The sequence below is a fragment of the Schistocerca cancellata genome, chromosome 3 (assembly GCF_023864275.1).
Source record: "Schistocerca cancellata isolate TAMUIC-IGC-003103 chromosome 3, iqSchCanc2.1, whole genome shotgun sequence".
Classification (NCBI taxonomy): domain Eukaryota; kingdom Metazoa; phylum Arthropoda; class Insecta; order Orthoptera; family Acrididae; genus Schistocerca; species Schistocerca cancellata.
This window is the reverse complement of record NC_064628.1, coordinates 658220406-658344871: the sequence shown is the minus strand read 5'-3', so window position 1 is coordinate 658344871 and position 124466 is coordinate 658220406. Positions and strand designations below refer to the sequence as shown.

General features: G+C 43.7%; 1 protein-coding gene across 1 annotated transcript; it reads right to left on the bottom strand.

Annotated features, from left to right (window-relative positions):
- Positions 1-48734: 48734 nt before the first annotated feature.
- LOC126176489 (sialin-like) lies at positions 48735-94861 on the bottom strand. The gene is made up of 6 exons (XM_049923644.1): positions 94673-94861; positions 88040-88273; positions 81038-81259; positions 73177-73329; positions 71863-72019; positions 48735-49045 (listed from the first exon to the last, which is right to left on the bottom strand). The coding sequence occupies exons 1-6, from the start codon at positions 94859-94861 to the stop codon at positions 48735-48737; spliced, it is 1266 nt and encodes a 421-aa protein (XP_049779601.1).
- Between the last annotated feature and the right edge of the window lie 29605 nt (positions 94862-124466).

The following is a 124466-nucleotide window of genomic DNA, read 5'->3' as shown; positions in this document are numbered from 1 at the left end:
GAACTTTCTGAAAGATCCTAGGTGTCTATCGCAGCAAGAGACTGGCAGCTTGAACCCTAGCAAGCAGGTCTTTCTCCGTTTCTACCGAGTTTCATACACCAACGCCTTGACGTAAGCCCAGTGGAAAAAATCTAGAGGTTTGAGATCCGGCGAACGTTCTGGCCATGGGACAGGACCTCTCTTCCAATCCAGCGATGAAGGCATGTGCCTCATCCGTGAACAGCATAAACTCTATAAAGTTCTGCACTACAGCACTATAGTGAATAATCCATTGACAGAAGTGAAAGTGGGGTCAAGATCCGGTGGTCCCTGTGCTTGTTTTTTTTTATGATAGAGGTATAATACCTGTTATACCAGCACTCTCCACACCATGTTCTTTCAAGTGTGCGTTTCACGGGCAAGTTGATGGGTGTTTATTGTTGGGTTGTCGGCCCCACGATCAAAAATGATCTCCTTAAAGTCTGATCTTCGGACATGTCTTTGGCGGGAACACTGGCAGGCTGTCTGTGACGTGAGCTACCCCGTCTCTTGAAAATTGGTATCCACAGGAATAAACTTCTTTCAATTAGGATGACGCCAGTTGGGGAAGCTTTCTCTGTACATTCGTGCCGCATTACGGGCTCTACATCCTGCCGCACCGTGCAGTGAATGCACGTCCACCAACTCTCGTGACCAATAATGTTCCATCCTTGACCACCCGTCATGTATTGTACATACTAACACACTCCATCCTGGACACATTGCAAGCTGGCTGATGAAGTGGACAATTGACAGCAGGGGTAGTGGTGTGCATACGGCACAGGTTAATTCCCGGGTGTGGTGCATGTGGTAATCGCATGACACACGTGATATGAGCTGTCTGTTCGGTGGTCAGGGGTGTACGCATCTATCACCCGCTGACAGTTCCGATGTACCGAAGACACTCAGAACCTTTAGGAGAGTGAGGCATAACTGTAATCGCCGTTGCAGTACATGCGTTGAGACTGGTGGTTGTCGCCTTGAAGAATTACCATGAGCTATCTCATTGTTACGCCATTTACGCTGTGTACCGACCACTGGTCCCCCACTATAACCTGTTGCAATTTGATCCCAAAGGTTTGAGACATCCTGTATAAGAAGGACTGCTGTAACCTTTTTCTCGTTCAAATGGGCTGTCACATTTTGTTTTCTCTCCTCTGGCGCCTTCCTACGGTACTATTGCATGTAACTTTCAGTATGTACGAGGACTGCATACAAGTTCCTGCAAAGAGCCAAAAAATTAACTACGTAAATATATTCTTTAGAGGTGATTCGGAAAACTTTATGAATACTGCCTTGTAGTGCTGAAACAGTTGGCGCCTAGAGGGCTTTCTGCTTCGCTGCTGTCTATGGAAGCAAGTGACAGACCGTTGTAGTACGGTTTGGAACGAAGAATGCTCTCTGATGCCCGTATGATTGCTTTTGTGGTTAAGCAAATGTGTACACGAGTTCACCATCAGAGCAAAAGTGTTCAGACACCTGTTAGTGGACATTAATATGGACGTGTCCAACCCTTGCCTTTATGGCCGCTTGATCTGTGCTGGGAACACTTCCAGTGAGATGTCTGAATATCTGTGAAGTAATGGCAGACTCATCACCTAACTCATCACTAAGTTGTTCCAATGGGTTCAGCTTGGGAATCCGGGCGGGCTGGTCCATTTCAGGAATGTTATTGTCCATGTGCAATTGTCTCACAGATGCTGGTTTATCATAGGATGCAATTTCGCGCTGATACAAACAACCATCATCTTCAGACTTCCTCTACTTTACACATCACACAATATTCTAAAATGAATTTATATATTCCCGCATTTAGCGCTTTTTTGGACGCAATAAGGAGACCACATCCTAACCACCAAACACACACATTACTTTGCACCACGTCCTCCGTACTTCACTTTTGGCACTACACATGGGCAGGTAATTTTCCCCAGGCATTCACCGAACCCAAACACTTCCACTAATCACTCGTTTGCAGTCATCCATTGTTCAATGGCGTCGCTCTTTACCCCACCTCGTTGACTACAGAACCTTGTGGTTTATTAGGAGCCACTAGACCATCATACTCCATAGCATAATCATTATGCTAGTTGTACTGCTGAAAGCACTTAGAAACTCACGAGTGGTTCTTTCGCTGATTTCGGGGATTTTTTTACAGTCACTCTCCGATATGTTCGACAGTCGCTATCCGTCAGTAAATGAGGTCTGCATGGTCTTGATTTGGCTGTGGTTGTTTCGCGTTTCCACTTCACAGTCACATCACCAACAGTCGACTTGGGCAACTTTAGAAGGGTTCAAATGTCCCTCATGGATTTATTACTCAGGCGAACTCGAGTGACCAGGCGACGTTCGAAGTCACAAAGCTCTCTTGACCGAACCATTCAGCTGTTACTGTTACTCTAGTGAGAATACAATACTCCCTGCCTCCTTTTATAACAGCGGGTCCGCCTCTCGTTACATCTAGTGGTCAACATAAGGGTCCAACTGTCCAGTGGCGATCGGAGGCATAATTACACTAGATCTAGAGAGATGGTATTATTAGAGAAATTGAATCAGTCTGTAAAACAGACTGCTCACGAAACACTCATGCGGCCCACCCTAGAATACTGCTTCAGTGTATGGCACCCGCCTCAAATAAGAATAACAGAAGATACTGAAGATAAGAATTTTTAACATTTTGCAGCCCTGTCACTGTGATAAATTAATAGGTCAAAAATCCGCCTCAGTCGCGAAATGTTACTAGTCTTTGCCCAGGATTCAGCTAGAGAAATCTAGCCTTCTTCAGAAGCTTAAAATAGTTTAGTTTTTCAATATCGCCGTGACACTCTTCCTGGGTCGAAAAAGATTATGAGCATTCGTACTGTTCTTCTTTAAATATCTTCAATATCAATATGTCAAAAATCCGCCTGAGTTGCGAAATGTTACTGGTCTTTACCCAGGTTTCAGTTAGAGTAATCTAGCCTTCTTCAGAAACATAAAATAAACTAATACAAGCCAGAATAAGGCACGGTCAAACATAACTGACTCAGTTCCAACGTAGCGTCCGCGGCTACCCGACCGCTTCCCACAAAGTGGGGCCGGGGCTCTTCCTCAGCTAAGTAACGTAGCTTGACATGTTGCCACGGTACTTAAGAATTTTATGCTTGACCGTGCCTTATTCTGGCATGTATTAGTTTATTTAATGGTTCTGAAGAAGGCTAGATTACTCTAACTGAAACCTGGGTAAAGACCAGTAACATTTCGCAACTGAGGCGGATTTTTGACGTATTGATATTGGAGATATATAACGAAGAACAGTACGAATGTTCATGGGCTTTTTCGACCCAGGGAGTGTGTCACGGCAATGCTGAAAAACTAATCTAGCTGATGCTTGAATATAAATGCAAAATTTCCCACGAAAAAAGAACTTTCTAGAGCCATGATGAGTCTAGAAATATGTGTAGAAACATATTACGACCTCCCACGTATTGCTCCTATGGGGATTGCAAAGACAAGATGAAACTACCTACAGCGCATTAAGAGTCGTTTAAACAGTCACTCTTCCCTCGTTCCATACATGAATGGAACGGAGAGAAACCCTAATAACTGGTACAACGGGAAGTGTCCTCGGCAGTGCTCTTCAGTGGTTTGCAGAATATAAATGTGGATGTAGGTGCATGAAGGGCGTTCGGTAAGTAATGCTACACATTTTTTTTCTGAAAGCGAGTTTGTTTTATTCAGGATTCCAATATAACATATTATTTCGCACTCTTTTGGCTACAAACCCCTATTTTCAACATAATCTCCGTTCAATGCGACAGCCTTACGCCGCCTTACTGGGGGGGCCTGTATGCCCGTATGGCACCACTCTACTGGTCGACGTCGGAGCCAACGTCAATCTGCATCAGTAACCTTCCTAACATATACCTACTGCTTCCCTCGGAGTGTATCTTTCATGGTCCCAAACAGATGGAAATCGGAAGGTATGACGTAGGGGCTGTAGGGCGGATGAGGAAGAACAGTCCAATGAAGTTCTGTGAGCTGCTCCCAGATGCGCAGCCTTGTGCAAGATCTTGCTTTACCATGAAGAAGGAGAAGTTCGTTTGCACTTTTGTGGCGACGAACATGCTGAAGCCGTTTCTTCAATTTTCTGAGAGTATCACAATACACTTCAGAATTGCTCGTTGCACCGTGAGGGAGGACATCAAACAGAGTAACACCGTAAGTCCCAGGAGACCGTCGCCGGCTGAGGGTGCAGCTCTGATCTTTCTGACGGAGGAGAGGTGATGTGGCGCCACTCCATGGATTGCCGTTTTGTTTCCCGTTAGAAGTGATGAACCCATGCTGCATCGCCTGTGACGATGTTCGACAAAACATCGCAACGATCAGTCTCGTAACGCACAAGCGATTTCGCACTAATGATCCTTCCTAGCTCTGCATGGTCTTCTGTTAGGCGGCGATGAACACAGCGGGTGCACGCCTCCAGTGCCCCCAACTGGTAGTCAAGTGTCTCAGCACTATCAACAGAGAGGTTCACTTGAGCAGCGAGGTGTTTGACAACGATCTGTGGATCACCACGAATGAGAGCGTGCGCATGTTGCACCATTTTCTTTCCTTTATTGTTATTTTAATACCTTACAAAAGGTAGGCCGGCAGCGTCCTATCTGCGCCACTCTGCGGCCACAGAATAACAGATAGACAACATGGAGACAGAAAAACAGACATACATGAATGGTTAAAACAGGATACATACATAAGAAATGAATTGAGGGCGTTCGCTTAAGGCACTGATTGTACGAGTAAGTTCAGCAGCGCACACAAACGTAGACAAACAGTTACACACGTGAACGGAGGAGCACACGTTTGTTTCACACGTGAACAGAGGTGCACACTGAAGAAGGACACTGACTCACGTAGGTGAAGAGAACACTGTAGCACATTGGTAATGATTTTCGACGCACTGAACACACTGATGAGATGGGGTGGGGGGGCTGCCACTGAGTGCAGGGGACGAGCAGGGGGGGGGGGGGAAGGAGAAGTAGCCAATGGAAGATAAGAAGGGAGAGGGGAGGGGAGAGGGCAGGGGAGAGGGTAGTGTTATGTGGGGAAGCCTGGGGAGGGAGGGGAGGGAGTGGGAAACTGGGAGCGAGGAGATGGGAGGGAGAAAGGAGGTGGAGAAGGGACAGAGGGAGCTCTGGAGGAACAGGGGAAGGAAAAGGAGAATTAGATCTAATAGAAGGGGTATATGCAAGGAACGAGAATACCATCAGGAAGGGGAAGTTGGCGGAAGCCACCTTGGGAAAGGGTGTGGAGAGTGTGAAGATGGAGAGCAGGTGGAACGCAAGATTACAGGTGTGGCAGTGGGTTGGGGTGGGAGAGGATGGGAGAGACAAGTGGGTGGGGAGGATCAAGCTTGCAGGAGGTGTAAAGGATCCATATCTGTTCAAGGGCCGGCCGAAGTGGCCGTGCGGTTAAAGGCGCTGCAGTCTGGAACCGCAAGACCGCTACGGTCGCAGGTTCGAATCCTGCCTCGGGCATGGATGTTTGTGATGTCCTTAGGTTAGTTAGGTTTAACTAGTTCTAAGTTCTAGGGGACTAATGACCTCAGCAGTTGAGTCCCATAGTGCTCAGAGCCATTTGAACCATCTGTTCAAGGAAAAGGAGGAGGTGCAGGAAAGGAATGAGGTCGTAAAGGATCCGCATGGGGGATGGGAGGCTGATGCGATAGGAAAGGCGGATCGCATGGCGTTCAAGGATTTGAAGGGACTTAAAGTAGGTGGGAGGGACAGATATCCAGGCGGGGTGGGCATAACAAAGGATGGGACTAGTAAGTGTGGAGGATTGTGGAGGTGTCCAGACCCCATGTTCGGCTGGAGAGGAGTTTGAGGAGACAGAGACGGGTTCATGCCTTGAGTTGCACCATTGCAGAAGTCACACCTATATGCGGCCGGCTGGTACATGGGAGATCGGATGGATTTGCGCCACCTCGTTTAGATAATGACAGCCGCTTCACTCAACAACTCAGTGTTTTCATGGCCAGCAGGTCTTCGTAGACATTCTGCAAGCGCCTATGAATACCTACAATGCTCTGGTTTTTCACAAAAAGAATCTCAATGACTCTCTCTGCATAGAAAGCAGTGGCCATTTTGGGGGACGACATATAGGGCTGCCACCTATCAGAACTTCATTGCACTATAGAGACTGAAGCGAAAACATTCCATGATGTCCCATAAATTCCGCATTTTACAACCGAAATTTTCCGAGAAAAAAATATTACATTGCTTACTGAAAGCCTCTTTTAGATGGGAAAAACCTAGAACAGTGGCTAACCTTACTATTTCCTTTTAGTTAAACCTTCATCATTTGGCCAGTTTCATTGTATATGAGCTTGAAGCAGGTAGTAGGTCAAAAATATTAATACAGTCTCATGATTATTCGTAAATAGTCATCAGTCCTTGTGATTTGAATGGGGTTAATAAGAATCTACATAACGGTTAGTTTTAGAATAGTAACTGGTGTTGATGACATTGCTCAGATAATGGTTCAAAAATAAGGTATATAGCAATTTTTAGTGTTAAAATAGTGAATTAGGGTCCGCTTCGGTGTTAGCGCCAGGTATTATTTCAAAGTAAAAATATACATTTGAAAAAATATTAGAATATATTGCAGAATACTGGCGCTTCATCAGTGATGCTGGGCCCTGTGTATAGCTTCAGACCAGTCACCTAGATTGATAGGGCAAGACCCTGTCAAGAGTTCTCGTACCTCGACGTTAGCCGAGAAAGATTCAAGTGTCATGGGATGATGATAGATGGGGTACTTGCATTCTTCTTCCAAGGTCGACGACGCCAGCAGTTGTTTTCACCCAAGCGAGTCAGAGCAAATATCGCGTTCGTACCTCACAGACAACTTACGCAGCTGCAGATGGTACACTCCGCATACTTTGATATAAGAAGGTAAATTTGCCGAGAGCTTACGAAGACAGTGCGTAGTCACTGCGGAAGCAGCAAGATCTGGTGTAATCAGCCGCCCAGCTGTCTCATGTAGGCTGCCTTCAGCTGCTCCGCCAAACTGAGAGGTCATCGGTCCTTTGTTAGTAGCCAGCCGCATCCACAGCACTCACGAGGGAAGCTAGCGCAACAAGCTGGGGTAGCAGACCACAAGTCCGCCCATACTGCATTCCAGTCTCCCCATTATTTTCTGTTTTCTACCAAACACATGTGTTGTTAAACAGATAATATTTCTTCGGAAAGGAACAACCATAGTAATGATAATTATAGTTCATCGTTCCTAGCGAGGTATAGTTTATTTATTTAATCGAATGGCAGGTCGTTCGCCGGGTGCCGGTCTTTCAATTTGACGCCACTTCGGCGACCTGCAGTCGGTGAGGATGAAAGGTTCATGATGAGGACAGCACAACACCCAGTCCCTGGGCGGAGAAAATTCGCCGACCCAGCCGGGAATCGAATTCGGGCCCAGAGGATTGACAATCCGTCACGCTGACCATTCAGCTACCGGGGGTGGACAGCGAGGTATAGTAAGGCGACGTGACGCCGTTGCGTTTACCTCGCTATGTATACTTTTACAGGCAAGACAGTCACTTTCCGAAGCGATTGTCGCAGAACCAGAGCGAAGACTGTATTACTTTCCACTACCTGGAAATAATTAGTTACAGCTCCAGCATTTATACTTACATCGAAATAGGGACGGTTTGCATCAAAAAAAGTTTCTGAATGGCCTTTCTTTCCAAATGTAAATGAGCTGTGTTTGCGGCTCCCATTATTATTACAAGTCAAATGTGCATGGCAGAAAGTGGCATACTTATAAAGAGTTCTTTGCAGGTCTGAACAATTTGTTTCACGATATGATACCACGACAAATGCTGTTGGCATTCCAGTGCCCGTGAAAAATTATGTATGTAATAACTCCACACCAATAACTTTTTAATACATTCTTAAGTGTATGTATAAATAAATTATTTCGTCACAGTCCCATATTACACCTCGCCAAGAATGTAAAACTATGACTATAATTCATAAGTGTCTCCGGGTGGTAGGGAGGGGGACGTGGGAGGTGGGGGGGGGGGCAAAAAGGGGTTCTTCTCCCAGCCTGCAAACCTGTCTACAGTTTGTTATTCCTTACAGACATCTCTCGTATTCCGAGCATTTATTTGGTTGACTCCAGTAAACTGCAGTTTAAGAATGCTGATTGGGACAATAAATAATGTAGTCTTATCAATTGCTGTATAACAATTCTCGACGACCTCAACTTTGATTGTCAGATTACAGTTGCAGTGTGAGGTTACACGTGACCTTGAGAGCTGGTATCATGTTACACCTGAGAAAATTGGTCTAGTAATATTCAAGGACATCCATGTGAACCACAGACCAATCAGACAACATCAGATCCCCCCCCCCCCCCGCACAGGATCAAGAAGACTGAAGCTCTCCCTCCCCTTCCTCATCCCTCATAACGAGAAGAGATGCATAGGAAACATAATTTGAGGTCTGTTCATACAGTGAACGTGTCCACGTGGCCTCATGAGATGTCAGAGACCAGACTCCAGTCCCAGGCTGAATAAGAAGACATGTAGGTATAATTAACAATAACTGCTATTTTTCAATCGTAAATTAATTTTTTTTGCAATTTTACTGATTGCCACTAGGAATTGTTTAATAAATCACGTAACTATCTTCAGTTAAACAACTATAACAATGTATTATTTAACAAATTACATTGATTGCCTTAAAGTGTTAAATAAATACCACAGTGTGACTTGTAAGCACCAGACCTGCATCATCCTTGTATTGCTAGTATCTGTGTGTGTGTGTGTGTGTGTGTGTGCGTCTGTGTGTGTGTGTGTGTGTGTGTGTGTGTGTGTGTGTGTGTGACGACATAAAGTATGTTGTAAAAAAAGCACATTTTGCCCAGTGCCAGAAATCCTGTAATATGATGATGTCATGACAGATTCTGCAAAGCCTCAGTAAATAATAACAAAAATTATAATGAGATTGTATGACAATACACTGAGTATGAATTAATGATTTCACAGCAACTTCTGCAAGCACTCCTACTACTCATTGTAGTTTTACCAATTTCCTCCCACTTTCAAAGACTGTCAACCAACAACACAATTAGCATAGTGTAATATACACTACTGGCCATTAAAATTGCTACACCAAGAAGAAATTCAGATGATAAACCGATATTCATTGCACAAATATATTATACTAGAACTGACATGTGGTTACATTTTCACGCAATTTGGGTGCATAGATCCCGAGAAATCAGTACCCAGAACAACCACTTCTGACCGTAATAACGGCCTTGATAAGCCTGGGCATTGAGTCAAACAGAGCTTGGATGGCGTGTACAGGTACAGCTGCCCATGCAGCTTCAACACAACACGACAGTTCATCAAGAGTAGTGACTGGCGTATTGTGATGAGCCAGTTGCTCGGCCACCATTGACCAGACGTTTTCAATTGGTGAGAGATCTGGAGAACGTGCTGGCCAGGGCAGCAGTCGAATATTTTCTGTATCCAGAAAGGCCCGTACAGGACCAACAACATTCGGTCGTGCATTGTCCTGCTGAAATGTAGGGTTTCGCAGGGATCGAATCAAGGGTAGAGCCACGGGTCGTAACACATCTGAAATGTAACTTCCGCTGTTCAAAGTGCCGTCGATGCGAACAAGAGGTGACCGAGATGTGTAACCAGTGGCACGCCATACCATCAGGCCGGGTGATACGCCAGTATGGCGATGACGAATACACGCTTCCAATGTGCGTTCACCGCGATGTCGCCAAACACCGATGCGACCATCACCATGCTGTAAACGGATCCTGGATTCATCCGAAGAAATGCAACCAGGTTCGTATTTGAGTACACCATCGCAGGCGCTCTTGTCTGTGATGCAGCGTCAAGGGTAACCGCAGCCATGGTCTTCGAGCTGATAGTCCATGCTGCTGCAAACGTCGTCGAACTGTTCGTGCAGATGGTTGTTGTCTTGCAAACGTCCCCATCTGTTGACTCAGGGATCGAGACGTGGCTGCACGATCCGTTACAGCCATGGGGATAAGATGCTTGTCATCTCGACTGCTATTGATATGAGGCCGTTGGGATCCAGCACGGCGTTCCGTATTACCCTCCTGAACCCACCGATTCCATATTCTGCTAACAATCATTGGGATCTCGACCAACGCGAGCAGCAATGTCGCAATTCGATAAACCGCAATCGCGATAGGCTACAATCCGACCTTTATCAAAGTCGGAAACGTGATGGTACGCATTTCTCCTCCTTTTTTTTTTTTATTGTCATCAGTCTACTCTATAGATGTAGCAGTCAGGGCGAACAGGCTTAGATGGTGGGGTCATGTTACACGCATGGGAGAAGCAAGGTTACACAAGAGACTCATGGATTCAGCAGTAGAGGGTAGGAGGAGTCGGGGCAGACCGAGGAGAAGGTACCTGGATTCGGTTAAGAATGATTTTGAAGTAATAGGTTTAACATCAGAAGAGGCACCAATGTTAGCAATGAATAGGGGATCATGGAGGAACTGTATAAGGGGGGCTATGCTCCAGACTGAACGCTGAAAGGCATAATCAGTCTTAAATGATGATGATGATGATGATGATCAGTCTACTGACTGGTTTGATGCGGCCCGCCACGAATTCCTTTCCTGTGCTAACCTCTTCATCTCAGAGTAGCACTTGCAACCTACGTCCTCAATTATTTGCTTGACGTATTCCAATCTCTGTCTTCCTCTACAGTTTTTGCCCTCTACAGCTCCCTCTAGTACCATGGAAGTCATTCCCTGATGTCTTACCAGATGTCCTATCATCCTGTCCCTTCTCCTTATCAGTGTTTTCCACATATTCCTTTCCTCTCCGATTCTGCGTAGAACCTCCTTATTCCTTACCTTATCAGTCCACCTAATTTTCAACATTCGTCTATAGCACCACATCTCGAATGCTTCGATTCTCTTCTGTTCCGGTTTTCCCACAGTCCATGTTTCACTACCGTACAATGCTGTACTCCAGACGTACATCCTCAGAAATTTCTTCCTCAAATTAAGGCCGGTATTTGATATTAGTAGACTTCTCTTGGCCAGAAATGCCTTTTTTTCCATAGCGAGTCTGCTTTCGATGTCCTCCTTGCTTCGTCCGTCATTGGTTATTTTACTGCCTAGGTAGCAGAATTCCTTAACTTCATTGACTTCGTGACCATCAATCCTGATGTTAAGTTTCTCGCTGTTCTCATTTCTACTACTTCTCATTACCTTCGTCTTTCTCCGATTTACTCTCAAACCATACTGTGTACTCATTAGACTGTTCATTCCGTTCAGCAGATCATTTAATTCTTCTTCACTTTCACTCAGGATAGCAATGTCATCAGCGAATCGTATCATTGATATCCTTTCACCTTGTATTTTAATTCCACTCCTGAACCTTCCTTTTATCTCCATCATTGCTCCCTCGATGTACAGATTGAAGAGTAGGGGCGAAAGGCTACAGCCTTGTCTTACACCCTTCTTAATACGAGCACTTCGTTCTTGATCGTCCACTCTTATTATTCCCTCTTGGTTGTTGTACATATTGTATACGACTCGTCTCACCCTATATCTTACCCCTACTTTTTTCAGAATCTAGAACAGCTTGTACCATTTTATATTGTCGAACGCTTTTACCAGGTCGACAAATCCTATGAAAGTGTCTTGATTTTTCTTTAGACTTGCTTCCATTATTAGCCGTAACGTCAGAATTGGCTCTCTCATCCCTTTACTTTTCCTAAAGCCAAACTGATCGTCACCCAGCGCATTCTCAATTTTCTTTTCCATTCTTCTGTATATTATTCTTGTAAGCAGCTTCGATACATGAGCTGTTAAGCTGATTGTGCGATAATTCTCGCACTTGTCAGCTCTTGCCGTCTTCGGAATTGTGTGGATGATGCTTTTCCGAAAGTCAGATGGTATATCGCCAGACTCATATATTCTACACACCAACGTGAGTAGTCGTTTTGTTGCCACTTCCCCCAATGATTTTAGAAATTCTGATGGAATGTTATCTATCCCTTCTGCATTATTTGACCGTAAGTCCTCCAAAGCTCTTTTAAATTCCGATTCTAATACTGGATCCCCTATCTCTTCTAAATCGACTCCTGTTTCTTCTTCTATCACATCAGACAAATCTTCACCCTCATAGAGGCTTTCAATGTATTCTTTCCACCTATCTGCTCTCTCCTCTGCATTTAACAGTGGAATTCCCGTTGCACTCTTAATGTTACCACCGTTGCTTTTAATGTCACCAAAGGTTGTTTTGACTTTCCTGCATGCTGAGTCTGTCCTTCCGACAATCATATCTTTTTCGATGTCTTCACATTTTTCCTGCAGCCATTTCGTCTTAGCTTCCCTGCACTTCCTGTTTATTTCATTCCTCAACTACTTGTATTTCTGTATTCCTGATTTTCCCGGAACATGTTTGTACTTCCTCCTTTCATCAATCAACTGAAGTATTTCTTCTGTTACCCATGGTTCCTTCGCAGCTACCTTCCTTGTACCTATGTTTTCCTTCCCAACTTCTGTGATGGCCCTTTTTAGAGATGTCCATTCCTCTTCAACTGTACTGCCTACTGCGCTATTCCTTATTGCTGTATCTATAGCGTTAGAGAACATCAAACGTATCTCGTCATTCCTTAGTACTTCCGTATCCCACTTCTTTGCGTATTGATTCTTCCTGACTAATGTCTTGAACTTCAGCCTACTCTTCATCACTACTATATTGTGATCTGAGTCTATATCTGCTCCTGGGTACGCCTTACAATCCAGTATCTGATTTCGGAATCTCTGTCTGACCATGATGTAATCTAATTGAAATCTTCCCGTATCTCCCGGCCTTTTCCAAGTATACCTCCTCCTCTTGTGATTCTTGAACAGGGTAATCGCTATTACTAGCTGATACTTGTTACAGAACTCAATTAGTCTTTCTCCTCTTTCGTTTCTTGTCCCAAGCCCATCTTCTCCTGTAACCTTTTCTTCTACTCCTGCCCCTAAAACTGCGTTCCAGTCGCCCATGACTATTAGATTTTCGTCCCCCTTTACATACTGCATTACCCTTTCAATATCCTCATACACTTTCTCTATATGTTCATCTTCAGCTTGCGACGTCGACATGTATACCTGAACTATCGTTGTCGGCGTTGGTCTGCTGTCGATTCTGATTAGAACAACCCGGTCACTGAACTGTTCACAGTAACACACCCTCTGCCCTACCTTCCTATTCATAACGAATCCTACACCTGTTATACCATTTTCTGCTGCTGTTGATATTACCCGATACTCATCTGACCAGAAATCCTTGTCTTCCTTTCACTTCACTTCACTGACCCCTACTATATCTAGATTGAGCCTTTGCATTTCCCTTTTCAGATTTTCTAGTTTCCCTACCACGTTCTCCTCCTACACGAGGCATCACAACAACGTTTCACCAGGCAACGCCGGTCAACTGCTGTTAGTTAATGAAAAAACGGTTGGAAACTTTCCTCATGTCAGCACGTTGTAGGTGTCGCCACCAGCGCCAGCCTTGTGTGAATGCACTGAAAAGCTAATTATTTGCATATCACATTATCTTCTTCCTGTCGGTTAAATTTCTCGTCTGTAGCAATTTTAATGGCCCGTAGTGTATTAACAAACATCACACTGCCACAAATACGCACAAATATGATAAGGAACTCACCCCTGCATTATTGATGTGTGATTAGTTGTCTTATGCAGATTATGCCAATCTAGCATAATAATATAATCATAAAACAATTGTGGAAAAAAGTCTAAGTATGTACATTATTCCCTAAATTTGCACTTTAAATAATTACCGCCTCCACCACTGGCATCACACTTTATTTAAAACAAAACTAAGAAAAATATTAGGGGTAGTCCCAGCACACACATGCCACCTTGCAGACAACCAATACTGCCAGAGTCAGGTACTATTGCTGCTCAAAGTGAAGACTGCTGCTACATGCCAAACACAAGTGATATGTTTGTGTGGTAGGCAGTACTTCACATTGCTCCCACTGAGCCCAGGCCACACACGCCGGTCCCCTGTCTGCCCACCTCTCCATCATGTAATAGGAAAAGGAGATAAATGCACTTTTTTTTATTTATGAGAAACACACCTCTGCTTACAACTGCCGTAAGCACAATGATGACCACATCCCTCCATTACTATTCACACCTATTATGTATTGCTCAGTAGAGAGACTGCCACAATTTGAAATGCTCTGACAGAACCCTACCACCCAAGAGAATCCTCCCCTCCACCCACCCCTCTTTGGACCATTAAGAATTAATCATCTCCTCCACACCTCCCACTTTTATTACTAAAGCAAATGTTTGGGTGCATCTTTCTTGCTCTGTTCACCATAAAGACAGGATCATCATGAAATACCACCAACAGCAGTGTCAGCCAACGCCGCCCCCCCCCCCCCCCCAGTATTGGGACAACCTGCATACAAGTCCACTGATGCATTGTTGCCAGATGTATCCAAAATGGCGGCGATGACGTCATCCAAGATGGCGTCATGTAGACTTGGCACCAGCACATGACAACATCCAAGAAGTCGGCTATGTCGTCATTCATGATGGCTGATTTTTGGTGGGAAGGTTGAATTTTGGCGGTAAAAAGGTCAATTGGGCTACCTCCACTAACCTAACCCCCGTCCCCCCAAAAAATGGCGAGAAGTTCAAATTCCAACAGGATAATGCATCACACCACTGTTATCCCTACTAACCAAAGAAAATCGAGGGAAGATAGGTCACTTGGGCTACCACCACTAACCTAAGTCACCTGACCGCCACTTCCTCCTATGAACTGGAGCCAAGTTTGAATTTTGGCGGGAAGATAGATCACTTGGGGTTTCGCTAACAACCTAAAAAAACTGTGGGAAGATAGTTCATTTGTCTTAATCTCAGTCGCCGACCGACACCTCCTCCTAAGGATTCGTGGGAAAAAAGGACTTGTCTTTATTATTTAAACAATTTCATGCAGGTGTGTTCGCCACTGCGTCCACAGCCCAACTGGCTTAGATCATTTCGCCACCAGCAGACGGCGCTCTCATGACGTTAGATGATGACGCAAGTACCGATATTCAAGATGGCACCACCCAGTGTGTTCACCACGAGGTCGAGACCCCAACTCACTTAGTACATTTAGTCGCCACCAGAGGGCGCTACTGTGATGTCAGGTGATGATGCAAGGACTGTTATTCAAGATTGGTGCACACATTTTGTTCTCCATGTGCTCTAGGACACAGCCACAGCACTCTCCCATTACGTAATCCAAGATCGTCTGCTCTCTCTCACACGTTTATAACGGGATACGTGGCATGTGTAAGGCCAGCGAGTGCGCGACTGATGACGTCATAGTCTCCAGCTAGCACGTTCATACTCGTGCCACAGATAGTCTTCTGCAAATACCCTAACGAATGTAAATGAACACATGTGACACCCACATAGCGCATCTAATGTAGCAATTACCTAAGTAGTTAATTATATTCCATAAATCAATGTACTATTTCGATATTCAATTATGAAATCAGAATTTTCACATTTCCCCACTACGAGTGCGATGTTCGTTCATTCATGATGTAGCACCGCCCCACCCCACCCCTAGAATGCTGCACTCCTATTGGCTACTGCATTAGTCACGTGATTCTACATCATAGAACCCCAAATGGTGGTCTTTAAGGGGAAAATGGCGCGAAAATGACTCAGGCTGCGCTGGGCTGCTGGGGAGAGTAAGGAAGGAGTGCATCAATAACTGATCGTCTACGATACGAAATAATACTGAACGAAAATCAACGATTGGTGAGCATGTCTCTTAGGTTTTTCTTGCGAGTCCTACCACTGTGTCTTAAAAAGAGAGACTTAATCGGCTAAACGTTAAAGAAAAAACCGATCGCACCAACTACTGTACCTTACTATCACAAGCAGTCTTGGTTCTACAGGTGCACTCAAGTATCCATGTTAAAAGCTATACCCGCTTTACAAATCGAGGTACGACATGACCTCTGAATGAGGTGTTTTTTTTTCGGATAAGTACCGTCAGCATGATCGTACGAATGCGTATTACCCATCTATGATGCAACCTCATGATAAAATCAGTGAACTTTGAAAGTGATTCGGCTAAGGAACGTGGTATGTAAGCGGTATTTGCAACTACCTCACAACGCCCCAACCAGATAATTCTATAGTATTTATGGTGTATTCTCTCTCGAAACAATATCAGAGCTTCAGCGATATATCGACTGATTGAGAAGGAGCACAAACAGTAATAGTAGATGATGTGCCGATTGAGATCGTAAGAAGAAAAAGTACACTAGCTTCTCAGATATCTAGTGTTTCGCTATACGCTAGAAATGATGTCAATGATTTTGAATCAGGCCTCTCGATTCAAGCACATACCTGCATCGGATCACACCCACAAGTGAATCATATTTCTCAAACTCCCATATCTCGAAACGAGTCACCTTCTTCGAACCTAGCTGCTACAGTAAAAAACCAACCTGTTTTAGCCAGCCAGTACGCATCTTGCACCTGATTCCATTTCTACAGCTTCGCGCATGTCATCGTTCCATTTTAAGTCGGAACTGAGTAGAAGTCGAAGAAAACCATACCCACCAACTTCTGCACCCAGTGTAGAAACAGAACACCTGAGTTAGTGCAACAGGACAATGTTTTGACCATTCGACGGAAATGCGTGCAATGTGCTACGTTCCCAAACTACATACAAATACTAGAGATCCGCATCCATTCAAATCAATCAGTCCAACATGCTATCATCGTTATTCTCTATCCCCCAAACAGAGAAAAATTACGAACTATAGAACTTCCCCTAACTTCATCCGATATATAACTCATCTAGACACCGATGCTGACGCAATTACGCAAAGCTGTGGAGGGGCTCCAGCGTGGAGAAAGAGATTTCGCAATGCTCCCCCAGAATACCACAGCGTGCAGCCATCCACGCATTTCTAACGGTTTACTAAGTCCAACTGCTACTACTGCTACTACCGCCTGATACACTACTGGCCATTAAAATTGCTACACCACGAAGATGACGTGCTACAGACGCTAAATTTAACCGACAGGAAGAAGATTCTGTGATGTACAAATGATTAGCTATTCAGAGCATTCACACAAGGTTGTCGCCGGTGGCGACACCTACAACGTGCTGACATGAGGAAAGTTTCCAACCGATTTCTCATACACAAACAGCAGTTGACCGGCGTTGCCTGGTGAAACGTTGTTGTGATGCCTCGTGTAAGGAGGAGAAATGCGTACCATCACGTTTCCGACTTTGATAAAGGTCGGATTGTAGCCTATCGCGATTGCGGTTTATCGAATTGCGACACTGCTGCTGGCGTTGCTCGAGATCCAAAGACTGTTAGCAGAATATGGAATCGGTGGGTTCAAGAGGGTAATACGGAACGCCGTGCTGGATCCCAACGGCCTCATATCACTAGCAGGCGAAATGACAGGCATCTTATCCGCATAGCTGTAACGGATCGTGCAGCCACGTCTCGATCCCTGAGTCAACAAATGGGGACGTTTGCAAGACAACAACCATCTACACGAACAGTTCGACGACGTTTGCAGCAGCATGGACTATCAGCACGGAGACCATGGGTGTGGTTACCCTTGACGCTGCATCACAGACAGGAGCGCGTGCGATGGTGTACTCAATGACTATCCTGGGTGCACGAATGGCAAAAAGTTATGTTTTCTGATGAATCCAGGTTATGTTTACAGCATCATGATGGTCGCATCCGTGTTTATCGATATCGCGGTGAACGCACATTGGAAGAGTGTATTCATCATCGCCATACTGGCGTATCACCCGGCCTGATGGTATGGGGTGCCATCGGTTACACGTCTCGGTCACCTCTTGTTCGCACTGACGGCACTTTGAACAGTGGACGTTACATTTCAGATGTGTTACGACCCGTGGCTCTACCTTTCATTCGATCTCTGTGAAACCCTACATTTCAGCAGGATAATGCACGACAGCATGTTGCAGGTCCTGTACAGGCCTTTCTGGATACAGAAAATGATCTACTGATGCCCTGGCCAGCACGTTCTCCAGATCTCTCACCAATTGAAAACGTCTGGTCACTGGTGGCCGAGCATCTGGCTCATCACAATACGCCAATCACTACTGTTGATGAAATGTGTTATCGTGTTGAAGCTGCATGTGCAGCTGTACCTGTACACGCCATCCAAGCTCTGTTTGTCTCAATGCCCAGGCCGTTATTACGACCAGAGGTGGTTGTTCTGGGTACTGATTCCTCAGGATCTATGCACCCAAAATGAGTGAAAATGTAATCACATGTCAGTTCTAGTATAATATATTTGTCCAATGAATACCCATTTAGCACCTTCATTTCTTCTTGGTGTAGCAATTTTAATGGCCAGTAGCGTAAATAATACGGGCACCGCAGAGGCCACTTTAAAGTTTGATCACCTATACTCTAGGCGAGTGATCGTATGAGACGCTTCCTCTGGTCCTGTTTAGTTGCTTCAAACACTTTTTTCTAACACGCCTTTGTACAATGTCAGACCTTTCCTTTTCTCTGCCACGATTTTGACACCTGCTCCAGATTCTAAACTGACATTAAGAAGTTCTGCTCCACGGCCTTTCGCAGGAAACTAGACATTGCACTGTATAAATCATTTTATTAGGCGAATAGCATAAAACTGTAACATTTTAAATAAAAGACAGTTATAACATAAGCAAACTGGAAGAGTTTTACGGCGTTTGCATAGGTTTCCAAACCACAGTCCGAAGGTGATTCACGTGCTCTACATTTAGACTCGTCTTTCACACTGACGGAATAGCTGACGACTCAGCGTTCCCTTTCGACTGGTTCCTCATATTGCACTCATGTACGCGATCACTGTTTCGCTGCTAGCAGCCCTTAGGAAGTTGCTGCCCATCCACCAAAACTTGTTCCCCAACTCAAACAAGCGATATCAGGCAATCATTATGTGGTAACCAGTGCACGGATGGGATGGAAAAGACACCATCTGTGTACTCTAACAATAAGCTTCACATTTGATAGCGCGAAGAATTTTACAATAACTTCAACACTGGCCAATCATGTGACAGCAAGATTCCCCAATTTCAGTATCATACCTAAACCAGCCCCTCTCCACTTTGCTAGTATCACTGCGAACATGGATACATGACTGTCAGTACGTCCATTCAGCGTTAATTCTCGAACACATAAATCATCAAAGTATACCAGACACCGCTCCACACACTTCTATCACCTCGAGCACAGTGTTTAATTTACGATCTATCTCTCTGTGTATGGGAGTCACAGAGCATTCTCGCTATCTTAGGGTAAAATTAGAGAGTGAAGGACCCTCCTCACACTGTCATTGACCAACCAGCCGTGAAGCACCGTTGCCGAATTAATCTGCAACCCTCCAGAAGAAGACCTCTGCACTCCACGTCTCTTGAATGAATTGAGCTTTCCGAGTCCTCATCGATCAAAGTGCATTAGATTTCTGGAAATGTGCCCATGCCAAGGAGCTTAGCACTCCTTATCAATGTATAGTAACAGATTTCAAAGTGCTATGATTTGATAGCAGATAGTTAAGAAGAACAATAAAGGAATTATTTTTATGGGCGATGGAGCTCCAGATGGATGGGATTCGACGCATTTTTACGTAAATCAACCAAGCTATCAACTATAAAGTACTGTTCGAGAGTACCTGCAAGGTATTAGTGAGAGAGAACATAAACACACACACGCACGCCTAAGGCTACAAAGTTCTGCGCTTAAAACGGGTCTATAATGTTAGATGTTAGATGTTAGAGGAGTACCCGTGGTCTAGGGGTAATGCCGGCACGGTAGCTCAGCGTGTTCGGTCAGAGGGTTAACTGCCCTCTGTAATAAAAAAAACTGGGTTCACCGATCAACAACGAACCAAAACGAGTGTCTTACGACGTACGCCCCGAGCAGATACAACGAACGAAAGAGAACAAAATGAGATTTAAAAAAAAAAGGGGGGTAGCGTCTTTGATCCATAATCAAAAAGTCTTCTGTCCCGGGTTCGATCCCCGCCACTGCCAAAATTTTGATAAATAATCAGCAATGGCGGCCGAAGACTTCCTGCATAAGAAGTCAGCCTCATTCTGCCAACGGCCTCGTCAAAGAGGGCGGAGGAGCGGATTGAGGTTCAGGGCACTCTCTTGTCCTAGGGGTGGGAAATTGCCACTAAAGGTGGAAGAATCAGCAATGATCAACGACATGAGGATGCAGAAGGCAATGGAAACCACTGCATTAAAGACACGTAACATGTGGCCTGTAATTGAAGAAGTGTCATGATGATCTCTCCATTGGCAAAAGATTCCGGAATAGTCCCCCATTCGGATCTCCGGGAGGGGACTGCCAAGGGGGAGGTTACCATGAGAAAAAGATTGAATAATCAACGAACGGATAACGTTCCAAGAGTCGGGGCGTGGAATGTCAGAAGCTTGAACGTGGTAGGGAAACTAGAAAATCTGAAAAGGGAAATGCAAAGGCTCAATCTAGATATAGTAGGGGTCAGTGAAGTGAAGTGGAAGGAAGACAAGGATTTCTGGTCAGATGAGTATCGGGTAATATCAACAGCAGCAGAAAATGGTATAACAGGTGTAGGATTCGCTATGAATAGGAAGGTAGGGCAGAGGATGTGATACTGTGAACAGTTCAGTGACCGGGTTGTTCTAATCAGAATCGACAGCAGACCAACATCGACAACGATAGTTCAGGTATACATGCCGACGTCGCAAGCTGAAGATGAACATATAGAGAAAGTGTATGAGGATATTGAAAGGGTAATGCAGTATGTAAAGGGGGACGAAAATCTAATAGTCATGGGCGACTGGAATGCAGTTCTAGGGGAAGGAGTAGAAGAAAATGTTACAGGAGAATATGGGCTTGGCACAAGGAATGAAAGAGGAGAAAGACTAATTGAGTTCTGTAACAAGTTTCAGCTAGTAATAGCGAATACCCAGTTCAAGAATCACAACAGGAGGAGGTATACTTGGAAAAGGCCGGGAGATACGGGAAGACTTCAATTAGCTTACATCATGGTCAGACAGAGATTCCGAAATCAGATACTGGATTGTAAGGCGTACCCAGGAGCAGATATAGACTCAGATCACAATATAGTAGTGATGAAGAGCAGGCTGAAGTTCAAGACATTAGTAAGGAAGAATCAATACGCAAAGAAGTGGGATACGGAAGTACTAAGGAATCACGAGATACGTTTGAAGTTCTCTAACGCTATAGATACAGCAATAAGGAATAGCGCAGTAGGCAGTACAGTTGAAGAGGAATGGACATCTCTAAAAAGGGCCATCACAGAAGTTGGGAAGGAAAACATAGGTACAAAGAAGGTAGCTGCGAAGAAACATTGGGTAACAGAAGAAATACTTCGGTTGATTGATGAAAGGAGGAAGTACAAACATGTTCCGGGAAAATCAGGAATATAGAAATACAAGTCGCTGATGAATGAAATAAATAGGAAGTGCAGGGAAGCTAAGACGGAATGGCTGCAGGAAAAATGTGAAGACATCGAAAAAGATATGATTGTCGGAAGGACAGTCTAAGGATACAGGAAAGTCAAACCAACCTTTGGTGACATTAAAAAAAGCAACGGTGGTAACATTAGGAGTGCAACGGGAATTCCACTGTTAAATGCAGAGGAGAGAACAGATAGGTGGAAAGAATACATTGAATGCCTCTATGAGGGTGAAGATTTGTCTGATGTGATAGAAGAAGAAACAGGAGTCGATTTAGAAGAGATAGGGGATCCAGTAGAAGAATGGGAATTTAAAAGAGCTGTGGAGAACTTACGGTCAAATAAGGTAGAAGGGATAGATAACATTCCATCAGAATTTCTAAAATCATTGGGGAAAGTGGCAACAAAACGACTATTCACGTTGGTGTGTAGAATATATGAGTCTGGCGATATACAATCTGACTTTCGGAAAAGCATCATCCACACAATTCCGAAGACGGCAAGAGCTGACAAGTGCGAGAATTATCGCACAATCAGCTTAACAGCTCATGCATCGAAGCTGCTTACAAGAATAATATACAGAAGAATGGAAAAGAAAATTGAGAATGCGCTAGGTGACGATCAGTTTGGTTTAGGAAAAGTAAAGGGACGAGAGAGGCAATTCTGACATTACGGCTAATAATGGAAGCAAGGCTAAAGAAAAATCATGACACTTTCATAGGATCTGTCGACCTGGAAAAAGCGTTCGACAATATAAAATGGTGCAAGCTGTTCGAGATTCTGAAAAAAGTAGGGGTAAGCTATAGGGAGTGACGGGTCATATACAATATGTACAACAACCAAGAGGGAATAATAAGAGTGGATGATCAAGAACGAAGTGCTCGTATTAAGAAGAGTGTAAGACAAGGCTGTAGCCTTTCGCCCCTACTCTTCAATCTGTACATCGAGGAAGCAATGATGGAAATAAAAGAAAGATTCAGGAGTGGAATTAAAATACAAGGTGAAAGGATATCAATGATACGATTCGCGGATGACATTGCTATCCTGAGTGAAAGTGAAGAAGAATTAAATGATCTGCTGAACGGAATGGTCTAATGAGTACACAGTATGGTTTGAGAGTAAATCGGAGAAAGACGAAGGTAATGAGTAGTAGTAGAAATGAGAACAGCGAGAAACTTAACATCAGGATTGATGGTCACGAAGTCAATGAAGTTGAGGAATTCTGCTACCTAGGCAGTAAAATAACCAATGACGGACGGAGCAAGGAGTACATCAAAAGCAGACTCGCTATGGCAAAAAAGGCATTTCTGGCCAAGAGAAGTCTACTAATATCAAATACCGGCCTTAATTTGATGAAGAAATTTCTGAGGATGTACGTCTGGAGTGCATTGTATGGTAGTGAAACATGGACTGTGGGAAAACCGGAACAGAAGAGAATCGAAGCATTTGAGATCTACATCTACATCTACATCTACATTTATACTCCGCAAGCCACCCAACGGTGTGTGGCGGAGGGCACTTTACGTGCCACTGTCATTATCTCCCTTTCCTGTTCCAGTCTCGTATGGTTCGCGGGAAGAACGACTGTCTGAAAGCCTCTGTGCGCGCTCTAATCTCTCTAATTTTACATTCGTGATCTCCTCGGGAGGTATAAGTAGGGGGAAGCAATATATTCGATACCTCATCCAGAAACGCACCCTCTCGAAACCTGGCGAGCAAGCTACACCGCGATGCAGAGCGCCTCTCTTGCAGAGTCTGCCACTTGAGTTTGTTAAACATCTCCGTAACGCTATCACGGTTACCAAATAACCCTGTGACGAAACGCGCCGCTCTTCTTTGGATCTTCTCTATCTCCTCCGTCAACCCGATCTGGTACGGATCCCACACTGATGAGCAATACTCAAGTATAGGTCGAACGAGTGTTTTGTAAGCCACCTCCTTTGTTGATGGACTACATTTTCTAAGGACTCTCCCAATGAATCTCAACCTGGTACCCGCCTTACCAACAATTAATTTTACATGATCATTCCACTTCAAATCGTTCCGCACGCATACTCCCAGATATTTTACAGAAGTAACTGCTACCAGTGTTTGTTCCGCTATCATATAATCATACAATAAAGGATCCTTCTTTCTATGTATTCGCAATACATTACATTTGTCTATATTAAGGGTCAGTTGCCACTCCCTGCACCAAGTGCCTATCCGCTGCAGATCTTCCTGCATTTCGCTACAATTTTCTAATGCTGCAACTTCTCTGTATACTACAGCATCATCCGCGAAAAGCCGCATGGAACTTCCGACACTATCTACTAGGTCATTTATATATATTGTGAAAAGCAATGGTCCCATAACACTCCCCTGTGGCACGCCAGAGGTTACTTTAACGTCTGTAGACGTCTCTCCGTTGATAACAACATGCTGTGTTCTGTTTGCTAAAAACTCTTCAATCCAGCCACACAGCTGGTCTGATATTCCGTAGGCTCTTACTTTGTTTATCAGGCGACAGTGTGGAACTGTATCGAACGCCTTCCGGAAGTCAAGAAAAATAGCATCTACCTGGGAGCCCGTATCTAATATTTTCTGGGTCTCATGAACAAATAAAGCGAGTTGGGTTTCACACGATCGCTGTTTCCGGAATCCATGTTGATTCCTACATAGTAGATTCTGAGTTTCCAAAAACGACATGATACTCGAGCAAAAGACATGTTCTAAAATTCTACAACAGATCGACGTAAGAGATATAGGTCTATAGTTTTGCGCATCTGCTCGACGACCCTTCTTGAAGACTGGGACTACCTGTGCTCTTTTCCAATCATTTGGAACCTTCTGTTCCTCTAGAGACTTGCGGTACACGGCTGTTAGAAGGGACGAATGATGAAAATTAGTTGGACTGATAAGGTGAGGAATGAGGGGGTTCTACGCAGAATCGGAGAGGAAAGGAATATGTGGTAAACACTCATAAGCAGAAGGGACAGGATGATAGGACATCTGCTAAGACATGAGGGAATGACTTCCATGGTACTAGAGGGAGCTGTAGAGGGCAAAAACTGTAGAGGAAGACAGAGATTGGACTACGTCAAGCAAATAATTGAGGACGTAGGTTGCAAGTGCTACTCTGAGATGAAGAGGTTAGCACAGGAAAGGAATTCGTGGCGGGCCGCATCAAACTAGTCAGTAGACTGATGACCAAAAAAAAATGTTAGATCACAGGCGTTTCCGATCTATCAGACGTATGGAATGTAGCGTTGTTAATATTGCTTTGTGAGAAATGTATTTCAAGCGCATGTCATACTTTCTCCTTCCCGGTTTCTCTACCAAAAGCTATGGTATCGAACCGTAAAACACTTGCTCTGCTTGATACGAGAACAATATAGCTTTCCAGAGACGTATGGTGTCCACTGTACACATCCGAACACCGTTCAGAAATTATACGATGTCTGCATCAGACTTGTAGAAAATGATCGTTAGTAGCGGGGGATACATCCTACAAGGAACCAAATAAACGCATAGCGGCAGCGTCCGACATGTGAAAATTACAAGCCATTCCGTCACTAACTCTGTAAACAGCACATCTATCCGGCACATGTGTACACGGGGATTGCAACACCTCACAAGCTTTTATGGCTAAATTAGTTATGACGTTGAAATCTCGATTTTACTCCCAAGATGCGACAGGGGGGATGGAATACATCACATAAATCAAAGTTCATTTAAAGTAATCTGTCAAGTTTCATCACACATGAGATGGAAGTCCTTTGATGACCGACAGTTTTCCCGTTAACGATCCCAAGTAGACAGTGCTTTAAACCGCATACAGAACACGTGGCTGTATACGAGTAGAACACAGGCTATGTCACATGACTGATGCATCCGGACAGCACACTAGAAAAAAATTGACCTGCAGCAACTTCTCCTTCTCTGCAACAAATCAGTCAACCATTAAATCGTACCACGTTAAAGCTCTATCTCAATCGATCACTCCGTCCACTCCGTTATTCTTTAACTCAGATGCAAGTAAATTTAGAGGTGAATGGGCCTATGTCGTCCTGAAAATCATCGAATACAATAGTCAAGTCGCGTGTATCACTGGTAGCTCAACAAATATACAGTATAATACTGCCTCGCTGGAAAAAAGTTGACTACCTCCCTGTTTCCCTTCGTTTAGATGTAGACGTTTTCCCGGATTTCTCCTGTTGCCGCATACTTGGTCCCATGTAAAAATTGTTCAGCGCGAACCAGAAGATACGCAAGTACTTCCTCAATTTCATAGCATTTCGGTGTATATTCTCTCAATTTATACCTATTCCCTCCTCATTTTTCGCAATTCTGTCGATTTTAGGTCATATCTATCTATTCGATCATGACATAACATATCGTTCTGTGTTCTAAAATTGGATGTAAATGTAGCACAGCTGCCAACACCTAGCCAAAACGCACTGATCGTGAGGCGCAATATAGCACTGTTTGGGTGGCTCCCGTAAATGAATTTCCAAACCATTGTATTGGCGTGTTTAGTCAAGGGAAGGAGGTCACTCTTTAATGTACGCATTTTCTTTTATTTGTTAATTAAATCAAAAAATTATAAAAGTATAGTTTGGAATTATTATTAAATACTGATTTTACTTAAGCTTGAGCTCAACTGAAACATTGATGTTAAATTACTTGAAATCCATGTGCTATTGTTTAACGAAATTCTTCAAAAGTTGTTCCTCTGGGAAGCAAATTAAATTTGTGGAGGAATTTTATATTTTATGACGTGATATCTCTCATTTCCTTCTCTATGCTCTGCTATCATTTCACTGGTAGCAGAGTGCGGTTGCGTGACAGGCGCGATATTTTATACCAGAAAACACAGAAGAAACCTTTTTGGGGAATGGAGGAAATTAATGGAATTCCATTGCTTGGTACTATTCCTTGTGTTGTGCTACGGTTTATTCCACCGGAAAGCGTAAACACCCAATAAGTTCAAAATGGCTCTGAGCACTATGGGACTTAACATCTATGGTCATCAGTCCCCTAGAACGTAGAACTACTTAAACCTAACTAACCTTAGGACAGCACACAACACCCAGCCATCACGAGGCAGAGAAAATCCCTGACCCACACCCAATAAGTGATTGGCACTTCCGACTCAAAAAGTTTTTATAATACGAACTTCGTGTACGGGGTCAGCCTACTGAGGTAAGTGGTATGTAACTATCACAGAAATTTGGAGGTGCACTGAGCTGTCCACCTCAGCTGAGTAAACAGGATGCAGGTGATGGTAGGTGCAGCTGCTAAGCTGAGCTCGAAATATCTTTCCGTGGTGCAAACCAATACTGAATTTTTTCAGGGCAACAGTCCTGCCTGTACACAAATATTGTGTACGCAATATCAACAAAGTCACTGGGCTATTTGGGTACAGGATCTGTTCCAGATTAATACTGGTAATGAAGAAACCACAATTCTTGGAAAATTACGAGGTAATATGTTGTAACTTCAACTTCTAAGCAATAGCTTGCATTAGCGGAAGGTATTGGAATACGGTGCAAATTTAAGTGCAGAGCACGGCGCGTACCGGAACGTAGTGGTATGGGAGCGTGCCGTTGCTTTAATAAACACAATAGTTAGGGGACAGAGGTTCTGTCTATTCGAGTACAGTGTGGAAATGGCGCAGTTTTTGTGATTAGCTGTTATACTGTAGCATGAAGCTGATGTCCTCCAGTTTTCACACCTTCCTATACTTTAAGTGATTTGCCCTCTGGGCAGATGCAGATTGAGTGGGCTGGATGACCAAATTATCTTGGAGGGATTAAAATGGAAAATTGTTCATGAAAACCTACTGTGTAGGTGCAGAAATGAATTAACTACTAAGAATTATTTCAGAGTTCAGTTGAAAGTTCTGCCCACTATGTAGAGGATATCCACAGGTGTCACTATGGCCGGAAGGTGTGGCCGACGGTTCTAGGCGCTCAGTCTAGAACCGCGCTACCGCTACGGTCACAGGTTCGAATCCTGCCTCGGGCAAGGATGTGTGTGATGTCCTTAGGTTAGTTAGGTTTAAGTAGTTCTAAGTTCTAGGGGACTGATGACCTCAGATGTTAAGTCCCATAGTGCTCAGAGCCATGTGAACCATTTTTTTGTCACTATGTGTAGATGCTACTCAAAATACCAAAGTTAACAATACTTTGAAAGGCACGCGCCATTGGGACCGCTCTTGAGTAGTTTTCGCAGAGTAGCCTAAGAATAGTGCAGAAATTGATTAATTTAAGGCGACCAAGAAAATCTTTCGCTTTAGCGATGGAAACAGGGGTTCAACTGCCCTAAAATTAACAGCAGCCAAGCCAATGAATCAGAGAATGGAAGGGAATACGCATATCTACGAACTGCCATCAGTTAACCACAATGCCGTATAGTGAAGGGGAAAAATTTGTCTTTGCTCAGTACGGTGCAGATACACATGAAAATACAGGATTTGTCTTGACTACTGGATTTTGTGATATCTAAGTAATGTAAAATACCGAATAGTGGATTAAGGTAGTGATTGACTGGCATGTTTTACATATCATTGTCGTTTACGGAACATTAACTGGGTCAGAACAGTTCAAGAACGGAATTACACAAACGAAATAAACTGAAAATGTTCTTCTGTGAGGGATGAAGAATATATTTCATTTCATTTATTGCTTACTGAAGACCTGTTGCCTGATATTTTAAAAAGCAGGTCGTATATTACACAATTTTACATGTAGTAGCACATTGTTCCTAGTAAAATTTGATTTGATAGATAAAAAAGGGTAATGACAATGAACTGCAAAGAAAAGTAATATAGCTGTATGAAACGGAGTGTTAAAATCATAAATTTTAGTAATTTGTAAGAAAATAGTAGGAAGATAGCAAAGGTACGACCTGCAAATTCTCTTCTACTGTTGCAACAAAATATGTTATTAGCCTACGTCTAACGGCTCACGGTGTTGTGTTTGTGTCATTTTTTGTGCCTGGAACTGCAACAGTGTCTGTGGCTGTGTCTGAGTTTGTGTCCTCCCAACGTTACTGCTGTCGTGTTTGTTGTTGTCTGTTCGCGATCTGTCGTATGGATTTTCTTATCTGTCGACATCATGCAGTGTTCTTGAACCTTATCACTGATGTTGCCTAGAGCGTATCATGTTTCTTTGATGTCATTGTATCCTGCTACAGGTCTTACGTGTGTGAGGTTGTTGAAGTGTAATGCCACGTGTTCAGGAGACCCAATGGGCACATAACTAGGGCTCACGCTGTTCAAATGTTCTAGATACAGACCGGCTGCTTTTTTGTGTGTGTGTCATCGGTCTTCTGACTGGTTTGATGCCCCCCCCCCCACACACACACACAAATTCCTCTCCTGTGGCGGCCTCTTCATCTCAGAGTAGGACTTGCAACCTACGTCCTCAATTATTTGCTGGACGTATTCCAATCTCTGTCTTCCTCTACAGTTTTTGTCCTCTACAGCTCCCTCTAGTACCATGGAACTCAGTCCCTGATGTCTTAACAGAAGGCCTATCATTGTGTCCCTTCTCTCGGTCAGTATTTTCCACATATTCCTTTCCTCTCCGATTCTGCGCAGAACCTCCTCATTCCTTACCTTATCAGGCTACCTAATTTTTCAATTTTCGTCGGTAGCACCACATATCAAACGCTTTGCTTCTCTTCTGTTCCGGTTTTCCCACATTCCATGTTTCACTACCATACAATGCTGTGCTGTCAATCCATATTCTGTACTCATTAGATTGTTCATTCCATTCAGAAGATTATGTAATTCTTCTTCATTTCCACTCAGGATAGCAATGTCATCTGCAAATCGTATCATTCATATCCTATCACGTTGAATTTTAATTCAACTTCTGAACCTTTATTATATTTCCATCATTGCTTCCTCGATGTACAGAATGAACAGTAGGCGCGAAAGACTACATCCCTGTCTCACATCCTTTTTAATCCGAGCACTTCGCTCTTGGTCATCCACTCTTATTATTGCCACTTGGCTCTTGTACATATTGTATACGACTCGTCTCACCCTATATCTTACCCCTACTTTTCTCTGAATTTCGGACCTCTTGCACCATTTCGCATTGTCGAACACTTTTTCCATGTCGGCAAATCCTAGCACGTGTCCGTCTCGCTCCATTATCAACCGCAACGTCATAATTGCCTCTCTGGTACCTTTACCTGCCCTAAAGCCAAACGGATCGTCATCTCATGTATCCTCAGTTTTCTTTTCCATTCTTCTGTACGTTGTTCTTGTCAGAAACTTGGATGCATAAGATGTTAAGATGATTGTGAATAATTCTCGAATTTGTCAGCTCTTGCAGTCTTCGGAATTGTGTGAATAATATTTTTCCGAAATTCAGATGGTATGTCGCCAGACTAATATTTCCTACACACCAACGTGAACAGTCATTTTGTTGCCACTTCCCCAATGATTATAGAAATTCTGATGGAGTGCTTCTATCCATTCTGCCTTACTTGATCTTAATTCCTCCACAGCTATTTTAAATTCTGATTCTAATACTGGATTCCCTATCTCTTCTAAATCGACTCCAATTTCTTTTTCTATCACATCAGACAAATCTTCCCACTCATAGAAGCCTTAAATGTATTATTTCCACCTATCCTATAACTCCACTCCATTTAACAGTGGAATTCCCATTGCGTTGTTAATATTACTACCCTTGCTTTTAATTTCACCAAAGGTTGTTTCGACTTTCCTATATGCTGAGTCAGTTCTTCTGACAATCATTTCTTCTTTGGTTTCTTCACATTTTTCGTGTAGCCATTTCGTCTTAGTCTCCCTGCACCTCGTGTTTATTTGATTCCTCAGCTACTTATATTTCTGTATTCCTGAGTTTCCCTTATTATCTCTGTACTTCCTTCTTTCATCCATCAAAATTGAAGTATATCTTCTGTTACCCATGGTTTCTCCGCAGTTACTTTCTTTGTACCTACGTTTTTCTTTCCAACTTCTGTGATTGCCCTTGTTAGAGATGCCGATTCCTCTTCAATTGTACTGCCTATTGAACTAATCCTTATTGCTGTATCTATAGCCTTAGAGAACTTCTAGCGTATCTCGTAATTCCTTAGTACTTCCGTATCCCACTTTTTTGGGTATTGATTCTTCCTAACTAATCTCTTAAACTTCAGCCTACTCTTCATAACTACTACATTGCAATCTGACTCTATATCTGCTCCTGGGTGAGCCTTAAAATCCGGTACCTGATTTCGGAATCTCTTTATGACTACGAAATCTAACTGAAATCTTCCCGTATCACCAGGCATTTTCCAAGTATACCTCCCCCCTGTTGATTCTTGAACAGAGTATTCGCTATTACTAGCTGAAATTTATTACAGAACTCAATTAGCCTTTCTCTTCTCTCATTCCTTGCCTTGTCCCAATCCCAAAGTGAACCATGTCACGGCTTTGAACCACATGCTTCAGCTTCAGTCGTATATTGGGGAAGGAGGTTGCCTTTGCGGTCGTTTCCCCCTCCCGATTCCGTGTATCAAGACGCCAGTTGTTTAATTGAAACATGTCTACAATGTTTTCCCCTGTTATTTCACGAACCTTGTCGTCTCTGTACCTCTTTACTCAATGTGCCTCAGCTCAGGAGCAGATAGTGATGTCAGCGGGGCAAGGTCCCTGAAACACACAAGGTTTCTACGCCCTGAGTAGTATTCTTCTATGTGTTTCTGTGTGTCACTAGAAACAGTCGGTGCGTCCATGTACTTGCTGCAAAGCGTATTGTGGCTTCCAAGAGAGCTTGGTGATACATTCGTAGTGTCCTCACAGGTAGTCTGCACTGCATGGTGTTTAGACTCCCAAGTTTGAGCATCAGTTTCGTCGTTTTGCCATTTGTCAGTCTGGCCTGCAAATTGAAAGTCTTTCGGCAATGTGTATTCCTAAATATATACAACGAAATGACCTGCTGGAGAGATACATAGAAAATTCCCACAAGGACGAGGTCCCGACAATCGGTAGAGGCGAGGAGCTGTGGAAGTGGAGGTCTTCGAGAGCGGTGATCGCGCGGCAACGACTGCGAGCCTGGTGAACACGCAGGACGCCACTGTTGGTTGGGTTGCAGTGCTGGCAGGCGTCGTGGTAGGCAGCCTAGTCTCAAGGCGTGACTGGCGATCCATCTGGACGCCAGAGGGGCTCGGCGGAGACTCAAGTACTCGCAGCGAAGGAACACAGGCACGCGGTCATGTGGACACGTGATCGGGCGAACGAAAGTAGGTCCCCCGCAACTGCAGTGCGGTTTGCTGCAATCAGCAAGCCACACAGTGGCACTGCCTGCGCCCCCGCACACTGTGGCAGTTACAGGTGGCTTGGCAGTGGATATTGCAGTGCATCTGTTAATAAACAGCTGCCTGAGACAATTTAGGGTCCGTGTCTGGCCTGCGAATCATATCCACGTATGTGGTGGCTGAATAGGCATGGGCCTATCCCTCCATATACAACTCTAGAGGTCTTCCTTCAAGCTTTATTTTATGTTGCGATTTTATTGAAAACACATGCATTTTGGATTCCAGAAGTTTCAATTTCGCCGAGCGGTTCTAGGCGCTTCAGTCCGAACCGCGCGACTGCTACGGTCGCAGGTTCGAATCCTGCCTCGGGCATGCATGTGTATGATGTCCTTAGGTTAGTTAGGTTTAAGTAGTTCTAAGTTCTAGGGGACTGATGACCTCCGATGTGAAGTCCCATAGTGCTCAGAGCCATTTGAACCATTTTCAATTTCGCCCTGAGGACAAGTGTAGTCTCTGCGAGCGTATCGGGTCTGCAGTATTAACTCTGGAAGTAAAATTCAGTTGGAACATGTTCTAACCAGGAAAAGCTTCGGAGATTTTGAATTTGCTGAATCAAATCACTGATGTTTTAACTGACCGAATGAGTGTTACAAACAGTATAAAATAAACTAACGCTAAATCATAGTAAGATTCAGGTTTTACAATTTCTAACACACAATTCAACAAAATCATTAAATTAATTCGTCAGATGCCAGTACAGTAGGAGCCTTATAAACTTTTCCCACCCAATATTTCGAAGTTGTAGCAGATCATCAATCAGTTGTTAGAGGGTGGTGACATTAGGCCTCCCACACCGTCTTATGCGGCCACTACCTTCTTGGTTCCCCAAGGGAAAGGTAAGGGATACCGACCAGTTGTGTTAGCTTCCCTGCACTTCATATATGATGAAAAATGCTACTTTTCTGATTATTTATTTATTGCATCAACTTTGAGTGATCACCTAAGCTTTAGGGGTAGTTTTCTCAAACACACGGTGGGCAGGGGAGGGGAGGGGAGGGGGACGTTGAACCAAAATATCGCAGAGGCTCTCATTTTAAGGAGTACACAAGCGATTAGCCAAATATGAGCCGAACTGGTTGGCCGCGTCTGACGCCTTCCCCTTGTCTGATAACACAGATTAGGGGTTTGGTAAAAAAAAAAATTACACAAATTTTACGCAAATAAATGATAATAACTATAATAAAATGTATAACATTCCATGCAACAATTTCACACTATATTTTTTGTTTTCTTTTTTATTTTATACGTCTAGTACTGCAGAACCAAATTGAAGAGCAAATATCTATGACCATGGAACGTGCCAATAGATGAAATTACAAAAGAAAAGTAATAATAGGAAAAAATAAAATGTTCATGAATCATAAAAAGACGACAAGCTGTCGTCTTTAGATTTGAAAGCGAGTGAATTATCTCTAAGCTTTTTAATTCTGGTGGTAGCTTATTGTAAGTGGGTGCAGCAGAATATCTTATGCCTTTCTGTACAAGAGTCAAGGAGGTGCTATACAAATGCAGGTTAGAAATTTGCGTGGTATTAAATGAGTGAAAGCTTAATTCTCGGGAATAAGCTGATATTGTCAACACCAAATGACATTAAAGAATACGTATGTATATTGAGAGGCGAATGTCAGGATGCCCAAATTAATGAACAGGGGTCGACAAGAGGTTCCTGAACTTACACCACTTATTTCCCGAACCGCCCGACTCTGGGCCAAAAATAACCTTTCAGAATTGGAAGATTTCCCACAAGATATAATACCATTCGTAACAAGTGAATGAAAATAAGTAAAGTAGACTACTTTTAGTGTCGAACTATCACTTACTTCAGATACTGTTCTAATAGTAACAATGGCAACATAAGTCTTCGATCAAAATCCTAAAGATGGGCTTTCCACGATAGTTTACTATCTATCTGAACATCTAGAAATTTGAACTGTTCAGTATCACTAATCATATGCTCTCCTGCGTAATTAAAACATCAGATTTTGTTACTTCAGATACTGTTCTAATAGTAACAATGGCAACATAAGTCATCGATCAAAATCCTGAAGATGGGCTTTCCACGACAGTTTACTATCTATCTGAACATCTAGAAATTTGAACTGTTCAGTCTCACTAATCATATGCTCTCCTGCGTAATTAAAACATCATATTTTGTTGAAATGTGTGTTAGAAATTGTTAAACTTGTGTCTTACTGTGTCTTAGCGTTAGTTAATTTATACTGGCCATGAACTCATGTCTTCAAATGGTTCAAATGGCTCTGAGCACTATGGGACTTAACATCTATGGTCATCAGTCCCCTAGAACTTAGAACTACTTAAACCTAACTAACCTAAGGACATCACACACATCCATGCCCGAGGCAGGATTCGAACCTGCGACCGTAGCAGTCGCCCGGCTCCGGACTGAGCGCCTAGAACCGCTAGACCACCGCGGCCGGCAACTCATGTCTTCAGCTGCACTATTTGGAACAGTATCAACGTTGCGCACAATATCTTTTTCTACGAAGAAAGTATCATCTCCAAACAGCAATATTTTAGAATCGCCTCTAATATTAGAAGGCAAATCATTTCTTCAAATAAGGAAAAGTACTGGCCCCAGCACTGATCGCTGGGGAGCCCGCATTTAACCGTGCCCCACTCGGACCGCACATCATAGCCATTCTCAGTTCTGTGGAGAATGACGTTTTGCTGTCTGTTCTTAAAGTAAGAGGTGAACCGATCGTGAGCTGCTCCCTCTATTCTATAACGGTCAAACTTCTGGAGCAATATTTTGTGATCAACACAATCAAACGCCTAAGTTAAATAGAAAAAAATGATACCTAGCGTTCGAAACATTTTGTTTAATCCATCCAGTATCTCAAAAAGAAAATATACCGTTTTCAATCGTTAAACCACTTCTAAAACCAAACTGCACATTTGACAGCAAATTATGTGAAATGAATGATCAATTATCCTGACATACACAGCCTTTTCAATAACATTAGCAAATACTGATGGCATAAATATAGAGCTAGAATTGTCTATATCACCCCTTTCCCCCTTTTTATAAAGCACCTTTACTACCGAGTACTTTAATCGTTCAGAAAACTGATCATTCCTACAGGAAAAATTATAAATATGGCTAAGTGCAGGGCTAAAATGTGCGGCACTGTACTCTAGCACTTTGCTAGATACTCCGTCACATCCAAGAGAGTCCTTAATCTTCAGTGATTTAATTATTGCCCCAGTCTCCTCCTTGTCAGTATCACGGAGGAGTATTTCAGATGTTAGTTTCGGAAAGTTATTTTCCAAGATAGTTACATGATTCCCAGTAGAAACGAAGTTTTATTAAATTCACCAGCTATTTTCAGAAAGTGCTTGTTCAACACTGTACATATATTTGACTTATCAGTAACAGAAACAGTTTTACAGCGTCTTTCTTTATATCCTCGAACTTGTGCTGCTGATCACACTTCTTTCACTACTGACATATGTTTTTAATTTCGTCCTGTGATTTAGCTAATCTATTTGTATATCACATACTCTTTGCCTTCCTAATAATATTTTTAGGCGCCTTTCAGAACTGTTTGTACTGCTGACTCGTTGCATGTACACCAACCTCCCCTAATAAGGCTAAAATCTAGAAAGAGCTTCCGTCATTCACAGTGCATCACAGTCTCTGTGTGTACGCGGCATCTTCTCGTCTTATATCTGGTGGGGCTGTAGAGTTACTAAGTAGATGTTGCCCTCAAGCATCCTCTAGCTCGATTGTGACTACTTATAATATTTTGATATAATTCCCACTTTGTTCTACATGATATCCTTATCCCATTTGTCGGCCACCCAGGCTGCCTTTTACTGCTAGTGACCTGTTTTGAGCGTTGTAATAGAAAGCAGCTTTCAAAGAGCATGATAAATGTGTTAAGGAGAGCATTACATTTGTCATCCACATTATCAGCATTGTAAAAAGCCTGGGACTGATGTTCCTTAACGAGGTTTAAAAAATTCTCTACTGCTATTGTATTAGCCTTTTCACACAGTTTGTAATTATATATAATATTTGTTTGAGTACAGAACCCTTTTAGCGTTAAAATACGTGCAACATGTTCTGAAAGGCCATTCATCCTTTTACTAACAGAATATGTATCTAGTAACGAAGAATTTATTTATTTATTCGTTTCAAGAGCATTGCATACAAAATAGACAAAGAGATAAAAACATATTACATATATAAAATTAGTGTATACAAAGAAAACATAGATAAAATGTGAGGCACTTACAGTGATACAATATTAGTTACATATAAACAGATAACAAATACTAAATATAATTAGACCAAAAATTAGCAACCTCGCCGGCATTGTCCCTGCCACGCTGGGCACTGAGGACAGTTGTACAGGTGCTCCACAATAGCATAAAGGCTCCAGTCTTCATCCAGCCGTTGTTTAATTTACTTCAGGCAAATGCCGGGATGCTTTCTACTACAAGATCACGGCCGGCTATCAGTCCTATCCTTGACACACTATACCTTTAAGTCAAAAAATGTCTGTATATGTGAACCACTTTATTTATGTTTTCTTAGATTTCATTAGCAAGACATGTCAAGTATCTTTGTGAAAGAGACCTACCGTTGAAAAAATTACTACTACTATCGTCACTACTGTCTTTTGCATTATCACATCGAAAACTATTTTCCCTACTTGTAAGCTCGGGTTCCGTTCTTAGGGCTAGATCCACTGTCATTACAGTGACTCCAGACTGTACAGAAATGAGTCACTTGAAGAGAACAGTCATCTTGCTTCGTATTTGTACGAACGACGCACAGTCTAGATTATTTAATTGGTATGATCGTCCCATTCGAGTTAAGACACCACATTTCTGAAATATGGCAGGATGAGCTATACCTTGTTGGCTTCTGTGTAGAAATCCTCGGCCGGTGTTTGTTAAGCGATTTTTTTTTACTTCTGCCAGCACGACTGGTAGATATTGTGAAAGGCCAGCTGGTGAACACCAGCGATTCAGAGTGAGCCTTTGACAATTCCAGCCACACGTGCTCGCGAAACATTGGATACATCGGTAAATAAAGTCTGCCGGAGATCCTGAGACAGGAAGCAACAGGCCATACGTCGATAAGGAGACACGAAATTCTCAATAATTTTGCATGTAGAGGATGTTTTCTGTCACCGGTGAGAGCTATTAGCCTCTACTTATCTTAATACACACATTGCTATAACAAAACGTGAATTACACTGTACTTTGTTCATATACCCGACTATGTGCTTACCATAGCTTAGTGTCAGCAACTAACGGTCAGTATGACAGTAACGTTTGTCCGACAGACAGGTACTCGTTTTTATAAAGCCAGGACTCGCTGTAGAAACATACCAAGGCTCGACAGAATAACGAGTTGTTACAATGAAATAAACAGAGAGCAAAAACTGGCATTTATTTGGAGTTTGACATGTAATTTTAGTAACATAACAAATTTAGCATCAGCTTCAGCTATTAGAACACGGGTTGATAGGAGATGTAATTACAATAAATAAGAATTTATAAGATTGAGACAGATGGGCCGTAACGTAACCTGATACAGAAAGACACTTAGAGTCTAGATCTTCGGCTGTTGAACGAAGAGTCGTCCGCATCAAATGCTGTGTTCACAGCGCCCTTGTCATTCTTCGCTGTGGCTTCATTCTCTGGAACAAAAATAGAAAATTCTTGAGTAAGTAAACTACTGATTGTTGTTGAATACAAATTACGCACAGTTAACTGGAGAGCTTTATTTGGATTGCATTACAAATGTGATCAGTGTTGTGGCGTACAAACTTTAAGGGAATAAAATAATAACAGTACTGTAATAAATTTCTTAGGACCATCCTGTACATTAATTTATGTGGCGATGGATTTATTATGCTAACCTGCTAGAGACGCTAATTACACTAATAAATTTATTGGATGAACAAACTGTACTCGAGCGTGACATTTGCAACTAATACCAAACAAAAGGGTTAGATGCATCAGCTGCATGAAGATAATGGAAATGTATTGCTCTTAATGTTACAAAATTTATCTTATTCTGCACCACAGCTAAGTTCAGTGTAGATGCCCTTTACATAACTTCCACAGACACAACTAGTCTTTCCATCACACATTAAGTTCGAAAAGAAATAAATAGTAAGCCGACTTTGCCAATTATTATGTCAGGTTCTCTTTCCTAGGTGTTAGTTACTACTTTGAGACAAACAAACATTGGCAAATACACTTTTTGGTACTGCGGTACTACAGTCCATTACCATTACTAGATTCTCCTAGAAACCAGAAGCGATGAAACGCCTAGAAACTGAGTGAAGATATATAAAAGGACGCGTAATCTGCATAAAATTTTTGTTCTACATGATCATCCCCCTGTCTTTTACGTGACAATAAAAAGTGTAAATAGCAAAATTGAAATTTTCAAGTTTTAATTCAGCTTTTATTGGAAAACTGTTGATTCGTAAAGTGAAACACTGGATAAAGAAAAAATACAGATCTACCATATAGCGCTAAAAAAGCGATTTTCTCGGAAAAAGATACAAAAAACACGAAACAAAAATACATCAAACATCGCTTCAGTACTTCGTCGAACTCATATGAAACATATTTCTGTTATTCATAAACAAGCCTTGTCTTTCATCATAATGAAGAAAATTATATTGAATGAAAATAACAAAAATAATTACCCAATTTTTTTCATATCTGTGCATGTAGACTGTACTTGCATAAAAAATAATTCCTTTAGTTACTTAAAATGAACGTAGATACGCGATCAACTAATTTTTATTCCTAATAAAATGCAATTTATATTCTGTAAGGATATGAAATACACAGTGGACTAGCACTGAATGATGGCGGTTCGAATTATGTGTAAAACAAACAACTAAAGAAACAAAAAAAACAAAAATACAAAGACAAGTCATCAACTCCCAGCTTCTCAAAAAATGGTTCAAATGGCTCTGAGCACTATGGGACTCAACATCTTAGGTCATAAGTCCCCTAGAACTTAGAACTACTTAAACCTAACTAACCTAAGGACATCACACACACCCATGCCCGAGGCAGGATTCGAACCGTAGCAGTCCCGCGGTTCCGGACTGCAGCGCCAGAACCGCTAGACCACCGCGGCCGGCCCCCAGCTTCTCTCTTACGCATTCATTAACTTGACTTTTCTTGCCAGTGCTATCATTGCTACCTTAATCCTACCATTTACTACGTCATTAATGTACAGTACCACAACTATCGAACCGTAGCCTTGGTAGAGCGCAACGCTAGCTATGATGCATATCAGCAAAGGTGTCCTGGTAGGAATACCACTGAAACTCTTCTCTGTAATGGTGTTCTAGATAATTTACCCGGATCGTTTCCTTTCACACATACTCGATATCCTGACGGCCAGATGGCCGTACTCCTATGCTGGGTGACGCCAGCTGGCCATCCTCCTGTTCTATGTGACCAAGTGGCTTTAACAACCCGAGCAATACGCTACTATCTAAGTGTAGTACTGTAGAGCACGGGATAGCGTGGCTTGTGTGCAACTGTTCACTATGTTAACTTACCTTGAAGGATTGTTTGAAGGTTAGACCGTTCACAAATGCCACTTTACGGTAAGAATGGCTATCAACACGAGAAGTGGCATACAGCACGGCGAGCTCAGCCTGACATTCAAGTGCACTCGTGAGACACGAAACGATGAAGACTTTGTTCATAGAAATAGCCTCTGGTGAAGTATACCAATTTCATCTCTACTTACAAATTATGGTTTGTAGGTACCCCTAGGAGAACGCAATATAACAATGACTGCCCTCTTGGAGGCAACTAGGAGGCCTGTGTAGAATTGTACAATACGTAACTGTCTCAACGCGTTTACTTTGGCCTCTAGGTATCCAACAATAGAAAAATTAAGAAATCCCTCCCCCCTCCCCCTCTTCCAGTAGCACTGGGGAGTGCGGAGAAGCAAACGCCTGTATCAGTGGAATTGGGTTCTCTTCACTGACAAGTGCACGATTTGTCAATCTCTTGGTGATGGTCGTAAAAGAGCGTGGCAGCAGCCAGGTACAATAGCAGATCTTAGGCGTACAGTCCCATGTTACGTATATGGATCAGTCATATTTCTGGCCTGTATACGTCTGTGCAGTCTCTTGAAAGGATCCCCCATGCTATTCCTCATGCCTACATTCAACAATTCGGCGACCAGTCCGTCTTTCAACATAAGCACACCTCATCCAACTCATGTACGTATTTTTTCAGGACGCAGGACTCTTCCGAACAGAAACGGCCTGCGGCAGCTGCTGAAATGATCCTAACTGAGCGTACCTGGGACCAGTTGAAACTTTCAGTGTGTCATCGTAGGAACTCTCCTGACACGCAATTTGACCTGTGCAGGGCCGGCACCGAAGGGTGAAACAAGCTTATATAGCCTACAGATCCGAGGCAGAGAGAGCAGTGTGACGGCCAGCAGTGGCGCGCTCTGTCGGTGGCGGTGGCAGAAGCAGCCACACGCCCTTACCTGTGGGTGGGACGTTCCAAGGCTGCTCCTGGGCGGTGGTTCAAAATGGCTCTGAGCACTATGCGACTTAACTTCTGAGGTCATCAGTCGCCTAGAACTTAGAACTAATTAAACCTAACTAACCTAAGGACATCACACACACATCCATGCCCGAGGCAGCATTCGAACCTGCGACCGGAGCGGTCGCGCGGTTCTAGACTGTAGCGCCTAGAACCGCTCGGCCACTCTGGCCGGCTGGGCGGTGGTGAAGACGGCGTAGAGGACGTAGCCGGCCGCCGCCACCGCTGCCGTCATGTAGAACACCAAGTTCCACGAAGCCCGCGTCGGCTGTCGACCTGAGAGAAGAAATCACATACTGATACCCAGTAGCGTTCATACGCTGAGGGAAAACAAATCACCAAACGAAGTTGGGCCACATAAACGAAAATTGGTAGGCTTATTTCTACATCTAAAAGATGATGTCCACTCAGATTTCGCAACAGTTGCATAAGAGTGGCGGTAGTAGCGTCACAGTGAGGATCCAGATCAGATGTGCTTAAAATACTCGCTGGAACGGTCGTGAAAGTATTTATCTTTGAGACAGGAATGTTGATGTGAGTTTAAGGTGACGAAGACGCCATCATCAGGACTGAGTTTAGCGCTACGAGACGTTGGATGTTCTACTTGCTATGTCGCATAAAGAGCTGGCAGGAACAGAGATATTGTACGTGATTGCTGGCAGCGGTGGTCATGAGTGTCCAAGGTCGCAAGAAGACCGGACTCCGGACGGCCACGTGGAACTACTGACAGGGACGATCATCGTGTTCGGCGCATGGTACTGCATTTCCAGCAGCAATTTGAGCTGCGGTAGGCACCTCAGTCAGACAAGGAACTGGTGAAAATCGGTTACTTCAAGGACAGCTCCCATACAGGCGCCCTGCAGCGTGCTTTTCACTGAGCCCAAACCGCCGCCAATTCAGTGGTGTCAAGCGAGAGCTCATTGGGGGCCATGATGGACGTCTATTCTGTTTTCTGGTGAAAACTGGTTCTCCCTCGGTACCAGTGACTGGCGCTTGTTGGTTAGAAGGAGAGAGCTTTGGTTAGGAGGAGGCCAGTTCGGGGCCTGTAAATGACCTAAAAAATGGTTCAAATGGCTCTAAGCACTATGGGACTTAGCAGCTAAGGTCATCAGTCCCTAGGTTTAAGTTGTTCTAACTAACCTAAGGACACCACACACATCAATGCCCGAGGCAGGATTCGAACTTGCGGCCGTAGCAGCAGCGCGGTTTCCGACTAAAGCGCCTAGGACCGCTCGGCCACAGCGGTCGGCTGCAAGCAACCTGTCTGCGTGCTAGCCACACTGATCCTACACCTGCAGTTATGGTCTGGGGTGCCATTTCGTATGACAGGAGAAGCGCTCTCATGGTTATCCCATGCGCCCTGCCTGCAAAATTGTACGCCAGTCTGGTGATTCGACCTGTTATGCTGCCATTCATGAACAGCATTCTAGAGAGTGTTTCCTAACAGGATTACGCTCGCCCAAAAAACGTTGTTGTATCCGAACATGCTCTACAAAGTGTCGAAATGTTGCCTCTTCCTGCCCGATCAACATATCTGTCTCTGATCGAGTACATATGGGATATCATCGAACGACATATACAGTGCCACCACAAATAGCATTAAACGTCCCTGCGTTGATCGACCAAGTGCCACAGTAATGGAACTCCATCCCACAAACGCATCCGGCATCTGTAAAATGTATGCACGTTTGCATGCTTGTATTCAACATTCTGTCGGTTCACGGGTTATTAATGAAACAGTATTTCACATTTGCAATGGCTTATCTCGTGCTTACATTTACCTGTGATCCTGCAACGTTAATTACTTAAATCTGTTACCAAAGAAATGTATTGCCTCGAAATTAAATATTTTTTGAGGTTGCGATTTTTCTTTCAATGTATTCTCACCAGTCTTCAAGGCAAGAATTAAAAATCCTCTGTTGTCTTGACTGTAATCTCGGCTAAGGAATTGCAGATACAAAAATTTACTTATTTGCGGGAGCTTTGAAAACTTAATGTATTGCGCTGTCTTCACACCAAATGATTCGGCTTCACTTCATTGTCAACGCTTGTCCACAAAGAAGAGAAGAAAGAAAATAGTAGCAGTTTAGTTGTGACAGGCTAAATGGATTTACTTTGTAATGTCACTGCGGCAGCTGCCTTCAAGCATCGTTATGTATTTATTACTGGGTGTTGGAACATTTATCAGCGAAATCTTCTAACACGAGCAAAGTAATCTAACAAGGAAATTTACGACATTCTTTTATCAATCACATCTTAGTAAGTATTGAGGGAGTGTCCCATTTACAGCGGAGGAGATGTTAGCCGTGAAATAACGTGTGTGAAAATTGTAATGGTTCAAATGGCTCTGAGCACTATGGGGCTTAACATCTGAGGTCATCTGTACCCCTAACTAACCTAAGGACATCACACACATCCATGCCCGAGGCACGATTCGAACCTGCGACTGTAGCAGCAGCGCGGTTCAGGACTGAAGGGCCCAGAACCGCTCAGCCACAACGACCGGCGCCAAAAATTGTAAAACCCAGAAACAATGGCATGAGTGAATTCAGATTAACAGGATGTGCGGAAAAGTGAATGAATGATTAATTTTGCAGAGAGAAGAGGTACATATTCTTTAAGGATTCATCTTTCTATTGGCGGCTTTATTATTGAATGTTTTACCCACGTAATGAAGAGAAATAGCTATGAACGAAGCGCAGATGTCAAAAAGTGTGCCCGCATCAATGGTCAACTTCAAATGACGCAGTCCCTACGTATGAGTTACAACGTGACTGACTGTGTGAAATAGGCTGTCTCATTCTGACATTCCGCCTCATATAGTACAGGAAATGCTGTTGTGACAACCAGGAAATTCAAACTCCTCTGTCTGGAGGTACGCTAGGTACAGTAGACAGATAGCTCTCCACCTGTAGCGTCACTAAGAGAATAATATTAATATACGATTCTTAATTTATAACAAATACAGGGTGGTTATAATTAAACTTTCCGCGTTGTGGGCTTTCTGTACACTTTGGAGGCATGCGTACCATCTTGCTTCGTGATATTTAAATCAAAGTATTGCACTTCATTATTTCCTTTGTGTTTGACTGCGAACTCAATTTTATCGAGTAAATCATTAAATTTGCTTACAATTTTCGTGATTTTCCCGAACCCTCTATCCGTCAAAAGCAGCATATCATGCACGAGGATCTTGTGCTACGAGCTTTTTACCTACGGAGTGTTGCGCATTACTGAGTATTTTTCTTTCTAGATGATAACCAAACGTCATATACAGAATTTTGAAGAAAAGTATTCCACATTTTGAGAGGTGGTAGCACGGACCAAATCAGGAAAGAAATGGCCAGTAAACATGGGCTCTCAAATGAATGCTTGAAGATCTGTGAGCACTTGTTCATTTTCGCTACTGTGAAACACTTCTCTTCTGTCGAAAGCTCTTTGCTATTACGAACTACAGAATGCAGTATGCACCGGGTCGGAACTGTGTTTTGTCCTCCGAATAAAACTCGTGCACTGGTGGGGAGCGCCAAAGATAACCTCGGTTTGAGTAAGGCCGGCGTGTACCAGATTCCGTGTCAATGTGGCTAGTCGCATATTGGTCAGACGATGCGTACCGTCGAGGATCGATGCCATGAACACCAGAGGCACACTCGACTGATGTATCGGAGTAAGTCGGCGGTCGCTGAACATTGTTTGTCGGAAAATCACGCTATGAAGTATGAACGCACGAGGATTCTGGTACAGACGTCGAGATACTGGGACAGCGTTGTTAGAGAGGCCATCGAAATTCGCACTAATGACGACCTCATAAACCGTGACTGTGGCTATAATCTTAGCAAGGCTTGGGAACCAGCGCTTGGGTTAATCAAGAGTAAATCGAGCAAACGTATAGTTGTGACGACCACGGCGGACAGAGCCATCACACCGACGTCATCTCAGACGCCGTCGCAATCTGTTCCACCACGCGACCGTGGCGCGGGGCATGGACGGCGGAGGGAGCGCGCCGCGGGCGGAGGGTATTTAAATCGGCCGCCGCCGCGATCGAAACCAGTTCCCTCTGAGCAGCCATAGCGTACGGATCTCCGTGCCGGCACGTTCACAGGAGCTCAGTCCGTCAGTTCACCTGATGATGGTGACATGTATGATCGCCGAAATATTGTGCCCGTTGGACACTGTAGACCGGCAGTACACCCGTGGATATTTTGATTATTCAAGGAAACATCGTGTACCCTTGATGAGTGCACTACGCAAAGCTTTACGTCTCGCATGGGCCCATGAATACCGACATTGGAGTGTTGATGACTCAAAATATGTTGTCTGATCGGACGAGTCTCGTTTAAAATTGATCGAGCAGATGGACGTGTACGGGTACGCAGACAAAATCACGGATCCATGGATCCTGCATGTCAGCAGGGGACTGTTCAAGCTGGTGGAGGCTCTGTAATGGTGTAGGGCGTGTGCAGTTGGAGTGATATGGGATCCCTGATACGTCTAGATACGACTCTTACAGGTGACACGTATTTAAGCATTCTGCCTTGTCACGTGCATCCATTAACGTCTATCGTGCATTTCGACGGAGTTGGGGAATTCCAGCAGGACAATGCGACACCCCACACGTCCAGAATTGCTACAGAATGACTTCAGGAACCCTCTTCTGAGAAACACTTTCGCTGGCTACCAAACTCCCTAGACGTGAACGTTATTGAGCATATCTGGGATACATTGAAACGTGTTGTTCAGAACAGATCTCCACCCCCCTCGGCCTCTTACGGATTTATGACTGTCCTGCAGAATTCATGGTTTCAGTTTCTTCCATGCCACGTCGTGTTGCGGCACTTTTTCGAGATCGCGGGGGGGGGGGGGGAGGGGGGGGGCTGTACGATATTAGGCAGGTATACCAGTCTCTTTGGCTCTTCAGTGTAAATCTTTAATTCTGCAACAGGTTTGGTGTTGAAACTTCCTGGCAGATTAAAACTGTGTGCCGGACCGAGACTCGAACTCCGGACCTGGCAGAAGTAAAAGCTGTGAGGACGGGGCGTGAGTCGTGCTTGGGTAGCTCAGTTAGTAGAGAACTTGCCCGCGGAAGGCAATGGTCCCGAGTTCGAGTCTCGGTCCGGCACACAGTTTTAATCTGCCAGGAAGTTTCATATCAGCGCACACTCCGCTGCAGAGTGGAAATCTCATTCTGGTTGGGTGTTATTTTCCGCTCAATTTTTCCAGTCCTTTCAAGTTTCAAGTAGACTTCTCTTATCACTAAATATTCTTTATATATGAGGTACATGCTAGTCTGCATCTTATACCATATTTGCTTCGTCTGTCATGCGTTATTTTGCTTCGAAGGTAGGAGAATTCTGCTACTTTGTATATTTCGTGCACCCCAATTTTGACGTCAAAATTACCACTATTCACTTTCCTAACGTAGTGTGATGTTATAAAGGACAACTCAACCATAACAACCACAGCTTGCCTCTTTCGTTTAGCGTTGGGAAGCGTACTATGGCTCTAGGCACACTGTACATTCATCAGTGATGGCGAACGGGTGGGTTACGTCAGTAGTCATGGCAACAGAATTTCTGCATGGGTCTCATAGGTACCAGTTCCACCGCAAACAGCATTCCAGCGAAATTAATCTACTCTTTCAGGATTATTCATAAGTATCTTTACAGTTTCAGGAGACGAGTGTGCAGAAACTACGAGACATGCAGAAAATAACTTTGTTTCAGTGGATAGGGCCTCTCTCCAAGTTAAGAACTCACGTTGTAGGTGCTCATTATGGGCAAAATTTGTGATGCAACAAACGTCAGTACGTCGTGCAGTTCACTGAAGTCGCTGACACAAATTGCCCAGGAAGAAGCGACAGCAGCCCGCTTTGGATATCTGTTCACTGGATTGCCTATCTGCAGGCTTGAAGTGATTTGATACATAGCAGATGATTTCTCTAGATTTTCTGACATGTCTTTCCCATAACGCAACTATGCCATGTCGTGTATTACGAATCGAAATTTGGAGAGATCTCCTATCCAGTGATTTATTCCATTTTTTTGTATGTCTCATCTTCTGAAACTCTGGAGGTACTCATGTATAGCCACTGTATCTTCACTGACGGCTACATGTTGGTTCCCTTCCCAGTAGCGACCTTTACATTGGTGTTGGGAGACAATGAATCTTAACAAACATGCGTTTATCATAGTTATATTATGTAAGAGTTAACGAGCTTGCTGATGCAGTAGTGATGTAGAAAGAAGCGTGGGAGCGGAGTTGCTCCCAAATGCCTGCTGCAGTATGCTGGAAAAGAAGGTACACAGTTAATAAATTGTTTCTGTTCGGAAGTTATTCAGGTTTCACGTTAAAAATGTGATAGTTAGGTAAGAGCGAGCTAAGAAATCTCATTTCGAACAAAATTTGCCATAATGCTATAGCTCATACATGAAACGTTGCAGAAGTGCGGCTATTTAACGCAAGCCAATCAAAGACGACTACACAGAAGTCAACATTTTTCACGACCGAGATGCAAGAATTTTCGAGGCAACGATCGTTTGTGACAAGCTGTTAGTTTTTTTTTTTTTTTTTCGAGGATTCCATCAAAATTTCTTTAAAGATGTCGACTTTGTAGCAGTGTCGGGGGCAGATATTTCGAGCATATACTAATTGGTTTAAGAATAATAAGAGGGTTCAGATCTAATTTCCTGTTTGCTTTCCAGCAGTAGCTTACTCCATTGTTGTAATCCTCAGAATAAAAATTAGTTACTGATATACGTGTTAGAAATTGTCTGATGTTCTCCACACATTAACAGAAATTGAACACTCGGCTTTAAGATTTCATCATCAAAACCAACAGACCTCCCAGCAACTCATGTCGAACACCTTACAGTAATAATGCATGTATAGTGCAGCTTATTACTGCAACAATTTAGTGGCGTTACAGTAATTTATTTAGTAGTCAAGCTTTTGTCTGTAAACAAAGCAGAAAAATCGCATGTATGGAAGCAACTATGGATATCAATTGAAACTTTGCCTCGATTTTTACTGCTCAGCTTAAGCAATTACCTCGAGCTAGTTTAATCAGTAACTGTACTATCGATACATTCTTCTGGGTCAATGTGTAAAAGTTCCGACATCTCAGCCACTATTGCAAGTGCTAAATGCTGAAGGAGTAAAGTTTGGTTCTTATGTACTGGCGGAAGAGGCTGTTATCGAACTCTGAGAGGCGTTTGAGTATGAGGAGGAGGGGTGTTAGACGCCCTTTATTGGATTTTTCATTATCTCTTTTCTTTGGTGGAAGTAGACGTTCTTGATTAGTGTTTGCCTTATTGTTTGCCACCGCTGGAAAAAATCTAATGGGGAACTGGCGGTCGTTGTGACGTAGTGCTGTTTACTCGCTGCGTAGTGCCGGCTGAAGTGTGCCAGTACTCCTCGCACTTACGGTCGCTGTGGCCTCACGCATGACTGTGTGTGTTGCTTCTTGTGAGCTGCCGTTCCATGTCGGCGGTACCTGTGCTCTCTATTCATGCTGACAGATCGCTTGGCTATTTCTATCGCCTCTCTAATCTTCCTCCTGAACTTAAGAGGCTGTTTTGCCGCTCTCATCCTTGTATTCTTCACTGCTGACTTGTCGTGCTGCCTTAGTTGGATATATCTTTCATGTTCAGATACACGTGTGTTAATGGGTCTCGCCTAGATAAACTAGTCCACACTCGCACCCGATTTCGTAAATTCCAGCAGCATGTAGCCTTTCAACTGCATCTTCCGCCAGTATACAAGAACCAAACTTTTCTCACTCAGTAGCCAGCAAAAAATAAAAGAGAGAGAGAGGGAACGCCCTGAGCAAGGCGACTTGCCATAGTGCCCCAAACGTCGGCCGTCTTACACACACGGTCACAAATCCAGAAGAATTTTATTTACTGTGACAGTGGCTACAGAAGCATATGCTCACAGTAACTGAATTCTACAGTATAACATTTTCGTGTGTTCCTCGTTGGAGACTGCTGTGTCATAGCCATAGCACCACTAAACTACTAAACTTCATCCGAACAGGCCATGAAGGCCCAACGGTACCGACCGACCGCCGTATCATCCTCAGACCACAGGCGTCACTGGATGCAAATATGGAGTGGCATGTGGTCAGCACCCCACTCTCCCGGCCGTATGTCATAGCACCACACTGTTACATTTTCGAATTACAGAAATTTGGCAAATAATGTTCGATTCAACTTCTACGTCTCTTAAGCTGCTCTGAGATTCAAAGTGGTATTTTTTTTTTTTTTTAATCACTTCCACACTGTGGACCAGGTGTCAAGCTGCTTCTGCTTGCCACAAGTGATAATGATATCACGTACATTTTCATTGGTGACAGCTCCGACGACATAAGGGACAATGATGCTCGATATGTTGGCGAAGGTGTTGACGAAGCCGACGAGAGTGCCGGCGAAGTTGGGCGCTATGGCCTGCATGTTCATGTAGAAGGCGGAGCAGTGCGCGGCCATGCAGAAGCCGCCGAACCCCAGCAACGCCACGATGGCGGCCGAGTCGCAGCTCACCAGCGCCACCACCACCAGCGCCACCGCGGGACCCAGAAGACCTGTGTGCAAGAGGGCGCTGTAGCCGGCTCAGCTCTTCTGCCAGTCATAGGACACAGAGTGCAGCGCAAACGTAGTTGCAGTACACCTGAACTGGCTGCAAGTGCGGCTACTTAAATGTACACTGTAGACAGTCCTTTCGTAGTTACTTCATCCATCACTTCCTACTGATATCAATTTTTGAATCATCACATTATTGAAATTAGTCTGGCTGTGTAGTTTCAAGTCCAGTTTCAATTATTACAAATTCCTCAACCTGAGAACATTACTGTTCAACATAAAAAGATTCATGCCTGTGCTGAAGATTGCCAACACACTGGAAAGACTGTCATAATCTTCAATCTGGGTTTTAAAAAATTCCATCTTCTACAAAATGCAAAGTATTTCTTTTTCTTTTCTTTGCCAAAACAAGTGTCAGTACTATGTGGTTTTAATAAAATATCTAGAAGAGTTAAAAAAAAGTAGATGCCCCATGTGGTTCATGTACCAAATGAAGTATTAGAACTAGTAGAATTAGATTTGTTTGGCCGATTATCAAGAACACCAAGAGGTTTGCATTATATTCTAGTAGCCCTTGAACTGTTTTCTAAATTCATTAAATTATACTTCATGAGAAAATGCAAAGATAAAGCTCTGTGTGATAAAGTGATAAATGTAAAAATACGCAAATAAATATTTAATAATGGCTCATAATTTATTTCCAAGCAATCGGAAGCTACTATGCAGATTCAGGAAGTCGAATTAAAGTACATGGCCACTTACTATGCAGAATGCTATACAAGAGAAAGATAGGGAGATTTTGTCAGACTTTTGCCATGATAAGGATAGCAAATAGGCAAGACAAGTACATTAATATTGGGCTCAGAAGTACAGGATGTACAGCTACTCAAATTGTGGAAGGAATAAAAGAGCCTAATGTTATTTAGGAGAATGTCAAATTCCCTTCCAACAGTGATCTCCCATTAATAGAAAAGCAATGGTTAGCAGAGACCACATACAACAGCAAACCTGTAAGAAAAGACACGGGAAAAGTGAAAACTAACTAAGATACAGGTAGGAGAACTGGTGTTGCTTAAGTCACATGAAAAATGAAAAGAAATTACTACTGAAATTTTTAAGTTTTAGTATATACACTTAGGACGCTGTAATGTGACTGATATACCTCACAGAATCCCCAATACCTGATTTTTCCTAAATCGAAAAGGAAATATGGAGTATGATACATAATGGACTTAAAACTGTACAAGAACTGAATAAGTGAGTGAGTGAAATATAGAAGGTACAATTCTGTGTATACCAAGAGACTATGTGGTTATTAATATAGAAAGAGACATAGTAAAAGTAGACTGTGCATTTTTCCAGATGAGAGTCAGAACACTCTTACAAAAAAAATTGGACTGTGAGTGTTCAATTGTAAAGCGGTAACCTACACTAATTTTCAATATCACATATTTATTAACTGATTAAAATACACAGGAATACACAGAAACAAACATTGCGTGTCTAACGCCGTACGAAATGTACTTTTTCTATGTATTGAAAAATAAGAGAAATCAGGGCTCGCACAGAAAAATTTAAGTGCTCGTTTTTCCCGCATGCCGTTCGAGAGTGGAACGGTAGAGAGACAGCATGGAGGTGGTTCGTTGAACCCTCTGCCAGGCACTTTATTGTGAATAGCAGAGTAATCACGTAGATGTAGATGTAGAATCTTTTCTGACAGAGATTTGTGGGGTGACTTCAAGATTGTTGCTTGTTTACTTTTTTGGTGATGTTAATAACCATTTCAGAGAGTATTGTCATGAGAGAATGAACCCGTTTGTGATGCTCTTTAGCAAAGTGAATGTGTTAATAGCTGTGGTGCATCAGCAGATCCTTCTTCTGCTTCTACACTTTGTCCTGTTCAGGTTGAACAGCAAGTGTTAGGTCAGTTACAAAACTGATGTTTGGTCAGTCTGTCTTGGAGTAACATGATGGATGAAAATAGGGTAATTGCAAGAGGATTCAATAGAATACTTGCTAGTGAGAAGCAGTTTGAAAAGCTAGATAAAAGACTATGGATCAATGAAAAGCTATTTGAAAGAATAGATAAAAAACTAGAGATTAATTAAGTACAATTCATAAAGTCAGAAGCCAGTAGCAAGATTAATAATAGAGAATTGGATAAGGTTTTATTAGTGAAAATAGAAAGTAGTGCTGTGGAACATAAGGAAATTACTGACAGAATAAGAGAATAGGTTGAAAACGTTAGTGAAGAGGTGCAGGGAAACATACTGAGTTGGCCACACAATTAAAGGAAGAGTTACATATGTAGTTTGATAAAAGAATTTCTAATGTTGAAGGTAAACTTATTGCTAAGGAAGGAGGTAAGAGTCAGTTTCAGTTGGTTATTGATGAATGAACTAAACATTTGCAAAATAATTTTCAAATATTAACACAAGAATATGAGAGGTATGCAACAGAGTTTTCAAATATATTTGAGAGAACCTGATCAGCAAGTTGTTACACAAATTCAAAAACAGATTTTAAATGATGCCACAATTTTCGAAGGTCTATAAAACAATTTTGAAGAATAAAAGCTTTCTACAACAACAGAACAAATAAGTAGTAAAACAGGTTGATGAGCTACATTCTTCAGATGTTCATTTAGTGGTTAATGCTGAGCTGAATTGAAGTGGTGTAGTTCCTATCAGGATTGGTGGGTCAGAGGAAGTAAGGTCACTGTTAAGACTTAAAAAGGATCAAACGGAAATTAATAGGAGAGAAGGGAATAAGAACGAAAGTTGAAGGAAAGATTTACATGTTGAAGATAAGATGGCTAAAGATGTTGAAGGTCCATAGCATAGTAAGGGCCATGTACCTAATGATGAGGAAGACTCAAGGCATGAAGATGAGCCAGTTCCTTTGTTTCATTATGAGCTGAGAAGAACTCATTCTGGTTGTAGTGATCTTCATAGAGACACTGTACATGGTGAAGACATGTATAGTTTCGATCATAATCATTTTTTAACTGTCAAATAGTTTCAGTTTTGTTAGAAATTCAACCAACAACACTCATCCTTGACTGGATCAATTCGATTTTTCACTCCAACCTATTTGGCCTTTTGGTCACAATACTGAATTACTTGATAGGTGAACTGCTGTACATTTGTGTACAATGATTATAAACTGTAAATCATATGAAGAGTTTTGGTACTTACTCTTGTCTGGATATTCGTCTGAGGCAGCCCAGGATAGGGTCAAATATTCTATTCTATGTATGCAAAATTTTAACTGTTCTGGATTTAGGGGTCTGGTAAAATCCTTTGAATACACATTGTAAAAAAATCGATTCCTATATAATTCTTGCGGTACAGCTTAATTCATTTATATTTGTCTTATGAAACTTCCTTCACGCTTACATCCAAATATTCTTGCTGGTTATATGAGAGATGACTTGGATGGTTTTCAGAGTTTGCTACAGGAATTGGAGAATAACAGTGGGGATGAGAATAGCTGTGATGGGAACAATAATCGTTTATGCTGATCCTAGGACACAACAAAATAGAAAGTACCGTCATCAGTGATATGATTCATAGTGGGACAGGTATGGCAATGACAGTTGGAGGCATCAGGACAACAGATCAGATTACAATGTGAAAAGTGATTATAGGAGAAGCAGTAGTAATTGGAATGCTAGACTTTAAAGTAATTACAGAAATGGCAATGGGAATGATAGAGATTTAGGCCTGCACATTGTGTAGGTGTGATCATCTGAGCCTTGGAATAATGTGTGTGCTGTGAGCCCACCCCCACATGACTGAAAAATGCGTTCAGCAACTGATTGGGTGATGTGAATATGGTGAACACTAGTTATGGACAATGGAGGGAAGGCCTCGGACACGGTCAACCGATTCGGCTCATATTTGGCAGGTCGCTTGCTTACAACCTAAAGTGAAAACCTCTGATATGTCTTAGCGCAGTAACCCCGTTTTCGAGAAAAGTACCCCCCTAAAGGTTTTGACGCGCATTCGATTCAGAATTGACGGATAATTGAAAACAGATTTTTTCATCAACGGAGATGGGGTCCGCAAAAGCATATTTTCCTAGAAAACGAAGATAGAAACTTTTTCGACTGCCGCTCATGAACCGATAAGGTATGCGTTGTTAAACGAAAGCGTAATTGGAGCGACGACCAAGGCATCTGGCAGGGAACCAGAGAACCTGTGTTCGATTCGCAGTTGTAGTCCGCAGTTTTCTTCATTTGTATTCTTTTCCGAATCGAAACTGGTAGGACTAGGAGGATTAATTAGATAAGTTCGTCAGTAAGGTATAACGACTTGGCCTAGTAAGGAATTCGTAAGCCTCGTTGTAAGAAAACAAAGGATTGCTGCGAAGGCGAGCGTTAGACGCACTTTTTCGCATAAGGAAAAACTAACCCTTGTCGCAGTTGGTAGTATACATGAAGTAACGTATTCGTACAGGGCGCAGTATTGTATCATAGCGCTGGAAAACTATTGCCTAAAGATTCCACCTGCTTATAAGAAACTAGTGATTAATTTGGTTCTCGTATAGTACGAGGTGCATTCAAGTTCTAAGGCCTCCAATTTTTTTTCTCCGGACTGGAAAGAGATAGAAACATGCGCATTGTTTTAAAATGAGGCCACGTTCATTGTCAATACATCCCAGAAATGGCAGCACCATACGGCAGATGGAATTTTACCGCCAGCGGCGAGAATGAGAATTGTTTTAAATACTTAAAATGGCGACGTTTTCCTTACTTGAACAGCGTGCAATCATTCGTTTTCTGAATTTGCTTGGTGTGAAACCAATTGAAATTCATCGACAGTTGAAGGAGACGTGTGGTGGTGGAGTTATGGATGTGTCGAAAGTGCGTTCGTGGGTGCGGCAGTTTAATGAAGGCAGAACATCGTGTGACAACAAACCGAAACAACCTCGGGCTCGCACAAGCTGGTCTGACGACATGATCGAGAAAGTGGAGAGAATTGTTTTGGGGGATCGCCGAATGACTGTTGAACAGATCGCCTCCAGAGTTGGCATTTCTATGGGTTCTGTGCACACAATCCTGCATGACGACCTGAAAGTGCGAAAAGTGTCATCGAGGTGGGTGCCACGAATGCTGACGGACGACCACGTGTCTGCCCGTGTGGCATGTTGCCAAGCAATGTTGACGCGCAACGACAGCATGAATGGGACTTTCTTTTCGTCGGTTGTGACAATGGATGAGACGTGGATGCCATTTTTCAATCCAGAAACAAAGTGCCAGTCAGCTCAATGGAAGTACGCAGATTCACCGACACCAAAAAAATTTCGGGTAACCGCCAGTGCTGAAAAAATGATGGTGTCCATGTTCTGGGACAGCGAGGGCGTAATACTTACCCATTGCGCTCCAAAGGGCACTACGGTAACAGGTGCATCCTACGAAAATGTTTTGAAGAACAAATTCCTTCCTACACTGCAACAAAAACGTCCGGGAAGGACTGCGTGTGTGCTGTTTCACCAAGACAACGCACCAGCACATCCAGCTAACGTTACGCAACAGTTTCTTCGTGATAACAACTTTGAAGTGGTTCCTCATGGTCCCTACTCACCTGACCTGGCTCCTAGTGACTTTTGACTTTTTCCAACAATGAAAAACACTCTCCGTGGCCGCACATTCACCAGCCGCGCTGGTATTGCCTCAGCGATTTTCCAGTGGTCAAAACAGACTCCTAAAGAAACCTTCGCCGCTGCCATGGAATCATGGCGTCAGCGTTGTGAAAAATTGTACGTCTGCAGGGCGATTACGTCGAGAAGTAAAGCCAGTTTCATCGATTTCAGGTGAGTAGTTAATTAGAAAAAAAGTCGGAGGCCTTAGAACTTGAATGCACCTCGTAGTGGCCAATTGTTTAACCAACTCGTTAAAAAAATGTGCAACAAAAAGTAGACAACATACACACATGCACACACGCACGCAAACGCAACTCACAAACATATGACCACAATCTCTGGCAGTTAAGAGTTAGCCTGTCGGTCTGGCTCTAGCTACCAGAGACTGTGGTCATGTGTGTGTGTGAGTTACATTTGCGTGAGTGTGTGCTTATGTGTATGTTGTCTACTTTTGACAGAGACTGTGTTGGCCAAAAACTAACTCTCCAACAGTCTTTTTGTAGTGCCTTTCTGCATCTTCGCTATATAGGAGTAGCAACTATCCTTTTCATGATATTGTTACATACCATCCTGGATTTTCCATCGTTAAAAAATGTGTGCGTTACCAGTTCAAAACCTGAGAAATTGACAAACACTATTTAGAAAACACACCTTGAGGAAATTTTACAACCGTACGTTGCTTATAACAATTTTTGTCCGATACTGTATTATTGGCGTGGACAAACTAACACCGCCATGTGTGATAACATGCTTATAGATGACGAGGGTCAACCGACGCACGGTAGAAGTAATACCGTCAAACTGCGCACTTTTGTGCCAGCTATGTGATGTCTGCCGGCCGGACTGGCCGTGCGGTTCTAGGCGCTACAGTCTGGAGCCGAGCGACCGCTCCGGTCGCAGGTTCGAATCCAGCCTCGGGCATGGATGTGTGTGATGTCCTTAAGTTAGTTAGGTTTAATTGGTTCTAAGTTCCAGGCGACTAATGACCTCAGAAGTTAAGTCGCATAGTGCTCAGAGCCATTTTATGTGATGTCTATTTTTATCGCCAAGTTAAAAACTTTTTTTCCAGGATTTAAAATTGCACTCTGTTTCTGGAAATCCAGCGGGAATTCCACAGCTGAGTGGATGCAATACCAATCCACAGCATGATTTATGATCAACTTACAGCAACGATTTTTCGGACAATGTTATCGTATGAATTGTATGCTTCAAAAATTAACTTCCGAAAAAGAGATATTCTAAAATTAAATCACGTTTGTTTTCCTCTGAATCTTCGAAAGGAATGATGCAGATGCGCGAAGATTGCGTTCCTTAGATGTTTTTGGTGCCGACAGCATATTTGCGTCGAATGCTTACAGGGCAAGTAGACCTACCATCCATCTAGTTGTTCGAAGGAAACTGAGGACATGTAACAGAGTGAGAGACAGAGTCATTGTAAAGCGACCAGGACTAAAATTTTAATTCTTAGTAATCCAACTCATTTGACAAACTTATTTGCCTACCTTGTTACTGTTCTCCATTAATTTATTACCTCATTAACTATCCTGTACCTATCAATTTGGAAATGGAAAAAAAAAACAAAAAACAAAACTGGCAACCAAACACAGGTCTCCGCTCAGCAGCCAGATAACTTGGTAGCTACGCCAGCGGCTCTGTTTAACACCTCCTAGCTTATGGGTACGTAAACAGCAGCCGAAAAAGTTTCTTTTCTCGACTTCTGTGAAATTAGGCGTTTGCGAACGCATTATATCTTGATGAAAAGTGCTCGGTTTTCAATTATCTATCAATCGCATCAATTCTGAGTCAATTGTACGTCAAAGCTAGCGGTTCTTGAGCCAAAATATCTTGGAGTCCTTCGTTTTAGTTAATACAGAAGCAACCTGCCAAATTGGGCCGAATCTGTTGCCACTATCTAAGGCCTTCCCCTTGTTTGTTTTTATTAATGATGTAGTGTATATGCAGCACAAATACACAGATGTGACAACAACTGTTACTAATCCATCTAGTTGTTTATAGTCTGTATAATATTGCAAAAATGATCGATGTACCTGTTTTTCACACAGAATGGTATCCTGTCTACTGTTCCTCAAATCACCGGCGCAGTTGGCAATTTGCTGTTTGGATGGTTGGTTGACTTCATTTACCGGAAGCGATACGTGTCAAAAATTAGTGGCTTCCGTATTATAAACGGAATAGGTAAGTTTATGCATTGTATCTATTTTTTGTGTTTAAACCCTCTTTACGAGAGTTTTTACCTAGTGCGCTAGTAGTGAGTGATAGCAGAAAATGACACGTTATATTAAAAAAGGCGTTAATAATAATTATTTTTAGTTATTATTTTACTATCCAGAATGCTCTCGGGGTCTGTTTAACAATTTCTAGATTTCCAGTTGGGTTTTCGGTAACCAATTGGGGATCACACTGTCTATTGATTTGTTTATTTAATATGACTGCAAGTATAGCTTGAAAGAGTATGCGAAGTCAAATTATTGACCAGCTCATTAGGAATGCACACCGTCCACTGTGAATGTTCAAATGGTTCAAATGGCTCTGAGCACTATGGGACTCAACTGCTGAGGTCATTAGTCCCCTAGAACTTAGAACTAGTTAAACCTAACTAACCTAAGAACATCACAAACATCCATGCCCGAGGCAGGATTCGAACCTGCGACCGTAGCGGTCTTGCGGTTCCAGACTGCAGCGCCTTTAACCGCACGGCCACTTTGGCCGGCCACTGTGAATGTACTCCAACTCTCTGCTTGAGCAAGGTGGAATTTCTAACTAAGTATAAGTGCCAAATGGAAACATTGTTGTGATCTTTCTACTTTGATTTTATCTCCTTCCATATCACATCCTTCTCTTGCCCCTTGGAAATATTTTCAAGAGAAGCATAGTGACATTACGAAATGCGACGTTCTCCAAATACATGATACTGAAATTGTTTTCTTTGAGATCCTATAAAAGACCTCAAAAACACGCCAGCAACCATGTTATATCGAACACGAATGCAGACAGTCGTGAAACTGAACTCTTGAGGACACAGTAACCATCTGACAGAGCGACCATGAGTCAGTTTCACACTATTAAAAGTTCCAACACTCTGTGCTCAGTACAAACCCTGGTTGTCCCACCAAATAAGTAGCACCTAACTTTCACAAAGGCCAATACAATCGCTAAACTCTCAAGTCCAGTTATTGAATAGTTCACAATTCATGTGCACCTAGCTTGCAAAAGCGATTGTATGCTACTATACAACTCCATCTACCTAAAATTCCTGGAATAGCTTAAAAACGAAAATCATCTTAGAGATGTCCTTGTTGTTGTTGTTGTGTTCTTCAGTCCTGAGACTGGTTTGATGCAGCTCTCCATGCTACTCTATCCTGTGCAAGCTTCTTCATCTCCCAGTACCTACTGCAACCTACATCTTTCTGAATCTGCTTAGTGTATTCATCTCTTGGTCTCCCCCTACGACTTTTACCTTCCACGCTGCCCTCCAATACTAAATTGGTGATCCCTTGATGCCTCAGAACATGTCCTACCAACCGATCCCTTCTTCTGGTCAAGTTGTGCCACAAACTTCTCTTCTCCCCAATCCTATTCAATACTTCCTCATTAGTTATGTGACCTACCCATCTAATCTTCAGCATTCTTCTGTAGCACCACATTTCGAAAGCTTCTATTCTCTTCTTGTCCAAACTATTTATCGTCCATGTTTCACTTCCATACATGGCTACACTCCATACAAATACTTTCAGAAACTACTTCCTGACACTTAAATCTATACTCGATGTTAACAAATTTCTCTTCTTCAGAAACGCTTTCCTTGCCACTGCCAGTCTACATTTTATATCCTCTCTACTTCGACCATCATCAGTTATTTTGCTGCACAAACAGCAAAACTCCTTTACTACTTTAAGTGTCTCATTTCCTAATCTAATACCCTCAACATCACCCGACTTAATTCGACTACATTCCATTATCCTCGTTTTGCTTTTGTTGATGTTCATCTTATATACTCCCTTCAAGACACTATCCATTCCGTTCAACTGCTCTTCCAAGTCCTTTGCTGTCTCCGACAGAATTACAATGTCATCGGCGAACCTCAACGTTTTTATTTCTTCTCCATGGATTTTAATACCTACTCCGAATTTTTCTTTTGTTTCCTTTACTGCTTGCTCAATATACAGATTGAATAGCATCGGGGAGAGGCTACAACCCTGTCTTACTCCCTTCCCAACCACTGCTTCTCTTTCATGCCCCTCGACTCTTATAACTGCCATCTGGTTTCTGTACAGATTGTAAATAGCCTTTCGCTCCCTGTATTTTACCCCTGCCACCTTAAGAATTTGAAAGAGAGTATTCCAGTCAACATTGTCAAAAGCTTTCTCTAAGTCTACAAATGCTAGGAACGTAGGTTTGCCTTTCCTTAATCTTTCTTCTAAGATAAGTCGTAAGGTCAGTATTGCCTCACGTGTTCCAGTATTTCTACGGAATCCAAACTGATCTTCCCCGAGGTCGGCTTCTACTAGTTTTTCCATTCGTCTGTAAAGAATTCGTGTTAGTATTTTGCAGCTGTGGCTTATTAAACTGATTGTTCGGTAATTTTCACATCTGTCCACACCTGCTTTCTTTGGGATTGGAATTATTATATTCTTCTTGAAGTCTGAGGGTATTCCGCCTGTTTCATACATCTTGCTCACCAGATGGTAGAGTTTTGCCAGGACTGGCTCTCCCAAGGCCGTCAGTAGTTCCAATGGAATGTTGTCTACTCCGGGGGCCTTGTTTCGACTCAGGTCTTTCAGTGCTCTGTCAAACTCTTCACGCAGTATCGTATCTCCCATTTCATCTTCATCTACATCCTCTTCCATTTCCATAATATTGTCCTCAAGTGCATCGCCCTTGTATAGACCCTCTATATACTCCTTCCACCTTTCTGCTTTCCCTTCTTTGCTTAGAACTGGGTTTCCATCTGAGCTCTTGATGTTCATACAAGTGGTTCTCTTATCTCCAAAGGTCTCTTTAATTTTCCTGTAGGCAGTATCTATCTTACCCCTAGTGAGATAAGCCTCCACATCCTTACATTTGTCCTCTAGCCATGCCTGCTTAGCCATTTTGCACTTCCTGTCGATCTCATTTTTGAGACGTTTGTATTCCTTTTTGCCTGCTTCACTTACTGCATTTTTATATTTTCTCCTTTCATCAATTAAATTCAATATTTCTTCTGTTACCCAAGGATTTCTACTAGCCCTCTTCTTTTTACCTACTTGATCCTCTGCTGCTTTCACTACTTCATCCCTCAAAGCTACCCATTCTTCTTCTACTGTTTTCTTTCCCCAATTCCTGTCAATTGTTCCCTTATGCTCTCCCTGAAACTCTCTACAACCTCTGGTTCTTTCAGTTTATCCAGGTCCCATCTCCTTAAATTCCCACCTTTTTGCAGTTTCTTCAGTTTTAATCTACAGGTCATAACCAATAAATTGTGGTCAGAGTCCACATCTGCCCCTGGAAATGTCTTACAATTTAAAACCTGGTTCCTAAATCTCTGTCTTACCATTATATAATCTATCTGATACCTTTTAGTATCCCCAGGGTTCTTCCATGTATACAACCTTCTATCATGTCCTTGCTTAGGTAAAAATCCTCACTCAACTCTGGATGAGAAAGGAGAGGAGCCTCCAAAAATAACTTGTTTTATACTGTCTGTGCTTGGGCATCCCTCTCACAAGTAGTTTTCTTACCCATCAATGTACACAAATCTGGCATAGCCAGAACAGTCAGATTCAAGCCTATTATAAAAACAGATCGATCCCAAAAATCGATGATGCTGCTTCTTTGTCACAATGGGAAAATCTCTAATTAAAGATGAAATCTTTCATGCAGTCACAAAGTTTCACAATAATTTAATTGTCTCTGCCTGAACTATAACTTCTCCAAATTGACTGTTGCGCCAAACTGTTTGTAGACACTCAACAACATATCCAGAACTTTTTATTATATTTCCCCCAATTCTCTTCTACCATTCACACTTCAACTTATATGGTCAATGTCTTTCTGAGATATGATGGAAGAGTGTTATTAAAACCTCCAGTAAATGCAGCTGAAATGAGATTCAACCCAATGGGTAACTTGCAAAACTAATAGTAACAATCATATTATAAGAATGCTGTGAACATTCAACATCGAGGATGCAGTTAAGTTTGCCAGTAGCTAGTTATAGGTCAATTGAAGACAGGACCTTAATATTCTGAAATTTATTCAGTAACTCGTCTCGCACCAATGGTCATGTTTCTGGCGCAACAATTGTGTTAATGTGCTTGTGTAATCCAACATCAACCCAAAACTACTTCCCGTCTTTGGCACAACTAACAATGGGTTATTATATGAGATGACATAAGATTCAGTTACCTCTTGCTACAACATTTTCTCAACTCCTGCTATAGCTCTCTCTTTGTATATTACTGATGTACGAAACTGTCTCACAAAGAATCTCTTTTGTTCCTTAAATTTGAACTGGTATAAAAATCCCTTAATAGCACCAGGGTGTTCAGAAAACACTGAAGAACGATGATGCAGTACCTCAAACATATTTCGTATTACTTCCTTATCTGCCTCCTAAATACAGTCATCCCAGTTCATACTGTCTTATTCAGTACTAACACATCTTTGGCAATCTAGTAATAGAACTGCATTATCTATACTCTCACAGACCTCAATTCAAAAGACAACATAGCCCCTGTGAGAACTTTAAGACAGTCATTTGAGCTCTTCTCCCTAATCACACACTCAAAAACAATTAACTTCAGTGTAGATGCATTACACTTCAACAGCACTTCACTATGACCCAAGTCCATCATATCTTGGCATGTAAACAAAAAATCAACTGCCAATATAACATTAATAGCCAGTCTAGGCACAACCACAAAATCTGCGTGATACTTCTTACTGTGACACAAAAATCCATCACTCTTCACTTCAGCACTCCTTCCATGGATTGCCCCCATTGTGGGGCAATGTAAAAGACGAGCTACCAGAGGTCGAAATACGTCGTAAATCAATAAAAATGATAAAATTTTTTGACGTAAAAAAATTAAACTTCTTTAACAATCGTACATTGTGACTGTTGTGAATAGTTCCTTTCTGGATACAAAAGATTTCCGTTTTCTGTGACATCTAAGACACTGTTTTAAATAAGGAGTTAGGAAATTAGTCAATATTTGATTTAGCTTCTTCATCTTCGCGTCGAAGTGTTGTGGGTCAGATGCTATATAAACTTGGATGTATAGCATATTTATTTTCCAAACTGTTATCTTTATCAACTCGTCTTCTAGAGCAAAAAAGCTTCAGAAAATATAACTCCATTAACAAATGCAAGCAGTCAGGTTTAATGTATCTATAAAAAGTTATACTCCTATGAAAAAGACGTAACATATTCTTTTGCATTAAAGACTGTGGGGCCGCGCGGGATTAGCCGAGTGGTCAAAGGCGCTGCAGTCGTGGACTGTGCGGTTGGTCCCGGTGGAGGTTCGAGTCCTCCCTTGGGCATGGGTGTGTGTGTGTATTTCTCCTTAGGATAATTTAGGTTAAGTCGTGTGTAAGTTTAGGGACTGATGACCTTAGCAGTTAAGTCCCAGTCGGCCGCGGTGGTCTCGCGGTTCTAGGCGCTCAGTCAGGAACCGTGCGACTGCTACGGTCGCAGGTTCGAATCCTGCCTCGGGCATGGATGTGTGTGATGTCCTTAGGTTAGTTAGGTTTAAGTAGTTCTAAGTTCTAGGGGACTGATGACCTAAGATGTTTAAGTCCCATAGTGCTCAGAACCAATTTTGAGTTAAGTCCCATAAGATTTCATACACATTTGAACATTTGGACAAAGACTGTGGAAATCAATGGTAATGGACCGTACGTTCAGAAACCGTACTGTCCATTACGTGAAACAGTAAAGACAGCTGTTTGGGAAACAGTTTTTATAATACGAGTATATTCATATTTAGCATTTTCTCATATTCATTGTTTCTTAAAAGCGAAAATAAATTTTAGATCTTCTTCTTAGAAAAGGAATGGCCCTGTTTCCCCAAAAATTTATTTTATTTGTGTTGTGAAATGAGCCAAGTGTCGACTTGATAAGTCGAATGGATAGTAAGGAATACCATGCTATGACAAATTTCTTTCTTTCAAGCGCATTATATCCAACAAATATTCATACAAATTTCTTTTAGGTACGAGGGCAGTTCAACAAGTAATGCAACACATTTTTTTTCTGAAACAGGGGTTGTTTTATTCAGCATTGAAATACATCAGGTTATTCCCCAATCTTTTAGCTACACAACACTATTTTTCAACGTAATCTCCATTCAATGCTACGGCCTTACGCCACCTTGAAATGAGGGCCTGTATGCCTGCACGGTACCATTCCACTGGTCGATGTCGGAGCCAACGTCGTACTGCATCAATAACTTCTTCACCATTCGCGTAGTGCCTCCCACGGATTGCGTCCTTCATTGGGCCAAACATATGGAAATCCGACGGTGCGAGATCGGGGCTGTAGGGTGCATGAGGAAGAACAGTCCACTGAAGTTTTGTGAGCTCCTATCGGGTGCGAAGACTTGTGTGAGGTCTTGCGTTGTCATGAAGAAGGAGAAGTTCGTTCAGATTTTTGTGCCTACGAACACGCTGAAGTCGTTTCTTCAATTTCTGAAGAGTAGCACAATACACTTCAGAGTTGATCGTTTGACCATGGGGAAGGACATCGAACAGAATAACCCCTTCAGCGTCCCAGAAGACTGTAACCATGACTTTACCGGCTGAGGGTATGGCTTCAAACTTTTTCTTGGTAGGGGAGTGCCGTTTTGTTTCAGGTTCGAAGTGATGAACCCATGTTTCATCGCCTGTAACAATCTTTGACAAGAAATTGTCACCCTCAGCCACATGACGAGCAAGCAATTCCGCACAGATGGTTCTCCTTTGCTCTTTATGGTGTTCAGTTAGACAACGAGGGACCCAGCGGGAACAAACCTTTGAATATCCCAACTGGTGAACAATTGTGACAGCACTACCAACAGAGATGTCAAGTTGAGCACTGAGTTGTTTGATGGTGATCCGTCGATCATCTCGAACGAGTGTGTTCGCACGCTCCGCCATTGCAGGAGTCACAGCTGTGCACGGCCGGCCCGCACGCGGGAGATCAAACAGTCTTGCTTGACCTTGCGGCGATGATGACACACGCTTTGCCCAACGACTCACCGTGCTTTTGTCCACTGCCAGATCACCGTAGACATTCTGCAAGCGCCTATAAATATCTGAGATGCCCTAGTTTTCCGCCAAAAGAAACTCGATCACTGCCCGTTGTTTGCAACGCACATCCGTTACAGACGCCATTTTAACAGCTCCGTACAGCGCTGACACCTGTCGGAATTCAATGAAACTATACGAGACGAAGCGGGAATGTTTGAAAATATTCCACAAGAAATTTCCGGTTTTTTCAACGAAAATTGGCCGAGAAAAAAAATGTGTTGCATTACTTATTGAACTGCCCTCGTACATAAGAACTATATATTCGACAGATACAAAAAAGGGAAGAAACTGAGCGGTCAGGAAGTCTAACTGCCGTGCGAAGGTCCGAGGTTGAGCTCCCAGTGTTGCCAGGGATTGTTTTTGTAGGTGGGGCTACTGGAATAAGAGGCACTTCTTCTCGTTAGGTCAGCTGAAGGGATACTTGAATGAGAAGCAGCAGTCTGGAAAGCTGACAACAGCTTCGAGAGTGGTACGTCAAACCTACATCTTTAAATGACGTCAGAATGACACACAGGCCGGTAAAAATCGCGTGGTCCTCTAGGCCAGATCACCGAGTCTTTCACAAACGAAGAATTGTGTAGGAATGTGTCCATATTTCTCTTGAAGACGACGAAAACATCGAGAAAATGTCCTATGTAGAACTCAATGATTTATGATGAGGATGAATGAAACAGTGGACGTCATATGTAGACCACTACAGCGGGGATGGACTTCGTTTCCACATTTGCGGAAACGAAGATTTCTGCGATCTATGGATCCTTTACAAAAATAAGCTAATTTTACGCTACTATTTGTTATTGTGGGTGAGATCTGGGATCCATTACCTAATTCCTAAACTCATCTGAAGAATCCTGAACGGAATCTCAGCAGTGTTCGAAACGTCATGTTGTTGTAGCCGCTGGGGAAAGTGGCGTAGCCTAATCTCCAGGATCATTTTACTTTCATCAACTTCACTCATCATTGCAAAGGATATTCTTTGTATTTATTACGTTATGGGGGGGGGGGCGGGGAGGCCAGTAGCTGAACAATACTTCATAACTGTCCTGGACCAACCAGACGACCGACTGGATAAAGGATGTGACAACATAATTAGATTGTAAAAGAAAAATCTAGACAATGCATCTGCTCACCAAGTTATTATGTCAATGGGAATAATGGAATGTACGAAGTTCGAATCTGTAGTTACACGGCCGAGAGATTCTAGGCGCTACAGTCTGGAACCGCGCGATCGCTACGGTCGCAGGTTCGAATCCTGCCTCGGGCATGTATGTGTGTGATGTCCTTAGGTTAGTTAGGTTCAAGTAGTTTTAAGTTCTAGGAGACTGATGACCTCAGAAGTTAAGTCCCACAGCGCTCAGAGCCATTTTTTTGTAGTTACACTTTGTCAGCCCACACTGGAAAGCTACTGTGTATAGTCCTACAACTCTTATTAAGGTCACTTTGAGAACCTTGTTTTTATGGCGGTGGATATGTTGTACAACCTAGCTTTAAAAATAATACTACATGTATTCAGTCTGGAACCGCGCGGCCGCTACGGTCGCAGGTTCGAATCCTGCCTGGGGTATGGATGTGTGTGATGTCCTTAGGTTACTTAGGTTTAAGTAGTTCTAAGTTCTAGGGGACTGATGACCTTAGAAGTTAAGTCCCATAGTGCTCAGAGCCATTTGAACATTTGAACTACATGTATTAAACGTGCAAACTGCACTTGCGTGCCGCATTTGTATTAAACATCAGGTGAAAAGATTAGTGCATCAACTGCAAAAATGTAACTGAACTATCTTATTACTACTTATTTTTCATAAAATTTGTCTCATTCTAGTCTGTGGCTAAACTGATCACAGAGTCATCCCGTTACAGAGCTTATTCTGAAAAATTTGCAAGCTCCCACCACACAATACGATTAAAGATACAGCAAAATTATGCTCATTGTGTTAATTAGCATCTCAGGGTCAATTCCTTAGGCTTTATTTATTATTGCCAGATAAACAAAACTTTGGCAGGTGGACTCTTATGGGAAAGATGTCGGGCATTTCAATGTTAGGAGGCAAGGTCCACACAGTACTGCTCCACTTGGGGCACTTCGTTCTGTGTTTCTCCTTTGGCGCTAGCACATTGCACAGATCCACCTATTGTCAGAGTACCTTGGAACTAGCGGGGTTGTGTGAAATCGTGCACATGGCATACGTAGACTCTTCCTACTGGAAAGGCGGAGTAGCTACCTGGTAGGCGACTCGCCACGACCTCTTTGAATTCGCCGTGTGGTGGACGGTTTCCTTACAAGAAAATCTGCCATCATTCAGATTATTTATGGTCCTGACAAAAGTCAGCAATAGCTGTATTTCCCCAAAATAAAAAGTCATTTCGAACTGAACATATGGTGGTTCATTGGAGGAAATTTGACTGAGAAATTAAATGGAACATTTGCAGTTTGATTGAATATATCTAAGCGCATTTTTTTAATTAATTTAAGTATGAGAATGAAGGGAAAAGGAAATATTTGTCCTTCTTGCATTCGTCACGTTGAGATGTTCGGTTCTGTTGCAGTCTTCCTTTAGGCATAATGTAACAACACAGTTAACCATCAAAAATCAAGTACATTGATTTCCGTATGCCGTGGATGACTCGTTTGCTTATATTTTTCCTCAATACGTAAGCACTCGCCTCTGTGGCCGAGTGGTTCTAGGCGCTTCAGTCTGGAACCGCGCGACCGCTACGGTCGCAGGATCGAACCCTGCCACGGGCGTAGATGTGTGTGCTGTCCTTACGTTAGTTAGGTTCTAAGTTCTTAGTTCTAAGTTCTAGGGGACTGATGACCTCAGATGTTAAGTCCCATAGTGCTCAGAGCCATTTGAACCATTTTTGAATACGTAAGCACCGCTCCCTACCTGTGTTTCCACCTTATACACCACAAACACATTTGTGAGTGCTGAAATGCTAGCACTACTACCTATGGATGTGTACAGAGACTCAAGTAGTAATGACACAAATCCACAATGATGATCATTGACAGATTTTGATACGTGGAGTTACATTTCGTTTTAGTTGTGTTTACGTAGTTACTGATCAAAAGTTTTATGAATGATAATGTCTTTTGCTCATCGTTGTGGAGGATGCTGTTACCATAATTGATGCTTTCCGAATAAAGTAATCAATTGTCCCAGATGCGAGTTTAAAGTTCAGAATTAACAGTTTATTCAACTTTTTCAGAAATTAAATACCAGACTGGTGGTTAATCTATTCACTGTTGCTAATTGGATCTAAAGTTTTACTTTACTGGTCCGTATTGATCACACCAACTTTCACAATTCACTATTACCTGTTTCGGCTACTCCCATCTTCAGGTCTGTTACAAACAAAACAGATCAGAAAATGGCAGTAGCCGAAACCGTAGTAGTGAAGTGTGAAAGTTTGTATGATTAAGAAAGATCTGTAAAATAAAGTTTCAAAATATGATCACCGACTCGTTTTCAGACTTTATGTCTTCAATTGATGCATCTAAAGTAGCGTGAGTCCCGATATCATTATTAGAAACTCACTATAAATTTAAAATAGAACCAGTAATAAAGCATGTGTTCACAGACGAAAACCTTCGATATTCAGCTCATTACTAATCACAATAAATGATAGCCCATCCGACACTCGACGTAATAATAGAAACCACACTAAAGAGTCTGAGTCAACGAGTCCAACTCGGTAAGACATTGCTCTTATTCCGAACCCGTTCTACACACGAAAATCACCAGTTCCACCTAACCTGAGACAAAATAATTGTAAGTGACCGCCGTGAAATTTTCAGAGTCCACAGTGAAGCGCCATGAAAATAGTTCTGTGTGTAGTGCCTAACGTCCCGAAAAAAACTCCAAAGTTCCTAAAAGCTTGCGGCCAGATCAACGCCCAGACCAGCGCAGAACCTGCGTCTTCCGCTATGTCCGATCGATTGTGGCAGTGGCAAAACGGAAGCCCCCATTTATAAGTGGGTTTTCCCAGATCCCGGTAATTCCATGAATTAATATTAGAGTAAATACTAGTTCAGATAACACCTTTTTGTACGGAAGTTCAGTCTTAAAGCTACGTGCGACGATAGAAGTGCGATGAAAACCTAACTGATGTGATATAATTACTTAATAATACATCAAATAGTTCGCCCACAAATCTAATTCGAATGATGACAGAGTTCAAAAGAATTGATCATTTCTTACCGTGCCTCTAGTAATTACTGTACATCCTTGAATGACACATCTATCTTGAAGGAAATGAGCTGCTCTTTGCACACCTGTAATCAAAATTTACGTAACCACGTTTAAATTATGGGCTAAACTACGAAAAAGTGTGCTTAAATAACTGAAATATATAATTAAACATATAAAACTTACAATCTGAATGTTGTATGTGAAGCATGTTTACTTTCACTAACACACATGGGCATGGTGATCGTGATTCTCTCTCGGTTCATTAATTAAGCTCAGTTTTACCAAACAACCCTCTCTCTTTCCATTTAAAAATAAAAGCAAACATGAATGCGTCTCGATGAGGGCTTTAATCTGATGAGTCGACCTCTCTTGTAGTTAAGTACTTTCAATTTTTATTAAATATTTAGGGAATAGTCCGTTACGGAAACCTTCCCGACTATGACTAATTACGCATATAATTTGCGTAGTCCAAGTGCCAACTAAATCTCTTGTTCTGCTCTCTAAATTGATGTGTCTCAACCCGCCGTAAGTTTTATGAATTATGAAGCACGTAAACGTTTACAAAGCTGTCTAGTCTTTGTGCGAGTCGTATCTGTTCGTGTGACGTCACGTCTAGACGGTGTGGGCAGAGCGGCCACCCTGGCATAGCCATCAGGCCTCCTTCGCCTTCCGTCAAACCTCAAAACAGAGGCACACTGACGGGCTGCCACACTCAAACCAAATGAAACCACCTCCGATCTCGTTACTGCTAGTCATGTTACAAACGCGATACTTAAGTAAAATCCCTCGAGAACACTGGAGGGTGTGTCATGTGTCTGAGACATTATCCAGCTCGGTACTACGCACGGGAATCTCACGAAGGTGCACCGATGTTTAGTTGAAGTTGTGAGACCCCATTACTGGGCAGCTGGTCGTTGTTTACACAGAGGGTGTGGCGGAGAGAGACTGGCCCAGATTTCTACCGCAACTGATCGGCACTACTTACGCTCAGAGTTAAAGTCTTGAGCGACTTCCCACCAGCAGATGGAGTGCCTCAAATAACGTCCAGCAGCCAAGTGTTCCACAGCAGTAGAATCTCCAAACCGCTTCTCTCCCACAGCGTCCTGGTATCTTCTTGTGTCACATAAGCTAGTAAGGATACTTCGTCCTGCTGGTCCGTTTATTTGTTAATGACTATAGTTACACTTACGTTAAACGTATTCGCAACTGCAAATATGGACAACCATCATCTGTAGATTGGAATGACGACAATGTAAATTTGTGTTAGACCGGAGCTTGATCCCGGGTATACCGCTTATTATGAGCGATCGCCTTACCATTTAGCTATCCGTGCACGACTCGCAGACAGTCCCAAACTTCCAAATGCCCTCAACCGTCTGTCTACAATCTGTATTCATACATCCATTACGTCTATTCCAGTACAGGCGAGACATTTTTTGGAAGTCGTTTGCCTGGTGTTGGCGGATAAATACGATTTTGCAGTGCCTGTGTTGACAACATATGGAAGTTTGGGCCTGGCCGTGAGTCATGCGCCAATAGCCAAATGTTAAGGCGACCTCTCACGATAAGTGGGATATACGGACTTGAGTCCGGTCCGGCACAAATTTTTATTGTCGTCATTCCATTGTACAGCCGATGGTTGTCGAAATTCGCAATTGCTAATAAATTTAATGTGTTTTATAACGGCTGTAGTCACCGCAGTGGCTGTAATTCGGAATAACACATTCACTGTAAAGTCGTTGTTACACTTAGTTTACACCACCTGTTCCCTCGCTAAATGAGATGCTCACTTCCCCAAAGAGTATATACACGGTGTTACAAAAATGTACGGCCAAACTTTCAGGAAACATTCCTCACACACAAATAAAGAAAAGATGTTATGTGGACATGTGTCCGGAAACACTTAGTTTCCATGTTAGAGCTCATTTTAGTTTCGTCAGTATGTACTGTACTTCCTCGATTCTGATGATCAAATTGTAAATTTTCACAATCAACATGTGTGGGCTGACGAGAATCCGCATGCAGTTGTGCAATCACGTCATCAACACAGATTTTCTGCGAACGTTTGGGCAGGCATTGTTGGTGATATCTTTATTGGGCCCCATGTTCTTCCACTTACGCTCAATGGAGCACGTTATAATGATTTCATACGGGATACTCTACCTGTGCTGCTAGAACATGTGCCTTTACGAGTACGACACAACTTGTGGTTCATGCACGATGGAGCTCCTGCACATTTCAGTCGAAGTGTTCGTACGCTTCTCAACAACAGATTCGGTGACCGATGGATTGGTAGAGGCGGACGAATTCCATGGTCTCCACGCTCTCCTGACCTCAACCCTCTTGACTTTCATTTATGGGGGCATTTGGAAGCTCTTGTCGTCAGTTTGGAACCGCGAGACCGCTACGGTCGCAGGTTCGAATCCTGCCTCGGGCCTGGATGTGTGTGATGTCCTTAGGTTAGTTAGGTTTAAGTAGTTCTAAGTTATAGGGGACTGATGACCTCAGATGTTAAGTCCCATAGTGCTCAGAGCCATTTGAACCAAAGCTCTTGTCTACGCAACACCCGGTACCAAATGTAGAGACTCTTCGTGCTCGTATTGTGGACGGCTGTGATACAACACGCCATTCTCCAGGGCCGCATCAGCGCATCAGGGATTCCATGCGACGGAGGGTGGATGCATGTATCCTCGCTAACGGAGGACATTTTGAACATTTCCTGTAACAAAGTGTTTGAAGTCACGCTGGTACGTTCTGTTGCTGTGTGTTTCCATTCCATGATTAATGTGATTTGAAGAGAAGTAATAAAATGAGCTCTAACATGGAAAGTAAGCGTTTCCGGACACATGTCCACATAACATCTTTTCTTTATTTGTGTGTGTGCAATGTTTCCTGAAAGTTTGGCCGTACATTTTTGTAACACATTGTATTGCAGAATAATGATTATTTTGATGACATCTGTCTCTGATCTGCAAACCCCATCTCGTGTTGAGCTGCGAATCTTGTCATATATTTTAGATTGTCTCCTTCTTTTCGCATCATCGTCCTGGTCTACAGGCGGGTGCTCAAATGGTTCAAATGGTTCTAAGCACTATGGGACTTAACATCTGAGGTCATCACTTCCCTAGATGGTTCAAATGCCTCTAAGCACTATGGGACTTAACATATGAGGTCATCTGTCCCCTAGAACTTAGTACTACTTAAACCTAACTAACCTAAGGACATCACAAACATCCATGCCCGAGGCAGGATTCGAACCTGCGGCAGTAGGAGCAGCACCGTTCCGGACTGAAGCGCCTAGAACCGTTCGGTCCCAGCGGCCAGCTCAGGCGGGTGCAGCAGAACTTTTTTCTGCCCACAAAATTATTTGAGGGAGCTCACTTATAGCTTCCTTGTGTATTGACGTGACGTCTCCTTGAATCTACTCATTGAAATATCTTTGGACAGTGTAGATGGATTGATAAGGAGACTACTTCGAGAAATGTCGTTGTCAAGCTGAGAACTTTTTCCTTTCCCCTCATCAACTAACGTCAAACGAGTGACCCTAATCTCGTTAGTGGGGTAACAAAAGAAATTTAATGTCTTTATCACAAAAATGAACCAGTCACAGGCGAAGCTAAACGAACAAGTGTTGCTGTATGTGTCTTGAGAATCTGTTCCCAATGATAACATTGGTACGTAAAAGTTTTCTATACTTACACTTTCCACGTCAAAGTGCAAGATGTCGGCGATGTAGAGCGGCAGCGTAGAAAGTAGCAGGTAGAGAGCAATGTCCGAGGCCATGAGGTAGCCGACCAGGGCCCAGGTGACTGGCGTCGGCAGCAGGCTCCTCCATGGCACAGGCAGTTTTTGCTGCAACATCAGAAACGTAGTGCACAGGTTACAACTGCTGACTACACTGTATTGTCCAAGGGCTAGTGCACAGACAGACTGCCAAAACAGACGAGAAGTCAAACGACAGTCAAGAGAGAAGTTACGGCCCTGTCTCTCAGGCCTTATCTTTGAACTGAGGCGAGACCAAATCAGTACCAATTAACAAAGCCAGAACCGACTTATACGACAAACAAGGTTTCTAATCAATTTCACCTGCATCAAAGCGATGTAACCGTTGCATTCGAGAAAGGGCATTACGGAGGTGACGAGACGTGAATTTCCGATGCTTGCGAAGGAGGGAGAATTTACTGCTTGTCATTGTGTTCTAGGGGTAGGTTCATTGACCTCTATTCAAAACGACCTAGCTCCCGGAGCCGATCCTACTCAGTGCTAAATTGTAAATAAAAGTCTTGTTTTTCTTTCTGCGGTCTTCCTAAAGATCTTTTGCCCACTAAGTAATATTTCTTTATTATGTTTGGTATTCTGTCGTCTTCCCTTCTTAAGACACTGTCCTTCCAGCTGTTCCTGTATTCACTGATCTGTTCATTGAAGATTTTCAGTTCAAATGGTTCGAATGGCTCTGAGCACTATGGGACTTAACATCTATGGTCATCAGTCCCCTATAATTTAGAACTACTTAAACCTAACTAACCTAAGGACATCACAAACATCCATGCCCGAGGCAGGATTCGAACCTGCGGCAGTAGGAGCAGCACCGTTCCGGACTGAAGCGCCTAGAACCGTTCGGTCCCAGCGGCCAGCTCAGGCGGGTGCAGCAGAACTTTTTTCTGCCCACAAAATTATTTGAGGGAGCTCACTTATAGCTTCCTTGTGTATTGACGTGACGTCTCCTTGAATCTACTCATTGAAATATCTTTGGACAGTGTAGATGGATTGATAAGGAGACTACTTCGAGAAATGTCGTTGTCAAGCTGAGAACTTTTTCCTTTCCCCTCATCAACTAACGTCAAACGAGTGACCCTAATCTCGTTAGTGGGGTAACAAAAGAAATTTAATGTCTTTATCACAAAAATGAACCAGTCACAGGCGAAGCTAAACGAACAAGTGTTGCTGTATGTGTCTTGAGAATCTGTTCCCAATGATAACATTGGTACGTAAAAGTTTTCTATACTTACACTTTCCACGTCAAAGTGCAAGATGTCGGCGATGTAGAGCGGCAGCGTAGAAAGTAGCAGGTAGAGAGCAATGTCCGAGGCCATGAGGTAGCCGACCAGGGCCCAGGTGACTGGCGTCGGCAGCAGGCTCCTCCATGGCACAGGCAGTTTTTGCTGCAACATCAGAAACGTAGTGCACAGGTTACAACTGCTGACTACACTGTATTGTCCAAGGGCTAGTGCACAGACAGACTGCCAAAACAGACGAGAAGTCAAACGACAGTCAAGAGAGAAGTTATGGCCCTGTCTCTCAGGCCTTATCTTTGAACTGAGGCGAGACCAAATCAGTACCAATTAACAAAGCCAGAACCGACTTATACGACAAACAAGGTTTCTAATCAATTTCACCTGCATCAAAGCGATGTAACCGTTGCATTCGAGAAAGGGCATTACGGAGGTGACGAGACGTGAATTTCCGATGCTTGCGAAGGAGGGAGAATTTACTGCTTGTCATTGTGTTCTAGGGGTAGGTTCATTGACCTCTATTCAAAACGACCTAGCTCCCGGAGCCGATCCTACTCAGTGCTAAATTGTAAATAAAAGTCTTGTTTTTCTTTCTGCGGTCTTCCTAAAGATCTTTTGCCCACTAAGTAATATTTCTTTATTATGTTTGGTATTCTGTCGTCTTCCCTTCTTAAGACACTGTCCTTCCAGCTGTTCCTGTATTCACTGATCTGTTCATTGAAGATTTTCAGTTCAAATGGTTCGAATGGCTCTGAGCACTATGGGACTTAACATCTATGGTCATCAGTCCCCTATAATTTAGAACTACTTAAACCTAACTAACCTAAGGACATCACACAACACCCAGTCATCACGAGGCAGAGAAAATCCCTGACCCCGCCGGGAATCGACCCGAGAACCCGGACGCGGGAAGCAAGAACGCTACCGCACGACCACGAGCTGCGGACGAAGATTTTCAGTGCTAGCACTTCTCTGATGTCGGCATTTCTCCTCCCGTCGGGTTGTGTACCCACCTACTCTTCTTAGGAATCGCATCTCCGATGCCTGTATTCTTTATTCATTTCTTTTTGTCACAGTCGACTAGTGACTTCCATATGTCGCAGCTGGTACCGATATCGTTATACAGAACTTGAGTAGATCTTCCTTCCTTACTTTAATGCTGAAGGTGCTGTGTAGTGTTCCATTAATATAATTAAAAATGAGTACTTTCTTTTGTGCGTTCATTTCTGTCATAAAAGAGGTAGTTAAGAACTGGAGCGAATTTACTCTTCCTACTTTCTGATTATTTTCTGTTCTTCTGCTGGGATAGCTCCCGCCCTCCGAAAGCCATACTTTTGTTTTCTTTGAAGACACTAGTAGATTACATAACCTAACTGTTGTGGATAAAATATGAGCAGCACTTTAGGTTCAAATGGCTCTGAGCACTATGGGACTTAACAGCTATGGTCATCAGTCCCCTAGAACTTAGAACTACTTAAACCTAACTAACCTAAGGACAGCACACAACACCCAGCCATCACGAGGCAGAGAAAATCCCCGACCCCGCCGGGAATCGAACCCGGGAACCCGGGCGTGGGAAGCGAGAACGCTACCGCACGACCACGAGATGCGGGCAGCACTTTAGGGTGTGCTCTCGCTATCAGTAATCACGACTTTATCATCAGTAAAGGGTAGTTTCACACAGTAGTTCCTTTTGTTGAATTCATACGCATAAAAGCTTAAATTTACTTACCCATTGCCTCAGCATGACGTCAGTATAAATATTAAGAAGAATCGGAGAGAGACTGCATCTTTGTCTTACTCTCAAATTTGTCCTCGTCAACGATTTTCGATTTCCTGCAATTTCGCTTTCTGATTCTTGGTACGTGCTTTCTGCTTGCAGAGGTAACTCCCAAAAGCTTTTCTCTGTTTACTTTATGGAAAGCTTTCCCATAGTCTAGAAAGAGTAGATGCGTCATTCTATTGAACTCGTTGTGTTCTCAAAGATTTGGTTCTGGCTAATGCATTGTCTGTGCACGATCTGTCTTTTCTAAAGCCTCTTTGCTCTTCTAACAGAAAGTTTTCAACAATTAGTGCTGGTCTCTACTTATAATACATTTTATACCCAGCGCTTAGCACAGAGATGGACCTAGTGTTTTCCCAATTACTTTTGTCTTCTTACTTGAAATAAGTCCTGTAAATACCTGATATATTCAGTATGGTATTATTGTTGCTTATTTCCAGTTCTCTGGAAGGGTTGCACTTCTGTCACGTTGAACGATTCTCTTCTGTCGTCGCTGATACCGCTCTTGCAGGATCTTTTTCCAGCCACAGCGATGTCGGTGATTTGATGTTTTACCGGAATACTAATATTCGCGATACACTCGCGAAATGCTCGTACTGGAAAATGTCCACTTCATCGTTACCTCGGAGATGCTATATTCCATCGCTCGAGCGCTGACTATAACACCACGTTCAAAGTCACTTAAATCTTGATAACCTGCCATTGTAGCAGCAGTAACCGATCTAACAACTGCGTCAGAAACTTGTCTTATATGGGCATTGCCGAGCGCAGCGCCATATTCTGGCTGTATAAATATCTCTGTATTTGAATACGCATGGCCAGTTTCTTTGGCGTTTCAGTGTACAGTTCGTGCAAGAACGAAGAGGCAACAGTAGGAGTGAGAGACCAAGAACGAAGTGCACGGATTACAAAGTGTATACGACAGGGAAAATAGTATTTCATTCCTGCTGTTGAATTTACACATCGAAGAAGGAATGATGGAAGTAAAAGAAACATTCAGGTGTTAGATTAAAATTCCAGATGAAACGGCTCAATGATTAGACACGCTTATGTTCTTTCTTTCCTCAGTGAATGTGAGAAAGAATTAATGGGCTTTTTGAACGGTTTATAGAGTCTAATGAGTACAGAATATTGACAGTAAACCAAAGAAAGACGTAGGTAATTTGTGGCAGAAATGGGAATAGCGACAAACTTGCGTAAAAACGAGGGGCAACATATAGATACGAAGATACCACAAACCCAATGAATTACCATGACTAACACGATGTAGGTAAACCACTGGACTTCAAAATAGTTTCCAGTCGTTTCATATTGGCCAAATACAGTTCCTGTAGGGTTTTCAAGGGAATCTCCTGCAAAAATGTCCACTTCATCGTTACCTCGGAGATGCTATATCCCATCGCTCGAGCGCTGACTATAACACCACGTTTCCTGCAAAATAGTGGCAAGCTCAGATAACGACGATGGAAGTGAATAGCGATCATTCACCTTTCTTTCCAAAGTAGGCCACAAAGGCTCAATAATGTTTAGATCTGGTGACTGTGTTGACCAGGGGAGATGCGACAGTACATACTTGAGCTAAAAAAATCACTCCTGGATGAGGTGAGCTGTATCACAGGGGCCCTGTCTAGCTGGAACACACAACCACCATTGGGGAATAAACATTTTATCATGGAATGGATCTCATCAGCTAAATCCTTGAAAGTAATGTGGCCTCGCAGAGTAACCCAGGGGCCCATGCAATACCACGATATGGCTCCCTCAACCATCACCGAACCTCTGCCATGTTCTTTCACTCTTGGGCTGTAAACTCGGCTAGAAGTAGTAAACGGTGTGAAACAACACTCATACGACCAAATGACATTGTTCCATTGCTCCACAGTCCCGGTTTTGTGGCTTAGCACCACGTTTTCTACTGAGGGTATTTCCACACTGGTGAGAGGTTTTGGAATTCCATCTCGGCCTGCAGTTCCCAGTTTATGTAGCTGCCGTCGTCTTATTTTAGTGCTGACAGGGTTCGCGAGAGCGATATTCAGTTCTGCAGTACTTTTGCAGCTGCCAGCCTTCTACTCCTCGTCACAATTCTCTACTTAACACAAGCTACGAACACTCGTAACTCACTTCCGGCCATGTTTTAACTTAGCAGATGATATTTTTCTGCTTTCCCTGCATGCAGTATACAGGGTGGTTCATTGATGGTAACCGGGCCAAATATCTCACGAAATAAGCGTCAAACGAAAAAACTACAAAGAACGAAACTTGTCTAGCTTGAAGGAGAAAACCAGATGGCGCTATGGTTGGCCTGCTACATGGCGCTGCCATAGGTCAAACGGATACCAACTGCATTTTTTAAATAGGGACCCCCATTTTTATTACATATTCGTGTAGTACATAAAGAAATATGAATGTTTTTGTTGGACCACTTTTTTCGCTTTGTGATAGATGGCGCTGTAATAGTCACAAAAATACGGCTCACAATTTTAGACGAACATTTGGTAACAGGTAGGTTTTTTAAATTAAAATACAGAACGTAGGTGCGTTTGAACATTTTATTTCGGTTGTTCCAACGTGATACATGTACCTTTGTGAACTTATCATTTCTGAGAACGCATGCTGTTACAGCATGATTACCTGTAAATACCACATTAATGCAATAAATGCTCAAAATGATGTCCGTCAACCTCAATGCATTTCGGAATACGTGTAACGACATTCCTCTCAACAGCGAGTAGTTCGACTTCCGTAATGTTCGCACATGCATTGACAATGCACTGACGCAGGTTGTCAGGCGTTGTCGCTGGATCATGATAGCAAATATCCCTCAACTTTCCCCACAGAAAGGCCTCCGGGGACGTCACACCCGGTGAACGTGCGGGGCGTGGTATGGTGCTTCGACGAGCAATCCACCTGTCATGAAATACGCTATTCAATACAACATCCATCATACTGGAAGTACATCGTCATTCCGTCATGCAGTGAAACATTTTGTAGTAACATCGGTAGAACATTACGTAGGAAATCAGCATACATTGCACCATTTAGATTGCCATCGATAAAATGGGGACCAATTATCCTTCCTCCCATAATGCCGCACCATACATTAACCCGCCAAGGTCTCTGATGTTCCACTTGTCGCAGCCATCGTGGATTTTCCGTTGCCCAATAGTGCATATTATGCCGGTTTACGTTACCGCTGATGGTGCATAACGCTTCGTCGCTAAATAGAACGTGTGCAAAAAATCTGTCACCGTCCCGTAATTTCTCTTGTGCCCAGTGGCAGAACTGTACACGACGTTCAAAGTCGTCGCCATGCAATTCCTGTTGTATAGAAATGTGGTACGGGAGCCATCGATGTTGATGTAGCATCCTCAACACTGACGTTTTTGAGATTCCCGATTCTCGCGCAATTTGTCTGCTACTGATGTGCTGATTAGCCGCAACAGCAGCTAAAACACCTACTTGGGCATCTTAATTTGTTGCAGGTCGTAGTTGACGTTTCAGATGTGACTGAACACTTCCTGTTTCCTTAAATAACGTAACTATCCGGCGAACGGTCCGGACACTTGGATGATGGCGTCCAGGATACCGAGCAGCGTACATAGCACATGCCCGTTGGGCATTTTGATCACAATAGCCGTACATCAACACGATATTGACCTTTTCCGCAATTGGTAAACGGTCCATTTTAACACGGGTAATGTATCACCAAGCAAATACCGTCCACACTGGCGGAATGTTAGTGATACCACGCCATCTATCACAAAGCGAAAAAAGTGTTCCAACTAAAACATTCATATTTCTTTACGTACTACACGAATATGTAACAAAAAATGGGGGTTCCTATTTTAAAAAGCGCAGTTGATATCCCTTTGACCTATGGCAGTCGTGCGGTAGCGTTCTCGCTTCCCGCGTCCGGTTTCCCGGGTTCGATTCCCGGCGGGGTCAGGGATTTTGTCTGCCTCGTAATGACTGGGTGTTGTGTGCTGTCCTTAGGTTAGTTAGGTTTAAGTAGTTCTAAGTTCTAGGGGACTGATGACCATAGATGTTAAGTCCCATAGTGCTCAGAGCCATTTGAACCTTTGGCAGCGCCATCTAGCTGGCCAACCATAGCGCCATCTGGTTTCCCCCTTCAAGCTAGACGAATTTCTTTCTGTGTAGTTTTTTGGTTTGATGCTTATTTCGTGAGATATTTGGCCCGGCCACTATCAAAGGATCACCCTGCATATCTTCGATAAGGTTCTTCTTGGACCACCACCAAACACCTCGGCAACCTTGCTTACGAAAGCATCCACCAAGGAGTACCAGCAATCTACCCACGTTCGAATTCTCTTAGCTCCGATATAATGCACTCGCGACTACTGAATACTGTTCTGACCACAACTGACACTTGCCGTATATTGAGGACATTGCGCAGGTATCTTCCGTGGTCATATATGAGAGGGAAATGTGAAGGCTTGACAAGCATCTGCATTTATGTTCAAGCATGTATTTCAAGTGGTTTTTTTCATAATTTTGTCCAACCCTTGCAGTAAAAAGTGAAGCACTTCCACTGCCTTGTAAACAAAATAAAACGACGGACAAAGCAAAAAGCAAGGAAGATGTAAGAAGCAGATTAGGTTGCTAAAGACGGAATTGCTCACAAAGAGAAGTCTGTTGCTATCGGACTTAATTTGAGATAGAAATTTCTGAAAAATCACGTTTGAAGCACAATATGGACTATGGAAAAATCTAAAAATAGTAAAATCTTTTTTGAGTCGTAATGTTACAGGATGTTGAAAATTACGTAGACTCGTAAGATAAGAAATGCGGATGTTGCCGACAGCTTGAGCGAGGAAGAAGGAAATACATCTACATCTACATCTACATACATACTCCGCAATCCACCATACGGTGCGTGGCGGATGGTACCTCGTACCACAACTAGCATCTTCTCTCCCTGTTCCACTCCCAAACAGAACGAGGGAAAAATGACTGCCTATATGCCTCTGTACGAGCCCTAATCTCTCTTGTCTTATCTTTGTGGTCTTTCCGCGAAATGTAAGTTGGCGACAGTAAAATTGTACTGCAGTCAGTCTCAAATGCTGGTTCTCTAAATTTCCTCAGTAGCGATTCACGAAAAGAACGCCTCCTTTCCTCTAGACTTCCACCCGAGTTCCTGAAGCATTTCTGTAACACTCGCGTGATGATCAAACCTACCAGTAACAAATTTAGCTGCCCGCCTCTGAATTGCTTCTATGTCCTCCCTCAATCCGACGTGATAGGGATCCCAAACGCTCGAGCAGTACTCAAGAGTAGGTCGTATTAGTGTTTTATAAGCGGTCTCCTTTATAGATGAACCACATCTTCCCAAAATTCTGCCAATGAACCGAGGAAGACTATCCGCCTTCCCCACAACTGCTATTATATGCTTGTCTCACTTCATATCGCTCTGCAATGTTACGCCCAAGTATTTAATCGACGTGACTGTGTCAAGTGCTACACTACCAATGGAGTAGTCAAACATTACAGAATTCTTTTTCCTATTCGTCTGCATTAATTTACATTTATCTATATTTAGAGTTAGCTGCCATTCTTTACACCAATCACAAATCCTGTCCAAGTCATCTTGTATCCTCCTACAGTCACTCAACGACGACACCTTCCCGTACACCATCAGCAAACAGCCGCACATTACTATCCACCCTATCCAAAAGATCATTTATGTAGATAGAAAACAACAGCGGACCTACCACACTTCCCTTGGGCACTCCAGATGATACCTTCTCCTCCGATGATCACTCACCAAAGAGGACAACGTACTGGGTTCTATTACTTAAGAAGTCTTCGAGCCACTCACATACAGGATAATTGGACATAGGTTAAGACAGCAGGCAATAACTTTCATTCTACTAGAGGCAGCTGTAGAAGGAAAAACTTGTAGAGGACGAAAGAGTTTGGAACATATCCAATAAGTAACTGAGTATGTTGGCTGTAAGTGCTACTCTGAGAGGAAGAGGTTGACATGGGAGAGGAAGCGATGATGGGACGCGTGGCACCAGTCGGTAGACTGACGACGCAAAAAAGAAGACACTGCACCTTGGCACTCGATTGTATAGTGGCCTCGATGTATCGACGCTCAGCCGGGTCGATGTTCTTGTGTTGCGCCGGCGAGTCGGCAGCCAGCAGCCACCATGGCAGGCACCATAGTAGCGCGACGCCGCCAAACACGTAGGAGGTCAGCGGCCAGCCTACGGACGTCGAGCATAGAGCGCCCGTTGCTGCCATCGATATCACCATACCGTACATCGCCGTACATCCCTGCAGGACAAACAGGTAACGCTCTTAAATTAAATCTTGGGGAGAAAGCACTCCAGCGGTCATATGGCGCTGGTATCGTTCACAGGGATTACGTACACTTATCACTTCTTTTGTTTGGACTCCAATGTATGTGGTTGACTCTAGTGGCCCAGATGTCATATTCTAAATATACTTTTTCCATCGCGTATACGGTGAAACGCCTCTAACAAAACATTGCACTTTGTTATACGTATATGTTTCTTATCTCGACATGATTCCCATATTTTGGGAAATACCATTTGGCTATCTGGATGATTTGAAAAGAGCTCCCGACCCAAAACTAGTCATCTAGTAAATGAAAATGAAATTTGAAACTTTGGCTGTTTTTCCATTGTAGTGATTAACACAAGTTGCTGTCCTGTAATTACTCCAGCATGCTGGAAGTTCGTCTTTTGACTATGTTAACTGGAATACATTCTTTGAAATTCTGAAGGTAGCAGCGATAAAAAATAGTGAGCGAATGGTTATTCACAACTTGTACAGAAACAAGATTGCAGTTATAAAAGTCAGCGGGCATGAAAGGGAAGGAGTAGGTGAGAAGAAAGTGAGGCAGGATCCACGACGTGATTCAAACTGTACATTAAACAACCAATAAAGAAAACCAAGAACAAAATTGGTTGGTACATAAGTTCATAGGGTTTTTTTGTAAATTTATCGTTCACTACTTACAATAGTCTGTCAATGCTGGGGTAACTTTCCGATTCCGTGACTGCAGAAATCACTTGGTTTTGAGGCTAAGAACTCGTAGGACATGTCATGAGTACATTTTCATCCAGACAGGAAATTCCTTTAATGATGTTCGATAGAGAGCGGAAAAGTGAAAATCTGTTCAGCTGAAAAAAGTGGGTGTGGCATGACTTCCCAATCCAACTCCTGTATAGTGTTTTTTGTCGGTCTAGCAGAATGCTGGCGGGAGTTATCGTGGAATAGCATAACTTCACGAAGTCTTATGGGCGTCGTTCTTGGACTGCCCTGCAAGAGTCGTTGACAATAAATGTCAATAAATGTAGTGATGGTTACACCTACCGCTGTTCCACGAGTTACATAACACTGTCTGTTTTTGGACGCGCGCAATTCTTTGTACAGGGAATTGCTGCTCTGTTTGTGTTCAACCATTCTTTCTTTCTCTGATATTATCGCTAAGAGAACATTTCTCGTCAGCGGTAACGATACAGGATGGGAATGGTCAGTGTTGTTCACGAGCCAATTGATGACGAGCTAGCAGAGATACACTTATGGCCATCCGCTAATTTTGTGACTTAGGCTTAGAGCGTGCGATACCCATACACCCGATTTCTTAACCTCCCCCATTGCATGCAAATGTCGCACGTTGGTGGAATGATCACAGTTCATCACATTTGTCAGTTCTCAAGAACAGAGATGTGGATCATAGCGGATTAATGCGTTTAAACGATCTTCATCATACCCCGAAAATCTTTCTGAACGTGGAGAGTCACTAATGTCAAAACGATCCTCCTCAAAACGAGAAAAACATTTCCTTACTGTGCTCTGTCCAATGACATTATCCCCATATACTATGCAGATGTTTCTGGCTGCATTCGCTGTTGTCTCCCCTCTATCGAACTCGAGCAGAACAATATTCCAAGAACTGTTCCGATTTCTCCACTTGGCACTCCATTTTCTAGAGTCCACAACTCCACTCACTATCTCCAAATGACAAAATGCCAATATGTAAAGTCAAAGAGCAACAGTGAACTACAAATAGAAAATGACAATCGATAAATAAATGCATAGAAAACTGAATACCAATATGCAAAACACAATCGCTACGAACTTAGGCACCAACCTAATATTTGGATTGACAAGTATGATGCTACCACGACACGCACAGGTCAGTCACCCATTTGACTCGAGCTGAGCCATCCTCTCACTACAAGTGTAATTTATATTTTTTACGCCGAAAACTTACAGCTATGTGAATAATAAATGTGATGTAGATACGTAAGAAATTGTGAAAATGTTTGTTTTATATATGTGGCGTAAGAAAGTTTGTGTCTTGTATACAGCAATAGGTCAGGTGACGGAGTCTCTGAGTAACCAGGCACAGTGAGTCTTGGGGCCTATTCACTGGCAGAGTTTCGCTGAGCCCTGTCGCTCGTGATTTGCTGTAAGATTTGTGAGATTTTGGGCGCCGAGAGTTCCCCACGTGTATAGAGTGCCTAGTGTTCACGCGTTTCGGACTTTGTGTAAATTTCAGCTATCGCACTGGAATTTTAAAGTCTCCGCGACCAGACGTAGAACTGTTGTTAATTTAAGACCCTGATGATATACAAGGTGTTCGGAAATTCCCGTTACAAACTTCAAGGACTTGTAGACGTACCCTTTCCGTTATACGACGGCTTCAATTCACATGTCATCTGCTGATGGAAAGAGAAAAGTATCCATGCTGCTTGTCCTGGCATGCAGTAGGGTAGACAGGATAACGTGTATTATGTCAGACGGTCACCTGATGTCGCTTAACGTCTGAATTGCTGCAAGACCTGTTCAGTGGCTGTGCGTTTCCGATACAGTAAATATTGTTCGGTACCCGTTTTCGGAACGCATAAACATAATCCATGTGTGTGGCGAAACTCGAGGTAACGGAAGAGTTGCTAGTCTATTGTATCACGAACGTTTCCCGGAACGTAGCACGCCATCGCACAACCTTTTTGGCCAAGTTACGCAGCGGCTCCGAGAGACAGGTATCTCTACCGTAACGAGGCAGGACTGTGGTGCTCCATGGCAACGCCATAAGCCAGAATTTGAAGAAGATGTACTGCATCACGTTGAAGAGAATCTGTCAAAGCGTACTCGAACAATTTGGCTTGCAATGAGTGTTAGTCAGATTATCGTCTGGGACGTTCTGCGTGAGCAACAATTACATCTGTACCACTTACAAAGGGCACACGCTATGAGTCCAAGCTTCTTTCCATCACATGTAACTTACTACCTGTGGTTCCTGCACCGCTGCATCGACACAGCCTTGGGCCGGCCGCTGTGGCCGAGCGGTTCTAGGCGCTTCAGTCCGGAACCGCGCTGCTGCTACGGTCGCAGGTTCGTATCTTGCCTCGGGCATGGATGTGTGTGATGTCCTTAGGTTAGTTAGGTTTAAGTAAAGTCTAGGGGACTGATAACCTCAGATGTTAAGTCCCATAGTGCTTAGAGCCATTTGAACCATTTGACACACCCTTGTTTCCACGTCGAGTTCTGGTCACTGATAAAATAACTAAGTCTGGGCAAATGAAAACCTTCGAGCCACGAATGTTCAGGGATTTAAGCACCGGTCTGATATTAACGTGTGAGCAGGTACTCCGAATGGTCATGTGATTGTACCACACCTCCTCAAAGAGAACTAACTGGTCTTGCATACTTTGTCTTCCTACAAAACGTATTGGACCCGTTCTTGGAAGCTGTGCCACTGAATGTCCGTCAGGAAATTTGGTTTCAGGATGATGGTACACCACCTCACTTCTCACGTGTAGCTCGCAATCATCTCAGCAGATATGGTGAAAGACAGGCCGAGGAGGCCCAACCGGGTGGCCGCCCGATCGCGACTTAACTCTTATGGTGGGGTCCTATGCAAAGTTTAATATACGAGACTCCTGTAGAGACAGAGGAAGATCTGCTGGCACGAGTCCTGGCCGCTGCATTAGAAACTGACTATTGCTGCGCCATCGGACTTACTTGGTTATTACACTGAGAATTGCTAGATTTGAGAGATAGGAAAGTGTATTGTTTGGGTGTTCAGAAGCACATATAAAAAAACTTAATGTTGTCATTCATGCACATATTTCGTTTTTTACCAACCTTTCTCTTATAATATTTTTGATCGACCATGGAATCAAGTGTGTTCGGAAAATTCTTCCATTTGCAACTAACAGAGAATTTCCGAGCACTCCATATTTTTGAGTGTGGATAGAACTTACCATGCGTAGCTGATGATTACTGTAGTACGAACCCGAACGACAGCGTACGAAACGTTGCCTACTGCTCTGCTTGCTGTTATTGTGATATTTACTTTGTCATTGATGTAGAAGTTCTTAACCGTAACAGAATTGTATGGCCACATTTTGTACACGACTTGATTGGTTTTCTTTACCTGTGATAAACAACGTAGGTTAACATTAATTCAGTGCTTCCTCAATATTGTCTATCCCTGGGGTTCCTTTTTGCTTTACCATTATTTGTTAATTCTTTAACTTTGTAATTTTCATAGTGTTACGTGCGTCAACACGCGACAGAATACATCAACAACCCCCCCCCCCCTACTAAGTAAGGAGTCACGTAATTAACTATGGTGCACGCTTGTTCAGTTGGCGGGGAGGAGGGGGGGGAGGAGGGGGAAGAGGGGCAAAGTAGGGGCAGGGTGGCTTCAAGATTTGCTTTTCGTTACAGTTTACCACATAAATTTAATATACAAAGATCAGATACCATCTTCATATAGATAAGAATTATCGGCCAATGATCTTCTTCAATGCAGATTCACTCACATTGCTCAAACTCTTACGGGAATCAGTAGATTGACTGCCACGAGTAAAGAGTACAGTGGGCAGGGGCACTACAAATTTAGTGTGTGGACAGTAATCTGGAAGTGTGGGTTCCACGGGGAGCAAGCCAGAGATAAGCCCCTGCAGTCGCACTATCCTGTGTCCTCAATGGCTCAGTCGGATAGTGCAGGAGATCCCGGGGTCGAGTCCCGCTCACGGCACACATTTTCAACTGACCTCGTTGATATTTATCAACGCCTTTAAGCAACTAATGGTCATATAAATTTAAAGTCAACCTCCTCCAAATGTACTATACCAACGTGCCATGCACAGGTATGTATGGTATGGTCTTCAGTATAGAGGGTGATCAGAAACAGTCTGTTAAGCTTGCAAATGTGTTGCAGGGGAGTTTGCGCTGACAATAATTAGTAAGAAAAAAATCGATACGTTGCAATGTCTTTGAGTTACTTAGCATTGAATTTAGTCAATCAGGTCGTCGCGGGCGGCAAATTCAAGAAGCCTGCCACAGATTGTGTCGCGAAACTTTGTTCGTTTGGTTTCCTCAAAACGAACAAACGTATCTTTCGCTCACCTAGCTTAAATTTATCACTACCGAAAAAGGGATATTTTGATTGGTAGTAAGCATTTGAACAAGAGAAAATTCAGGGACCCACAGATGTCTTTGCATTATCGCAGCATTTTAACGCGTGCAAATGCTTAAATTTAAGCGCGGCAACGATCTGATTTCCTATCTTCAATGCTAAATAAATTGAAAGCGGTGCAATGTATCGAATTTTTTTTCTTAACACTTATTTCTCAGTACGGTCTACCCTGCAAGACCCTTCCAAGTTTTTAGTCTGCTTCTGCCCACCACGTATGTACACGACATGGGAATGTCTATCCGCAAACTACGCTTACATCAGCAGTTTACAGTCCCGCCCCATAACTACGATGGAATACAATTATTGCTATCGACACATAGGAATCTTTAGTTTTTATAAGAGCGGAACTAACAGTGCCAACGGCCTTGCCGCAGTGGTAACACCATTTCCCACCCGACCTCTGAAATTAAGTGCTGGGGGGCTTGGCTAGTACTGGGCTGGGTGACCGTCCTCACGTGAGGGCAATTGAGGAGCTACTTGAATGCGAAGTAGCAGCTCCGGCCACGAAAACTGCGTATGGAAAAGTACTGTTTCCAAAGACGGAGGTTATAAGTACAAAAACGTAATGCAGATCTGTATGGCCTCAAACTTCCGTTATACCTCCGGCACGCTTAAGTAATATACAACTGGAGAGACTACACACAAACACTGTTTGTAAAATAATGACCGGAAGAAGAAATGAGCAGATAAATAGCATAGTGTTGTGTTATCTTGCTTACGCAGTATCGCGAAAATGATAAGAGGACAAAGAGCTCGGTGAAATTATCGATTATATCGACAAGGAGTGTCGTCTTTAGGGAAAAGAAGGATCTGTACCATCTAGTTAGCTACATTACAGCACCTACACATTTCACATCTTACCTACAAATATTGTAGAAAATTTGCTTCTTTCGTGGTCTGGCGCACATCTGCAGATAAGAGTTTGCATGGCTGGTACTATTCCAGCCTGGAACAAAGAGATCATGTTAACTGTACCTCTAATTCGGAATTGTAATTATGGAATATATATCATTGATACTTGGCTGCAAGTGAAATCCATGTTGCTTGACGAAAGGTTATTTTTGGAACACCGATTATGAAAGTTACATCATGTATGTACCAATCCCTGGACTTCAAATTACATTTTAGAAAAACATTAAAACAAATGTCAGCTTACAGAATTAACAAAAAGTTTAAAAAAAATGCAGTTACGGTCTTCAACAGGAATGCAGCTGCACTTCTGGTGTATGTCGTATTTGCTGATTCGTTCTCTTTAACTTCTCTGAAGACATTTGTTTCGTTTATACATAGCATAAATATATACATGTTATATCGCTTTCTCATCTAACGCCATATCACCAATGGCACAAATGTTCTATGAGTAATTTATGCCGTGTAACTAGGGCGTCCCGTCGGGTAGACCGTTCGCCGGGTGCAAGTCTTTCGATTTGACGCCACTTCGGTGACTTGTAATTTATGTAAAAGGAAAGTATATACAACAAAGTCCATGATTATTACTGTCTGCCAACGAATCAGTGTCCTAGGGCGCTTTCACTTGCACTTTAATTCATAAGTGTTCAGACAGGAAAGAAACATGGGAGCACAAGACATACCTGGACCAACCCCTGTGCGACTCTGTTGGCAAACAGGACGTAATCACCAGCCCACGCTGAAGCCGGAGTAAGAATAGAGAGCAGAGACGAAACAAAGATGCCAACTGTGAACACTATCTTCCCTCCAAAGTAATCTGCTAGCATGCCGCCAGGGAAGTGTCCGATTACATAGCCATAGTAATAGGCGGCCAGGATTTCGCCCTGCTTCTGCTTGTCCCACGCGAAGTCACCATTCTGCAACAAACAAAAACAGAGCATTTATTTACTCTGTCTTTCAGTTATACCTGTCGACTTCGCAGGCATGTGACGTGGAGGTGTGGAGAGTATAACAGGGAACTGAACGGATCATTCAGTATGTAAAGGGAGATGAAATTCTAGAAACCATTAGGGATTGGTATACTATAGTGGGGGAAGGAATACAAGACAGGGACATGGGAGAATAAGGGCTTTGTATTAGTAATGTGAGAGGAGAACGACGCCAGCAGCTCTGCAGTAAATTTCAGCTTGTAATAGCGAATACATTGTTCAAGACTCATAGGAGCAGAAGGTACACTTGGAGAAGGCCTGCGGTTGTGGGAAATTGAGTATGCACAGAATAATGTGGCCTACAGGTGCACAGTCGGCGGTGGAGAGTGGTACTGATGGGGGTTGCAGGTAGACCCTCAGCGCGCTATAAGGCAAAAATCGAACCCTAGAAGAAAAATACCCGTTATGGACGAAGCCTACAAGCATAGCTCTTGTAAATAATAAGTGGAGCCTTTCCATACCCAGAGTTGCGTAGTGACATCAGAATTCTGTTGAAAATTCAATGCGGTTGATTTACGCCTGACTTGTTAACCATTTGTAACTTTCAGACAAGCGAATTTTGAATGAAACTTGCATTTCTCTATTGTTATCACGTTAAAATTTGTTTATTTCGCCAAGAAACAGCGGAGTTTACACAATACCACCTCACTAACATATTGAGCGGACGCAACTGCGAGACAATTACGAAAAAGTGGTATGTTAAGTGAGGAACTTAGGACAAGTAAAGTTAACAGCTTATGAAAAAGCACATCCAGGGTACATTCTTTCATCAAAAAGATCTTTAGTAGTGGAATAAGCCACACAAAACCGTATGACATAATACTCTCCTCTTTGTGTGCTATTAGTGGCCAACATCTCTTTTAGGTGTCTCAAACCGTTCATGATATATGAAGAATGTTGTGGATAATTCATTCTGGCGCCCATGATCGCAGATCACCCACCCAAGTCTGAAGAAAAATTTAATGTGTTACCTGCATTTCATGCACAGTAACGTATTATCTAATATGCACCAAACGCAAAATCATAGCGAGGCCTGTTTTTCATTGCAAACATTTTCCAATTTCGCGAAGTGTCTTACTTAAATGCAAATATCACAATACCTATGACCATCAACGAAATGATGGGCACTTAACCATGAAGCTGACATATGAGGCTATAAGTAACGCAAAAATGATTTTTTCTTACCGATTAGTTTCTCTAAAATACACTTGGGTCCAAAGCTAAAATCCAAAAACCGCTAATTCCCCGTTTTGTGTCTAATTCACATTGTAATCATACAAACTTCCGGTCAACGGACAACCGCACCAACAATGACGTCAGGGCACCTATGAAACGGGGTAGTGTTTGCCAGGTAGTCCCTCATCCACAATTCCTGTGTAGACAGCGACGGATGGTGCAGTGTGGCACAGAGAAGACGCCTATCAGACTCTCTGCGATGGTGGGCCATAGGAAGAATGGAAGCAGGACAGTCACAAACTGGTGTGGCCCGATGGCTTATTGTGAATCGTCCTCTTGTTTCTCGGATGTGTCCACAGTTTATAGAGACTGAAATAGTATCCCGAAGAGCAGGACATGGCCTCTCATATGTGACATAACAAAGAAAGGACAGTTATTTGGTTGTAAGGACATGACGGTACTGTCTTAGTACCGCGTGGCAACTGGCATCTAACCCCGCAACATCCGCTTGACCTGTTGTCTTGAGGCAAACGGTGTACAGAAGTCGTCAGCAAAGTGGCCTTTATTGTCGGAGACCTGCTGTTTGAGTACCTCTGTCGCGTCTTCACTGATGAGAACGTCCGGAGTGGAGTCGTCAGCTTGCCACCTGGACGGACGAACAGTGGGCCAATGTTCTTTTCACAGATGAGTCTCAATTTGGTCTGGACAGTGATTCTCGACGGATTTGCATCTGAAGGGAACATGGAACTCGATTTCGGGACCCAAACACTGTGGAAAGAGATCGATACCGTGGAGGATCCCTAATGATGTGGGCGGGAATCATGCTGACCACTCGAACAGCTCTTGATGAAGTTGTATGGCTTTATCGGCAAGGTTTAACTGCTGTCAAGTAGCATGACAAGATTTTGGGACCTCACGTGCAGTTGTTGAGAGTTGCTGTGGGCCCAGACTAGTTAATCATCGATGGTAATGCTCTACCTCATAGAGCACAGGTCGTTGATGTTCTCTTGGAAACGGAAAATATTGCACCCTGGCCTGATAGCTCTTCAGATTTGAATCTCATAGAGCATGTATGGGACTCACGGGGAGACAGGCTGCATCACGTCAGCTTCCACCAACCACTCTCCAAGACTTCCGAGCAACTCTGCAAGAGGAATGCGCGTTATTGCCTCAACATGAGATTGATGATATCATTCACAATATAGCCCGTCGTTGTCGCGCCTGTATTGCTGCCAGAGATGGTCACATCCTATACTGAGCACAATAACCACTTGTCAGAATATGTTTGCAAATCCGGTAAGTAGGAAAAAACGAACAACATTTTTGTTTACAGAATGAGATTTTCACTCTGCAGCGGAGTGTGCGCTGATAATGAAACGTCCTGGTAGATTAAAACTGTGTGCCGGACCGAGACTCGAACTCGGGACCTTTGCCTTTCGCGGGCAAGTGCTCTACCATCTGAGCTACCCAAGCATGACTCAGGCCCCGTCCTCACAGATTTACTTCTGCCAGTACCTCGTCTTCTACCTTCCAAACTTTACAGAACCTCTCCTGCGAACCTTGCAGAACTAGCACTCCTGAAAGAAAGGATATTGCGGAAACATGGCTTAGCCACATCCTGGAGGATGTTTCCAGAGTGAGAGCTTCTGTAAAGTTTGGAAGGTAAGAGACGAGGTACTGGCAGAAATAAATCTGTGAGGACGGGGCCTGAGTCATGCTTGGGTAGCTCAGATGGTAGAGCACTTTCCCGCGAAAGGCAAAGGTCCCGAGTTCGAGTCTCGGTCCGGCACACAGTTTTAATCTTACGGGACGTTTCATTTTTATCTACAGATATGCATATTGCAGTTTGTTTACGTTCTGTGTTCTTTACACTGTTTCTACTTCACTATCACCTGTTTCTACTGTTTCTTGGGAAAATAAACTAAACCTTGCAAAATTTCCGTTTTTGGACACCAGTTTAGCTTGAGACAGAGAATATGTGGCTCGATTCTGTCAGAGCAGCGTATCGCTAAACACCTGAAAGTGGGAAAAACAATGTCGGCGTCCCCTTCGAAGCTAACGAATGAACTCGCCCAGTAGTTCGGACGAAAATTAGTTACTGTGCACCGGCCACCATATCGTGTGTGGACTTCTACCAACTGGTTTACGTCATGGCAAGTCAGAGATTCTGAAAGCAGATACTATATTGCAAGGCATACCTAGATGCCGACAGGTAGCGTCCGTCCAAAATATTATTATTTACTTTATTACTGGCGTATAAGCGGCGTCAGCGCAATAACTGTTGTGACTGTCAAATTGCAATGTTTCACAAACACAACTTTTATTGATGTAAGTTCACAATGTTGATGAAATGGTTCAAATGGCTCTGAGCACTATGGGACTCAACATCTTAGGTCATAAGTCCCCTAGAACTCAGAACTACTTAAACCTAACTATCCTAAGGACATCACACACACCCATGCCCGAGGCAGGATTCGAACCTGCGACCGTAGTACTCCCGCGGATTCGGACTGCAGCGCCTAAACCGCAAGACCACAGCGGCCGGCACAATGTTGATTACTGGACATACAAATGAAAGGTAACATTAACGAAGCCAGTAAAAGTCTCCTAATTGGGGCAAAAAAAGTTGACTTCTAATTTTCCACAAAGTTTCGTGGTAACACACTCACACACTAGTAACAGTCCAATTTCGAGAGTAAGACGTGATCTTCAACGATCGCAGTACACTAGGTCGGCATCCGGCGTGAACTAACTTCGGAGCTAGTTCTCGCCCGTAAATAGCTGTCTCCAGCCAATCAGGTTTTGGCGTAGCGATACTTCCTGTAGGCCGTGGCTCGAGCTTCCCCTGCAGGAAGTAGTGCTCGGAATGTCTGTTTCCATTATCTTGTATGTAAATAGCCGGTGTTTGCCATGGTGATTTTGGTACGCCTTGGGCATAGACAACCTCCTCCTCTGTGGTGTAATATGGGTTGCCGGCCCTCAGGGGCTACCTTGGCTCCGGTATAACAGTAATTACGGTGGTAACTTGAACTAACAAATGTAAACGAAACAACAGGTGTGTATTCAACCAGTCAGTTGTGAACAGGCAGTCTTAAACAGTGGACGTGTAACCATAGAACCTAAACTTAATTGTGTCACAAATCGTTTTGAAAACACATACCTAAATCAAATGTTTAAGAAATTGTCGAGAATAAAGGGGAGAAAGGTGTGTGCAAACACTGTTGACGTCTGCCACGACTCAATCGAAATGTTAAATGTGTATAACTTTTTCTGGAATAAATCGTGGTGGATGGTGTTATAAATACTAACCTACTACAAAACGACGAAGTACAGAAATTCACATGTTCTACGCTTTGTCGACATAGCCGACATTCAAGCTAATGTGACAAGCGAGTTGAATAACACTGCAAAGGAGGACATTTCTGGCAGTTACACGTGGTTTTATGAACGTTCTGTGCTTTGCATTTAATTTTGGGAGGGAGGGGGGGGGGGCAGAGTAGAGCCTGTGTAGAACACTGGGAGCATTAAAATCACCATTTTAACTTTCTTTTTAAGTCTGGAAACTTTTGGTACTGACTGGGTAAATTCGGATCACAATTTGGGTACGACGAAGTTTCAGAGACTTGTCAAAAAGTATCATTGTGTAAGGAAGTGAGATGCTCGAGTACTGTGAAATGATGATATACGTCTGACATTCTCTGAGGGTGTAAATCAGGCGCTACTGACAGTTAAAGTCCGAGGCGGAGCTGCCCAAACAGAGAGAGTAAAATATGTTTTTTTCTGTTACATATTAAAGAACTGAAATTTTAGTGAAGCAATTTGGATATCTTGCACATGGTTTTAAATTATGACAGTTACCTTTTTTTAGAAGCGATGCTTTTCAACAGGTAGTTCCTAGCCTTAGGGCCGTGCCTTGATATGTCAGTTGGCTCCAGGCAGCGGAGGTATGGAACATGGCTGCTATGTAAGTACAACTCTTATGGACTGCTAGGAAACTCAACTACCTGAGCCTAAGGGAGCCGTACTATACTACGCACGTCCCGCTGCTTTTAACGAAGCGGACTGAAAGGAATGGCTGAACCTTTACGCACTCGTCCCTGTGTCTATATTTCATTGATGCATTAATCGACGTTCAACATTAATGTTCTGATAGTGTGTAGAATATACGAGGCCATGGACATATTACGGACTCTGGGAAGAATCCAGAGTGCTGCCAGATCTTTTTTTGTGGACATCATCTACGAGAGTTTCATTAAGATAATCCAAGAAAGGGTCATCTTAACTAGCCCAGTCTCTAGTGGGAAGGCTTAGCCAGTATACCGTGCGTCACGTATACCACATTCTAAGGAATCGTGACTGACCTGAGAACCGTGTATGAAGATTCAGATATGTGAGTGGAGTTAGCACTCCATGTTCTTTACACTGATCACTCAACATCTGACACTGTTAATATCCTACCGTGCCTGATAACAATACTAAACAGAAACAATACTAGTGCAATCTGGCGGCTATTCTACCTAAGGAATTGCAACTTTAATCATGTACGAAGTTACTTTGATTTCAGACTATGTCTTCTGTGTGCTTCACGTATTATGTCACGTGGTGTGACTAATTAAGAGTAAATATGAAACCGTCGAGGCCAACGGCCTTGCCACAGTGGTAACACCGGTTACCGTCAGATCACCGAAGTTAAGTGCCGTCGGGCTTGGCTACCACTTGGATGGACGACCACCCGGGTCTGCTGAGCCCTTTTGACAAGCGGGGTGCAGGCAACACATGTGAGGGAAATTGAGGAGCTACTTGACTGAGAACTAGCGGCTCCGGTTAGAAAAACTGACAATGTCAGGGAGGACGATGTGTTGACCAAATGCCCTTCCACACACACACACCCAGTGACGCCTATGGGCTGAGGATGACACGGGGGTCGGTCGGTACCGATGGGCCTTCCGAGACCAGTTCGGATGGAGTTTCGAATGAAACTGTCGAGAGCTTTTCAATAAAAGAAGAATAAATTAATAGAAGATGGTCACTTGATAAGTACACATGTCCCCATTCAGAGGCCTTCTGCAAACATTATTATGAAAATTTCGGAAGTCATTTCTGAGGAAAAGATACCAGACACAGTTTTCTCTATAGGAGAGACTCACTCACTTTGCGACCACCAGGACCCCTGACCGCCAGCTCCCCCGGACAGGCGTCAGGGTCGGAGAAGACGAGGGCGCTGCCGTTGGAGTCCCGCTGCCGCACGGCCGTCTCGTTGACCATGTCCACGATGGCCACCGACAGGTTGACGCGCGTTGTCAGGCTGGAGGTCAGCCCCAGCAGGCACAGCAGCGCCATCGTGCAGCGCGTCTTCCACAGGCCTGAGCACACAGGCACGCTGCAGTCACCAAATGAACTCTAGCAACTTTGAATCTCAGCTGACAAAACTGCATGAATTTAGCTACTGTGCAAAAGAGTTTTGTGGCATTTAAATGCGTACATACTCGTGTTAAAACAATATAAATGATATTAACTCATAACCCTGGGACACCACCCACTTTACATGACCCTGTTCAGAGTCAAACCTCCTCCCTGTTTGTTGTCACTGGAGGGGAACCTTCTGCTTCCTACTTTCCGACTGTGAACTGCATCTTTGCTGAACTCTCCACTAATCCCTTAAAGTTTGTTATCTAAAAGTATTGCATAGTGTCGGAAGTTCCATGCGGCTTTTCGCGGATGGTGCTGTAGTATACAGAGAAGTTGCATCATTTGAAAATTGCAGCGTAATGCAGGAAGATATGCAGCGGATAGGCACTTGGTGCAGGGAGTGGCAACTGACCCTCAACATAGACAAATGCAATGTATTGCGAATACATAGAAAGAAGGATCCTTTATTGTATGATTATATGATAGTATAACAAACACTGGTAGCAGTTACTTCTGTAAAATATCTGGGAGTATGCGTACGGAACGATTTGAAGTGGAATGATCATATAAAATTACTTGTTGGTAAGAGGGGTGCCAGGTTGAGATTCATTGGGAGAGTCCTTAGAAAATCAACAAAGGAGGTGACTTACAAAACTCTCGTTCGACATGAGTGTTGCTCATCAGTGTGGGATCCGTACCAGGTCGGGTTGACAGAGGAGATAGAGAAGATCCAAGGAAGAGCGGCGCGTTTCGTCACAGGGTTATTTGGTAAGCGTGATAGCGTTACGGAGATGTTTAGCAATCTCAAGTGGCTGACTCTGCAATTGAGGCGCTCTGCATCGCGGTGTAGCTTGCTGTCCAGGTTTCGAAAGGGTGCGTTTCTGGATGAGGTATCGAATATATTGCTTCCCACTAGTTATACCTCCCGAGGAGATCACGAATGTAAAATTAGAGAGATTCGAGCGCGCACGGAGGCTTTCCGGCAGTCGTTCTTCCCGCGAACCATACGCGACTTGAACAGGAAAGGGAGGTAATGACAGTGGCACGTAAAGTGCCCTCCGCCACACACCGTTGGGTGGCTTGCGGAGTATAAATGAAGACGTAGATGTAGATAGTCCACAGAATCGAAGAGTTTTGTTCCAGTAAGCACAGGAGACGGAAGAACGAATTATTAAAAACTGCTGCACAGGCAAGATATAAGGTAATTAACTGCCTGATGTCGCTCACTGTCGATCTGCAGTCATCTGAGAACGCTACCCATATCATTGCTATCTTGTAAATCGCTAGCGGATTTGCTGCAAGCAAAAACATCATCGACACTTCTCAACAGGAAAAACAGACTACGCTGCAATGCCAAGAGAAGCTTTATTGACAGCTGTTTTGAGGCATCTTCAAAACTTGTTTAGGAAGTTGACTCAAAAAATGTTGCTGCACCGTTGCCATAAAGTGGGAGGATTTACATAATCACCATCAAGAGGTGGAGCAGCCGCCAATACAATGTCTAATAGCTTTAAGATGTGTGAAGATACCTTCTGGTAAAGTTATGGAAAGCAAGTACAGTATTTGAATCCAACATAAGTGTTGAACACCTAGTAGCAAGTAGAGAACAATCTTCGTGCAACACCAACAGGCTGATGCATTTGAAATGGCTCTGAGCACTATGAGACTTAACTTCTGAGGTCATCAGTCACCTAGAACTTGGAACTAATTAAACCTAACTAACCTAAGGACATCACTCACATCCATGCCCGAGGTAGGATTCGAACCTGCGATCGTAGTGGTCGCTCGGCTCCAGACTGTAGCGCCTAGAACCGCACGGCCACTCCGGCCGGCTGATGCATTTGAATTCCGTACGTTTACCTCGCATAAAGTGACTTTACCCCAGAGCAGAAAAGCATTCTCTACTTCAGTGCTAGGTGACTAGATCACTTTACTATAGAGGGGCAGTCACATGAAAACGAGATATATGGAAAAGAAGCAAGTAAATTGTTTGTTATTTCAAAAGTAATTGCTGTAAAGTGTTCGTATTTGCCTAAATTATTTTGATTACGCTGCAGAAATTTCGCTAGGAAGCCCTTACACATACTCCATGCAGTCCCGATCTCTCCCCTCGCGATTTCCGTATTTTTGGAGCCCTGAAGTAAGGCATTCGTAGCGTCAGATAATCTTCGGAAGAAGAGGTGCACTACTGGTTACAATCATGGTTCCAAAGGCAACGGCAAACATTTTTCCATGAAGGCATTTACCATCTTATCACAGTGTGATAAATGTATTAACAAATATGGCGATTACTTTTGAAATAATAAACAATTTACTTACTTTTTATGGTTCCGTGCCTCAGTCTACGAAAACGGAACGCTTATAGGATCGTTTTGTCGTCCGTCTGCCCGTCTGTTTGTCTATCTGCCTGTTCGTCTGTCCCTCTGTTCAGACCCTTTTTCTCTGGAAGAGGTTGGCGTGTAAAGTTCAAATGCATGTCACATACTAGAGTCTATAGTCACTTGGCAGCGTAAAACTTTTAAGCTTCTAAGTCTACACCGTTAAAAGATACAGTCATTTATGTCACATATTTTGATTCTCTAAAACTAATTCGTCAAGTTAACACTTGTCCCGAAATGCGTATTTTCTGCGATATACACGTTTTACAGGAGGTGTTCAACACAGCGTCCATTCATGACAAAGCAGCCCTCAACCCTCCGCCGTAAGGAATGACGCACCCTTTCAAGTATACACGGTTGTTGTTGTACCCGCTGGCACGCAGTGAAGACGTGACCGTGTATTGTCCGCACATCGTTGTTTGGCGTAACGTTGACCAATTCCTTCAAGAGTCCGCATTACCAAAAGTCTAGGGGATTTAGGTGTGGGGAACGAGCAAGCCAAGGTATGCCCTAACCCTGCCCACTCTGCCTCCTACCAATCCAGCGGTCCTGTGTGTGTGTGTGTGTGTTTGAGGTTTATGGGCGCTAAACAGCGGGGTCATCAGCGCCCAAACGCATAAAAACAAGAACACTTGCAGTGAAGGGACTAAGACAAACAGCGAACAAGGAGAACGGCTAAAAGACACAGACCTGACGCAGTTCCAAATCCTCACATACAGAGGCAAAACAAGAGGAGTAGGGACACACTAAAAAGGAAAGGAAACACAAGGAAAAGAGAACAGAAACCGAAGGGAGACAAGGAGGTAATCGTGACTGGCTGACCTCTTACCTAAAACCTGGGTGAGCCAGTCACCCAGCAGCACATTAAAACCCTCTCCCTAAAATCCGGGGCAACAAATTGGACAGGACACAAAACCGTAAGACCTTAACTACAGTCGTTGAGTCATCTTGTAAAATAGAGGGCAAATCCGGTGGCAAAGAAACCACCGCCCTCTGGTCGGAGAATAAAAGACAGTCAAGTAAAATGTGGCGGACAGTAATCTGGACGCCACAAGAACTGCAGATTGGGGGGTCCTCCCGCCGGAGTAAAAAACCATGCGTTAAGGGACTGTGCCCGATGCGGAGGCGAGTGAGGAGAACCTCATCCCGCCTGCATGACTGGTAGGACGTACGCCATGGCCGCGTGGTAGCCTTGACCAGACGCAGCTTGTTTTCACCGACTGCCAGCCACTCCTCTTCCCACTGACGCATAACGCGAAAACGCAGGAGGGAGGTAACAGCATGGATGGGGACGGCACATTCAACAACGTGAGGGAGGGAACATGCATCTTTGGCAGCCACATCCGTCAGTTCGTTTCCCCTAATACCCACGTGCCCCGGCATCCAGCAGAAGGAAACCTCCTTCCCTTGCCGTTGCAGGTGGAGGGCATCATGGATGTTCTGGACGACCGTATCTGCTGGGTACAAGTGTTGCATGGTCTGAAGGGCACTCAGGAAGTCAGAACAGATGAGGAAACACACCTCATCTGCTCCAATGCCCGCAAGATCGCAAACAATTCGGCATCAAAGATGGTAAACGCCGCAGGAAGCCGTAACTTGACGACTCGATCAGGGAAAACAACAGCACAACCAACAGAGTCCCCCTGTTTAGAGCCATCCGTAAATACTGGTACATGGTCGGGATGCTGGTTTAAAATATCATAAAATAAGGAGGTAAAAACAAACGCAGGAGTGCAGCTCCTCCGGTACTCCGACAAGTCTAAAAGGACGCTGGGCCTCTGGAGCAACCAGGGAGGCAGGCGAGTAAAACCTTGGCGTTGGGGGGCACACGCTCCACACCAAGGGACTTAAGCAAATGCTTGGCACGAATCCCAAATGGTCTCGTTGCCCTGGGACGACTGGAAAAGAGACGTTCCATAGGCGGTCGGGCAACGGAAAGGTACGCAGGGGAGGTAGGACAGGCAAGGAATTGACACACCCGTCGCACCATGAGGAGTTTCCGCCGGATGGCGAGCGGCGGTTCCCCTGCCTCAGCACACAGGCTGGGGATGGGACTGGTACGGAAGGCACCAGTGGCCAGCCTGATACTCTCATGGTGTACTGCATCAAGAATCTTCAGATACGAAGGCCGTGCGGACCCATACACGGTGCAACCATAGTCAAGACGCGATAGGACGAAAGCCCTATAAAACTGCAGCAGACGCGCCCGATCTGCTCCCCAGGACCGATGGCTCAGACACTTCAAAATATTCAGTGCCTTCAGGGCCCGCACCTTGAGGTCTTTAAGGTGAGGCAACCACGACAACTTGGAATCAAAAGTGAGGCCCAGGAACCTCACAGTGTCTCTAAAAGGAAGAATGGTGTCCCTCAGACGCAATTCAGGGGAGGTAAAAAGACGTCGAGAACGATTAAAATGAACACACACACATATGTCTGCAGAAAAGGTAAAATCTGTCTTCGCAGTCCATGCCTCTAATCGCTGCATCGTAAGCTGCAACTGCCGACAGCAGTGACAAGACTGGAGGTAGAACAGAAAACAGCAAAATCGTCCACAAACAAGGTGCATTGGGCAGGAGTCCGGATAGTACGTGATACTGTTAATGGCGACGGCAAAGAGGGTGACACTTAAAACGCTTCCCTGAGGAACACCATTCTCCTGAACATACAAATCAGATAGCACATTACCAATCCTATATCGAAAGAGGCGGTGAGAAAGAAAGGACCGAATGAAGATGGGGAGACGGCCACGAAAACCCCACTCATGGAGTTGATTGAGGATATGGCGGCGCCAAGTAGTGTCATATGCCTTATGAATGTCAAAGAAGACACCGAGACAATGCTGGTTACGTAGGAAGGCCTGCTGGATGGCCGCCTCAAGCAGGGTCAAGTTGTCTATAGTTGAACGACATCTCCGAAAGCCACACTGCGAGGGGCTAAGGAGCTGCCTGGTTTCCAGCAGCCAAACCAGGCGACGGTTGACCATGCGTTCTAACGTCTTCCCAACACAGCTCGTCAAAGCAATACTTCGATAACTACTGGGATGCGTTCGGTCCTTCTCCGGTTTGAGGAGGGGGATCAAAATCGCCTCCCTCCACGAGTCAGGGTACGTGCCAGATAACCATATCATATTTAAAAAAATCAGGAGAACTTCCTTTGAAGGCAGTAACAAGTGCTGCAGCATGCTGTACCGGATTCGATCATGGCCAGGCGCAGTATCATGAGCCACAGATAGCGCCGAATCCACTTCCCACATTGTGAAGGGGCAGATGTAGGGTTCAGAATTTGGAGACCGGAAGTCCAAGTGACCCCTCTCGATGGTAGTGCGGTAGCGACAGTAAACTGGATCACAGGTAACAGTAGCGGTAGATTCCGCAAAATGCATGGCCAGTGTCTGGACAATGTCTCTCGGCGCCGTGAGGAGACTTCCCTGATGCAGCAATGCCATGACAGGGAGCTGGCCGAGTTTCCCAGAAATCCTCCTGATGGCTTCCCATACTTTCGTAGAATTAGTGGAACGGGAGATGGAGTTCAAGAACGATTGCCATGACCGTCGTTTGCTCTCTTTAATCACTCGCCGCGCCTTGGCCCTTGCCACCCGAAAGGCCGCAAGATTGTCAGCTGAGGGACGGCACTTGAAGCGGCGCAGAGCTGCACGGCGGGCTCGGATGGCTGAGCGGCACTCAGTGGTCCACCAAAGGACAGGACGCCTCTTGGGATGACCGTATGACCGTGGGATTGACAATTCAGCAGCATGGGAGATCACGGCTGTAACATGGTCTACCCATTCGTGGACGCTGGCACGGTGTTCCAAAACAGCCAGTTGGCTGAAAAGTGTCCAGTCAGCTCTGCAGAGGTGCCACCGGGGCGGCACTGGTAATGCCACAGCCTCAGCCAGGAGGCGAATCCAAAGGGGGAAGTGGTCACTAGAATGGAGGTCAGCAGCAACCTCCCACAGAGCAGAATCCACGAGTGCTAGAGAGCAAAAGGAAAGGTCAATAGCTGATGACGACCCAGAAGCAGTACAGAAATGAGTGGGAGCACCAGAGTTGAGGATGCACAGTTCTTCAGACATCATGAGGTTTTCCAGAATGCGACCCCTGGGGCAAGTAGTCGAAGAGCCCCATAAGACATTATGAGCATTGAAGTCCCCCAGAAGAAGAAATGGGCGGGGGAGTTGGCTAATAAGGTCTGTGAGAGCCTCAGAGTCTATCGCATCCCGAGGTGGTAAGTAAAGTGAACAGACTGTGAGCCTCCGACCCACAAGAAGGTCAACTGCAACTGCTTGCAAGTCTGTAACGAGAGGGAGCTCACATGAGGGGTGCATGTCACGGACAAAAACCGCAACACCACCCTTTGCCCTTTCCCCCGTCAGATCATCTTTCCGATATACGGTATAGCCCCGTAAAGAAGGAGCATCAGTGGCCTGAAAATTTGTCTCTTGGAGACATAAGCACAAAGGGCAATCTCGTACAAGGAGTTGTAATTCGGCCACATGCGTCCTGAACCCATTCAGATTCCACTGTAATATGGGAGCCAGTGATCAGGGTGGCTGAACTTTCACCCTGCCTCTGAGTTTTGGAGGAGAGCCCGTACTGACCGGAGATTTATTCCTGGGGCGAGAAGATCGCCCCCGGTCGACATCAATGTCCATCAGCTCCGATGACGACCCACGGGAGATGTCAGACAGTACGATGGCCTCGTCATCGGACCGACCCTGACCAGTCTCCTCAGGTGGCAAAACCTTCACCTTCGGCGTCTTTGTCTTGGGAGGCTTAGAAGGCAGAGCCTTGGCAGCAGGTGGAGCTGTACCCGCCTGGGCAGAAGGCGCCATATGGGGAGAGGCAGGAAGTACCCCAATGTCAGCAACCATGGCCTTGTCCGACGTTGCGGGGAGAGCCGAAGGTTTCAAAACAACCGCAGCAGCACAAGTGCATTGGCAAACGCAGGTGTTAGTGCTAACACTAGCAACCTCCGTTTGCGTAGCAACAGTGGCCATTTGTACCGGTTTTTTCAGAGCGGAAGCGAAAGATGTCGTAAACACAGGAGGTTGCGTGGCCTTAAAGAGCTTCCTGGCCTCACCATAGGGGATGCGCTTAGATGTTTTGATCTCCGGGACCTTCCGTTCGTCGAGATAGATGGGGCAGACCCGGCTCCAGACAGGGTGACTCCCAGAGCAATTCACGCACTTCACAGGCAATGAACAATCGGCTCCTTCATGGGCAGGCTGACCACATTTACCACAAGTGGCTATCCCATTGCACCCCAACGTAGTATGCCCAAAGCGCTGACATTTAAAACAGCGCATTGGGTTGGGGAAATATGGCCTTACTGGCAAACGTAAGAACCCCGCTTTAACATGCTCTGGGAGTCGTGGGCAACTGAACGTGAGAATAAACGAGTCGGATTTGACTAGGTTCCCATCGACTCGTTTCATAATATGCTGCACGTCAACAATACCTTCATCAGTCCATTCAGATTTTAACTCGTCTGTGGGGATATCCACCAAGTCCCTACATGTCACAACATCCTTACTGTAGTTCAGAGTGGAGTGGAGCTCGGTCTCGATAGCGTACTCACCGAGACAGGTTGCTTTCCGAAGAGAAGTGACTTGACGGGAACTAGATGTCTCAACTAACAGAGTCCCATTGCGCAGTCGCTTCACAGATTTAAGTGTTCCTGCAATTCCCTCAAGACCCTTGTGGATGTAAAAGGGAGAAACCCTCTCAAAGCTACCCTCCTTCCGTTTAATAATCAAAAACACATTCTGATTATCAGCATGTGCTCTGTTACGACAGTCTGATAAATCTCGATCAACACTAGGCGCTGGAGGACTCGCAGCACGAAGACGCTTCTTCGATGGGGTGTGTTTTCCTACCAGTGGCCCACCCAAGCCACTGGTAGGGGGAAATGTAGAGGTCGAAGGGTCCATTGCGGTTCCACGAGCAGCTAGGGAACTAAAGGTCCGCTCAGACAGAGCCCCGCGTGCCTGAGTAAGCCTTATACAACTGGGGTGCGGCAGGTGCCCCAGAGGTTGCCCGCTTGCGACTGTTCCACCTCAACAGCCATGCATCTCATAGGCGCGGAGCACACCGGAAGATTGAGGGGTTTTTATAGAGGTTGGCCTTCCTCGCAATCCAGGCGGTCAAGCCAAGATTACCATTCCCCGCAGCACACAACATTCTACCGCCGCGCCATACGGTGGTCGCTGAAGCATGTCCGGGGGTTACGGTGACAGGAGACTGGCGGCGCTGACCAGTCCCCAGCTCAGGACCCCGGGGTCGCCAAGCCCGTACCCAGCAAATGAATGCTGAGACCCTGGGGGGTCCAGCGGTCCTGAAATGTCTGCGTCGGACGTTCGCACACATTGTGACGAAAGTGTGCTGGTGGGCCATCGTGCTTAAACCACATTTGTGTTCGTTTCTGCAATGGCACAGCCTCCAGCAAGGTATCCAATACGTTAATGAGAAAGTCCAGATATTGCACCCCAGTCAATCTTTGTGGTAGCACGTTAGGTCCTAATTTATCGCCAAGTACGCCTGCTCATACGTTGACTGAGAATCGGTGCTGATGCCCTCTTTTCTGAATTGCTCTGGGATTTACATCTGCCCATATATGCTGGTTATGGAAATTCACATACCATCTCTTTTGAACCGTCCATCATCGGTAAATCAAATCTTGGATGTGAATAGTGGATCTGCGACGCACTTCTGAAACAGCCATTGACAGCCGCTTGCCATGATGATCCTGTGACATTAGGGCCTGGGTCCTGAATGCGCTGTAGATCATATGGGTACAGTGATTGTTCATGAGGTACCTGCCGCCCCTCCCCCACATGAGAGAGTGAGACACGCCTTCCGCTGCTGCTCAACGTCGCACACTGGTCCCAGGGGTTTCTTCCACCGAACGTAGCACACCTTCCTCCACGTCAGGTTTGTGGACTGTGCGGGGCCTTCCGCTGTCCGTCTTCCGAGATGCAAGAGTACCTGTGTCCCTCAGATGCTCGAAAAGTCTGCCGAACAGCTTATCACAGGGCACTCTGCGCTGTGAGTATTTTTCAGCGTAGAGGGCAGGGCTCTCAGGCTATGTCCATTTGCTAAACCATGGCAGAATATCATATCCGCAATTTCACTTGTCGAGTAGTAGGTTTCCATTGCTAACAAGTGATGGAACAGAGAAAATGTAAAAATACTACACCATTTATACGTAAAAAGAGGGCCATAACAGTAAACACATAAGCGAATCAGCGTTTGGAAGAAGCTAAAATACCATGATACGTACTCAGGTTTGAGAATACTGTACACTAAGGCAAACAAATACGACGAAAAGTAACGTAGCCTACAACACGACTCGAACCACACAACTGATTGCAGACCACCTAATGGCAAGTACAGTACTGTCAGTAAGGCATCGTAAAACCCAGCTGACACATTTGTCGTAGCGCCAGTGCAACGACTGTGCTTAATATCCGCAACAAAGCGTCGCGCAGCCCTTCCTATAAACACTTGTTTATCTCGGAAAGTGTGTGTTTCTGGACCAATGTGTATTGCACTTATTTTTCTTGTTTCGATGAGTACCACCACCTCTCAAAGTATTCGACACTTTTTTGAACACGCTGTATACTGCCCGCAACGAAATTCACGTTAACGTATCGCTGTGGAGAAAAACAACTGATTTTATTTTGTGCATCCGTAGTATCAACATATTATCTCTGGCGTACAGAGCTCAGAGAAATCTTCAAATCATCCGTTTCTACGTGGGAGTAGCTCCGCCACAAACGTACAGGGCGAACACATAACAGAAAAGGAGCGTCACAGAAGCCATATCCTATCCCAGTATGCGGAAAATGAATACCCGTTTACCGTGACGGTGGAACTCTAGCTTTTCGCGAAGACCTTTTGCAACAGCCAGTAGATGGTTCAAATGGCTCTGAGCACTATGGGACTTAACATCTGAGGTCATCAGTCCCCTAGACTTAGAACTACGTAAACCTAACTAACCTAAGGACATCACACACATCCACGCCCGAGGCAGGATTCGAACCGGCGATCGTAGCAGCAGCGCGGTTCCGGACTGAAGCGCCTAGAACCACTCGCTTACAGCGGCCGGCCAGCCAGTAGAACACTTGCAAAGTATTCATGGGCCCACATGCAGTAATTAATGTAAAACAGATTTTCCATAGGAAATGCTCCTCCCAAGCCAATAACTCTGAGGTGTTTAAAAACTTTGTTGCACTGGAAATGCATGCTGTAAACATGGGACGCAAGCTCTGTATTGACCATTGTGTGAGAACCAACCGCTGTTTGAGAACCAACAGTGTGGAGACCAGGTGCGATCGCCGCATATGCTCCTACCTGTTCCATATGCTCCTAGCTGTTCGTCTATCTTAGACTGTGGTGTTGTCCCACAGCGAGGTGCCAAAGCAAGAGTGGTACCTCGCAACGCAACTACAAGAGAAGATAGTCGCTGCAAACTGCATCAACATTGAGCGATGCCGGGGTAGCCATGACCAGAAGAGTTTCGCTACGCTACCTCATAGGGTCATCCGCTTACGGAGGAGAACAGTACCGCTCAACCCCATTCCGCGATCATGGAGTAAGACGACAGCGTCGTCTTCTAGTAGGCCAGTTGTGTGATTAAGGAATGAGGCAGAACTCTAGGAGAAAGTTATTTTTAAATGTACTCTGAGTGAGAGATCTGTATTTTGTCTTTGTCGAGTGATACTTTAATGTCCAGAGACAGTTGTAAATATACATGACATTCCTGTGGAAATGGATTGTACAAAGTAATTCTGGTTACCTGTTTTATAACAGAGTGAACTAATACACACATCAAAAAAAGTTTTGCATCACCACAGTTCCCAGAACTCCTGACGATAGATGTTGACTGTGGATATTGTATCACAGACACAGGCCCTTTGATTGTTCTGAGATGTCACTATTAGACGAAGGGGGTCCGACAGCCGATCAGTCATTCCACCAGGAAGGAGGTACACGGCTGGTGTTGTCTGTAGTTCAAGCATGCTTAGACGGTCAATACCGCGGTTCGATAGCGTCCGCATTGTTACTTTGTGCCAGGAAGGGCTCTCAACGAGGGAAGTGTCCAGGCGTCTCGGAGTGAATCAAAGCAATGTTGTTCGGACATGGAGGAGATACAGACAGGAACTGTTGATGACAAGCCTCTCACAGGCCGCCCAAGGGTTACTATTGCAGTGCATGACCGCTACCTACGGATTAAGGCTCGGAGGAACCCTGACGGCAACGCCACCATTCTGAATAATGCTTTTCGTGCAGCCACGGTACGTCGTGTAACGGTTCAAACTGTGCGCAATAGGCTGCATGATGCGCAATTTTACACCCGACGTCCATGGCGAGGTCCATCTTTGCAACCACGTAACCATGCAGCGCGGTACAGACGGGCCCAACAACATGCCGAATGGACCGCTCAGGATTGGCATCTCGTTCTCTTCACCAATGGGTGTCGGATATGCCTTCAACCAGACAGTCGTCGGGGACATGTTTGGAGGCAACCCGGTCAGGCTGAACTCCTTAGACACGCTGTCCAGCGAGTGCAGCGAGATGGAGGTTCCCTGCTGTTTTGAGGTGGCATTATGTGGGGCCGACGTACGCCGCTGCTGGTCATGGAAGGCACCGTGACGGCTGTATAATATGTGAGCGCCATCCTCTGACTGATAGTGCAACCATATCGGCAGTATATTGGTGAGGCAATCGTCTTCATGGACGACAATTCGCGCCCTCATCGTGCACATCTTTTGAAGATTTCCTTTAGGATAACGACATCGCTCGAAGAGATGGGTCAGCATGTTCTCCAGACATGAACCTTATCGAACATGACTGGCAGAATGGTGCCGGTAAACGTATATTTAGCGATGTCCCTTGTAGTGATTACCACGTGTTATAGCACTGTTCCTGAGTCAGACGCTGCTCCTTAGTGACGTCAAAGCGTCAGCCAAAAGCAGTTCATTACGCTTACCACGCAATCTTATTCTACTACCGATAGCAGGCAATTCTTGTGGCTGGTAGCGCAAAAATTTTGAGTCGTTCTCGTTTGTTCCTCTGTGCGTCGTGTTTCTTTTACCTGCCAGAATATCCTAAACTAGCTGCAAAATATAAGAGTTGTCACCCTAATACGTAAGCACAACGTTATCGAAATATAGTCACTCTGCGTATTCTATTTCATCAACGGTAGCAATGACTCTATTGAGTTTATCTGATTAATGCAGAAAGACTGTTGTTCGGTGCTTTTCAAGTTATGTTTGAATAACTCAGAAGCAACATGGGCAAATATTAAATTTGTTAGACATAGCAGACGCAATTTTTTAAGAGATGCCCTATCAAGACGCAAAATTTATATTCAGTATATTGAAACTTGACGATTACAATAGTGTAAGCAGTAACAGCGGGAAAGTTGTTACATTATTGAAAGGATGATAACTTTCAATGAAAAATTACAAGTTTGTAAACCACCACTGGATGTCAAAACTACAATAACAGCCGCAGAAGAAATATATGCAGTACCCCATGTATCTGTGGATACGATGATATGGTCACTAGTTTCTCCTTGGTCTGAATTTCAAACGAGCATGCCTCATGTGAAACACGATGTGCGACTTTCAGTTTGCATTTCTTGCAACTGTTGTACATATGCTGCCATTCAGCAGAGCAAATCTACTGATCTGGTTGACATGACAAGAGTTTTTGCGTATTTCACTGAATTGAGAACTCTCATTAGGAAACTGATGTATGCATTCTCACGGGAATCTTGTATTTCAGACGTAATTCTGCTTAAAGGTGTCATCGTCTGATTCCTTCTACATATATTCTAGACCTATGCAGTAAATTTGTTCGCAGTTCAGTTAAATAAGCAACACGTTTTCTCCCTACTTTCCTTTACTTCTCACATAATACTAGATTAAATGTTTCACAATTAGCCGAAAACAGAAAAACTTCAGCTTTCAAAAGAATATTATACATAGTGCCCCAGGAGGAATGGTCAATACTCGGGGATCTGACAGGAAAGATCATTTGAAGTAGAAAAATTCATATGGACATGTGCGCTATTCTGAATGCTTTCCGGGATAGAACACATTCTATGTACATTGTTTTCTATTTACAATGCAGAGAACTGTTTTTAAAGCGGGAGATTAATCTAGTGCGATATTGTGGTTTTATCGATATGCATTAGCAGTAAAATAGGAAGCCACGCGGAGTAGCTGCGCTGTTTGAGGCACCATGTCACGGATCACGAGGCCCCGTCCGCCGGAGGTTCGAGTCCTCCCTCGGGCATGGGTGTGTGTGTTGTCCTTAGCATAAGTTAGTTTACGTTAGTTTATGGAGTGTGTAAGTCTAGGGACCGATGGCCTCAGCAGTTTGGTCCCTTAGGAATTCACACACATTTGAACATTTTTTTTTTTTTAATAGGAAGAATAACCAAGACTGCTGCAGCGACTGCATCTCCCTGGCCCGCACTGACTACTGTCGCCGTATTTTATTGTCCCTGCTGATAACTTGTTTCTAAGTCGGTAATCCCCTGACTGATTTGATGCGGTAGCCACGAATTCCTTTCCTGTCCCAACCTTTTCATCTCAAAATAGCAGTTGCAACCTACGTCCTCGATTACTTGTTGATTATCTTCCCCTACAGTTTTACCCTCTAGAGCATCTACTACCAAGAAAGCTATTCCCTGATGACTTAACAGATGTCATATCATGCTGTCCCTGCTTCTTGTCAGTGTTTTTCTTATATTCCTTTCCTTGGTGATTCTTCGGAAACCCTCCTCATTCCTTATCTAATCAGTCAACTCAACTTTCAGCATTCTTCTATAGCACCACATCTCAATTGCTTCGATTCTCTTTTGTTCCTGTTTTCCCACAGACCATGTTTCACAACTGTACAATGCTGTAGTCCAAACGTAAATTCTCAGAAATTTCTTCTTCAGATTAAAGCCTTTGTTCGATACTAGTAGACTTCTCTTGGCCATGTTGCCCTCTTTGCCAGCGTAAGTCTTCTTTTGATGGCCTCCTTCCTCCATCCGTCATGGGGTATCTTGTTGTGAGCACCATTTCAGACTCTTGCTAATCATATGTGGCCGCACTCGGTTCCGGCCCGTCCCTGACTGTTCGCGGTAAAAGTTTAACATAGTTGCCCACATACGAGGCCACATCCGCATTCGTCCCACGCCTGGGCCTCTTCCTGAGAAAAACCCAGATTTTTTACTCATTCTTAGATTCGGGCTGCTCACCGTTCCAGCCCAGGCCTGAGTGTCTTCTGCCACCACAACACTGTTTCTGTTTCGAGCGTTCCAACCAATTACCATCCAGGAAATTCGTGCTACCCTCTACCGCCGAGCTTTGCTCAGCCAATAGCAAGCTACAACTCTGTTTCCAGACAGTTTGCGAGGCCGTAACTACGGGAGCCACCATAATGTCGCCGCTGACCTCTGCTCAGACAGTAGGTCTTGTAACACATGGCACCGTATTGCGGTTTGCTCAATAGCAGTTTAATATCAATGTTACAACTTCTCCTTCTTTTTTATGCAGATACGTTTCGCTGAAGTTAACGCACCACCAGTGTGCTTTTTTATTTGCTTTCTATTAAATATTCATATACCCTGTTAACACGTGCTGTGGTTTCTGTGGCTTCCCGAACTTTGCATTATAGCTGTTTTTTGTTTTACAGTTTGTCATCCGTACCATGTTTACTTTATGTACATACAGTAAAAAGTTTTGACATTTAATTAAAAAACAACGAAAAAACCACTGATAATGCTATAACTTCAGCGAAACATTTCTGGATAAAAAATATAAAAAAATGTGCCCGTTCATTGGGGGAACCTAGTCAAACACGAATATTATTGAATCTGAACGACGAAAATACGAACAGCTGTAAAAGTACTCTAATCACAATGAGCAGACGATGTTATTAACCCTAGAGCAATCAAGGATGAAGATGTGACAGTGCTACTAAATTATCGTAAATTTTACTACTCCGAAGTTTATGCAAAGGAAGTCATAATTTATAACTTCTACACTAGTTAATTACTATTATTGATCTCCAATGGTATGTTACACACCAAATAAGTACAAAGTTGTCCTGATTTATACCCTATAATGACCGTTTTACTGCTAGAAATATTATTGGGAAAGAAGCCATAATTTATGTTATGCCCTACTAAAAAAGTTATTATAATTATTACAATTCCAAGAGCATTTTTCGCACAAAAGAGTAAAGAGTCTTCTGCTTTCGCTCTTATTATTACAATCCAAGAGAGACCTAGCTCGGTATTCTGCACAACTTGCTCTTGAGCTGTGGTTACAAAACATCGAAGTCATTCTTCGTTTGTTCGAAGGACTAAATGAGCATATTTCTTCCTAGAGGCTGTTATAGGTTCTGCTACTGCTGCTTAGATTGTGTCCTGAGCCTCGCATACCTCTGGTCGTAGGTCACAGATGCCTGGTACGCTCGGACTCCGATCTATTTGTGTTACTGTCAGATCATGACCCAGCGACTTCATGAACTCTTTTCTGAAGAGCGATTTTCATTTTTTGCAAATCTGTTTATGCAATAAATGTTATATGCATTTATAAATGAAATATTTAGCATTCCGTATAATTTACACCATTCACATTGCGCTAATTTTAGTGGCAAAAGACGAGATTGGACTGAAGACGGTCACTGTGATGGAAACTACACTCTTCCAATTGATAAAGGAGTGATTAAGCAAACATGCCGACTATTAGGAGACACACAAAGCATTACTTGGGCGCTAATGACCATAGAAGTTTTGCGCCCTAAAACCACAACAAAAAAAAAAAAAAAAAACAAAGCATTACTAAACATTTGAAACATTTAAGACAAGAGCACCAGTGTCAGAAAACCACTGGAGTCAGGTAATAAATAATGCAGCCATTGTTATCAACAATGTGTTTCTTTGAAGCTACTCAAGAGCACATATAGTTCATATATCCAGATTGAAGGGAACCGACAAGAGATACCAACTTCAATCGTTTCAAAATTTAGTAATCCAGAGTTAAGTATATAACAATGTAATGTATCCTTGATTCCCTTGCCTAGAGAGTCATATTCTTCGGCCGGCCGGAGTGGCCGAGCGGTTCTAGGCGCTACAGTCTGTAACCGCGCGACTGCTACGGTCGAAGGTTCGAATCCTGCCTCGGGCATGGATTTGTGTGATGTCCTTAGGTTAGTTAGGTTTAAGTAGTTCTAAGTTCCAAGGGACTGATGACCACAGAAGTTAAGTCCCATAGTGCTCAGAGCCATTTGAACCATATTCTTCGTTGGGAGCTGTACATATCTCTTCTCTCTAGGCACTTACTGTAGCCTTGCAGTCTTAGTGTATATCTGTGCCCCATAGCATGGGCATTGCTTGTACGACAGTATTTAACTGCTCTGTGTCTGTTTGGGCAAAAGCACTCTACACAAAATATTAAGAACATCAGTTGTGGCTCAGTGTGTTACTTCAAAACGAATCACCATCTGTCTTTCTCCGCTGAGCCGTGGTAGGGGAACAAGGGGGAAACAAATGGTAGCACCAAAATTTTTCTTTTAACAGGGTGGCTTTATTGGAGTGAACAGTTACACTAATTCTCAATGTTTCAAATCAGCTTTAGTTCTTTAAGGCAAGCAGCTGCGATTAGTCAAAACAACAAACACTTTTAATACAGTAGCAAAGGGCAAGTTGGGAAGACAATGAAATTTAAATAACAAGTCTCCACAAATACGGCTACACAGGTAAGATTAAATTTATGATTGTTAAATTTTTTTTCTCTGACATCGCAGCAGTAGACAAGATAAAAGTAGCTCAGTTAACAAAATACAATTACACCAAACCTCAAATACAAGTTAAAATTTAACACACACGGAGACAACCGACAACTTACAATGGGTCAAACATTATTCGATCTCATAGGTGCGCAGATGTCATTACCAAGGGGAGTGTGCGAACCAACTTGAAGCAACTATAATATGACATAGACCAAATTACAGATTCGGCAGTCTATGCAGAGAAGTGGGCAAGAATCGGTAAACAAGTCAGGAAACAATCACCGTCGCCCACATACACACACGCGCACGGGCACAGAGGAGCCAACCTTAAGCCAGGGAGATAGGACAGGCGGGGTGCAAAAAAAAAAAAAAAAAAAAAAAAAAAAACAGTTAGTCACGGGGCACACCGAACCACTGGACGGGAACTACCAAAATTCACTCACCTTAAACTTTACGTACGACTCCCGGGCGAGGCAACGGGAAATCGTAAGGGCACAGGCCAGCAAAAACCCCAGACAAACACACAGAATCCCATAAATACCAAAACATAATTTAAGCAATTATCCCCCAAAATAATAAATGAAAAGCACCAGTTTGCTTTTGTTCTACAATATTACTTTTATTGCTAACCGGTTTTCGGCTTACAAGGCCATCTTCAGACATTAAAAGACGAATAGCCGAAAACCGGTCAAGAACTCGTTTCTGAAAGTATTTGTATGGAGTGTAGCCATGTATGGAAGTGAAAGTTTAGACAAGAAGAGAATAGAAGCTTTCGAAATGTGGTGCTAAAGAAGAATGCTGAAGATTAGATGGGTAGATCACATAACTAATGAGGAGGTATTGAATAGAATTGGGGAGAAGAGGAGTTGTGGCACAACTTGACCAGAAGAAGGGACCGGTTGGTAGGACATGTTCTGAGGCATCAGGGGGTCACACATTTAGCATTGGAGGGCGGCGTGGAGGGTAAAAATCGTAGAGGGAGACCAAGAGATGAATACACTAAGCAGATTCAGAAGGATGTAGGTTTCAGTAACTACTGGGAGATGAAGAAGCTTGCACAGGATAGAGTAGCATGGAGAGCTGCATCAAACCAGTCTCAGGACTGAAGACCACAACAGCAACAACCACCTTATTCTTAGGTTTTTTAGGGTATGAAATCCAAATATGATACTTAAAAAACTGTATCACCCAGCATTTCTCCACATTTTACAGTTAACTTTTTAAATTAAGCGTTTTTTAAAAGAATATAACAGCTTTCATACAGTTACAATAATTTAAAAAAGAGGTGTCATGAATGTAGATGACGCTTGTAGCACTGCTGAAAAACGTTTGCTGGAAAAGAAAAGTCGATTCTATTTTTGTGTTAATAGATGGTGTTTTTTTTACTGTCAACCTGGCGGTTTTTTTTCTGTCAACCTAATCACACTTTCGTTTTCTGTACATGTGCTCAGTACAATGTCTAATTGTGGTTGTAAAAACTCTGCTGACAGTTTTTGTTACATTTGTGGTGAATTTGTGATTAAAAAACACCAAAGAAACATTACAGACTTTGTGAAAAAAGGTTTATTTTATCATACTTTGGATCTAAACTTGGTGATCAACATGAATCTTGCGCGCCGCATAAGGTATGATATATGTGTGTTGAAGACCTGAGAAAAGGGTCCAAAAAGGAGGAAAAAGCCTTTAGATTTGCAGTTCCTATGATATGGAGGAAGCCAAGAAATTTTCCGATGATTGGTACTTTTGCATTGTTGATATTACTGGTCATAATTCGAAAAACAGGAAGGTAATAAGTTACCCTAACCTTCCGTCCGCCGTCCGACCAGTAGGGCATGGTGTAGATTTGCCGGTTCCTGAACCAACACATGATTTAAATTCTATTCCAACAGAAGTATTTTCTGATGTACAATCTGATTTAGATGAACCAGATGATGATGAATTCCATTGTAATACAGAAAGTCTAGAGCTCAAATTGTTTACTCAGACCGAGCTTTACAATTTGTTTAGGGTTCAAATGGTTCAAATGGCTCTGAGCACTATGGGACTTAATATCTGAGGTCATCAGTCCCCTAGAACTTAGAACTACTTAAACCTAACTGAAGGTCATCAGTCCCCTAGAACTTAGAACTACTTAAACCTAACTAACCTAAGGACATCACACACATCCATTCCCGAGGCAGGATGCGTACCTGCGGCCGTAACGGTCGCGCGGTTCCAGACTGAAGCGCCTAGAACCGCTCGGCCACACCGGCCGGCGATTTGTTTAGGGATCTGGGCTTAACGGAAGAAAAAGCTGAATTTCTTGGCTCTAGATTAAAAGAAGAGAACTTACTGACAGTTGGAACCAGCATGTACATGTGTAGAAAGAGAGATCTGCAATTATCCAAGTTTTTTCAACAAGAAGGTGATTTAGAGTACTGCTCAGACATTCCTGATCCGATGAATGAGTTTGGTACTGAATAAAAAAAGGAAGACTGGAGGCTGTTTATTGAGTCATCCAAAACTAGTGATGGAAAAACGCTACCAAGGCCGCTGGAACACCAACATGATGTGGGACTGCTGTTGGTCACTTCACCGAGAAGTTCAGCAGGCGACTCATCTTAGAAAAAGGTACACAAGAAGCTTCGAAGAAAAAAGAGAATGAAAAAACAAACCAGTTGCAGCTGACAAGTGAAACTTCTGTTAACACATACCATTGTTTTAAGTAGCTTATTGTAAACACAAACCACGCTTATGTTGTAACAAAGCGTTTCATTAATTTCCTCGTTTATCGTATAGCATGGGACTTTTATACTATGTAATAAAAAGCATATTTCTCGAAAATTATGGGTGATACAAGAAAACTAAGGCTAGATTTGGATTCAGCTCATAAAAATCTGTAAAGATCAGTTATCAAAGTAAAAAAGTTTTTCCAAAAAATTTTTAGTTGCCCTGTGTTATCATTCTCACATCGCGAAGTAACGTTACAAAAGCCCTATGGCCTTTCTTTTTATCCACAAGAACATTAACTGAAAAACAGCTCGCCTAAAGTAGCAATTTCGAGACTCGAGGCCTGAAATTAAAATACTGCCACTGTCGTCCAAAGACACTTAATAGTTTGTGCCTATTCAGCGATCGTGAAGGATTTAGACGTGCTTTATTCTTATCAGTGCGGTAACATATCATAGTCTTCTATGACGTGAAGTGTACTGCTGTCTACAAGAAAAACCATGCTGAATACAGCCACAGATATTCTGCAAAGTCGTCCTCCTTTTAGCACAATATATTTGTCCTGGCTCTGCGATACCTACTAGAGCCACTGTACCACATTTCTGAGACTGGCCTCTCAGTATTCGGCATTTAGAAGAGAGGGAGGTGACAGATGGCTTGAGGTACTGACTCCTGTTAGGGAGGAGGATGTACTCAGTGTCCAATATTCCTGATACACACCTTCCGTATTTCCCTAGACCGCTAGAGACGAATACCCGTATGGTTCCTTTAATTAGGCCACGGTCGATACGTTGTCTCTAATGACAGCGCTGTTTAAGTAACGTGAAATTCTAACATTCCTTCCCGTTCAGCGTCCGCGTGAGAACTAACCGGTGCTGTCCTGAGGTGCTGTCGCCATGGCTGCTGTTCCCTTGTGCTGCGCCTCTGCAGGGAGCTGATGTGCGGCAAGGCGACGGCGCCGTTGACTCAACTAGACAGTGATCTCCTGCCGTTTGCTTTTATCTGCACACACACCTGATTCGGCAAGAAATGAGCACCCGGGTACGATGGGGAGAAACACATTAGGCAGATGTAGTATGAGAGCTATGTCACTTGTCGCGATAACCACACGTCATTCCGGGCGAAGGTAAGATCTTACAACGTCTGTTTCTTAAGTCCGAACAACATTCCTCTGTTGGTAAACAGACTTAATTTGCATCCGTATGACCTGTTTATGTCGCTTTATACATAACAATCTTTAATTTATCCGTGTTAACGGTGGCTGAGCGCCAAGGCTGTGGATTAAATTATAAGAAGAAATACAGCTACGAAGCACTTTTTCTTAAGCAGTTTATTCCAAGATGTGTTTCAGGCTTTCGTTCATCTTCAGTTGCCGTAATAAATTATGTCTTCAACTGTGCTACGTTTTGATCGCCACCGTCGTCTTTCATTCTAAAACTTCCTTTTTTTCTCATGCGTGTGTGTATAAGAGTGAAAAAACGAGCTGTAATTGAAGGTATCCTGTGCCTCGGAAGTAAAATAAAAAATGGCAGACGAAGCAAGCAGGATATAAGAAGCAGACCACTACAGGCAAAGAGGGTATTTCTCGCTAAAGGAGTCTCTAAGTATCAAAGACCTTAATTTGAAGAAGAAATTGGTTAGAATGTACGTCTGGAGCACAGCATTGTACGGAAGTGAATCATGGGGTTTGCGAGCCGGCCGCTGTGGTCGAGCGGTTCTAGGAGCTTCAGTCCGGAACCGCGCGGTTGCTACGGTCGCAGGTTCGAATCCTGCCTCGGGCATGGATGTGTGTGCTGTCCTTAGGTTAGTTAGGTTTAAGTAGTTCTAAGTCTAGGGGACTGATGACCCCAGATGTTAAGTCCCATAGCACTTAGAGCCATTAGAACCATTTTGGGGTCTGGGAAATCCGAGAAAGAAGAAAACTGAACAGATATCTGTTGTTAGAGAAGGTAGATGAAAATTAAGGGGATATTAGGTGAGGAGATCCTTCGCAGAATGTGCGATGAAAGGAAGATGTGGAAAGCCGTGAGGTAGGCACAGGATGATGGACATGGTACTAGATGAAAACGCAGAGAGCAAAAACTGTGAGACAAGACAGACTGGAATGTATCTAACAAGAGCTGTTCAGAGATGAAGAGGTTGGCATAGAAGAGAAAGTTGTGGCGTGCCGCATCAAACCAGTCAGAACATTGTTGGAAAACAAGATTGATCACAAACCCATATTTTAGCGCAGCCTATTTTATTAGTTTTAGGCAGCTGAGCGTCTGAAAGTCTCGTGAAGTTATTCATGGGCGTATGCTACGTTCAGTAGCACAAGTGTTCATATGGCTCTGAGCACTATGGGACTCAACTGCTGAGGTCATTAGTCCCCTAGAACTTAGAACTAGTTAAACCTAACTAACCTAAGGACATCACAAACATCCATGCCCGAGGCAGGATTCGAACCTGCGACCGTAGCGGTCTTGCGGTTCCAGACTGCAGCGCCTTTAACCGCACGGCCACTTCGGCCGGCAGCACAAGTGTTGATAATAATGTCAGTTACTGTGAATTTACTTGCAGCGGCATAAAGGGCCTGACTGGCTGCAATAACAGTCCGTTGAGATCGTCAAGCAGGGCACGCCTGGCATCCAAGTTACACGCTTCCTCGCCAGGGACTGAAGAAATCGAATCGGTAAACCTGGCTCCGGCTTTAATCGGCGAAAATGGTAATTTTTCTGTAACATATTGATGAGGCGTGGCATACTAACTATATCATTTTTCACGTTGGTATCCTACCCTATAACATCAACTGTACGGCGCTTAACAGTTAATTTCATGTTAGGACGTAAGTGGATTGGAGGGTGTGATTTGCATGTTCTGCCTTGAAGTGTAACAGGTTGCATATGCGATGCTGTCTCAAGATGGTAAGCTTTGCCTATAGTGAAGTCGGTATAAGAACAGCCCTGACAGTTAACATCGCTGTTGCCAGCTTTCAACTGCATAGCGCCAACGGCTGCAGGCGAAAGTAATAGTCGCCTATATAACTGCGACAAGACTGGGACGATGCTGTCTCAAGATCGTAAGTACGCAGCTCGTGGTCTCGCGGTCGCTTTCTCGCTTCCCGAGCACGGGGTCCCGGGTTCGATTCCCGGCGGGGTCAGAGATTTTTCACCTGCCTCGAGATGACTGGGTGTTTGTGCTGTCCTCATCATTTCATCATCATTCATGAAATTGGCGAGATTGGACACAGCAGAGGTTGGGAATTTGTACCGGCAGTGATAACTGCACAATTGAGCGCCCCACAAACCAAACATCATCATTATCATCATCAAGATCGTAAGCCTTGCCTACAGTCAAGTCTGTATAAGAAGAGCCTAGATAGCTAACATCGCTGTTGCCAGCTAACGGCTGTAGATGAAAGCAATAGTCGCCTATATAACTGCGACAACACCGTGACATTGTCGTAGAAATGTTTACAGAATTGCGTTACGTGACTGGTTGAGGCAGGTGCGCAAACCTGTGGCACCCATCCCACAGTAACTATCAGGAATCAACTTACGACGACTCGACTATAGACGCTGTGAGCTGTATGCGGTCACCACAGGCGAGCGACAGTCTGTGTCCAGCGAGACCACGACGACGTCGCCACATTTATTCTGCACTGTATGCAGTATAAAACCGTACTTTCTGTGGCCAATCCATAAACAACAAGACGTCCAAGAGCCCCATTCTTCGAACCGACGTCAATCCTCCACCTTCCCCCCCCCCCCCTCCAACAACCCAAATGCTATGGGTGGCATGTTCAGCTTCATTCAAGGAAGCTGCGAGATAGTTTAGTTTCCGGGAATGATCATCAGGACCCAATCGGTAGCGTCAATGAATTCAGTGCATTCAAAACTGTGGACTTATGCACTTCGATGCGGTCAGCGTGGCATAAAGAGCAGCGGTCAACTATATACGAGGGGCGTTCCGTAAGTTATGCAACACTTCTTTTTCTCAGCCGGTTTCAGTTGAAAAAAATGTGGGATTTGTTGCGGGACATCGTGGAATATTCCTGCTACGGCCCATATAATTACATGAAGTTCCGAGATGTTGTGGCGCTGTACGTAGCCTTCAAAATGGAGTCTGTAACGGAGGTGCTTCCAGGCAAGGAGCTGTCATTTTCCTTTCTAGGGAAACCAAAGCTTTGCAGATATTTATAGGCGCTTGCAGAATGACTGCGGACACCTCGCAGTGAACAAAACCACTGTGAGTCGTTGGGCGCGGCATCTGTCATCATCGCAACAGGGTCGCGCAAATCTGTCCAATCCCCTACGGACCTGCCGACCGCACACAGCTGTTACTCCTGCTACATTGGAACGTGCGGACACTCTCATTCGCGGTGATTGGCATATCACAATCAACCACCTCGCTGCTAAATTGGACGCCTCTTTTCGTAGTGCTGATACACTCGTCCACAGTTATTGTATACAAAGGTTCGCCCCCATAGCTGAGTGGTCAGCGTGACGGATTGCCGTCCTACGGGCGCGGGTTCTATTCCCGGCTGAGTGTTGCGCTGTCTTCATCATCATTTCATCCCCATCCGGCGCGCAGGTCGCCCATCGTGGCGTCGAATGTAATAAGACCTGCACCAAGGCGGCCAGACTTGCCGCGCGAGGGGCCTCCCGGCCAATGAAGCCAGACGCTCATTATTATTCATTGTACACAGTATGCCCACTCTGATCCTCGGAGCCTAGCAGAGGACCAGAAAGAGTAACGAAGGACCATTTGTGCGGAATTACTTGCGTGTTACGAGGCTGATCGTGACAATATTTTGTGAAAAATAGTCACAGATGATGAAACATGGGTGCATGCATCACTTCGAACCGGAAACGAAACGGCAGTGTATGGAGAAGCTCCACACCACCAGTCCACTGAAGAAAAAGTTCAATGCCGCACCCTCAGCCGATAAAGTCATGCCGATCTCTTTCTGGACCTCTCAAGAGGTGAAACGATCACCTCGGAAGTATATTGTGCTACCCTGAGGGAACTGGAAAAACAATTTCAGCGTGTTCGTCACCACATGAATGGAAACGAACTTCTCCTTCTCCATGACAACGCGAGGCGTCACACAACACTGCGCACCCGAGAGGAGGTCACAAAACTTCGTTGGACTGTTCTTCCTCCTCATTCATCCTACAGCTCGCAACTCGCACCTTTCGACTTACATCAGTCTGACGCAATAAGGGCTGCACTCCGCGCGATGATGGGGAGGTTATTGATGGGGAGGTTATTGATGTAGCATGACGTCGACCAGTGCAGTGGTACCATGCGGGCATACATGCGCTCCCAGTAAGGTGACGTAAGGCCGTCACACTGAACGGACATTATATTGAAAAATACGATACTGTAGCCAAAAGAGTGGGGAATAATATGGTGTACAGGAATCCGGAATAAAACAGACCTGTTTTCAGAAAAAATTATGTTGCCTAACTTATTGAACACCTGTTGCAGGACGTTGGTCATTAAGTTTTAATTGTCCTTCCCAAACGTAGGTGCTGTTCTCCACACATGTGTCCCTCAATGCTATAAATTTTTTTCCAAGGATGGATGACATGCCAGAGACCTTGGTTGTCGGAATCTGCAGCCTACCTGTTCAGGAATCGGACCACTTTGGAAATCACTTCGTTGTCATTCCGGAAATGCCTGCCACACAATGGTTTCTTCGTCCGAGAAAAGAAGAAAAAGTCACTTAGTCACTGATACCACGTCAGGAGAATACGGTGATAGCGATTGGGACAATATAATCCTAAAACAGCAACAGATGTGATTGTGTCTCGTACAGAATGAGCTGGGGCGATGTCGCGGAGCAAAAACACGCCCTTGGACAGATTATCGCAACGCTTTATCTTCACAGACTCCTGTAACCTGGCCAGGAGATGTCAGCAGTCTGAAAAACTTCATGGTCTGGGAAAAGAAGACGGTTAAAATTTCGTTGGGAGAGGATGTGGATGGAATCTGTGCAGGTGTAGGGTTGGCGGGATGTGTTGGTAGAGGAGCGGCAGCGTACTGGCATTGGAAATTAGAGGGATTACAATAGGATTATAGGAGCCAACGTTGTGGATGTTATTCATGAAAGGTGGATAGTTGATAAGATGATGAAGATATCCATACAACGTTTGCGTATGAGAAGACGGGTCGGATCAAGATTTTCTAGATGAGGAGGACAGTGAAGGGAGAGAAACGACATCCTTAGCCAGTTAGTAGTTTTACTCTACTGTGGACTATCTATGAGACGGTTAGTAGGTGAGGTTTCCATGTTAGTTGTCAACCGATGGTGAGTCCAAGATATTTTACTGTATTGGTTAACTGGGTATAACGGTCGTAAATGGTAAGGTACAATTCGTAACGGTGGAAGTTGCGGGCGGTTCGTTCCATAATTGTTACATGCGTTTTGGAGGGGTTAATGTTGATAATCCGTTGGTTAACGAGCCATTGGTTACACCAGAAGTTAAACTCGTCGGGATGAGTCTGGAGGAGTCGTTAGGATTTCTGGAGTGTAGTACAGAGGGCGAGAAAAGCGGTGTCGTCTGCTTATTGAAAGATGTGGACTGATGGAGGTGATTTAGGCATATTGGCACTACATAGGAGATAAAGGAGAGGAGAGAGACAAAGCGCTGGGTATACCTACAGTGGGATGGAAAGTATGGAATTAGTATTGTTAATACTGACAAAATATGACGTTTCACGTAGCCTTCCCCCACTGTAGTACAACACCAAAAACATTCACACAAGCATGTAAAACTAGCGGAAAAGTCCTTATTTGGGATTTTGTTCAGCTCGCACATCACATTGACCTGAGTGTCGGTTATGTCGCCAAAGCGCTGACCCTTCACGTGAATGTCTTTACTTTGTCGTTTGTGTTAGGTTCATACTGATACTAATAAGTCTCGTCACCCTTGATGATTTTATCAAGATAAGAATTGTCCGCATTTTGAATGTCAGTCAAGTCGCGGCAGGTGCCAGCGCGTCGTTTTTCTTGTTCGGGTGTCCAAGTCTGTGGGACAAACTTTACATACACTTTTCTCTTTTTGAAAACGTTCTGGAGAATGTCCTCACGGCTTTATACTGGGTGGTTACAAACGGTTTGATTGCTTCTAAAAGTGTTGCGGAGTAGGTAGCGCTGAGTAATAGGTATTAAGGAATGAACCGATACTTTGCTCCGTTTCCGAGTTAATTAGCACTGAAGTGAACCAATCAGGCTGTCAAGGGCGCAAATTCAAGGGCACCCGCCAGCAATAGTGTCATTTTTTCCTATAGTGTACCAGGTGACGGCGCAAGAGAAAGCTGAGTCCTAGGCCCGAGTTCGGTCATTACTACTGTCCCATGCCTAATTTTTGTATCGCCCTCCTGTTTGTTTTTCGGAAGCCAAATGAAGAATACGTTTGGCGATATTGTCTCCGGTGGTCCGCTAGAATTTACGCTTGTGCGGCCTAATTGACTAACTTCAATGCTAATTAACTCGGAAACGACGCAACATTTCGAATTTCTTCTTAACAATACTTTCTCAGAACAGCCTACCCTTCAGCACCCTTACAAGCTTTTAAGACTCTTTCTGACCACTGCTCAGTTCGTTGCTCCATTGAAATTTGTGACAAACAATGTTGTCACACTGAGACCGCTCGTCCAGTACCTAGCGCTGCCTGCCAATGGCTGACTGATCGAATGCGTGTCTATTGTTTACTCTTGCTAGTCCAAAATGCCGCGTTACTTACTAGGGTGACGTAGCTCGCACGTCAGGAATAAAACCAGTGTCGGATCTTTTTGAAAGGGCCGTATATGTGTAAAGCACGATGCTGTTTAGAAGCAAAACGTGGAATATCGAAAATCTGGAGAAGCAGAACTGAGCCGTGTATCGACTCGTGCTACACCTTGTGTTTTGATTGCATTGGTTTTCCTTTTCTTCCCCTGATATGTTTGTTTGATATGTTGTCTGTCATTAAGTGGCTGCTTAGTTGTCTTTTTCCTCGGCTTTCAATATCTGCGTTCTTGCTTCCGCGAAACTGCTATGGAGGAAGTGAGATCTTTGATCGGTTGTAACCTCATGTGGTGGCGCGGAAGTAGGGGTTGCGCGCAGAGAGGGTGGTGGACACGGGAGGGAAGTGTGGCTCCAGCGCGAAGCAGGCGCGGTCGGTTGTACCGAGTCGCCACGTGATGTATGTCGGTTGTGTGTAACGAGCGGGTCGAGTTGACGGAAGAGCTCCCCGCGTGTTGGTTGTATACATAATCGCCCCACGAGTAGTTGCTGTTCATTTCACCTTGGAGGGACGTTAACAAGCTTCTTTAAATCCTTCGTTTCAACACTGGAGTTTAAAAGGAGACACCTAACATGAAGGAGCGGCCACTACCCTTCAACGTTGTAGAGAAGACGTGAACTCCGATGACAGAGCGTGTTGTCGCGTGACCGTGGTGTGTTGGGTACGCTGGCGACACGTGCGCGGTCGGATGTGTGGATCCTTGCCATCGAAGGTCGTGTACTGCCTGTTCGAGCATAATTGCAAGTCAAGTTCGTGGAAGGTTTAATCATTAAGTAATAATTTTGTGTAACCAGTGTCTCTTCTACCTTGCGGCCTCCGGCGACCGGGTTCCCTGTCCCCGGCACCGGTGTAATTGAAGACAGTGATCTTTCCTCCTCCTCTCGTTACTGTCCGATGGGAGGTGTAGTTTTGGCAGTTTAACTGTTTCGCTATTCTGTCTTGTGTTATGAGTAAATTCATGCTTCTTGTTGGTTGATCATGTGGTCGCTCATTCAGGACTGTGTGGTGTAATGTTTCCTTGCACGAGGTTAGCTCTAATTCTGTCAGCAAGTTAAGCCATCTTACAACAAGTTTTTGCTGACTAAAAATCGGTGCAGTGACCAGCCTGAGAGTGGCAATTGTGTTTACGGCCGTATTTAAATTGGTCAGTATTCTGTCTAGCCTGAGCATCTCTGAGTGGGTGATTTGTGGCTACATTACACGGGTCCGTCATGTTCTAATGATATTTCAGGACACTTTTGTTTAAATTTTTTTAAAATTCCTCCAAGTTTGTAAATTCCTTCTATTGCCATTAATCGTGTGTTTGCTGAGACCTGTTTAATTTTTTTTAATGGGGGTGTTGGTAGCTTCACTACCTCACCGTACTTTATTAACAAAGTTCTGTATTTACTTTAGTAGCCTGTTTACTAATGTTCTTTAATTTTTTAAATTGTTGTATTGCTATAAATTACTTGATTGCCGTTAGCGGCGAGTTTAAAAGGCTGTTTATTGCCGTACTGCTAGTTTCTGTAAGATACGAATAAAACATTTGTAAAAATCTCAACTCGACAGTAAACTACTAGAAATTTGGCAACGTTTCCCAACTTGTGGTGTGGCTTGTAGTAACCGTAACCACTGCGTGTATCAGGAACCTAGAAGTATTTTAAATATGATGCAGTCGAGTAATGTGACAAGTGAGGTGGTCAGATAAATTATGAAATGATGAAGTGCTAACGAAAGTAAAAGAGGACAGATTAGTGAGGTATCTTCTATGACATCCAGGAATAAGTAATCACGGGAAGGAGCAGTAAAGAAGAAACATGGCAGGTAAATAAAGCTTGGAGTGTGCAAAAGTGACCGTAGAGGTTATTAGATGTAGTATTTACGTAGGGATAAA

Excerpts from the sequence above, each read along its gene's own strand:
- LOC126176489 (XM_049923644.1), bottom strand. The coding sequence starts at position 94,861 with ATGGCGCTGCTGTGCCTGCTGGGGCTGACCTCCAGCCTGACAACGCGC. Across the intron at positions 72,020-73,176 it reads TGCACTTTGACGTGGAAAGT|CAAAAACTGCCTGTGCCATG; the intron begins GTAAGTATAGAA and ends CTGATGTTGCAG. Across the intron at positions 49,046-71,862 it reads CTTTGACGTGGAAAGTGTAA|GTCTTCTGGGTCCCGCGGTG; the intron begins GTATAGAAAACT and ends TCTTGCACACAG.